The sequence below is a fragment of the Ochlerotatus camptorhynchus genome, unplaced genomic scaffold (assembly GCF_037179485.1).
Source record: "Ochlerotatus camptorhynchus isolate MF236.1 unplaced genomic scaffold, CSIRO-AGI_Acam_v1.1 ptg000038l, whole genome shotgun sequence".
Lineage (NCBI taxonomy): Eukaryota > Metazoa > Arthropoda > Insecta > Diptera > Culicidae > Ochlerotatus > Ochlerotatus camptorhynchus.
In genome coordinates this window covers 17490-139385 of record NW_027040529.1, presented here as the reverse complement: position 1 = coordinate 139385, position 121896 = coordinate 17490, and the positions used below count along the sequence as shown (strand labels likewise).

The 121896-nt window shown below is 38.9% G+C and overlaps 1 protein-coding gene and 1 long non-coding RNA gene across 2 annotated transcripts; both read left to right on the top strand.

Annotated features, from left to right (window-relative positions):
- Window positions 1-566: 566 nt before the first annotated feature.
- LOC135711952 (uncharacterized) lies at window positions 567-77922 on the top strand. The gene is made up of 3 exons (XR_010518515.1): window positions 567-923; window positions 55645-56174; window positions 75236-77922. It is a non-coding gene; the product is annotated as an uncharacterized LOC135711952 (long non-coding RNA).
- Window positions 77923-95241: 17319 nt separating this feature from the next.
- On the top strand, window positions 95242-110610 carry LOC135711788 (dentin sialophosphoprotein-like). Its single transcript, XM_065234751.1, has 3 exons — window positions 95242-95606; window positions 108888-109017; window positions 109091-110610. The coding sequence occupies exons 1-3, from the start codon at window positions 95559-95561 to the stop codon at window positions 110608-110610; spliced, it is 1698 nt and encodes a 565-aa protein (XP_065090823.1). The 5' UTR covers window positions 95242-95558.
- The last annotated feature ends 11286 nt before the right edge of the window (window positions 110611-121896 follow it).

Genomic DNA, 121896 nt, shown 5'->3' with positions numbered 1-121896 from the left:
GTAGGGGCGGTGTAGACGCGGATGCGGCACACCGCGCGACGAGAAGCAAAATAACAACGCGAAAAAATGCCATAAAGACGGCAAGCTGTTGAATTGAACGCGGCCGCGTAGAAAGCACGAAGCAAAGAATAAAAACAGAAAACATGTGGTGAGTAAGACACCTAGCGGGGATAATGCCAGAGTAGTTGGGATCTTTTGGTATCGATTACAATACTTATCACAAATTCGCATCTTTTAGAGTACTACCGTGAAAAAAAAAAAACGGGGTGGCGAGCGAAGGAAGTAGCACTCGACCGGGCAGGCAGGGCGGTGGCGTTTTAGGTATAGAACAGAGTGCTTGGGACGGGTGGCTCTCCCTCCTCTACTCTGTCGAGAGCCAGTCGTCGTCGGTAGTTGTTCACTCAGCGGTCAGTAGTCATGAGTATCCTTATGAGCGGGGTTCTCGTGGGACCGTCGGAGCGCGCGCTAGCTTGGAAAATTCTCTCCCAGGCCGCGATTTTAGAAGCAATTTGAGCATTGTTGATCTTACAGCTCGATCAGGTCGACTCGAGTGGATCACTGCTAGACGTTCGTTGGCTGAGGGGGTGGCAGTGTACTACTATTACTGAACGTCGCCAATAAGGAAGATTCTTTGCGCGGCCCGTTCATTTCAGTTTCAGTTCTAGTGCGTGCGCGAAGGCGTCCGGACGTGCCTGATTTGAAGCCTGTTTGGAGCTTATCGGTGGTAGATTCTAAGAACAAAGACTTGGCGGTCGATCGTTAGAGTCGGTATTGTGTGTGAACGGAAGAAAACCGCGTCTGGCGTCCAGTGTGTAAATTGAATTCAATTTGAATCTGTTTACCGGCGTGTCGCTCTTACAAACGTGTTTCAGTTGATTTTAATTCAATTTGGTCACTCGCAGGGTGTTTGCAAGAATTAAACGGTGAGTTCACAGTTCAAGATGCGGTGGTTTATTTTTGGACGATAGTTTTCTCACATTGCACTAATTCAATTAAGTTGAGCTGTGTGAGCAGAGCACATCATGCGAGTACATTTCGCGCCGGACCGTTATTGCAATTTTATTCATGAATATTATGATGACCTAGAGCTGTGTGAGCTCCGAGCTTCGAGATTGGGCCATGTGTTGCCAGTAAGATTACGATTCTCGTTATTGGGGTAGAGTATGTCCATGGAAGTCGCGTGGTAGCAACAATGCTCAGGGAAAGTAATTCACATACAATACTGCTCTTCGACAGACCAGACGGTGATAAGGGTAGTCATTTGAAAGGAGGTTACCTACATTGATATCGACTGCTCTGCCACTGAACAGATGACGAACTTCCCATCACTCAAACCCGTTACTGTCGACATGCATGACTTTGAACAAAAATAGGATGGTTTTGTAGCTTCGTTGTTATTGACTATGTGCTAAATATTCCCTATAAATCCAATACCAACAAGTGTGCAGTATCCGTGTGATCGAAAGATGATTGTAAATTGTGGAACACATAGAGCATTCCATTCGTTCGCTCTAGTTCAAAACGCATCACTTCTCGAACCGGTCTGGTGTAAGAATCGTTTGAGCTGCGGTTTTGCATTATCGGCGTACTTTTTCTTCTTCTTTTTATTTGTATTGATTTGTATGATACGAGCAGCATTTTGTTGCAGTGTAGGTCTGTTTAATATTACCACAATAAGCTGCTATTGGCCCCCTGGCCCTTAATATAGGCGGTGACAGTGAATTGCAAATGTGCAGTGGATCGATTGAAATGCATTTTTGTTTTCGCTTCGACCAACGACGGCGGACTGTTGCTGGCTCGACGTCGTTACTCTTCTTGCGTGTGTGTGAGTTCTGGCCTTTGGAGTGGGTCCCGTTCCGCGCGTGACTCTGGGTCGACAAGGAAAGGAAGTGCTAGGTGATGGATGGGTCAACGTCGAACGTTTGGACTCGTTTAATCGTTACACAATTGCTTGTAATTTATGGAGCGGAATCAATCGTGACTTACTTGTTGGTTGATGGACTTGACGATGATAAAGTTTTTCTGAAAGGGCTTCGCTGTGATCCATGGTTCGTAAATAGTTCAGTAGATTAACTGCCGATTTAAATTTAGGATTAGGAGTATACGCATGAAAAATACATTGAATGTGTTGTCTGTGTTTTAAGTAGCAGTGGATTATGGATGGAAGCGAATGACGTTTTTATGAATTAGGTTGTAACTGTAAATCAGGAAGGATTGAATTCTGGACTGAGAAAAAAAAATGAAAATTTCGGAGTTAGAGCTTTAAGATTGTAAGGAACGAAAAATTATCATAATTATTTTCAAAATCACATCCAGGGTGTCTACTCATTATGCTTGATAAAATTCACTGAGTTTTCCATAATTTTCCAGGACTTCAACGGGAAATTTGTAGATTTTTGAAGGATTTTTTTTGTAGACGTGAATTCCTTTAAATTTTTCTCAGAATTCCCTAGAATGTCTTCTTTAAGTTCTCTAAAGATGATTGCAGGAACAACCTTGAAATGATACATCGTATTTCTTTGAAATTTACCTCAAAGCTTCGTTGAAAATTTCTTTGAAACTTTCCTCAAGTTTTCTTAGAAATACTCCTAAGAGTACACACTTAGTAAAAATCAAGTAAATGTAAATAAAAAAGTAAAAAGCGGTATTCGGAAATACTCAAATCTCATGCATGAATGAGTTTATTCGCGTCTGCAAAATTCAACTGTGAAAAAATCACCGATTGTTAAAAAATGCATTGCTCTGGCGAATCCCATGTTATTACTGTTTTTTCCTTGATTTGTTTTCCGTCGATCTTGTTTTCCACACTGAGTACCAATGCTACCAACACCTGGAAGACAGCAACCGCACCTAGACTTTACATATCGACCCATGAACTTATGGACCGGGGACCAACGGCTTTACTTTCCTTGATAAAAGATTGTATGTCTCAAAAAATCCTGACGGCACCGACTGGGCCCAGGTCCTTTGGAGTGAGAGGCAGTCACGCTTACCACTACACAACTGACGCCGCTGTTATAACTGTTGTTTTTTACATCAATCGATGGAAAACTAACACAACGTGCATAAGCATGCTATCAATTTCGGTTTGAGCGGTTTTATGAGTTTAAAGCTTGAATGAGTTTTTGCCGTTGTGAGTGGGAATGTCATGGCAGTTACTAAGCTCTCAAAACTGATTTGAAATTTTTAATAAAAAATTACTGGGTGCAGAAATATCTATCTAGGTATATGCGCCCGTCAATTACTATGTTTGACTCAAAAAATCTGCCAAATTAGAAAAAAAAATATATATATATTTAAAATGACATAAGATAGCTGAATCCTAATATTTACATATATTTTAGACATTTTAGCATGTTGGTTTTTAAATGTACTGTTTACGTGGTACATATTTTTTACGTATTGTTTACGTGATACATATTTTATACGTAATGTTTACATATCAGAGAACTTCAAGACACTTCCATTAATTTCAGGAAAATAAAGGAACTTTTTTGGAAGTTCTGAGAAGTTCAGGGAACTCCAGAAAAATCTAGGAAGTTCAGACCTTTTTAGGTCAAGGTTGAAAACTTCAGTGATGTTGCTTAGGAAAATCTTAAGCATTCAGAGATCTTTTAAAAACTTCAGGAAAGTTCCGAGAGCTACAGTAAAGTTTTGAACTTTAAGGAAGTTTTTTGATCCTAGAGAGTAAATTTTGAGAACATCAATGCAGATCATAAATTTCAATAAAATTTCGTGAACTTAGAGATGAAGATCAGAGAATATCACGACCGTTTCATTAACATCAAGCAAATTTCAGGATAAATTGCAAAAATCTCCTGGTAGCCGTCAGAAGAAACTTCTGGAGGAAGTCTGAAAAAAAACTCACTGCCGGAGGAAACCAGAATCACTTCTAGGAGGTCGAAAGAAACCTCTAGTTGAAGTTGGAACTTTCTTCCGGGGGAAGTTGTAGGAAGCATCATAGATAACAAGCACAAGGTTCCGCGGGAAGAATAATGAAATTGCCGGGGAAAATTGGAAGAGCTTTCTTGAAAATATAAAAATAAACTTCGGGGAGTAGACGGAAGGCAGTATAAGGGGCAAGGTTGCAAAGACTCATTTCAGCTAAAATAATGTTTTTCGGAATAACAAAACCAAAAGATGGTATGATGGCATGTTTTACTTATAACTTACAAGAAGAGGTTACAAAGTATGCGTTGGAAACATAAAACCTGTAAATTTTGCTTTCTATGAGTCACAATCAGCGATTTGCTGATTGCTGAGTGAGTGAGTGAGTTTGTGAAAAATCGCTGATTGTGACTCTCATGAAGTGAAATAAACAGGTTTAATATGTCAAACACATTCTTTGCAACCTCTTCTTGTATCCTACCAATTCAAAATTTGATCATGGCATCTAATTATTTCATAATTTAGAAAAACATTGTTTTAGCTGAAATGAGTCTTTGCAACCTTGATAAGGGGAAGTCAGAAAAACGAAATCCAAACAAATCTTAAGAATCTTTCAAATAAAATCTGAAGAAACTTCAGGAGGTAGTTAGAAAAAGCTTCTGAAGGAAGCCAGAAGAACCAAGGATTCAAACACAACATAGACTTTATCCTTGAATTCGTAAATATTGTAGACATTTGGGGGGGATCTTGAACAAACTGTGTCGATATTTTGAGTGAAAGCATTGTGTGAAAAATGGACCATAGCAAAAAGCGCTCAAATTAACTCAAATGTTGCACTGTAAACTCTTCCGTATTTGATATTGAAGGAACCATCGAGTTAGAGAGGATAGCGAGTTACGGAGATACATTTTGGAAACTTTTATGGGAAAAGTGTTCGAAGTGTCCTAGATTTCCATCGAGTTGGGGGGAATATTGAGTTAGGGAGAGATCGAGTAAGAAAGTGTTAGACTGTACGAAAATCTAATCTAATATAAAGTAAAACAAAAGGAGCCAGTACGAGAAAGCAAAGTTAGATAATGTCCAATCACATTGAATATTTCTCACTGTAAAACATCGTCGCTAGAACATCTATAATGGGCAGTACGCTCAACAGATGACGGTAATGTGTAAACGTCAAACGAAAGGGAATTGACTATGCATGCCACAGGTGGTGTTACTACCAACTAAGAAACATTTAAATTATCCGATAGTCGATCAAATTGCAATTGTCTGTTAGTCTGTGGTCCAATCATTTATCTTATCAATATTGATGATTGCACCAAATCTAAGATACGACACAAACATAAAAAAGGCCGGGCCTACTACGTTGTATTTGCCGCAAAGATGAATCTTGGCAATGATTCGAGTTCAAGTACAAATATTCAAAAAACTAAGCATTTCTTGAATCCACAGGGGTGGAAAGATGCGTGGACATACCGTGCCAAACGCTCCGAGCTATATAAATGTGATTACAATAATAATATGCCATGTTATAAATGGTATATAAAATGTTAATGATGGAAAGGTCTCACCATATGAATCCAATGTTTCCAGTAGTTCCATGCAGTCGGTTGCAAGCTACAGGTTAAAAACAATATAAAACCGGTAGCTGATCGTTTTGTTTTGATTTTTATTTACTTTATTTATGACAAAATAATTACCTAGCCGTAGGCTAGTTCATCTCAGCGGTAGCTGAACGATCGTGGCATCTAAAAACTCCCTTGAACAGGTGACATCAAAAGGATCTCACCAAGTTGTTTCTGATAGACTGCTTCTTACTTTTCCGACTTTTCCGTTTTCACAGTAGAAAAAACTTAACTTCCGATGGAATCAATAACAATGGCAATTTTCACTCTATTCAAAACTGAAATGCATTTTTTCCTTGATTTGTTTTCCGTCGATCTTGTTCTCCGTGCTGAGCACCAATGGTACCGACGCCAGGGAGGCAGCTCTCACACCTGGACCCTACCTATCGACCCATCAACTCATGAACTGGGGACCAGCGGCTTTACTTCCTTTCCGAAGGAAGGCGTCGTGATCAGAGATGTTATGCCTCAGAACATCCCGGCGGTGCCGACTGGGATTGAACCCAGGTCTGCTGGGGAAAACTGAAATGCATAAAAAATGACAAAATGATAAACTCTTTGCACACTGTCAAAGATCATTGCACACAAACTCAACTTTGCTCAAATCAAAACAAAAATACTAGCCCATCTGGTGGCTGATGTCATAAGCTTCTAAGAAAATTCTATTACAGCGAACCACATTATTTTAATTGATTTCTTCGCGAGTAAGTCGTCTGTCACTTCGTTTGTGCTTTTACTATTCATTTTTAATATTCACTGAATAGTGAAAGTGATACAATAGTATATCCCATTAAAATGAAAACTTCACAAGCCGTCAAATATTGCCATTCTTTCCGAAATTATTACTGAAAACAGTGAAACGTTGGGAAAAGTTCAGTAAACAAATTCATACACTGGGTATACATGCCTGAGTGGTGCGAAGTCAATAACTTTCAATCTTCAAGTAATTTTGCATGAAAAATATTCATTTCCTTGCCTCAACACCGCTCAAAAATTGACGCCTTTTTTATCCTAAGCTAAAATGAGAACTTGCTCGTGAGTTTATCATTATTTCTCGATTATTTTGTAGAAGGGACGAATCAGCTTTTGTTAGCAATGCATTTGATCGTCGATTTGACGGAACTGGTAGCTCACCCACGCATGTTAAAACTACCATCCGATAGGGGAAAATTTCCCCTACCTGATAGTGGTGTTAAAATTATCGTAAATTTGCTTCATTTTCCGGAATATTTTTGAGGTTTCCATAGGAAAACACCCGGAAAATTCACTCATCGCTGAGTTCCTGCACATTCTGCGATTATGAGTGGTCGATATCATTCGCCGTGTAGCTGTTTACCACTTGTTTATATTAAACCACTTTTTCATATTAAGATTCATTTAGTTTTTTTTGCTCGAAGCTGATATTATAAGATGAGCTTTCTTACACGAATCTCATGGGAGGAGCACAGTGGAGTAAATAAAATAAAAAGCAGATCGAAAGTCCAAAAATACAAGTTGAGTTTATTTTGTTATACAGAATTTTATTTTAGAGTGCGACGTTTATTTCATCGTTCGACAGCTTATTGCCTTTCTAAAGATTTGTTTACTCTTTTTACAAGAGGTACGCATTAACTGTATTTCAAGAGCCACATGTGAAAAGGGCATACAAGCTTTTTATAAACAATCATTTGTAGGCCCTTTTCTAGCCAACCGAGGGTCGCCCACGCAAACCAACAATATTATCGGGAAGAGGAATGCTTCTCCTACCCGCTAATGTTGAGAAAAGGGCATAAGAAGGTTTGTTTACAAAAAGCTTGTATGCCCTTTTCACTTGTTGTTCTTGATTTTAACAATTTTGTGTATGTTAAGGCCCAAACGCAATGTGGGCGGAAGCGGAACGGAAACGGCAACTTTGACAGTTTTCACAACTGGCATAAAGATGTCTAACCGAAGTCGATTTGGTTCTAACTAGTTTTCAATCCAACAAGTAAGCTTCCTCAGATCGAGATTTTCCGGTTCCACTGTCATTACGCTCGCTTACCATGATTTAACGTCAAACGTGCAAGGTACTGTCGCGTGATTTTCAATCATAACCGATTTTTGAAGAAGATAAGATGAGATGGAACGCGAATAAATTAATTTGTTATTTGCCAAACAATGGTTGAAATAAATATTTACAAATTGACTCAAAATGAAAAACATATAGGGGAAATGGATGTAATGTCGGCATAAATGCACCTAATTTGGCCCATACATAAATTCAGCAATCGACTAAATTTTTAATATAGACCAAAAATATCCATTAGTACCGTCCCAATGACGCGTTCATCTAGATAAAATTGATAAATAGCAGATTTTTAGCGATGGGCCCAATCTTAGATCCATAGGCAACTGCCCCTCCTCTAACCTCAGCAACACAAAGGCTTTCAGTGAAATGGCGTTCGGTGAAATGGCATTCGGCCAAATTTTACATAGTAAATTTTTATTCGCCCCTCCCTAGCTTGAATCCTGGCTACGCCCTTGGCCATTTCTTCTAACATTTGAAAGTTATATTCTTCCTGGCATTAGATGCTGATAGAAATCCTTGCAGATGTTTCGTTCCTTATACCCCGGACAGACTATGACTTATATCATGTAATATAGGCTGCCTTGCAATGAACACTCATACATCTAGTTTTCACTGGAAATCCAATGTATGAGTGCTCATTGCAAGACAGCCTATATTACGTGATATAAGCCATAGTCTGTCCAGGGTATTACGCCACTTTCAATATAAACGAGAAAATGTTCGATTCAACTTATTTTTTCTCTTCAGTTTTTGGTAGAGCTACGGGCGTGGTATCAAGTATGTATGTAATTTTTTTCAATGGATAGAGTAAAGTTCAATGGATGATAAATTGAAGTATTTAGTTCCTTTATTTACAAAATCCTAAACAAATCATAAGAAAAGCATGATATCACAATGGGGAGGCTTAATCTGTGCACATATTCTTTTAAAATTGTCCTATATTATTTGTTATTCATTAGGTTGTTTGTCATGGAAACATATATCAAATGGTTTTGATCATGTTTGATGCACTAAGAGTTCCACTGTGAGGTGGATGGAATTTTCTTAGCTACAAAATTTGTTGGAGCTATTTTAGATTGAAGATAGTAAACAAAGGTTATAAATGATTTAAGACGTCATGCTAATGATAATCAGATGATGATGCACAATCAACGGCTTAGCAGGCAACATTGGTGTCGCCGACGCATGGAATGGAGCTCAAACTTCATAACTTATATGTCACAGTGCTTCCCAGAAAACGGTTGCTTGATCATGCCATAAGATTAAGAGATTATAATAATAATTAATTGCTATTTTATTTGATATTTTGCTGACCATCAATCTTTAGCAATCTTTAGTAGCTCAGATATTTTCTTACGGGAATTAGTACCGGACTTTTTTTTATCTCAGAGCAACACAAAAAAGTCTAGAAGACAATGCTCAACATGTTGTGTTTTCTTCTACTGTGCTACCTGACACATAACGGATATACGTTCTAAATATCCATGGGATCGTATACCTTGTCTAATTCTACGTTCATTGTGCTGTGTTTAATTTGGCGAGGTACACGATTCGGCGGATACAACGTACATTTATCCCCGAGCAAAGTCCAGCTTCAAAATGACAGCAAATTGAAATCAAGTTTTGATATCAACATCAAACTGAAATCTTAATTTGATTTCAGTTTACACAATTGACAAATTTGATACCTAATTTTGTTTTCATTTTGCTGTAAATTTGTTCTTCAAAAATATGTTGTTGCGGGTTTGTTTTTATTGCCTTAGCATAACAATAAACTGAATACTTGTTTTGTTATCGACAGGAAAAATTGATATCAAATTTAGATTTCAGTTTGCTCTCACTGATAGCAGAAATAGTTTTCAATGTGATGTCAGAGGAAGATTTTTTGATCTCAATTTTGATATTTTAACCGTTTAACCGACCAAAACGACTGCAACCTGAGTAATCATTATCAGCGAAATCTCAACTTCAAATTTAGATTTCAATTTGATCTCAGACTTTGCTCGGGCTATGAGTCAGGTAGGTAACAGTAGTAATTTTCTTATGAGCTTCAAATGATTTCTAGACAATCAGTTTCTAACCAAATGAGTTCAAATTTTGTGAGGTTAATCAAGACCAATTTAGAATCTTTTGAGCACTGTTGAGCGAAAATCTAAGCTCTAGCATTAGTTCAGTTTGCTCTTATTTTTGTGTGTTTCTCACTTTTCTCAGAGATGGCTGAACCGATTATGTTTCAACTGGTTCAATTTTGTTTATATCTGTTATATATATTGTTAATTCTATCTCGATTGGATGTTTGGTTTCCGAGCTATGAACATAAATATGACATTTTGCAATAAAAAAATATTGATTGGCATTAATGACTTGTGATTCGTCATTTAAATTGTATGAATTATGCATAAACATATTGCAAATGATCCATTAAAAGTTCAACAATGATCCTTGAACTAACTAAATTGATCTATAGAAAATCAAGTTTGCACACTATGATCTATAAATTAGCCATCCCAAGTAACAGTATAGCAGCCTTTCGGCTTTCACTCTGATTTATTGTGGTTTTATAACGGCAATAAGCAATCTCTTTAGTTTAATTACAGCATTCAATATTGCAAATTTGCAAAATTGGTTAGTAGTTCAGTTTTATGCTGTTTTATAAACTTTTTAAAGTCTGACGGTAGAGTCAGAAAGTGTCTGGTTTCAAAAATGAATTTAATGCAGCACTTTATCCCTTCATAACACTGTTCAGCTAATCAATCATAAACAAGCTCAATATTTTTTATTGATAGCATGACAAAATACTCCATGAAGGTATTTATCATTATAAAAGCAATTATAAAACCGTTAGGTACCAACCGGAATCAAAAAGCATATATTGTTGCTTTTCTAATGTCCATAAATTGTATCATAAAACTCCTCAGTGTTTACAAATTCAACTAAAAAGATGGATCCACTGTCGACGGAAGGGAATAGAAATCCAATTCCAGAACTTCCTGAGAGGCCCAGCAGCTCTGACAAAACCGGTCGACAACAACACACCATCCTTCTCCAGAAATTGTATTTGCATCAGTGCCACACTGGGATTGCGAAAAACTGCCGACAGGTGCTTCAGAAGCTGTCAGTCAGGTGGAAATTGGCTGCCTTCTGAACTAGTAGCGGTTGCATTCGGCGAAAGGGTTAACTGTTGCAAAAAATCCAAGCAAGCGCATATAAACTTCATCGCATCATCCGGGAGAAGGGAAACTTTTCGGGAACGATTGTGCTTCCACCTGTTCCAAATTATATTGATACACTTCCTGATTAACTACTTCCAATAGAAAACAAAATCGCCTTTATCGAGGATGTCACACAACTTGTTGATCCAACGCTGGAGTAGAACCTCGTTGCAATGATCACACATCAAAACAATCGAAAGATAAATAAATTTTGACGTTTAACTTTTTCACCATTAATGCCGTCATAAAACTAAACAGAATAGGATCATGCAACATGGCTTCTGATAAAAACAATTCAGTCTAAAAATTAACGTCATAAAAGCCGCATTTGGCACAGTTTATTCTCAAATGGCTTATAGAAAATTAATGTTTATTAGACTGATGCAAAATTTGACTTTTACGCTCCACAGTGCTTAAATAGTTTCAAATCGGGTCCTGATTAGCCTCCCAAAGTTACAACTCATTTGGTTAGAAACAGACTTCGCACAAGCCATTTGAAGTTTGCATGTAAATTAATATGGGAAATCTCAACTTTTTGTTCATTGCCTTCTAGTCTTTTTCCATATTAAGCTGCGAAACAGTTCGATAGCATTCTTATAGAAAATTTTCTCAGCTACAGCTTTGCTGAAGATCGTTTCTATGTAAAACGAAACTGGAAAAAGTTATTAATTATTTTAGAGATTGGTAAACTTATGACATGATTAAGCAGCTGATCTGTAGGCAACACTGTATTTTGCAGTGAGACATAGCAGCCGTAATTTTTGTGTCCTATTCAACGCCCTAGAAACACCAATGTTGCCTGCTGAGCAGTTGATTGAGCATGATCTAAAGACATCAGCACATTGAACCATTGATAACTTTCGATCCTCGCATTTAATCAAAAAGCAAAGTTGTAGCTGGGAAAATTTTCTACAAGTACATATGAAAGTTTTTGAAGCAGACCGATATGGTGAATTATTAGATAGACATGAACAAAAATCTTGGTTTTACCATAGTAATTCCCATACAAACTTTAAATGGTTTGTGCCATCTCAGTTTCTAACCAAATGGGTTAATTTTGAGAGGTTAGTCAGGATAGTGGAATCGTTTAAGTATTGTGGAGCGAAAATTTCAAATTTTGCATCACTCTAATGTTTATGCTACCGCCATAGTTGAATTGCTTCAACTGATTTTTTTTTCTTTGCTTTGTTTTCCGTCGATCTTGTTTTCCGTGCTGAGCACCAATGCTACCGACGCCAGGGAGGCAGCTCCCACACCTGGACCCTACATATCGACCCATCAACTCATGAACCGGGGACCAACGGCTTTACTTCGTGATCAGAGATGTTATGCCTCAGAACATCCCGGCGGTGCCGACTGGGATTGAACCCAGGCCTGGTGAGGTGAGAGGTAATCACGCTTACCACTACACCACCGGCGCTACTTGCATCTGATTTTTACTACCTACAGTTTTCAAGATATTTTTTCTTAAAAAATAAATTTATTCTCATCAATCCACCAATGAGCAATATATATTACGAAAATCATAAAATTGTCTCAGCTGGGCGCAATGATTAATATAAAAAATAACTGTATTTTGATTCTTAAATTAAAAAAAAAAAAAAAAATTGTACGGTCTTCCGGAGCACATTTTACACTAGATTCAATTTGTTACCTAAAAATAGATCACAATGTGGAAACTGATTCGATAATTTTGGTAATTCTTTCACTTGAATGATGGGGAAAGTTATGAGGATTTGTGACAGCATCATGTTTGAATAATTAACACAGTGGGGTGGCTCCCTACAAAAGTCGGTCATTGTTATTTTTCTAACTTTTTTGCGTTGAAATGTGTTTAGACTGTCATGTAATGAGTATTTAGTGAAGATTTGATTTGAATAGTCGTAAAGTAAAATATTGCGTTAGATTGATCCAAAAACTTACAATGGAGAAAATAAGATAAAAGACAAAATTAAATAAGTTTCTGTTAAAATAACTAAAATCTATCATCAAAGTTCTTACTTTTTAGCGATTTGATATTTGTAAAGTTATAGATGCAATTTTGTTTATCTATCATCTATCAAAAACGTTGTTTATATGAGTGATTGTAAGGACCATCTACGATTTTTTTTTGAGAATAATGAGATACCAAAAGAAATTACAAAAATTAGCAGAACTAGCACAGTTTTTCACAAATTTCTATATTATTGATACGTAATGATACGCATCAATGTTGCAGCACATTTTATGCTGCAAAATGGGTTTCGCAAAATTGAACTAATTCTTTAGAGTCCAGCTAATCATGTCAATAGTCACTTTTGGTTCGTATCTTTGATATACACCTTCTTGTATTTTTGATATCATTTTCCAATATTTTTTGAAAAATCAAAATCTATCACAAGGTTTTTTAATGGCGGTAAGCTTTGCGTTAAGAAGATTTAATAATAACCTTCTTAAAAAGCTTCATCTGGATGCTAGACCGTCACTCCGCACAACATAAAAAAAATAAAACGGACAGTACAGCAAATCTGAGTAGCAACGCAGTAAAGGAGTAATTTCCCATGGTTTATGGATCAAAATTTAAAAATGTGTGTCCAAAACACTACAACTCTATATTTACGTGTTACTTGCCTGGAGGAGGATCCAGGACGACTATGATGAGCGCAGGCAGCGAAAGGCAAGACCGTGTTAGAGAGATCGATGGCTTTATAGTGCCTTTCACGATGCGTCCTGGGATTGAGGATCCAGTGTTCAAATGTTCTTTAACATTCGCATACACCGTTTGAAAAATTCATGTAAATTTGGCCAACATTTACACGAGATTTCTTGTAAATCTAAGCGCAAAATCACGTAGATCAGAAATTTTGTATGCAAGCTTGTAAACAAAGCTGGCGTTTATGCCTACTATTGCTCAAAATTTAACGTCATAGATACCAACATAAGTGGAACTAAATGGAAGATAACCTTTTTTGCTGTTTTATTTAAGCATTCCGCTAACAACCCTATTTCATTAATTAAAATTAACAGCGCTGGTGGTGTAGTGGTATGCGTGATTACCTCTCACCCCAGCAGGCCTGGGTTCAATCCCAGTCGGCGCCGCCGGGATGTTCTGAGGCATAACATCCCTGATCACGCCTTCCTTCGGATGGGAAGTAGAGCCGTTGGTCCCCGGTTCATGAGTTGATGGGTCGATAGGTAGGGTCCAGGTGTGGGAGCTGCCTTCTTGGCACGTCGGTAGCATTGGTGCTCAGCACGGAAAACAAGATCGACGGAAAAAACAAACCAAAGGAATAAAAAAAAAATTAATTCAAATCGTAAATAGATTTTACGCGTAGGTTCAAATTCATTTTTTTCTGTGTTTGACCTGGAGTAGTACGAGCAAGTATCACACAGAGTATAATCAGAAATTATACTTGCCTGGGCAAGTTAGTCGGAAGACCTCTTCACAACCCTCAGCCACAGAACCGAAACGACTATGTTGAACGTTGTCTGCACAAGGCCGGAGTGGGTTGAGAGGATCAGGGGCATTCAAAAAGCTTTCCACGGGGCGTCTCGGTTAATCACCTGACTCCGTGGTAGGCGCAGGCTGGGAGGTGGAACATAACAAGGCAGATTCTGGATGAAATCTGTCATAGTGAAATCCGTTGCTGCAAACAGGAGGAACTTCAGGAAGCGAAAAAGTACTAACAGATTGATACTGAGCGAGCAAGTTGGAAGTCCTCATCATCGGATCCGAACACTGGAACGGAACGACTCGGATGGCAGGAACAGTCAGAAAACAGGTTATGAGTATTTTTTCGCGACTACGATCTTGAATGATTTGAATTGCAGTGCACATTCTTCTTGACCAGAGGGAATATCTTCGGCTCCTCACATAGTCAGATGTGCTTAGCCAGCTGAGCCAATGCTTCGTTTTTCAACCTCGGGTGAATTCGAGAAAGATGCAACTAGAACAATGCCTCCGGTGGAGGAACGTTTTTTGCAAGTTATTGTTTTAACACTTAATTTATTCCAAATTCAAATTATCACATCTAGGTGCTTCAGCTACTACAGTAACTTACCAGCCTTAATTGTTATGATATATATCTAAGTGTGTTTACATTGTTTTTGCTTTGGCAATTCAGTATTTTAAACAGGTTTTCTATACATGCATGCCAGAATAACAATTAAACTAAAACTAAATCTAATTTAAATATAAAGGGAATGAATCGTTGCGATTGACGATTGCAACGATTGTTGCCTGAATTTTTAAATTATGTTCATGAGCATTTGTTCTACAGTCTCCTCGACATTATCAACAACTGTACACAAGCGGCAGCTTCAAAATCATCTTCAGAACTATGTTCTAAATCCTTTGAAGTGCTTTTTTTTTCCTGGTAGTGCAACAACTAGGCCATATTGGCATAGCAGAATGCATGGCCAGTCCGCATCGTGCTCTCTTGCCGTGCGGATCTATTTGCTTTTTGCTGAAGGAAGTGTTACTACTACCTAAAGCTACAACAAATTTAAACAGCACTTTTCAGTGCTCAACCTGTAAAATTTCTACCTTGTTCAACTTTATTCCTCTTCGATCCTTGTTTGGACCCTACCCGAGGTAATCCTTCTTGGATATCGATTTGGAAAATTCCTCTTCGATCCTTCAGATTCTTATAGTAATCTGCTTGGAAGTCGATTTGGATAAAAATTTACAGCCGCCATGGCGCCTAAACGCAAAAGAAAGGGGCAAACTCTTGACCCCCCTTCTGAAGAAATTAATTTGAGTAATCAATTTGATTTGCTCACGGATGATGAGAATGATCCATCATCCAAGAAAAATTCTAGTAAACTTTCCCGGCTTAATGCCAAGAAGGAAAAGATTCCCCCTATTGTGATAACCACTACCGATTTCCATGCTCTTCGCATGGAACTTTTGAATTTCGTGAAAGTTAAGTTTTCACTACAAATTGGACGTCGGGGTGAATGCCGTGTATTGGCTGAAACCTTGCACGGATTTAAATGTCTTCTCAAGTATCTTACTGAGAAGAAGCACAAATTTTTTACTTACGACACCAAAACTGAGCGCGTGTTCAAGGTTGTCATGAAAGGACTGCCCAGTGGTGAATCCCTGGATCAGATCAAAGATGAACTGGCAAAATTACTTGGAGTTGTGCCACTCCAAGTAATCAAAATGAAAATGAAATCCCGTCCTGGCGATTCGCGCAACGGGATTTCTAATGATTTTTATTTAGTTCACTTCAAGTCTAGTGAACTAAACAACCTTAAGGCCTTAGAAAAAGCTAGCCTTATGCTCCATGTCCGAGTGAAGTGGGAACACTTCAGGAAGACTGGAGGAAATTTCCAAAACCTCACCCAGTGCCGTAAATGCCAGGGATGGGGTCACGGAACTAAAAATTGCTACATGCCAGCTAAATGCATGAATTGTGGTGATTCCTCTCACGCAAAGGACGACTGTCCTGTGAAGGAAGATCCTAAGAAATTTAAATGTTCAAATTGTGGTGAAAACCACAAATCCAATTTTTGGGAATGTAAAACTCGCAAAGCGATCCTACAATCTCGTTCTAACCGACAGGTAAGAAACGCTCCACGTTTCCGACCAGGTACAAATTCCTCTGCTGTTAACAACGGTCAGCGAGGAACAAATTCTACATTCGTACCCGTAGGTACAAATATCACCCCTGCTTCAAATTTCTCATCTGTACCTACTCCCCTCGCTGCTAACAATGTTCAGCGAGTTAATGGAGCTACCTATGCTGCTATTGCAGCGGGTAGAAATCAAAATACTAACCAAAGTAATTCTAACGCAAATTTTGACAATTTTGATTTAGGAAGCATTACTGCCCCTAAAATGGAATTTTTACAGAAATCATTAATTGACATGATTTCTGATATGCTTAAATCTAACTCCATGTTTGATGCTATTCAAACTGGAGTAAAATTTGCAAATAATATTGTCATAACTTTAAAATTCAGTAATGGATTTTAAAGCATTAAAAATTGTAAATTGGAATGCTCGATCTCTTAAAGATAATGAAGACGAGCTATTTAACTTTTTGCGAATTCATAACGTGCATATTGCCGTTATAACTGAAACGTTCCTCAAACCTGACCATAAGGTTAAGAAGGACGCAAATTACTTGATTTATAGAAACGATCGTCTTGATGGACCCTGTGGTGGCGTTGCCATCATTATTCATAGACGAATCATACATAAAATTCTTTCTTCATTTGAAACCAAAGTTTTTGAAACTTTGGGAGTTTCTGTTGAAACAAAATTTGGACAACTTACGTTTATAGCTGCCTATTTGCCATTCCAATGCGTAGGCCAGCAAAAGAATTTTCTCAAGGGTGACCTCCAGAAACTTACCCGTCATAGGTCTAAATTCTTCATTATTGGTGATTTCAATTCAAAACACCGCTCATGGAATAATGCTCAAAGCAATTCCAATGTTAATATTCTGTTTGATGATTGTTCTGCAGGTTATTACACTATTCAATATCCAAACAGCCCAACATGCTTTTCTTCCGCAAGAAATCCCTCCACTATTGATTTGGTCTTAACTGATTCATGTCAACTTTGTAGCCAACTGGTTACCCATGCTGACTTCGGTTCTGATCACCTTCCAGTAACTTTTGAAATATCCCAAGAAATAATTTGTAATCCCAACAGCTCTACTTTCAATTACCATAGAGCTGATTGGGAGCAATATCGAACATTTATGGAATATAACTTCGATCCAAACATTCCTTTGCAAACCAAAGATGAAATTAATTATGCTCTTGAATCTCTGACTACTTCTATAGTTGCAGCAAGAGCTGCCTCAGTACCAAAATGCGAGGTTAAATTCGATTCAATTATAATAGACGACGATCTTCAGCTCTTGATCCGTCTTAAAAATGTTCGTAGAAGACAATATCAAAGAACACGCGATCCTGCCATGAAGGTTATCTGGCGGGATTTGCAAAAACAAATTAAAAAGTGATTCTCTGCCCTGAGGAACAAAACTTTTGAAAATAATATTTCTAAATTAGACCCGAGTTCCAAACCCTTTTGGAAACTCACAAAAATTTTGAAAAAACCTCAAAAGCCTATTCCAGCGCTTAAAGAAGGTGGTAAAATTTTGATCACAAATTTGGAAAAAGCTCAGAAACTTGCTAAGCAATTCGAGAGTTCCCATAATTTCAGTTTGGGTCTTACTAGTCCTATTGAGAATCAGGTTGCTCGGGATTATCTGAATATTTTCTCTCGGGAAAATATTTTTGATGATTCCTGGGGGACTGATTTGGACGAAGTAAGGTCTATAACTAAAAAGTTTCAAAATATGAAAGCTCCAGGTGATGATGGAATTTTCTATATCCTCATCAAAAAACTCCCAGAGAGTACCTTGTCTTTCTTGGTAAAATTATTTAACAGATGTTTCCATTTGGCATACTTTCCTGATAAATGGAAAAATGCAAAAGTTGTTCCAATTTTGAAGCCGGATAAAAATCCAGCTGAAGCTTCTAGCTACCGCCCAATAAGTTTGCTTTCTTCAATAAGTAAACTTTTTGAAAAGATAATTTTGAATAGAATGATGCTTCACATCAATACGAACTCAATTTTTGCAGATGAGCAGTTTGGATTTCGCCATGGGCATTCAACTACTCATCAACTCTTAAGAGTTACCAATTTAATTCGTTCTAACAAATCGGAAGGCCACTCAACTGGAGTTGCTCTTCTAGACATAGAAAAAGCATTCGACAGTGTTTGGCATGAAGGTTTGATTGCTAAATTGAAAAAAGTTTAATTTTCCACTTTATATTATGAAATTAGTTCAAAATTATTTAACTGACAGAACTCTGCAGGTAAATTATCAAAATTCAAAATCTAATCGACTACCTGTTAGAGCAGGAGTTCCTCAGGGTAGCATTCTTGGGCCTATATTGTATAACATTTTCACTTCGGACCTCCCTGATTTGCCTCAGGGTTGCCACAAATCTTTGTTCGCTGATGACACAGGCATTTCCGCTAAAGGAAAAAGTCTTCGTGTTATTTGCAGCAGACTGCAGAAAAGTTTAGATATTTTCTCTTCTTATTTACAAAAATGGAAGATTTCTCCCAACGCTTCCAAAACTCAACTTATAATATTTCCACATAAGCCTAGAGCTTCTTTTTTGAAACCTAGTAGTAGTCACATAGTCACTATGAACGGAGTTTCAATTTCCTGGTCAAACCAAGTGAAATATCTTGGATTAATACTTGACCAAAAATTATCTTTTAAAGATCACATTGAGGGCATTCAAGCCAAATGTAACAAATATATAAAATGTTTGTATCCTATTATAAACAGGAAATCCAAACTTTGCCTGACGAATAAACTTCTAATATTTAAACAAGTTTTTAGACCGGCCATGCTTTACGCTGTGCCAATATGGTCTAGTTGTTGCACTACCAGGAAAAAAGCACTTCAAAGGATTCAGAACAAAGTTCTGAAAATGATTTTGAAGTTGCCTCCCTGGTACAGTACTACCGAGGTACATAGAATTTCGAATGTTGAGACTTTAGAACTAATGTCCAACAAAATAATGAATAATTTCAGGCAAAAATCGTTGCAATCCTCAATTGCAACGATTAATTCCCTTTATACTTAGATAAGATTTAGTTTTAGTTTTTAGTTTTAAGATATCAATTGTTATACTGACATGCAGGTTAAAAAACCTGTTTAAAATACTTAATTGTCAAGACATTAACAATGTAAAAACACTTAGATATATATCATAACAATTAAGGCTGGTACGTTACTGCAGTAACTGGAGCACCTAGGTTAAAAATGAAATGTAATTTATTTTGAATTTGAAACAAATAAAGAGTTAAAAAAAAAAAAAAGAATGCATGGCCGGTCTAAAAACTTTGTTTAAATATTAGAAGTTTATTCTGCAGGCAAAGCTTGGATTTCCTATTTAAAAGAGGATACAAATCTTTAAAAGCTAATTTTGGTCAAGTACTAATCCAAGACATTTCACTTGATTTGATCTTTGAGTTCCGTTAATAGTGACTGTGTGATTACTACAAGGTTTCAAAAAAGAAGCTCTAGGCTTATGTGGGAATATTAAAAGTTGAGTTTTGGAAGCGTTGGGAGAAATGTTCCATGTTTGTAAAATAGAAAACATCTGTTATATAATTTTACCACGGAAGACAAGGTACTTTCTGATAGTGTTTTGATGAGGATATATAAAATTCCATCATCACGAAGAGCTTTCATTTTTCGAGACTTTTTAGTTAGTTACCCAGGAATCATCAAAACAACCTAGTTCTGAGCAACCTGATTCTCAATAGGACTATCAAGACCCAAACTGAAATTATGGGAACTCTCGAATTGCTTAGTAAGTTTCTGATCTTTTTTCCGAATTTGTGATCAAAATTTTACCAGAGAATTGCTTTTTATTTTGTTTTTACAAATCCCGCCAGACAACTTTCATGGCAGGATCGCGTGTTCTTTCATATTGCCTTCTACGGACAATTTTTAGACGGATCAAGAGCTGAAGATCGTCGTCTATTATAATTGAATCGAATTTAACCTCGCATTTTGGTACTGAGGCAGCTCTTGCTTCAACTATAGAAGTAGTCAGAGATTCAAGAGCATAATTAATTTCATCTTTGGTTTGCAAAGGAATGTTTGGATCAAAGTTATATTCCATTAATTTCCGATATTGCTCCTAATCAGCTCTATGGTAATTGAAAGTAGAGCTGTGGGGATTACAAATTATTTCTTGGGATATTTCAAAAGTTACTGGAAGGTGATCAGAACCAAAGTCAGCATGTTATCGCAATTGGCTACAAAGTTGACATGAATAAATTAAGACCAAATCAACAGTTGAGGGATTTCTTGCTGAAGAAAAGCATGTTGGGCTGTTTGATTATTGAATAGTGTAATAACCTGCAGAATAATCATCGAACATAATACTACCATTGAAATTGCTTTAAGCTTATTCCATGAGCGGTGTTTTGCATTAAAATCAACAATAATGATTAAGACCTTTGATGGGTAAGGGTAAGAGTAAGGTGTGACCTTATTCTTACCTTGAGAACATTCTTTTGCTGGCCTAAGCATTGGAATGGCAAATAGGCAGCTATAAAGGTAAGTTGTCTAAATTTTATTTCGACAGAAACTCCCAAAGTTTCAAAAACTTTGGTTTCAAATGAAGAAAGAATTTGATGTTTGATACGTCTTTGAACAATGATGACAATGCCACCGCCAATACCATTTCTATAAATGAAATAATTTGCGTCTCATTTTAACCTTAAGGTCAGGTTTAAGGAACGTTCCAGTTATAACGGCGATATGCACTTAATTAACTCTCTAAAACATAAATAGCTCATCTTTATTATCTTTAAGAGATCGGGCATTCTAATTTAAATTATGAATCAATACATTATATTCAAACTACGATTGCAGTAATTGTCAAGGTCGGACGAACAAAATGCCGGCGCCGGTGGTGTAGTGGTAAGCGTGACTGCTTTCTCACCCCAATGGGTCTGGGTTCAATCCCAGCCGAGGTCGGTGGGATTTTTCTGAGGCATACAAATCTCTGGTCACGTCTTCCTTCGGAAGGGAAGTTAAGCCGTTGGTCCCGCCCCATGTGTCATGTGTGTTGAACGGGTGCAATATCCTACGCAGGTGTGGAAGCTGCCTTCCTGCACATTCGATTGCCGTCAATGGATGGCAATCGATGTCCGTCGGTGATTGGCACTAGATTGCGGAACAGAAACCGACGTTAAATAAAGGAAAGGAAGACGAACAAAATATCCTTTTTGTGATTGTTGTGGGGACGCACAGATTAACACAGTTCCCAAAACACAAAAGTCCCACTAATATTCCTTCCATACTTCCACCTGATTGCAAGGACGTGGTTGGCACCGTTATTGAACAATTAAATTTAGAGTAATTGAAACTTGTACACTCCCAAACCCATTCAGCAGATTCATTGTGAAATTTCACTGGTTCTGTTCAATCAGAGAAGTAGCAACCATTGATATGTGCAGTTAGTCTAAGCGAAGCTAAGCTAAGCTAAACAATTGTGTTAAATTCGAATGCTTCAATAAATAAAACTCATGCGTGGCAGACCACACCCTTCAAACGTTTCAACCACACGAGCTACTGAGCATGCAACGTTTCGATCAACGACAATAGAAACAAGTACGGTATTTAGCACTCATGTTCCACTCAGTCCCAGCAGCAGTTTTAGCGGTTGCTGCCTGCTGGCCATACGTTCTAGTATCAACATTACCGGCGATTGGATATAATGTGTTGTAAATTTCAAAATCACCCGCTCGACGATGAACCATTAAGAAAGGTGCAATTTGATTGCGCTCCGATTAAGCATTTCTGTTGCTCAGAAAGATGCAGTTTGCTTTGAGGTTAAATTTGTTAACCGCCTACCTAAAACGTGAGTTTGATTACTTCATGTAGTTAATTAATTTTTTGCTCAGTTGTTTTTTTTTCTACGGTCTTCACATGTATCCATAAATGTATGTTTGTTTTAAGGAGAATGCATTCAGGGACTTTTATTAGGGGAAATGCATGTAATTTCGGCTTTTTGGGCCCATACATAAATTCAGCAATCGACTAAATTTTCCATAGCGATCAAAAATATCCATAAGTATAGTCCCAATGACGCGTTGATCTAGATAAAATTGATAAATAGCAGATTTTTAGCAATGGGCCCAATCTTAGATCCATAGGCCAGCATTAGAGCCATTTCCCCTACAAAGGCTATAAGAAATCCTCAATTACATTTGATGTCCACGCCATTTGATTTTTCTGCAGGAAGAACTTCTCTGCCGGAATCAGCGGTTCAACAAATAGAAATAATGCCAAAATGTTGCGATAAAACATTGAAAACGATTAATTTCTTCCCTTGCAATCTGAAGCTAGTGTCCAGGCGAAGGATTTGTGAGTTGTGCAGTCAAAAAAAAAAGAGGTGACAAATTGGCGTTTAGTATCATTATTTGCAAAAACAGATTAGGCTTTCATGAAATCGAAAACCCCATAGACCACAACGTACTTAATGGATCACCCACAAGGTGTGGGAACGACAATAAAGATCTAGTACCCTCAACCGTCATAAACCACTGGAAAAGTGGCTATGCATTCTTAGAAGCAATCAAGTTCCCATAAAGCTGCAACAATGGCTGTAAATGGCAGGGATTGCAATCGGTCATGACCAAAACCTATGCAATTATAGGTACTGGTAGCAAAATATGCTAATGTCGTTGTCGTCTTCGAGGTATTTTGAATAAAAACAAATGGACAGAAGATCGTCATCAGCGACCTTCAGCACCGTTAGCGCCGCAACATCCGCGTTTTACGTTTTCATCGTATCGGGCTCTTGCGCTACCCTACATTCGAGTTTGATGTGCTAATCAGGTGATTCTGGTTTTTTGATATGCATAAATTTTTTACGGTCGAAATTGGTGAAGACCGGAATTGACGTGATGCTCACTTGGAGCCATCCATATACCACGTCGTCAGAAAAAGCATGACTTTTGACTACCCTCTCCCGCTCCGTGGACAAGCGTGGACATAGGCTCGACCCCTACTCCTCCCCTGATTGCCACGTGGACATTATTTTTTGTCAAATTATGCCAATAAAAGATTCGTGTCGTGCGAAGTTTTCGATTTTAAGGAGATACCTAAAGCGAGCCTTAGCGTGATACTTCAAGAGCACAAATGTCAGCTTCCACAACAAGCAGAGAGTAGCTATTTCAGAATTGTGTATTTTTTAGAAGCTAACATTTGTGCTTTTTAAATTTCATGCTAAGGCTTCCTTAGAGTATTACCTTAACTATATATTGTTACGATCAGTACTTTAAAAGGGATGACTAGATGTTAGATTTCCTCCCTTAGCTCAGTAGGTAAAGGCGCAGCTACAAAGCAAGACCATGCTGGAGGTGGCTGGGTTCGATTTCCGGTCCGGTCTAGAAATTTTTCAGGTTGGAAAATTTCTCGACTTCTCTGGGCATGATTGTACTTGCCATACAATTATACTAATTAAAAAAATTGTACAGGCATCGAAAGCTCTCAATTAATAACTGTAGAAGTGCACCTAAAGGGCGAACACGAAATTATTGCGACACAATCAACAGGGCATAACTTTTTTACCATTGGGTAAAAATCAACCAAATTTTGCACACTTTCTCATTGATGTGTATTGTGTACATGCTGTCAAACTCGAAGTCGTGTTTTTCGATTCAACGAAAATGGAGGTGAACCAACGCGAGTTGAGAGAACAAATTCTTTCCAAACACCTGGAATTTCCTGACCTGTCGCACCGGCAGTTGGGAAAAATGTTGAACATTCACCATTCAACCGTCTCCAGAGTGTTGAAGCGGTTCCAGGAGCGGTTGACGTTGGACCACGGCAAAGGAGCTGGAAGAAAACCGGGACCGGAGAACAAAAAGACGGAGGGAAAGGTGAAGCGGATGATTAAAGCAAATCCCAACGTCTCAAGCCGTGATTTGGCTAAAAAGATCGGCATGTCGCAGAGCTACGTCCAGAATGCAAAGAAGAGAGCTGGACTACATACATACAAGGTACAGAACTTCCCAAACCGCGATGAGCGGCAACAATCGACGGCTAAAACTCGGGCACGGAAGCTCTACGAGAAGATGCTGACAAAATATGGCTGCTGTGTGATGGACGACGAAACGTATATAAAAGCCGATTTTAAGCAAATTCCGGGGTTGGAGTTTTTCACCGGCAAGAGCAAGTTCGATGTGGACGACAAATTTAAGAAGAAGAAAATGTCGAAGTTCACCACCAAATATCTCATTTGGCAGGCCATCTGCTCTTGCGGACTGAGGAGTGAGCCTTTCGTGACAAAGGGCACAGTAAATGGCGAGATCTACAAATCTGAGTGCCTCGAGAAGCGCCTTTTGCCGTTCTTGCAGCAGCATGACGAAGCTCCGCTATTTTGGCCAGATTTGGCATCATGCCACTATTCTAAAAGTGTCCTGGAGTGGTATGAGGCCAATTCTGTCCATTTTGTTCCAAAGGACATGAATCCGCCAAACTGTCCGGAGCTGCGTCCGGTGGAGCAGTACTGGGGAATAATGAAGCGGGAACTTCGGAAGAGCAAGAAGACAGTCAAAGATGAGAAGGACATGTTAAGAAAATGGAAAAAAAACTGAGAAACTGGTACCGGATGACACTGTTAAGACTTTGATGGAGGGCATCAAGCGAAAATGCGTTCAATTTTACACTCAAGGCTCCATCGATTAACTTTTCTTTTGATTTTTGAAGTAAATATATGTATAAAACTACCCTAAAATTTTGGTTTGATTCTAAACATTATAAGAAAATTGGCATGACATTTTCGGTGTCGCAATAATTTCGTGTTCGCCCTTTAAAACACTAAATAAGCTAATATGCAATAAGCAATCAGTTTGAAATGCGAATAAGAAGAAAACAAATGTTAGATTACCGTCCAAATTACATGGAAAAGAATGAACTAAATGTTTACACTAGGTAGTTTATTAGCACTTATATGTTATATTTTGTGCTAACGCAAAAACTACACGACACTCACGCGTCTTGTGAGTGTAGTTTATTCGCACTAATTGTTCCGGTAATGAAAGAGGCCGCAATGTAAATCCATCGTAGTTGGCTGAAAGTTGATCCCGATGCCTGGGAATCCTACGATTTGTGAGCCATTTAGCTCCCAGCGTTACGTTCTACTCGTTTATCCCCGGTGGTGAATTCAGCCTACTCTGACGGAGAGTTCTCCCGGCTTCGGCTTTCAGTTCGCACTTGTGTGAACACATTACTACTTTCTATTTGGTCTTCTCGCCATTTTCGCTGCAGCGCTGACATGATCTGCGTTACTGCTCTGCTGACAGCGTTAAAGGTGCTCTCCTCTCGACACATTTGTTCGACGACATTTTCCGTGCTAAGGGCGAGCATCTCCTCTCGCACAGCATCAAATCTAGGACATTCGAAGACCATGTGCTCTGGTGATTCTTCCACATTCCCACACTCCGGAAAGTAGGGTGACGTTGTGTGTCCGAACCGATGCAGATACTTCCTGAAGCAGCCATGACCAGACAGGAACTGCGTCAAGTGGAAGTTGACTTCTTCATGCTTCCTGTTCACCCAGGTCGAAAGAGTCGGTATTAGCCTATGTGTCCATCTCTGCTGCATCCCACTCCTGCTGCCACTTAGCCATCGACTCCGTTCTCACCATTTTTCGTACTCCTCTGGTTTATCTCGTCATATAGCACTCGTAGTCCTCCGCCAAGGTGATGCCGATTGGGATCATACCGTCGATAACGCATACTGCCTCCATCGAAATGGGTCTGTACGCACTCACGACTCGCATGGCCATGAGCCGGAACGTACTGCTAAATTTCCTTTGGTTCTGCTTCGTTTTCAGCGCTTCAATCCAGGCAGGACCTCCGTACCGTAGTATCGATGAGGACACACGACTAGCCAGAAGACACCTCTTGCTGCTGCTTGGACCAGAATTGTTCGGCATGATTCTGGCTATTGCGTTGATGACCTTCGCTGCCTTCTCGCAAGCATATTCGATGTGGCTATTGAAGTTTAGCCGGTCATCGATCATCACTCCCAGATACTTTAGCACGCGCTTCGAAACAATGGTGTGCTCTCCAACGGTGATTTCTGTCCGCTGCACTGCTTTGCAGTTACTGACCAACATCACTTCTGTTTTGTGGTGGGCTATATGCAGCTTCGCTCCTTGCATCCAGTTACCAATCTTATCTATTGCCTCGGCCGCCAGCATTTCCACTTCTTCCAGCGTCTCACCGGTTACCGTCAAGACGACATCGTCCGCAAAGCCAACGATCTCAACTCCTTTGGGCAGCTTGAGCGTCCAGCAGGGTATGTAATTGGCTTCGTTCGTACTATAGCAACAGGCAACTCTTTGTTAAAATTGAATCAACAGTGTCTGCTCCGTTTACTCCGTGGTCTGGTGTGCCTCAAGGTAGCGACCTTGGTCCATTGTTATTCGTATTATTTTTCAATAACGTGACGATCCTTTTAGCAAATGGGGGACAGCTCATGTGGAAGATTTGAAAATTAATTTTGTAGTATAAAATGAAGCCGATTGCAGGCAACTTCAAGAGTTACTGGATCGATTCGCTCATTGGTGCAACTCCAGCTTCCTCAAAGTCTGTGTATCTAAGTGTTGCATCATCTCGTATCGGCGGCGCAAAAAGCCTATTATGTACAACTACACGATCGATGGACAGGTACGTACGTGAGCGCGTTGATAAAGTGAATGATCTTGGGGTGTTGCTGGATCACCAACTCACGTTCAAGTTGCATCTGCAGATCTTGTTGACAAAGTCAACCGTCAACTAGGATTTATTTTTAAAATCGCGAAAGACTTCAATGATCCAATTTGCTTGCGGGCTCGTTATTGATCTCTAGTTAGATCAATACTAGAATTTGCATCGGTTGTTTGGTCACCGTATGAAGTTGTGTGGATCTCCATGATCGAATCTGTGCAACGTAAATTTGTCTGGGCTGCACTACGAAGTCTACATTGGCGTGACCCAGTAAACCTACCGCCTTATGAGCATCGTTGTGCATTGCTGAGTATCGAACCGCTGGCAAATCGTCGTAAGATGGATCAAACTGATACTTGGGGCAGAGATTAATAGTTCAGCCTTACTGGATCGTATGAGGATTTATGCCCCAGAGCGAGTATTGCGGTCACGACAACTAATCCAACCAACTCCTAGGAATACTTTATATGGATCAAATAACCCTGTGAACTCTATAAGCAGACGGTTTCAAGAAGGGTATCATGTTTTTGATTTTAATATGTCTACAAACACTTTTAAACAACGTTTACGATACTTCATATATTTAATTGAATTAGGATTAAGAATGTTTCATTAGGACCATGATGTCAGTTGATAAATAACAACAATAATTAAATAAGGACATAAATAAATCACCATTAACAGTTCTTACTTCGAGGAGCTTGCGGATCTTACCGTTGTTTTTTGAAAGCGTCATTTGAAAAATCTAAAAAGGGCGGGAAAACAGATTTAGCTCGATGTAAGATATTTGGTGATTCTCGATTCGGAAAAGGGAATTCCTTTCTGGAAAATTGCCGAAAAGTACTCGATTTCGATTTGAGCTGTACAGAACATTTGGAAAAAAATACGAAACGCGAGCAATATTGAGAAATTAATCCGGACAGGGACGTCATTGTGTGATGACGTCAGGATTATTCAAATGGTTAAATAAAATCCGAAGTTTTCATCGAAGGATTTTTTTTCCTTTGATTTGTTTTCCGTCGATCTTGTTTTCCGTGCTGAACACCAATACTACCGACGCCAAGGAGGCAGCTCCCACACCTGGACCCTTCCTATCGACCCATCAACTCATGAACCGGGGACCAACGGCTTTACTTTCCTTCCGAAGGAAGGCGTGATCAGAGATGTTATGCCTTAGAACATCCCGGGGGCGTCGACTGGGATTGAACCCAGGCCTGCTGGGGTTTTTTTTATACAGGGGGGAATCTGCTCCCAGACACCTGAGAAGATAACTCAGGGTGTGGGGACGGGAGAAGTAGCGCTCCCGACCCACTAAACCTTATCCTGTGCTCTTGGCCCTTGCCCTCCCCGGAACCGCCCGAAAGCATTACATCATGGGAGGTGGCCGGTTGCGCTATGGCGCATCACTAGTGGTGTGTCAGACGTGACACTCGCTACTGCACAGTGAGCAGCTGTGCAGGGCCTTCCTCTTGTTGTTCGCTGTTAATTGCCTGAGTTCTAGAGCAGACGTGATCGCCAGCCAACAGGACAGATGTGACCGCTTACCAGCTGCGTGTGCTAAGCACTCTAAGAACCCGGTGTCACTCCTGCCTTTGCACAACGAGGGTTTGTGCAGGGCTTATCGTCCTCCTGGGACGAGCTGGATGGGCCTCCAGCGTCCTTACTCTGCTGTAGTTCGTTTAGCCGCAATATCTCTCCCTTGGGTTCGATAATTAACGTTTCCAGGGCACACCACGAGGAGGCGAACTACTTCATGCCCCAGGCCTGCTTGGGTGAGAGGTAATCACGCTTACCACTAGACCACCGGCGCCACTTTCATCGAGGGATATTGTGGAATCGATGGATGTCAATGTTAGTCGACGTACCGGCTGCTCAATGACAGTGGTTCAAAGAGCTGTTTTGCATCGAAGCGTTCTTTGATCATCAAGCGGAACTAACGGAATCGGCTGAAATTTACCAAAAAGTACGCCGGAATGCCTGTAGACTTCTGGAAAAGAGTTCTGTAGACGGATGTCACATTTGTGTTGTTTGGTTAGAAATAGCGATCAAGGGTAGAGACGAAGCTCCGGTGACGCACTTTAGGACCCATACATTCAAAAGACGGTGAGGTATGGAGGTGGAAATAGTATGGTATGGGTAGCGTTCGTGTGGTCTGGAGTTGGAAGCTTGTCACATATAAAGGGAATAATGACAGCAAATGTGTGCATTGACTTGCTGTGTGATAATCTGAAAGTTTTGCTTTTGAGAACTGGCCTGGAATCCAACTACTGGAGTAACAGAGATCCTAAGCATAACGCACAAATCTTCCCGGATCAGAACACTCGAATGGTCTCTGTGCTGACTGGACCGATGCTCCACGAATCTGCTGCTCCCTCAGTTGGTCCGCTAGTGCCGCCATCCCTTTTGCTGGTGGTCCTTTGCTGGTCGTCCACTCTCCGTTCACAGTCCGTCATAAGAAAGCCGTCAACGAGCTTATGTACCTCATATTTATACCTCTAGCTGTATCAAAATTCCCAAACCAATCAGATTCCGTTTACATACGGTCTATCACGGTTCACGCTCACTAGATTCTACTCATTTCTATTCCACACTAACTCTATCTAATACATTCTTCCCCTCTCCTACTCTCCTTAATTGAGGATCGGAGGCATTTTATCAACCCTCTCGGGGCATTTTATCAACCCTCTCGGGGGAATTTCTTTTATCTTCTCGGTGGAATTTATTCTACCTTCTCGGGGGAGTTTAATCTACCCTCTCGGAGGAATTTCTTTTACCTTCTCGGTGGAATTTATTCTACCTTCTCGGGGGAGTTTCATCTACCCTCTCGGAGGTATTTCTTCTACCTTTTCGGAGTAGTTTTTTCTAACCTCCCAGGGGAATTTCTTTTACCCTCTCGGGGGAGTTTCATCTACCATCTCGGGGGAATTTCATCTACCTTCTCGAGGGAATTTCATCTTCCCTCTCGGAGGAATTTCTTCTATCTTATCGGTGGAATTTATTCTACCTTCTCGAGGGAATTTCATCTACCCTCTCGGAGGAATTTCTTCTACCTTCACGGGGGTATTTCATCTACCCTCTCGTGGGAATTTTATCTACCCTTGCGGAGGAATTTCTTTTACCTTCTGGGGGGAATTTCTTCTACCCTATCGAAGGAATTTCTTGTACCCTCTAGGAGGAACCTCTTCTACCTTCTCGACGGAATTTCTTCTACCTTCTCGGAGGAATTTCTTCTATCTTATCGGTGGAATTTATTATACCTTCTCGGGGGTATTTCATGTACCCTCTCGGGGGAATTTCATCTACCTTAAGGGGTGAATTTCTTCTAACTCTCGGAGGAATTTCTTCTACCCTCTCAGAGGAATTTCTTCTACCTTCTCGGAGGAATTACTTCTACCCTCTCGGGGGAATTTCATCTACCTTCTCGAGGGAATTTCATCTACCCTCTCAGAGGAATTTTTTCTACCTTCTCGGAGGAATTTCTTCTATCTTATCGGTGGAATTTCATGTACCATCTCGGGGGAATTTATTCTACCTTCTCGGGGGTATTTCATCTACCCTCTCGGGGGTATTTCATCTACCTTCTCGAGGGAATTTCATCTTCCCTCTCGGAGGAATTTCTTCTATCTTATCGGTGGAATTTATTCTACCTTCTCGAGGGAATTTCATCTACCCTCTCGGAGGAATTTCTTCTACCTTCACGGGGGTATTTCATCTACCCTCTCGTGGGAATTTTATCTACCCTTGCGGAGGAACTTCATCTACCTTCTGGGGGGAATTTCTTCTACCCTATCGAAGGAATTTCTTGTACCCTCTAGGAGGAACCTCTTCTACCTTCTCGAAGGAATTTCTTTTACCTTCTCGGAGGAATTTCTTCTATCTTATCGGTGGAATTTATTCTATCTTCTCGAGGGAATTTCATCTACCCTCTCGGAGGAATTTCTTCTACCTTCACGGGGGTATTTCATCTACCCTCTCGGGGGAATTTTATCTATCCTCGCGGGGGAACTTCATCTACCTTCTGGGGGGAATTTCTTTTACCCTATCGAAGGAATTTCTTGTACCCTCTAGGAGGAACCTCTTCTACCTTCTCGAAGGAATTTCTTCTACCTTCTCGGAGGAATTTCTTCTATCTTATCGGTGGAATTTATTATACCTTCTCGGGGGTATTTCATGTACCCTCTCGGGGGAATTTCATCTACCTTAAGGGGTGAATTTCTTCTACCCTCTCGGAGGTATTTCTTCTACCTTTTCGGAGAAGTTTTTTCTAACCTCCCAGGGGAATTTCTTTTACCCTCTCGGGGGAATTTCTTCTGCCTTCTCGGAGGAATGTCTTCAATCTTATCGGTGGAATTTATTCTACCTTCTCGGGGGTATTTCATCTACCCTCTCGGGGGAGTTTCATCTACCATCTCGGGAGAATTTCATCTACCTTCTCGAGGGAATTTCATCTTTCCTCTCGGAGGAATTTCTTCTATCTTATCGGTGGAATTTATTCTACCTTCTCGAGGGAATTTCATCTACCCTCTCGGAGGAATTTCTTCTACCTTCACGGGGGTATTTCATCTACCCTCTCGTGGGAATTTTATCTACTCTTGCGGAGGAACTTCATCTACCTTCTGGGGGGAATTTCTTCTACCCTATCGAAGGAATTTCTTGGAACCTCTAGGAGGAACCTCTTCTACCTTCTCGAAGGAATTTCTTCTACCTTCTCGGAGGAATATCCTCTATCTTATCGGTGGAATTTATTCTATCTTCTCGAGGGAATTTCATCTACCCTCTCGGAGGAATTTCTTCTACCTTCACGGGGGTATTTCATCTACCCTCTCGGGGAAATTTTATCTATCCTCGCGGGGGAACTTCATCTACCTTCTGGGGGGAATTTCTTTTACCCTATCGAAGGAATTTCTTGTACCCTCTAGGAGGAACCTCTTCTACCTTCTCGAAGGAATTTCTTCTACCTTCTCGGAGGAATTTCTTCTATCTTATCGGTGGAATTTATTATACCTTCTCGGGGGTATTTCATGTACCCTCTCGGGGGAATTTCATCTACCTTAAGGGGTGAATTTCTTCTACCTTCTCGGAGGAATTTCTTCTACCCTCTCAGAGGAATTTCTTCTACCTTCTCGGAGGAATTACTTCTACCCTCTCGGAGAAATTTCTTCTGCCTTCTCGGAGGAATTTTTTTTATCTTATCGGTGGAATTTATTCTACCTTCTCGGGGGTATTTCATCTACCCTCTCGGGGGAATTTCATCTACCTTCTCGAGGGAATTTCATCTACCCTCTCAGAGGAATTTTTTCTACCTTCTCGGAGGAATTTCTTCTACCATCTCGGGGGAATTTATTCTACCTTCTCGGGGGTATTTCATCTACCCTCTCGGGGGTATTTCATCTACCCTCTCGGGGGTATTTCATCTACCTTCTCGAGGGAATTTCATCTTCCCTCTCGGAGGAATTTCTTCTATCTTATCGGTGGAATTTATTCTACCTTCTCGAGGGAATTTCATCTACCCTCTCGGAGGAATTTCTTCTACCTTCACGGGGGTATTTCATCTACCCTCTCGTGGGAATTTTATCTACCCTTGCGGAGGAACTTCATCTACCTTCTGGGGGGAATTTCTTCTACCCTATCGAAGGAATTTCTTGTACCCTCTAGGAGGAACCTCTTCTACCTTCTCGAAGGAATTTCTTTTACCTTCTCGGAGGAATTTCTTCTATCTTATCGGTGGAATTTATTCTATCTTCTCGAGGGAATTTCATCTACCCTCTCGGAGGAATTTCTTCTACCTTCACGGGGGTATTTCATCTACCCTCTCGGGGGAATTTTATCTATCCTCGCGGGGGAACTTCATCTACCTTCTGGGGGGAATTTCTTTTACCCTATCGAAGGAATTTCTTGTACCCTCTAGGAGGAACCTCTTCTACCTTCTCGAAGGAATTTCTTCTACCTTCTCGGAGGAATTTCTTCTATCTTATCGGTGGAATTTATTATACCTTCTCGGGGGTATTTCATGTACCCTCTCGGGGGAATTTCATCTACCTTAAGGGGTGAATTTCTTCTACCCTCTCGGAGGTATTTCTTCTACCTTTTCGGAGAAGTTTTTTCTAACCTCCCAGGGGAATTTCTTTTACCCTCTCGGGGGAATTTCTTCTGCCTTCTCGGAGGAATGTCTTCAATCTTATCGGTGGAATTTATTCTACCTTCTCGGGGGTATTTCATCTACCCTCTCGGGGGAGTTTCATCTACCATCTCGGGAGAATTTCATCTACCTTCTCGAGGGAATTTCATCTTTCCTCTCGGAGGAATTTCTTCTATCTTATCGGTGGAATTTATTCTACCTTCTCGAGGGAATTTCATCTACCCTCTCGGAGGAATTTCTTCTACCTTCACGGGGGTATTTCATCTACCCTCTCGTGGGAATTTTATCTACTCTTGCGGAGGAACTTCATCTACCTTCTGGGGGGAATTTCTTCTACCCTATCGAAGGAATTTCTTGGAACCTCTAGGAGGAACCTCTTCTACCTTCTCGAAGGAATTTCTTCTACCTTCTCGGAGGAATATCCTCTATCTTATCGGTGGAATTTATTCTATCTTCTCGAGGGAATTTCATCTACCCTCTCGGAGGAATTTCTTCTACCTTCACGGGGGTATTTCATCTACCCTCTCGGGGAAATTTTATCTATCCTCGCGGGGGAACTTCATCTACCTTCTGGGGGGAATTTCTTTTACCCTATCGAAGGAATTTCTTGTACCCTCTAGGAGGAACCTCTTCTACCTTCTCGAAGGAATTTCTTCTACCTTCTCGGAGGAATTTCTTCTATCTTATCGGTGGAATTTATTATACCTTCTCGGGGGTATTTCATGTACCCTCTCGGGGGAATTTCATCTACCTTAAGGGGTGAATTTCTTCTACCCTCTCGGAGGAATTTCTTCTACCCTCTCAGAGGAATTTCTTCTACCTTCTCGGAGGAATTACTTCTACCCTCTCGGAGAAATTTCTTCTGCCTTCTCGGAGGAATTTTTTTTATCTTATCGGTGGAATTTATTCTACCTTCTCGGGGGTATTTCATCTACCCTCTCGGGGGAATTTCATCTACCTTCTCGAGGGAATTTCATCTACCCTCTCAGAGGAATTTTTTCTACCTTCTCGGAGGAATTTCTTCTACCATCTCGGGGGAATTTATTCTACCTTCTCGGGGGTATTTCATCTACCCTCTCGGGGGTATTTCATCTACCCTCTCGGGGGAATTTAATCTACCCTCTCGGGGGAATTTAATCTACCTTCTCGGGGGAATTCCAACTGCCCTCTCAGGGAGCACTAGTAGCATCATCGCAAGAAAAAGGATGGTTCTCCTTTACCGAATTGCGCCATTGTGGTGACTGGACCGAGGTTTCCAGTCTCGGTCGCGGTTCCACGAATCTGCTGCTCCCTCCGCTAGTCCGCTAGCGCCGCTATCCCTTTTGCTGGTGGTCCTTTGCAAGTCGTCCACTCTCTCCACACTCCATCATAATAATGCCGCCAACGAGTATAATAGTAAAATTATGTTTATTTCTGTTGATTATGATAGTACATTGATTTAACATTTTAATGGATACGCCTACCTGTCTCTTCATCTTTGTTTAGTTTGATATTATAATTTAATAATTGCGTTTTTCAACTAATTTACAGAATACCTCTTTGGGGATGTGTTTTGTTCGAATTGAAAAAGTGATAACCTCCCTAACTACGAGTATAACTTAACCTAACGTGCTAGATCACGTGATCTGATGATTTGATCTCAGACAGGTGTCTCTGAACCTTTCCAGGATGAATACTCTCCGTTCTTCTAATGTCTGAATTCCAGCCAGGAGGTGGATCTCAGAATTTCTAGTTCGCGTGGGACTGTTTAGGACCATTCTAAGGATCTTATTCTGGATCCTTTGTAGTTTGAGCTGATGGCATTTGGCGCAACTCTCCCAGATTGGCATTCCGTATTCTATTACGGGAAGGATGATTTGTTTGTAGACAGCAAGCTTATTTTTCAGGGATAGAGTAGACCTTCTGTTGATAAGTGGACACAGTGATCTTACCAAGATGTTACACTTGGTTTTGGTTTTAACAACGTGCTCCCTGAAAATCAGCTTGCTGTCTAGTGTTAAGCCGAGGTAGACTACCTCTTTTGACCATTCCACCACTGTGCCGTTCAGGCAGATCCGGGAGATTAAGAGTGTGGAAATATGATGACCTGGGTCTTTACCGCGTTAATACGGATCTTCCAGCTGTTGAAATACTCAGACAGGACGTCTAGGCCTCTCTGAAGTTTGGCAGTCAGAGCTCCGATGTCCCTACCCTTTTAGACGATGGATGTGTCATCTGCGAACAGAGACAACAATCCACCATCAGGGAGAGCCGGTATATCGGAGGTGAATAGGTTGAATAGAATGGGGCCAAGGATGCTTCCTTGTGGAACCCCAGCACCGATGTTGAAAGCATCCGATGTGATGCCATTCAGAGAGACTCGGACCGTCCTGTTCGATAGGTAGTTGTTAATTATCTTCACTAGGAAGATTGGAAGACCGTAGTGCTGCAATTTGAACACCAAGCCATCATGCCACACATTATCGAACGCTTTTTCAACGTCCAACAACGCCATGGCAGATGTTTTCGAAACAGACTTGTTCCGTCTGAGAATGTTTGTTGCTTGAGTCAGCTGGTGGACGGTCAAACGACCTTTCCGAAAACCAAACTGTTCCTCGAGTAACAAGTTGTTTTCTTCGGCAGATGTTAAGAGCCGGTGGTAGACTGCTCTTTCGAACAGTTTTGATAACCCTGAGAGAAGGCTGATTGGTCGATAACTTGAAGGAGAGGACGGCTCCTTCCCAGGTTTCCGGATGGGTATGACTTTAGCTGACTTCCGGCACGAGGGGAAGTAGCCAAGTCGGAGGCAAAGATTAAAAATCAGTGCCAGATGGTTGTAGAATCTGGAACTCAAGTGTTTGAGTTCCAGATTCAGGATGCTGCCGAAACCTGGGGCCTTCATGTTTTTAGATGATTTGATATAGGCCAACATTTCGTCAGCCGGAATCTCGGATTCCTCGGAATGCCGTCAACGAGCTTATGTACCTCATATTTATACCTCTAACTGTATCAAGATTTCCGAACCAATCAAATTCCGTTTACATACGGTCTACCACGCCTCACGCTCACTAGATTCTACTCATTTCTATTCCACACTAACTCACTCTACTACTACCTCACGATTGAGAATTTGTGGTCATACTTGGACAATAAAGTGGACAAAGCATTGGTCTCCAACAAAAACGCCTATTTTGAAGCCCTCTTAACAGCGTGGGAGAATACCGATTCAGAATATCTCCAAAAGCTCGTTGAATGTATGCCATGTCGATCGGTAGCTGTGCTGAAAGCAATTGTGGTCATACCAAATACTGAGAGTTTGAAAATTGATTTTGAATGTCATGCAAAATCCCAAATATTCTATGCCTTCACATTCTTATGCAGAAAAAATACATCAATTTCTTCGAAGAAACTATTATTGTAAATTTGAAATCAACTGAGATTTTTAGCTCCATAAAAAATAATGTAGGTGTATGATTTATTTTGTCCAGTACTGTATCTATTTTCTACTTGTTTAATTTGATGCTATATTAGTAAGTCATTGAAGATGTTGGGAACAGAAAATGACATGATAAATTATTAAAAGCACTGTGCACAGAAACGTATGCGCCTCATATGCCCCCTTTTCCAGCTGCCTGATGCTCTCTTTGTGATCGATTAAATCCTTGAAAATGTTTGAGTTGGAAACCTGTTTCTGTCTAACCGTTTACCATGTAGGAACAAGTTTTGAAACATTATTTTGGAAGAGGATTTTGAGTTTAGTATGAGGTTAATGCACTCATTTTGACAAAACAGGTCCCAAAGTGGAAAGGTGGCCACTGATTTACGAGAAACGTGTACTCCACTGTCACTTAGCGACGACCACTGCTGTTCAGCCGGTAATTTGAAGCCCCTTGGCAAATTTAATCATGTTCAATGAGAATGACTAATTATTCGGCAGCTCTAAGAACAGACGAGAGGAACAAACAACACTGGCAGCAGTGTAGGTTGGAATTTGAAAAGCAAACTTTTCGACTTTTCGGTTGATCGCGTCCAAGGTGAATCGCAATTTTGTACGACCGTAAAAGTCTTGAGCAAGGGAAATAGATTTTCGTAAGTATGCAAACATCGTTCTTGTCCACGCAACTGGCTTGGCGGTAGGTTTATGGCAGCCCCTTAGGTATGTACAGGGGTTGACCTGCGTCGAAAGGTCGTCCACCATGCGACAATGACAATGAATCGCTTGGATTGTCGCAACGAAACGATAATTAAAGGTTTATTTTTTTAGCGTGTGATGCTGACGATGATGGCCGGTGTGTACATACATAGGTACATTTGATCGAATCAAATGCCGCATTCGCTTCGGCCGAGTTTATATGATCGATTACGAAAACACGATTTGCTGGTGGCGCTGTGAAGTGGCTAGACTTGTGATATGTGTATGTGCATCTGAGGGTGACAATCACGCAAGTCACTATAACCGGATATCAGTTTCTGTGAGCGTTGAGAATAAGCTTGGGAAAACATGACTTTTACACTAATCGTCATTTTGAATTTCCCTACTATCAGTCGTTTCACAAACCATTAATTCATGTTAGACTGGTTCAAGCCAAAGAGTGAACAAATGTATTGTAGAATTCCTTCGTCAAATTTCAACGATAAATATTGCAAGTAGAGTAATCTAGTTTAAAATACAAACGTTCGTCCACGTCATTTAGTTTACTATGGCAGTAAATAAAATTAACTTCGTGTCTGTGATGTACTACGACTAACACAGTTGCAAAACACGCTGTTTTCGTTGAACTTCTGTACATGTTAGCTAAAGCATTAGCTACAGTCTATAAGAAATCTATAGTAGTGACTGAAACGATGTTTGTAAACAACCAGCGTCGCGTGTGCGATGAGTTGATATTGCTTGAATCTGATTAATTTACTTGCTAATTTGATGCCTGACTGACTATACAGGGCTCTACAACTGCTCTCGACATCAGAGTGACTAGATTGTTTTCATCTTAATCGGGTCGTTCGATAAATCAAAAAATGTACAGTAGGGTGCTTATTTTTTTTTATTTTTTTTATTTTTTTTAAAGTGATAAATTTTCGATAGGTCACCCTCCAGTTCGATGCAAAACCCAAAATATGGAGTAAATGAAAAAAAAAAAAATGTTAAAGATTGGTGACAAGTAGAAGCAAAGTGAGAGCGATATATTTGGTTTTTTTTTTAATTTTTCCATAGTAATACCCATAGAAATTTCAAATCATTGGCACGACCTCTAAACCTTCATCAATCTTTACCAATTTTTGCACAGCTTCATATTTTGGAGTTATGAATCGAACTGGAGGGTGGCCTATCAGAAATTAATCTCTTTTATCAAAATGAAACACCCTAGTGTACAGGAATCCGCTGAAGAATAATTTAATCCTGTAACCGGTTAAAACATAGTTGGAAATGCTTAACGTCAAATATCAGACTTAAAGTAAACATTTTATACGATAGATGAGGAGATGAAAGTATTGAGTTGATAGTTCCGTTAGAGTACGGCAGTGTGAAAATTGTATAGAGTAGAAAGCGAGCAAAGGACAATTTTGAGAATACGAATCGGGTTTATCATCCCCTTTACCAAACTCTCCCGTTGAGGAGGAATGGTGAGGAGGATCCACCCCGGTTAAAACCGTTCAAACAGTTATGTGTCATAATTAGCACTAGTAGGATGAGGTGGGGTAAGATGGGCCATGGAGCTCATTCACCTTTCTTTCGCTGATCGTCTCTCCACTTACGTAGCAGCACATCTCGACATATTTCGTCGAACATTCTCTCCTTGCGTTTAAGGCAGGCATCTCCCTTCACACTGCTTGAAATTTAGGAAAGTCGAAGACTACGTTCTCCGGTGTTTCCTCCACAATTTCATACCAGGGCGACATTGTGTGTCCGAACCAATATAGGTACTGTCTGGAGTAACCATGACCGGTTATACATTGCGTCAGGTATAGGTTTACCTTCCATGCCTCCTGTTCATTCAGGTCGAGAGATTTGGTATAAGCCTGCAGCACCATCCTGTCCGGGAACGCCAGGATCGCCGTTTCCAAAGCCACGTTGAGGATTCTATCTAAGCTTTCTACACCGTCAATTCTTTCGATGGCACACCGACTTGTATTCATACAGCGTTAACTATCTCCGCCTCGTCGTACGGTGTAGGTAGCCAGGCCATTGGGTCGTGGGACTCTTCAATGATGATAATCGGTACATTTCGAAGGGCGTCATTGGACCTCTGATTTTCGCCTTCACAATACAGTATGCGTCGCCATAGCTCCTTAAAGCAGTTGCACTTGCTAAGATTTACTTATCTTCCGTTAGTGCGGCTCTGGCCGCTCAAAGCACTTCCTTACGCTCCTCTCTGTTTTCTTATGTTCAGACTCTTTGAGCGCGTCTTCTGGCTCTTAGGCAACTTGCGTTGAGCGCGCCGAGTGCCTCGTTCAGCCAGTATACTGGGTACCGTTTGTTCCTTTGCTCCAGTTTCCTCGGCACATGCCCTCGCTAACGGTTCTGTCAACTCGTCCGCGTTCAGGTTTGAAGAGCCGCTGTCAACATGGAGAGCTTCGACAAAGAGATCCCTGACGAAAGCCTTCGTCATCCACTTCTGCACGCTTGTACTCGTCCTCCACATTGCCACAGGTTTTCTTTTCGGAAACAACTGATGGTGCCATCGTTGGTCAGACTAACTTCCAGTTTTGCCAGAGCTTCCAGTAGTTAGTAGTATAGTGGAGGCGAACCAGCCTAAGGCTGAAAGCCTCCTAAATAAAGCTAAATAATAATAATAGTTAGTATATCCTCTATCATTAGTATGGCTTTTATGTGGGAGCATCCATTATCCAAGCACTGAAATCTCCTTCGATGACGATCGGTCTCCGTCCAATGATCTCTTTGGTTAGCCTATCGTACAACTGATTAGGAATGGGCCATTTTTAATCGAAACTCGGATGATCGATTTTTTTTGGTTTGATTAGTTGATTTTTTGAATCGATCTCAAACACACCAAAACTCGGGTGGACAGATCATTTTCGATCGGTTTTTGCTACCGTTTCGTAGCTATGGTCTGAACTTGGTAATAATAGGTAATAATCTAAATCGAAACATTAAGAATGAAGCGTCACACAGGGAATTGAAACGTGAATATTATCGAGCTTGCGTGAAGCTCGGATTTTTTATTCAGCTGTTGGGCAATATGATTAGAAATAAGATGCGGAAGTTTGAAAATATTGCATGCACAAAAATTTAAAATTAGGTATTTTTAAGATTTTCTCCTTTTGCCCCATAAAAATGGTATAGAATTAATTGAAAGCTCAAGTTCCAGATTAACAAATCGTTGTTATTTTTACATCAGTTCGCACCATTTCACAGTAAAATTAAAGGTACACACTTAGAAAAATTCATGTAAATTTAAATGCTCTGAAACTGATATATACGAGCGTCAATTTGGACATAAATTTGAGTCATAACAGACCCGAAATTTACCTCAATCAATCGTACTTTTCGTCGAGTAATAAACTTTTCAGTCTGGGAGGACCTTATTTTACATGACATGTTTGTTTACGTTTCATCCTTTACGTCAAAGATGGAGTCCGTCACATGTAAAATAAGTTATTTCTAAGTGTGCTTCTAAATGAATCAATTTACATAATTATTTGTTTTGGTCCTGCGTTTCTGAAAAATTCCCGGAATATGTTCAGGATGCTAGCGTATTACAAAATGGCTCGTAATTCTACAACACAAGCATGTGACACATTTATTCACATGATATTTAGGAAATACCGAATACTAATAGGAAAAAACAAGCAAAATCGAGGCAAAAATGTGTGTATTATTTATAATTATATTATATTATATTGACTTACACACATTCTTCAAAGAAACAGGAAACAGTGGCTGATGAGTACCTGCTTCTTCTTGAACGTCTATCGAAGCTAAAAGTCACATGAAAATGAAAATGATACTTTACACCAATACAAAATAATACTACAAAAACAATTGAATGAGGGGCCAAAAATGCCATCCACCCTTAGCTTGGTGCCCATGTATTCTGGTTTGAGTTAAAGCTACGGACAAATATCCCGAGATCACCTGGATCATATTGTGATGTGGCCGAAGAGTCATGGGAACTCAAAATGAGCTCCACTTATCATGTTTTCAAAGTTCTTTTTATTTTAACATCAAAATCACATAATTTAGAGCCCTGTCTTTGACATATCGAAACATTGACCACAAGAGGCACCGACTTGTGAAAATAATGACTGTGAAAAATATGCAATGTGTTACGTCTGTTTGTCTATGTTTTAATTACCTTGAAAGTTCGCTCAGAACTTTTGACATGGTGAGTACGATAACAAGAAAAAAAAAATAATGGTTATAGAAAATATCGAGTTATAGAATGTCAAAGTAGTTCACAATCGAAAATAATTTCAGAGCCGCTGAGATTCCATGTAAATATAGATTACCTAAATTTTAATTTTAATACCACATTGTTGTTGATCGTTGAGTTGATCGAGTTGAATGTTATAGAAATTAGATGAGCAGTTTCACGCCAAATAAGAATTGAATAAACTCGGCCTTCTCCGATTTGCATAAAAATTTGCATAGTTGTACATTATGGGCAATCATTCACATGTTTACAAAAATTCGACCATTTTGGATGCGTCTGCAATTGTTGCACGAAAACGTCAATTCTGATCAAAATGACGCGTGAGACAAAGTTGTAGAGAAAAATAAAGTCTTTATAGGAAAAATGTACATGGTATTATTCTTAGTAGTTCTGAGGTAAAATTAAAAAAAAAAATATTATGATGTAGCTTCTATACAGGAAACAATATTTGAGACATTCTAAGTCGTTATCTGTGCTAAAATTTATGGTTAAATTAATGGTTTTAAACACTCCCTAAGTTTGCATTTTTCATGAGCTTTATACAAAACATAACTTATAAGTATTGAAGATATGCTTTTTAACACCAGTCAGTTTTTAACACCTTTTTAAATTTCTACTCAAAATTACAGTAAAAAATTACCGTGTTTAATTATTTTTGATTTTCTTTGCTTTTCTAAACAACTCTGTCTTGGACGTCATTCCGATCAGAAGTGACGTTACAGTGCAAAAATTTATTGAAAAATGACAAAGACGCCATTTTGAAAAAAAGTACAAGATCCAAAATGGCCGACTTTTTGTAAAAATGGGAAAGATTGCCCACATCACATAGCTATGCAAATAGTATAAATTTATATTTCTTATCTCGTTTGTCTTGGAACTGGTCTGATGTAATCTAACGCACATGAACATGAACAATAAAATGATAACACTTGAAGAAAAACTATGAGAAATAATATTGATCGAGTTCACCCTATTCCAATTTGACCCCATTTTACGCTAATTATTAACAACTATAAAGTTATCTAATTTTAGTTAATGTGGATCTCGAATTTAATTTTGCCAAATGAATTTTGAATGTCGTCAAACTTTTTAATCTCAATCTTTCGTCGATTTTAACACACCTTAAGACATTTTATAAGCTAGGGCTTATTCTTACTATTAACGATTGAAATACAACTGCAACGAAACGAGATTTTTCGATATTGTCAGAAAGATTTGCGCTTTTTTAAATATAAAACATTTCTTTTGCTCACTAGCACCACCTAGTTAGTCATTTTTGAACTTACTATCCGACAGCTGATAGGTTTCAGTCAACTGAATAACTTTGCCACAGATAGGTACTTTTCATATGAATCATATGAGCCAGAACAATATTTTTTTGCATACTTTTGCTACCTGGTGAGTCAATTTGGAACTAGAGCTGTCAAAATCATCAAAGAGTTGTAAATCAATTGCCTTACTTGGAATTTTACGTATGGCCGTGATTTTAAGATATAATATTAGCAATGATTTTTCGCACCAGCGCTACTAAGTAAGCTTATTGTGAACTAAACTATTTATCATTTGAAGCCAGGATAGTTTAAAAAACAAGGATATCAAACAGTATTTTAATGGTCATTAGCGCTTCCATGCGTGGAAATCCTGTACTCAAAGGGTGTTCGCTAAGTATTTCTCACTCAACTGAACAAGAATGCCAGCAAATGCAAAACCTTTCTAAATGATCACAAGGATCAGGACCTGCTAAAAAAAATCTGATTGCTAGTGCTACCAAGTGAATAAACTCTGAAATAACATGTTTACTATTACTGAGGTTCTACTCCACTAAACAACTTTGCCGGAAACTTGAATTTTCTATCTTGAGTAAATATTAAAATATTAACAATAAAAGTACTAACCTATTTTTAACACGTTACTACCAAAGATTATGTTAGTAATTCTCTTGAATCTCTGACTACTTCTATAGTCGAAGCAAGAGCTGCCTCAGTACCAAAACGCGAGGTTAATTTCGATTCAATTATAATAAATATACAACGATCATCAGCTTTTGATCCGTTTGAAAAATGTCCGTAGGCAGGTACATTAAAAAACACGCGATCCTGCCATGAAACTTATGTTAAAGGGTTTGCAAAACAAATTTAAAAAGTGATTCTCCGCCCTGAAGACCAACATTTCCAACCCGAGTTGCAAACCCTTTTGGAAACCCACAAACATTTTGAAGAAACCTCAAAAGTCTATTCCCACTCTTAAAGAATTGTTAAAATTTTATTCACAAATGCGGAAAACACTCAGAAACTTGCTAATCAGTTTGAGAGTGCCTATTGGCACTATATCTAGTTTCAGTTTTGGTCTTACAAGCTCTATTGAGAATCAGGTTGCTCAGGAGTATCTGAATATTTTCTGTCGGGAAATATTCTAGATGATTCCTGGGGAACTGATTCGGACGTATCAAAATATGAAAGCCCTAGGTGATGATGAAATTGTCTATATCCTCATAAAAAAAACTCCCAGAGAGTTCCTTGTCCTTCTTGGTAAAATTATTTAACAGATGTTTCCATTTGGTATGCAAAAGTTGTTCCTATTTTGAGGACGAATAAAAATCCAGCTAAAGCTTCTAGCTACTGTCCAATAGGTTTGCTTTTATCAAAAAGTAAGATAATTTTGAATAGAATGATCACAGACAAACAGACGTAATTCTTTGAATAAGTTTTTCATGAAAACAGTGGGGGAAATAAGATTGCTTGTCGCTAACAATGTTGCATGCAAGGTAAACAGAATATATAGAAACGGCAAAGTGATCCGATGCCGCGGTGAGCAGTTCACGCAAACGATAATATTCAAATCAATCGTTAAATGCGTAGAGGAGATATGCAATCATCATATCAATTCTGCTACCGGGTGGCCATAAGACGGTCCTCTGGATATCCGGAAACACCGGAAAGACGATGTAAGCAATTTAGAAAAAAAATCGTAGATCTGTTGGTATACTTTCATGAATTGACGATTTTGCTGGTGATTCTGGATATACAGAAGATCGTTTTCCGGGTACCCGGTAGCAAAATTGATATGGTGACGGCATATTTTCTCTATACTCATGATTGTATGCATTTTAGAAAAAAATCGTGGATCTCTGGGTCTACTTTCAATTTACCATTTGCCCGGTGAACCTGAAATTCTCCAGAGCCACCTCTCACGGGTATTCCCGTTCCGACTGGCTAACCACAGGTCCAATCAATTCCCTGTCTGTTGATGGTCATACCTTTTAAATAGTGGCTCAATCTTAAAATTTGGTAACCGAATTGCTGAGAACGAGTCGTGTCGGTTTATTCCGTTCCGTCTGGCCAACCACAGGTCCAATCTGGATTCTTCCTGTTCAAAATAAACCAGCCATATGCATCGACACGCTGTTTGTAGCCTTGGGGTTTTTTTTTTTTCATTTAGCCCATTAACGCCCGAATTATTTTCACATCCATAATAATTGATTTTTTTCTCATAATATATATAAAAGCCCAGCGTCCCTCCGTAATGCACCTAGACAATTGAAACAGACGCAGAAGTTAGGCCAAAGATCACAGATAACAGACCATAAAATAGTTTTTATTTTTGAAATATTTTTTTTATTTTTAATATTTTTTTATTTTTAATATTTTTATATTTTTAATATTTTTTTGTTTTTAATATTTTTTTTAAATTTTTAATTTTTTTTTAATTTTAATTTCTCTTATTTTAATATTTTTTTTTAAATACTTTTTATGTTTAATTTTTTTTATTTTCAATTTTTTTTTTTAATATGTTTTATTTAATTTTTTTTGTTTTAAATATTTTTTTATGTTTAATTTTTTTTATTTTCAATTTTTTTTTCTTTTTTCATTTTTTATTTTTTTTATTTTATATTTTTTTTAGGAAAATTTTAAGCATTTTTGGAGTCAAAATATTTAAACCGCTTTTTCTGGCCGTAGCTCAATGGTAGCCCTATTAAGTGTCCAAGATCACATTGGCCATACCCGGACATGATCCAGGTTCGACGGGGAAGTGGTCAGAATATGAATTGAATTAAAAATCCATTATGCGACAGATCAAATCAGTGTAGGAACATTTAAAGCCTACTTTGGAGTAAAAATCTTAAAAATTCCTTTTCCTGGCCGTAGGAACGTTTTTTGTTTTTGATGCGAAGTACCATAGGTTTCATTCGCAAATTACGTAACGGTTAAATTGGTTATTTTTTACCCTCCCCCATCTCTTCGAAACAAATTTTGTATGGACCACAACACTCTGGCAGACCCAATCGCAATTTTTGGCCATAGAAACGCTTTTTTTTCCGTGTCTTTCGGTGTTTTTTTAATTAAAATCTTTAAATCGTGATTTCTGGCCATAGAATTTTAGGCCTGAAAATGATACGTGACAGAAAAAAAAATGCTTCGTGGATGAAAAATGTAAAGGTGAGCAGGTTTTGTGAAAAGACACCGAACTTTTGAAAAATCATAACACATATATTTATCGACAAATTTCAAAAGTTCTGGTGCTGATGAAAAGTACAAGTTATAACTTGCCAAAGCATTTGAAATTTCTCACCAAATGGTTGAGTAATGATTGCAAGTTTGCCGTTCGACGGTTCAGTAGGAGTTTTTTTTCCATCTTTAATTAATTAGATTTCTCTAAACATCGATGCAATGCCTTTGGAAAAAGGTTTTTGCAGCGTTTAAAGTGAATAATTGCTCCATAAATGAGAAACGCTCAATTACCGCGTAGCCCTCAGATTTATTGTCCTGCCCATGTTTTTTTTTAGTTAGAGGAGCGCTACGACGGGCAAGCTTCCTCTAGATGCTTCTAACAAAAGCTTTCAAAATAAAATTCTATAGGTTTGATCATCACTATGCTGCTCTATTTCATAAAAACATGAATAGGACAATTAATCTGAAGGCAACGTAGGTTTTTGCAGCGTTTAACGCGAATAATTGCTCCATAAATGAGAAACGCTCAATTATCGCGTAGCCCTCAGATTTTTTGTCCTGCCCATGTTTTTTTTTAGTTAGAGGAGCGTAGCGAGGGGCAAGCTTCCTCTAGATGCTTCTAACAAAAGCTTTCAAAATAAAATTCTATTGGTTTGATCATCATTATGCTGCTCTATTTCATAAAAACACGAATAAGACAATTAATCTGAAGGCATCGTAGTTTATGGAGCATTTCAGCAAGTTTATGGAACCCTTATTTAGTGACATGTTTATGTGTGTGTATCAGAATTTGATATTAATCGATATCAAAAAATTAATTAGCGTCTTTTCTTTGGAAAATAGTACATTTAATTATAATTGTTATAATCCGTTGAAAATAAGAAATTTAACTCCTTCACAAAACCAACTACAACGGGTGCCACGGCCGTTGTTTTTCAAAAAAAAAAGCTGCACATAGCGTGATTCTGCAATATTTCTGGACTGCAAGTATTACTTCTTTTTGCATAGAACTTGAAAATCTTTGAAAAATGCGTTTGTAACTGCAATTATGAATCACTTTTTTTGTTTCTTTTTACCCTGTCAGTTTTGAACCAAGTGTATATTTTTCGTTTTAATTTTAGCTACAAATGCACCTGCCCAAACTGTAGGAATAGGTATAAAAATTAATTTTTTGTTACTAATTTATGGCTACATTTTGAGTAGGTATGAGCTTGGATAATAGGTACAAATATACTCAAGACTATAAAGTGTTTGATACAACGCATGATATTCAGTTTATTGTCGTTTGTCCTTTGGCAGTGTTACTGAACAATTATTTTATCGAAAACATTGTTTGGTGTTGTGTTTTGTTGTGTTCTCCAGTATACCAAACCATGGACACCAGTGAAAAAAGCGGCGTTTGAATAGGACCAGAGTACAGCAGTGGAGATCGCGTCAAAGTGAAGAAACTCTTGCCAGCATTCGTGATGCTAATGCTGAGACCTATCATCAGCGAATTAAACATGAAACGCCGCAGCAGACACAAGAACGTCGTGCAGCAAATGCTGCCGCATATCGGTTAGCCAAGGTTCGTCGCAACTTAGAGGTTAGAGGTGCTTAGCGCGGCCAATTTTGCAGATGAAGCTGAAGTTGCAACGCACTACTGTGGTCCACTCAGTGTCCTGTGTCAGTTCTGCGGATCTTGAAATTTCATAGCAGAGCGGCCAGGGGACAAAAAGTTTAATACATGATGTCGTAAAGGGAAGCTCTAGCTACCTAAAGCAACAGATGTGAATGGAGATTAGCAAATTTATCCAGATTTTTTGCGAAGTCTTTTGTCAGATCCGGATAATAAAGAAATATTTGCAAGATAGAATCTGTCGAAAATTTAAAAAAAAATCTCAAATGCCAACAACAAATGCTAACAAAACAAGCTACAACGGGCGCCACGGCGTCCACGAACCAACTAGTTTTAATATATGCTAAGAATTGTTTTAACGACATTTTATTTAAAATATACGGTTACAATTTCCATAAAGCACCTTGAAATATTAAAAAGTAAATTTTGCCATAATATATGGTTTCAGCAATTACATTTGAAGATCATGAATTGTAACTAGGGCCTGATAGGTGTTTCCTTGTAAAATCCATTTTTCCATCACACATCGCAATTTCAAGAGTACACAAATCAAGATCTACGAGGTTTATACAACTGAAAATTTCAGACATTGCTTGCTTCTCCGCAACAAACATCAAGTAGTAGTTTTCAGCAACGTGCATTTACAGAAACCTTATTATTTTTACATGTGAAATTGTGAAGTGTAACACGCATTTTGTGAACGATATAACGTTTATTCTGCGATGTGGAGGTAAATTGTTTTTCGCCGATGACTTGAAGATTTACCTAGTCGTTCGAGGCTATGCTGATTGTTTAGAACTACAAAACCTTCTGGACATCTTTAGTGATTGGTGTGAACGTAATTTTAAGGTCCTGTGCGTCCTCAAGTGCAGCGTAATTAGTTTCCGGCGAACTAGGACTGCCGTTTTGTTTGATTATAACGTTGCTGGGACTACATTTCAACGTGTCGATCACGTTAAAGACCTCGGTGTCATGTTGGATGAAAAGCTCACGTACACTCGCCACTTCTCAACCACGATTGACAAAGCAAATCGTCAGCATGGATTGATGTTCAAGATCTTTAAGGAATTCGGTGATCCTCTGTGTTTTAAAGCCCTTTACTGTTCATTGGTACGATCACTACTGGAACTCGCGTGTGTTGTCTGGAATCACTACCAAGCAGTATGGAGTGCACAATTCGATGCTGTTCAACGCAAAATCGTCAGATACGCACTGCGCTATCTTCCTTGCAGTGACTCACTGAATTTACCACCGTATGCTGACCGCTGCTGTCGTTTGCTGGGCTTGGATACTCTTGTTGAGCGACGAAAAGTATCGCAGGCCGTCTTCGTTGCTAAAGTCATGCTCGCAGAATATGATGTTCCTGAGTTAAGGGCTGAAGACAATAATAGCGGCATAGCGGCAAGCGCATATTTTCCAATACATTGAAATCCGTTGTCAAACGTTGCGGCAAAAGCGGCATTTTACTAAAACTCCTTTTTTTCAACATTTTGGATAAACGCGGTGCAGTTGAGTGGCAACCTGAGAAGTGCTCAATGTTTTCAGATGTATTTTATGAAATTTTGAATTAACCAGAAACTTCGAGAAGTGAACCAAATAATCATTCAAGGTAGTAAGTTAGTAGTCAGAAAAATGTTGGCCGCATCAGAACATGTTCTGGGTACCCCCGAGGAAGTGGTCAGTTTCTTCTTGAAACTTCACCCTCATGCGACATATCAAACTTCATCAGAATTCAAAAATAAGATCATTGGTGGCCATATTAAGTACTCAGCACCACATTGGCCGCATCCGGGCATGTTCCGGGTACCCCCGGGGAAGTGGTTAGATTCTTCTTGAACCAACACCCTCATGCGACACATCAAATTACATGAGAATTCAAAAATATGACCATATATTAAGTACTGAAGACCTCATTGGCCAGATCCGGACATGTTCCGCATACTCACGGAGAAGTGAAACTTGGACCTACGTCCTCATGTGACACATCAAACTACATGAAAATTCAAAAATAAGAACATTGCTGGCCATAGTAAGTATTGAAGACCACGCTGGCCAGACATGTTCCGGCTGCTCGCGGGGAATTTAATAAATTTTCCAAAATTTTCCTGAGGCCAATCGAACTTTTTTGGAGTTCTCAGAAATTCCCTGAAATTCTCTTCAGAGCTACTCTGAAGGTCTCCTCAGAACTACTCTGAAGTTCTCCTCAGAACTACTCTGAACTTCTCCTCAGAACTCCTCTGAAACTCTCTTCAGAATTACTTTGACCTTCTCCTCAAAACTACTCTAAAGTTCTCCTCAGAACTAAGTTCTCGTCAGAACTACTCTGATGTTCTCCTAAAACTACTGAAGTTTTCAACATTTTCCTGAAATGTACGAAGTTGTCTGAATATTCTCTTGAAGATCTAAGAACTTTCCCGATATTCGGGACTTCTCTAAAGATATTGTTACTCCCCAAAGTTCTTTAAACTTCTCAATAAATTAAAGTTCTCTGGACTTCTCCAAAATTCATGGAACTTTCCTTAAGCTCTCGCAGTTTTTCAAATATTCAAAATTCTTCTGCGAAGCCCTAATAAAAAATACCATAGACAAATGATAACCCAAATGATAGAACTATTCCACAAATGGTTTGCACGATACTCGGAACACATCGTTAAGCAAAATAACCATATCGATTTTATAGAGGAGCTCTCGATATTTCCCCACGGTTTAGAGACGATCACTGAACTTTGGAGAATTTCAAAGCCCCTTGGATATTTTTACAAGATTGATCAATTATTCAGAAGACCTTCTACTGATCAACTATTCAATCAGATAATCCCTCACATATTTCTTCACTATGTCAGCTGAATCTGAGAATATTCAAATAACCGTATGACTTCATGGCGATTAGCTAGTTTGAAGATCTCCAACTGATTGAAAGTGCAAGGAACAACTCTACTTATCTAAACCATACGAAAATCATGATAAAGTATACAGTTTCCGATAAACGTGTACTTTTCAAAGATATTACACAACTCTATGATTAATAGAATGAAGAAGCTATTAATACAAGTGGTCTGATTATGTGCTGTATTACGGTGTTCTTCGTGTTTGTCTCAATCCGAAATTAGTCCGCCCATCAAATCAGTCGTCCAAACTCAAAACTGCAATCACAATTATCATGTCTTCATGGTTTGCATTGTGGGTATGAATGCGGCAAAGCGGCAGCGATACAGCGGTTAGTGCATTTTTAGTACATTGCGCGTTTGCCGTTGTACCGCTATGCCGCTGTCATTGTATTCAGCCCTTTACTGGTCAAAATAAACCTGTGACTTTAACGTCAATGCCTACAGATTTCATCATCGTTTGATGTCGGCCAATTTTCAATGAGAGGCTACATTTAGATTTAAGTGTTTAATTGAGTCTACCAAGTCAGATGGACTAATATTAATAATAATAATAGGCCTTAGACTCCTGAACAACATTGCAGAAAACTGCAACTATGAATTTAAAAAGATCTCGAGATCTCGACCCAATATTTACACGACATTTATAAGCTCACTAGTACCACTTAGCGAGAGGATTCCGACTTAAACTGTTAACGATTAAAAAGGCCTTGACCTTGGTCGGCATTTACTCAAAATATATAAGAACACTAGTGCTACCTAGCGATAGGTTCTGAACTAAACTGTCAACAATCCAAAAGTCCTTGATATTCTGGTCAACATTGTAGAAAACTTCAACTTTGCAACTAGCAGGGATCTCGAGATGTCAACCCGCGTGTAAACGGAATTTATACGAACACTAGAGTCACCTAGCGAGAGAATTCGGAACTAAACTGTCATCAGTTTAAAAGGTCTTGGCCTCCTGAACAACAATGCAGAATTCAGAAACTTTGTATCAAGCAAACATCTCGAGACGTCGACCCTCCATTCCCACGAAATTCATAAGAGCACTAGTTCCACCTAGTGAGAGGATTCCGAACTAAACTTTCCTCAATTCGAAAGGTCTTAGCCTCATGAACAACATTGCAAAAAGCGGCAACTTTGTATCTAGCAAGGATCTCGAGATGTCGACTCTGCATGTACATGAAGTTTATAAGAACACTAGGGCAATATAGCGAGAGAATTCCGAGCTAAACTGTCATCAATTGAAAAGACCTTGGCCTCTTGTACATCATAGCAGAAAACAAAATCTTTGTATATAGCAAATATCTCGAGATGTCGACCCAGCATTTACACGTAATTCATAAGAGCACTAGTGCCACCTTACAAGAGGATTCCAAACCAATCTGTCAACACTAGGGCCAAACAACGAGAGAATTCCGAACTAAACTGTCCACGATTAAAACAGTCTGGTCCTCCTGAACAACAGTGCAGAAAACATTAGCTTTATTTATAGACTGGATCATGATATATTGTATGTACACAAATTTCACATGAATACTAGATCCACCTAGTGAGAAAATTCTGAACTAAAACATACATTGAAGTATTGGCCTTTGTAATCGAAACAACATTTAAGAAAACAAAACTGTATTAGTTGTACTAGTCTACGTTGGTTGACGAAATAAATAAATAAATAAATAAATAAATAAATAAATAAATAAATAAATAAATAAATAAATAAATAAATAAATAAATAAATAAATAAATAAATAAAGTTGATGTAAATTTAGGTGCTCTGAGACTGACATATACGAGCGTCAACTTTGACATAAAATTGAGTCGTAATAGTGAGATAAACGCCAAATTCAGCTCAATCAAACATAAAGAATGCAACGCGCAAAAATTGGTCAACAAAAAAATCGTTTCTTTCAGTCAAAATTCATATCACAAAAATCTTCTTATTTTTCATTTGTTAGTTCAATTCATATATTCAAAGGAAAAAATGTTCGTTTATTCTTTTGGTTAGCCAAATCCGAACTGCCGTGCCTTCCGCTTAAGGGGTTACGCCTACCTGCAAGACCGAAAAAAAGCGAAAGTTTGGATTTTTTTTTCTCTCGAAAACGACGCAACATATTGAAAATCGGTTTTCTGCCGTTTATTGAACACACATTAAATGGTACATTTATCAGTCGATGCTGTAAAAACGAGGTCCTGGTGCCCCGTACGGCTGCTCCCCGTGGACGATGTTCTAGAAAACGTTTTTTGCGGTGCCAACTGCGGTTTGTGATGTAATCATCTGAAATAAAAAAAAAACATGCCAAATCGTTAAGCATGTGTTAAACTAGTCCTTGATCGTTCGGTTTTTTTAAATTTTTTTGACAAAATGGCGGCCTTTCAAAGTTGAAGTGCCGATTTTTGATCCTTAAAATTTGTCTTTGATCGGCTGTAAAAAATCGAAATTAAATGATAGACGAAATCCGAACGATCGTGGACTGCACAAAATAGTACTGAACAGAAATCAAAACGAATCGGACGAATCAAATGTATACATTTCGAGAAATTTTTGGCACCGGTTTTGAAAATATGATTCCGAGATAATCGCGTTTAAAGTTTCAAGTTGGGTTTAGTCCACTATAAGTGAATATTTTTGTACGTTGCATAACTTTCACAATTTTCATTGGATCAAATTGATCTTTTGAGGAAATATTCTTGACTTTATATACTTTCGATTAGGACAATAAAAAAAAAATCGATTTTTTGAAAGTTTGCAGGTAGGCGTAACCCCTTAACCCCTTCCATTAAATTTTGCACAGTGGTCTCATCGACCTTATTCGCCGCCGAACGTCAATGCTGTTCGATAGGGCGGAGTTCTGGGCTGTTGGGAGGGTTGTGGTCTTTTAGTACCACATCCACGTTTTTCGCATCGTACCAGTCGATTGCCTTTTTCACATAGTGGCAGCTTGCCAAGTCCGGCCAGAACAGCACAGGTCTATTATGTTGCTTTAGGAATGGTAGCAGCCGCTTTTCCAGGCACTCCTGGACGTAGATCTCTTGATTGATGTTTCCCGTAGTTATGAAAATGCCGCTTTTTTATGGCCTGCCAGACGAGATATTTTTTCGGGAACTTCGATAGTTTGATGGTTCCGAAAATTTCAGCCACCTTCCCTTTTCCTGATGCGGAATAAAACTCCTGTCCCGGAAGCTGCTTGAAATCCGCCTTCACATAAATTTCGTCGTCCATGACGACACAGTTGAACTTTGTGAGCAGATTCGTTTACAGCTTCCGGGACCGCTGCTTTGTCGACGTGTTTTGTTTGTAATCTCGGTTCGCCACCTTCACCTTCTTAAACGCTCGTTTCTTGGCCCACTGCACAGTAGTATGGGAGACATTGAGCTTGCCAGTGACGTCCCGGATGGAGAGGTTAGGATTCCGCTTATATTTTACCGAAACCTTCTTCGTCGTCGCTGCCACGTCCGGATTACGAATGCCGCCGCTTCCAGGCTTCCTGGTGGTCGACAGACGCTCCCCGAACACTTTTTAAAAGTTTTTCACGGTCGATTTGGCCACATCCAACAATTTTGCCAACTTGGCTTGTGAGAACGTCGGATTCTCTTGCTGCGCGAGAAAAATTTTGACACGCTGCTCCTCTTGCTTGGACGTCATTTTGAAAACTAGAGAGCAAACGGTGAAAACTCATCATAGCAATCATCATCAACTTCCAAATACAGCATTTCAGGTTTTTTTTTATGCATTTTTAACAGAAATACACCAATTTGAAGTTAACCAATTTTTGCGCGTTCCAGACTTTACTTTTGAACTTTCAGTCTCGGAGCACTTAATTTCACCTTTCAATATTGATTTGTGTATATTCAATGAATGAATTTAAAAAAACGATGTCCCATTGCATAAGATAGCTGGAAATGACAGTTTGTCATAAATTACTTAACGTAAGATTTCAATACAGTCTTGTGTATTCTTGCTCGACTGTAAGAAAAGCATCATCAAACTGTTTGGTTCAAAAGATGGTTCGTGACAGCTTGATTTTGGCTTCTTTTGACGTTCATATTTTTCGAGTCTGCTTCTCCTTTCCAGCTTCTATCTAATACATATCATGAGAATTTATTCTATAAAAGTTGATAAAATAAAGTACATACACTAGCACCACCTGGTGAATCAATTCAGAGAGATTTGTCCCAAGAGCAATTTGGGTGAAGACATGTATAACTTTGGAGCTCAAGTTTCTCGATAGTAATCAATAATGTAACTGATCTATAATTAGACCACTGGGCATTAATGGGTTAATAATCCACTTTTTTCAGTATTCATTCAGGAATATTTTTATGCAAGATCAGACTGATTTTGTATATTTATTTTATTTTTCAGAAGCATAACAACACATTGTATCAAAACTATAATCACATCACTAATCAAAGGGAATCCTGATCATACAAACCTAACCTTCTAACAAAATATCACGGGAAAAATATTTGTGGTCTCTGATCACGCATTCCCTTCCCATTCCCACCTGATTGGAAGGACGTGGCCAGCGCCGTTATTGATCCTTAATATTTGGAATCACTAAAAGTTGTACAGAGAGAATGATCGACCATTTCCAGTCAGTCAGTGATTCAGTTGATTTATTGTGCATTGTTACTGGTTTGGATCAATCACAGAGTAGGAACCATTGATATGTGTAGTCAGTCTAAGCTAAGCTAAGTATAGCTAAGCAAGTCAAGTCAAATAGTTTGAACTAGTACTGGACCAATAATTAACCTCTTTCATTTGAGACTTGTTTCAAAATATTCTATCAGGAGTAATTTTTTCATTAATTATTTGAGTTTGAGATTGGCTTAAAAACTAATTTTTTGGCGTGATTTAAACTAAAAAATACGAAAAATAATTGTCAAAATAGTTTCAAACCCCCCAGTGCAAAATGGGCGAGTCTAAGCTTTTGTTTGGTGGGTGTTTCAACGATACTGATATTTTTATAATAAGGTTTTCTTTAATAAACACCGTTTATATATACATTTTTTTTTAATGTCATTAGGAAGCGTAGGGAAGCCGTTAAAATCACGATGTACTTTAAAACAAACTACTCTTTAATTACTGTAATAAGAAGTACTAATACAAAAAGCTATATTTTTCCTTCAATTATCGTTTCAGTCTGCATCAACGGAGGAGCACGCGTGCCTTGATGGAACTCTAATCTTTTTCAGATCGAAGGCCAACAATAATCTGCAATAGGCAGCGAAGATCACGATGCACCACGATTGATAGTTAGTTTCTGATTAGTTCCCATAATCAACAGTAGTAATATATACACCCGGGAAGACGTAACGTCGATATTCGCCACCGTACGACTCTGAGGAGAAGAATCATGCAAACCTAACTGACGGCAATTAAAGGATTGTGGAAAGTGATTTAAATTGGTGCCTCCGGCCGAAGTAGTGATACATAGTTCCGCGCTGATGCATTACAGGGAGTGTATCGTGATGTGCTAGGAATTTCCGCCGTGTTTCACCTGTTGTGCTGGGTAAATTTGCCAATAAAAAGTACCGTGCAGTTAAGCACGCTCCGGGGGTATACTTGAAAGTGTAGATTCGAGCATTATCGAAGAATCACCACTACCATAGCAAAAATGATGGATATCACGTTCGAAAACATTCAGTACACCGTGTCGGTGGGAAAGAAAGGTAAGTTGTGCAAAACTTTATCTCAAACAGATCGATATTGGTGATTGGTGATTTGAATTTTAGTGAATTTAAAGCAATAATTGCGACATGAAGCAACATATGGTCTTAGTTTTCCGATAGAATGCTAGTATGATGCAATGCTTCCCAAACAGATAAATCTATCAGTTGAAATGTTCCTTGAAAAGCGAAGATTTAACGGCGTTGTAGTCAATATTTCCTCGTTTTACGGTGAAGACATTTGAGTTACGTTAATTAGGGCTGGTAAGTGAATTGTACAGAATTCAAATTCGAACCAACCATTTGAAACTAAACACCTTAGTTTCAAATACCCGTTTGAAGCGTATATTTTCAGTGTCGAGTGTCGCAATGTGGTAAGTTCTTTTTTTGCCAGCAGATTAATTACCTACGTTAGAAGTTTGAGGTCACCATAGTGCAGTTAAAATGGCCAGTGCTATTAAAATCTTGCTGTTTTAATTTGCGGTTTTATTTTTAATTGTCCCTCGCTTCCCATTCTTTTAGACACCATCTCATGAACGCATGCCCGTTTTTGTGAACATTATTTGGCAGATCTTGTCTCAATCGTCAACACTGGCTTAACTCGTTTCCCATACGTTAAAATTACATTGTTTGGGTTTTTTGAGCAGCACAATGACCGCTTTCATCGTTTCTGCAGCATGTCAAGAATACTACTATATTCCTGTCTATATACTATAAATATATTATTACCTCAAAACAGAAATAGGATGCTATTGCGCTTTTTGCACAATTCTAGATGTGTGTGCTTTAAATATTTGCATAAACTGTGCACTATTTTAGCAATGAAAATATCCTTCTTTTACCGGCAAGCCTTTCCTAAAGAATTCAACACATTGCTGTTTAATGGTTAGTTTCTTAACCATCCTTAATCTACAGAATTATCTTATTTTTTTGTAAAAAGGGGGTTCAGGGGCACACATCATATAAATCTCCAATTTTATACAAATCTCGCTACTCTGCAGCGAACTCTCTTTACCTATTGCCTATTACGTCTTAGCTGGAACTTCAAGTCTACTTTCAACGTAAGGGAAATAGGTGTGATACTTATTAATTAAAATAACCATCAAACTTTATTAAAGCAGTAATGTGTATGAACATTTCACCCAGCAAGCCCACCTAGCAGTTGTGGATGATAAATCATTAAATTTTGATTGAAAAGTTTATGAAAAATTGTTGTTCATTGTGGTGGCAAGATTAGAAGTCCCCACTTTCGGTGAAATGAGTAAACGATATTTCCTCCCACGAGAAATGAGCAATTGGGTAGAAGGGTTTATAGCGTACAATTGAAGGAAGAATAAATGATATCAACTTTGTGTCTCGAAGCTTAAACAACGCGTGTGTTATTTTCTGGATCGTAAAGAAACGTCTTTTACTTGAAAAGTTTAATTTAACAGATATACCTAATAGTGGTGACAAGGATAAAGAATCATAATTTTGTGCACCTATTTTCACGACCGTGTGTGGTTTTGGCATTTTGGCGTGATTTTCTCGGCGTTAGTGGTGTTTAGAAGTGGTGAAAATTTAGTAGCGCAAAGTGAATCGCCTGTGCGGCGATTTTCCATGTAGTTGGCGTTAGCGTACTGTCGAACCGAATTTTCAATTTTTTCCCGCCATAATCAAGCTAATTGATTTTCATTTTACTTGGAAAAGGCAGTTTTTGTTCTTGTTCTAAGAATTGTTTATAGAAGCCATAGAGAAAGCGTACCTTTTTCATTAGGACGCCATTTTTATTTTTGTTTTATTCGCAAATTCTTAGGGAACATGCATAAATGACGTAGCATTTGAGGGGGGAGGTGGGGGTTTCAGAACTTGTGACCGGCCATGTATTGGATATAGCCAAATACGCTACGAGGGGGGAGGAGGGGTCTAAAATTGATCAAAAATATGCTACGTCATTTATGGATGCTCCCTTATGCTCTTTTTGTTGCTATCGTTCTTTTATTTTCAGCACCTCGCACCCGCAAGACCACCAACACAAGTTCACCCCTCGATTCTTCCTGACACGGACATTTTAGTCAACTGTGGTGTCAATTTCGTCGGTTTGTGTACGAAGTGGAAAGTGGTCTACGGTTGCAATTGTGCATTATTTGGTTTGTTAACCAGTTTATGCATTTTGCTGACCTACGAATTTTGCGGATAGTAAAAAAAAATACAAAAAAAAGGAGGCACGTGATCGAGGTCATCGACCTTTTGTACATGCCATCGACCTTACGAGACCTGCGGCTAGTGAAAAGTGTCATCGACCTTCGGTGCAGGTCAGCGACCTTTTTTTTGCACAAAGGTGGACAATTTTGCGGTGTTTGTGAGCGAGAGCGAACCTGCGGTGGAGCTGTTGAAGTGGTTCCTGTGTTGCATGCTGCTGTTGTTGTTGTTGGCTATGGAACTATTGTCTTGGCAGTTGGAATTTGTTGCTGATACGTTTTTGGAGTGAGCTTTTGTTCGTCGCTACGTTTTAACAGAATGTCGATGTCAACAATCACTGAACCGTTCATCCCGGTAATTACCCAACAAACAATCCTCTTTTGAAGAAACGACTTCTTGGCCATGTTATTCGACTGCATGCTTAATAGTACTTGTACTATTTTTAATAATAACTTCTGTTCAGGCTTTGTTCACACAAATCTGGAGAATTTATTCAACCACAACATTGAACTACTGGTGTTGTATAAGGTATGTCGAGTAGCTTTTATTGGACTTTTATGAGTTGTAACAGAGTTTATACGATCAAATTTTTGATTATTCAGCGTTTATTAGACATCACTGCTTCCTTAAAACAGTGATGCTCTGTATACGCTTGATTCTCATGTGAATTATTTAATTAGACATTATTATACATTTATTAAACGATTATTCAACTGTTGAAAAATTAACCCAAAAATAAGAGGGACGGGGACAGGGAACCCGAGCAAAGTTCAGCATCAAAATGACAGCAAATTGAAATCAAGTTTTGATATCAACATCAAACTGAAATCATAATTTGATTTCAGTTTACACAATTGACAAATTTGATACCTAATTTTGTTTTCATTTTGCTGTAAATGTGTTCTTCAAAAATATGTTGTTGCGGGTTTGTTTTCATTGCCTTAGCATAACATCAAATTGAATACTTGTTTTGTTATCAACAGGAAAAATGGATATCAAATTTAGTTTTCAGTTTGCTTTCACTGATAGCAGAAATAGTTTTCAATGTGATGTCACAGGAAGATTTGTTTGCTCTCAATTTTGATATTTTAACCGTTAAAACGACCAAACCGACAGCAACCTGAGTAATCATTATCAGCGAAATCACAACATTTTTGATTTCAATTTGATCTCAGACTTTGCTCGGGAAGGGTGTGTTTCTTAAGTGTATTGTATTTAAAATTAACCCGAAAATAAGAGGGACGAGGACAGGGAAGGGTGTGTTTCTTAAGTGTACTGTATTTATTTCTGACGTGGCTCGCACCACACAGATATTAAAAAATATCAAATAATTATACATGTCGTTGTATGGGATTCGAACCATGTACCTTCCCGATCACCAGCCGCTTCCCTTGTCCACTGAGCTATCCTAGAATTCATCATATGGGCAACTCAATAATCTATAAAAGCTTGCTTAAAAGTAAATACCTATCAGCACTCCCGATCGCAACTCTAGCTCCTTCAATGCCCTGTGGGAATGATTAATTCATTCATCGTTGTTTTAAATGAGACCAATGTTGCCTCTTCACATCTCCAAGCCGAAAGAAAGGATGCTCGGTTATATTTTAAACTAGATCAATGCATTCATTATCGTGAGTCATGTGATCGATGATTACTATTTAAATTAATAATGTTCTAGACAAATAAAAAAGGGTTGAGCTTGGGATTGAACTCACGACCTTCAAATTGGAAAGCGGAAACGGTAACCACTACTCTACTGATTTCGCCTAGTTGTAAGACTGAATCAGTGTTGTCGAATAATGAATCTAATACGTCGTTTATAAAGCATTTACAAATCATGTGATTACAACATGGACGCATAGTGATATAAGAGCTATTATGCTGACTGTATTCACCTTTATTCATCAATATTGTAAAGTAATGCAATGAAATCTAATAATGGAGCTGGAGAACACTTATTAGACGTCTAATAAAGCATGTTATTAAATCAATTGAAAACAGTCGAATTAAAGTGTCAATGTATGTACAAATTACACTTATTCAGTTTGTTATTAGATCAAACTTCTGGTTCTGAATAAGGAAGACAGTCAACGTTTATAAAGCTTTTAATAAGGATATTAATTATGTCAGAGCAAACAGCGGAATTAAGGTGCATCTATCGATCTCAATGAGCTTTTTTCAGCACATAATTCGACATCCTGTTTTATTCAGCTTTGTACACTGTTATACAGCATTTATTCAATGTGTATGCTTATATGTGACTTTGAATTGTTTGTTGGGTATACCCTTTTCCCAGTACCTTGAGCAACTGGAATGGGAATTTTTGCATAATAATTACACCGAAGCACGGTATTAAATATCTTTTCTTGCTGTTTGTGGGACGGAAGTCTACACTCAGCTCAAGCTTTTGTTTTCGGGCGATAGTTTCAAAGATTTGTCGTACAAACAAATTATGGACGCTCTCAAGAAGAGGTTTGATAAAAAAGATTCCGACGTTATTCATACATATGAGAGTGTATAGTATTAGTACAGTCAGTATTAGTACAAGACACTGAAGAAGTCTGCACATTGTAGACGAAATACGCGTATCTGTCAAGGATAAGCAAATAAAGTAGTGGAATTAAATGGAAAATACTAATCCTTCTCTCTCTCATTATACATTTGTAACGGTTGATTTGGCAACTTTTAGCGATTTTGCCAACTTTGCGTGCGAGTAGCTCGGATTTTCGCGATGCGCGAGCAAAATTTTGATACGCTGCTCTTCTTGCTTGGACGGCATTTTGACAACTGAAGAGTGAATTCCAAAATCAAAATAGGAGCAACATTCTACACACACACACCTTTAAAATGAGGGGTGTTCAGGTTTTTTAAATGCAAAATTGAAAGAAATACGTCAAGTTGATATTGACCAAATTTTGACCGTATCACCCTTTATAAAACGGACTCCGGTAGCATAACCTTCATCAGACCCTTTTCCTACTTCCCACGTGCCCTCAGGACCCATTGAGTTTTACCTCAAAACCGGGTGTAAAGCCTGAGTCAGGCCACGGTCTGTGAAATCGGTCCGAGAACGCACTAGGCCAGGTAGTGCTCGATCCACCGGCTATACGTGCCAACGAGCCGAAGTTCAACCCTGGTAGGAATCCTGGTACCGTGAGGAGTTTGCAGCGACAGAACCTCGTGCCATCCTGCACTGATACCACTGTCCGTGGCAATCGTGCCATTCATTGCACTCAACAAAGCAGTCCCTTGCGTCCAGCGCAAGTGACGCCGACGCCGCCGACGCGACGTGTAGCAATATCAGCGATCATCCGATCGCACTCGTAGCCGCCCCGTCCGATTTCCCGCATCAGAGATCCACGTGCCGGCCAGCCCTTACACACACACACACCCCCAGAATTTGTAAGTAGGTTTTACTTAATAAAAGTTAAATAGTGAAAGATTAGGTGACCGTGTTTGCATTTGCTGATCAGTGTCCCCTATTTGTCCGGAGTCGACCTTGAGAGCTCCGTCTCTCAAGCTCGAGCTAGTCGCCGCAAAAGAGGCTGGTGGATAGTCCACCCCATCTGGTCCCCGTGTCTTTAGACCAGGGACCTGGGGCATTATAGTCTTAGAGAGAGAGAGAGCAAACGCAGTGAGTAACAACTTCTGGCGTTGAATTGGGAAAACATTTAACACTTTTACAGCTTTTAATAAGTTAATTAATCAGATCAGAGCAAACAGTGGAATAAATGTGCATCTATCGATCTCAATGTGCTTTTTCAGCACATAATTTGACAACTTTTTTTATTCAGCATTGTACACTGTTATACAGCATTTATTCAATATATTTGCTTATTTGTGACTTGGAATTTTTTGTTGGGTGGTATAAGAGCTATTTTGCTGAGTGTATTCACCTTTATACAGCAATATTGTAAAACAATGTAATGAAATCTAACAATAAAGCATTTTATTCAATCAATTGAAAACAGTCGAATAAAAGCGATAATGTATGTGCGAATTACACTTATTCAGTTTGTTATTAGATCAAACTTCTGGTCCCGAATAAGGAAGACAGTCAACGTTTATAAAGCTTTTAATAAGGATATTAATTATGTCAGAGCAAACAGCGGAATTAAGGTGCATCTATCGATCTCAATGAGCATTTTTCAGCACATAATTCGACATCCTGTTTTATTCAGCATTGTACACTGTTATACAGCATTTATTCAATGTGTATGCTTATATGTGACTTTGAATTGTTTGTTGGGTATACCCTTTTCCCAGTACCTTGAGCAACTGGAATGGCAATTTTTGCATAATAATTACACCGAAGCACGGTATTAAATATCTTTTCTTGCTGTTTGTGGGACGGAAGTCTACACTCAGCTCAAGCTTTTGTTTTCGGGCGATAGTTTCAAAGATTTGTCGTACAAACAAATTATGGACGCTCTCAAGAAGAGGTTTGATAAAAAAGATTCCGACGTTATTCATACATACAAATTTTGGACACGCAAGCACGGCGTGAATGAAAAATCAGAAGAGTTTGTCCTGACTATTAAGCAGTTCGCTGAGCAATGCGACTTTGGCGCTTTCAAAGAGCGAGCAATCCGTGACGCCTTGGTCACAGACAAACAGACATAACTCTCACAATCACATTCATCGCAAATAATGTTTTAGTTGGGAATGTGCTTGCATTTGTCATGGTGGCGCCATTGAAGCAATGAGCAAGCCACCACATTTCGAACTTATCAGTGATGCCAGTTCTTTTTCACGTCTAGTTAGTAGATGTCAGCTCTTGAAAATGATAAGTCGTCAAGGCATCCCACTGGAGATACATACCACATCTGACCAATACAAAAAAAAAAGTTGTTGAATATTGCATCAAAACTGCTGAACATTAGTCATTCCGTTCCTAACATTACGTTGTACGATGTACACAGAATTCGAGAACAAATCATGTTGTATGGCTGTAATATTCTATCAAGTTTTACCAGTTATTGATGTTTAATACTTCACAATGAGTATCATTGGTTGATACATTCTACATTGACACATCTACATATATAAAGGGCACTAATAAGTGATGCATTACCTCGTTTAAAAACTTGTTTCCAGCAAAAGAAAAAGCACAATAAACAAACAAAACAAATCCCTAAAAAAGTCTTAGTTTCTGTGAATTTTTCCTACGGATCCGTATTTCTGCAGAATTCAATCAATTCTACAGATCTACGGAAAATTTCATAGAACCGACATCACTGACTTCCATCTGTTTTGTTTTTATTCAACACAGCTGACGCGTTGACAGAACGAGGGAAAAGCAACTAGTGAAAAAATTGCATGAACGAGAGATGCTCCGGTTGCAAAACAATGCTTGGGAATGTAAATGATAGATGGTGCTAGTGCGCATGCAAAATACGCTAGACGATATTTTGTGAAGAATTTTCTTATTAGAGTTATGTCTGTTTGCCTGTGCCTTAGTCATTGGTGTATACGATCGGAAATTACAAAACCGTATTTTTGATGAAGATGACCTATTGGCAGCGAAGGCTGAGAAACTTATAAAGGGTGATACGGTCAAAATTTGGTCAAGGGAAAACGCGTGTAAATCGGTGAAATCGTTTATTTAAAAAATCAAATTAAATTTCTTTTTCAAGTTCAATTAGTATAAAATTCAGGAAAAATATTCAGTTAGGCTTCCGCTTTTCCAAATCCGAATTGCCGGGCCTTACGCTTGACCCCTGCCATCAGATTTTGTATAGCCACCTTGTCCACCTTCTTCGCCGCAGAAAGCCAGTTTGCCTTGAACTGCTGCTCGCCCTTAGCAGTTTTTTTGGTCTTCTTTAGGTTCCGCTTGACAATAGCCCAGTATTTCTCAATTGGGCGGAGCTCTGGCGTGTTGGGAGGGTTCTTGTCCTTGGGAACCACCTGCACGTTGTTGGCGGCGTACCACTCCATGGCCTTTTTACCGTAATGGCAAGATGCCAAATCCGGCCAAAACAGTACGGAACAACCGTATTTCTTCAGGAAAAGCAGCAGACGTTTATTCAAACACTCTTTCACGTAAATTTCTTGGTTGACAGTCCCGGAAGCTATGAAAATGCTGCTTTTCAAGCCACAGGTACAGATGGCTTGCCAAACCAGATATTTCTTTGCGAACTCTGACAGTTTCATGTGCTTGAAAACATCTGCTACCTTTCCCCTTCCTTTTGCCGTATAAAACTCCTGTCCCGGAAGCTGCTTGTAGTCGGCTTTGACGTAGGTTTCGTCGTCCATTACCACGCAGTCAAACTTCGTCAGCATCGTCGTGTACAGCCTCCGGGATCGCGCTTTGGCCGTCGTATTTTGTTTATCATCGCGATTTGGAGTCACTACCTTCTTGTAAGTCGATAGTCCGGCTCGTTTTTTGGCTCGATGCACGGTTGTAGACGATACACCCAGCTTATTTGCGGCATCTCAGAGAGAGAGGTTAGGGTTTCGCTTGAAACTACCGGCAACTCTCTTTGTCGTCTCAGCGGCTTCCGGTTTTCGATTTCCCCCCGATCCAGACTTCCTGGCTGTCGACAAACGTTCCCCAAACACTTTAATTACATTTGTAACGGTTGATTTGGCAACTTTTAGCGATTTTGCCAACTTCGCGTGCGAGTAGCTCGGATTTTCGCGATGCGCGAGCAAAATTTTGATACGCTGCTCTTCTTGCTTGGACGGCATTTTGACAACTGAAGAGTGAATTCCAAAATCAAAATAGGAGCAACATTCTACACACACACACCTTCAAAATGAGGGGTGTTCAGGTTTTTTAAATGCAAAATTGAAAGAAATACGTCAAGTTGATATTGACCAAATTTTGACCGTATCACCCTTTAGTTAATCAGGAGTTAGCATCTGACAGAACTCGCTTCATGGATAGGGACGATGAGAGACAAGGTAGCGTGATAGCCAGATTGGGACGACGGGAAGATCGTAGATCACCTGATAGGAGAAATTATAAAAAAAAACAAAAGCTGGTACAAAAACAGGGATCATAATCAATCCTGTAAAGTTGTAAAGTTCATTGATTCTCCCAAGCCAGAGGTAGCTGCACATACTTCTGGTCTTTTCAAAAGATTGAAGGACGAGATGAGTGATTCAGATGAAAAAGACTCACCCTGTATGATGATCTCGTCGAGGCGGAGAATCAATGAACCATGTTAAATACACTGAGGTGAGGATTGAAAATAGTAAAATGACTATGGAGGTAGACTGTGGGTCTGCCGAAAGTGTAATTTCGGAGGAGCTTTACTTGCGATATTTTAAACATTGCCTAATAATAAGATGTAACAAAAGGTTGTTCGTGATCGACGGTAATAAGCTAAACGTTTTGGGAAAGATCAGGGTTACAGCACAGATGGACGGACTAAACGAAGAGCTGTATTTGGTGGTGCTGCAATGCTCGAAGGACTTCATTCCAGTGATGGGCCGGACATGGCTGGATTTGTTTTACGTTGGATGGAGGAACACATTCTCCTGCTCATCGATGTCCATGCAACGAGTTAATGCCCTGGCTGAAGACAAGACGGTAGAGGAAATTAAGAGTTTCACTCGGCGGACAAGTTATTTCGGCCCATAGGCGCCAAATCAAAGTTCCTCCTGACTCTCGAGGGAAAAGTCGGAAACAATTTGTTTTTCATGAAGAGAGTCCAAATGTATCAGTACAGCTTTTTGATAATGACAACAGCAACAACCACAAAAACAACAATCACAGAAAATCTCAAAATGAAGGAGGAGAAGCAGCATGTTCAGATTATTTCGGTTACGCAGCCGATTCATGTCTGTTCAAGGAAGACTTGTTTCCAAGAAAGAGCTTTCAAGTTACTCAGCCCTACAATAAACGACGAAGAGAAGAAGAGGATTCGGATTCGGATTTTTATGGATTTGCAGCGGATTCGTTCGTTTATAAAAAAGTTCTTGCTTTTGAAGAAGTTGGTCAACCTTGGCATGCAGCAAGAAGGTCAAAACGACGAACGAAGAAGCGAAGGAAAGACGGGTTTGTGTACTACTGAAGATTATACTTGTTCGAAGATATTGTAAGTCTAAATTGAATTTGAATTGTTGTTAACACAAATGTGTAGAGTTAGATTTGCTTTCTGAAAATATTGAAATGAATTTTAAAATTTGAAAATTTTGAGTCATTTCTTATGGAAGGAGGAGTTGTGGTGGCAAGATTAGAAGTCCCCACTTTCGGTGAAATGAGTAAACGATATTTCCTCTCACGAAAAATGAGCAATTGGGTAGAAGGGTATATAGCGTACAATTAAAGGAAGAATAAATGATATCAACTTTGTGACTCGAAGCTTAAACAACGCGTGTGTTATTTTCTAGATCGTAAAGAAACGTCTTTTACTTAGCCGGCGCCGGTGGTGTAGTGGTAAGCGTGACTGCTTTCTAACACCCCGATGGGTCTGGGTTCAATCCCAGCCGAGGTCGGTGGGATTTTTCTGAGGCATAAAAATCTCTGGTCACGTCTTCGGAAGGGAAGTAAAGCTGTTGGTCCCGGCCCATGTGTGTTGATGAATGGGTGCGATATCCTACGCAGGTGTGGAAGCTGCCTTCCTGCACATTCGATTGCCGTCAATAAGGAAAGGAGAAGAAGAAGAAGTCTTTTACTTGAAAAGTACTAATTTATCAAATATAATATTCATATTACCCCGCTGGTGTGTTTTATACTATTTCGCGCTAATTAGGCCGCTATGGCAAGAAAAAGAAACTAGTATTAACTCGAATCTTCGAAATAAACTATGCCAAAATAAACTAAACTAATGTACTTGAAGCACTTTCACTTAATTGAGAGCTCTCTAAGGCTATTTACGTTCGTACTTGTGTAACAAGCACATTGATATTTTGACAGTCGTAGAATTTGAGCCAAGTAGGCGTTTTTTCATTCGGCGTTATATATGCAATATCGAAATGGCGCTAACCTGATCAAGAACACATTAGGTATATGTTACAAATTCGAAATAAATTGCGTTTAATTTTAACCAAGGTGCTTCAGCTACTACAGTAGCTTACCAGCCTTACTCGTTATGATATATAGGGGAATTTACGAATTCTCACCAATCTAAGCAGAGTCCACACTTCTATTAGCAATTTCTCAGCGTAACGCACACATATGAAGTGTTTGTTTGTTAACATTTATCTGCTGCTTGCTATTCTATCCATTCCAATTGACAGAATTGTCCAAAACAGGTCGAAAACGTTTTTAAAACGCTCCAAACTTCTCAGGTGAGTGTGACTATTGTCGGCAGCCTCTTTTTCTTCGGCAACCTTTCCATTTGAAGTACGCGTTAACCAGCAGTTCTATTATCGTCAACTCTAAATCAGTCGTATTTTGTAGTGCCTATGTTTCATTTGACGAGAAACCTGACGTAACAGGTTTGTTGTTGAAATCAGATTGAAACTCAAAGACTTTGGTCGTTCAGCGAAGGGTTTTGGTGAGAAAATATAGCGAAATTAACGTTCAAATTTTGGTTGCCGAGAACAGTCAATGGGTGCCGAAGCCATCATCTACCCTATCTAAGTGTTTTTACATTGGTTTTGCTTTGGGAATTCATATTTTAAAATGTTTTCTATACCTGCATGTGAATTAGAATTGGCATCTTAAAACTAAAAACTTAAACTAAATCTTATCTAAGTATAAAGAGAGTGAATCGTTGCAATTGAGGATTGCATCGACTTTTGCCTGAATTTATTTATTATTTTGGTGGACATTTGATGTAATTTCTCAACATTTGAAATTCTATGTACCTCGGTAGTACTGTACCAGGGAGGCAACTTCAAAATCATCTTCAGAACTTTGCTCTGAATCCTTTGACGTGTTTTTTTTTCCTGGTTATTCAACAACTAGACCATATTGGCGCAGTGTAAAGCATGGCCAGTCCAAAAAACTGTTTAAATATTAGAAGATTATTCGTCAATCAAAGTTTGAAAATCCTGTTTATAAGAAGATACAGACATTTTATATATTTATTACATTTGGTTGCTGGTTGGCTGCTCTAACAGGTAGTCGATCAGATTTAACCTCAAAGTTCTGTCAGTTAAATAAATTTGATCGAGTTTTAAAATCTAGAGTAGAAAACGAAAATTTTAGCAATCAAATCTTTATGGCAAACACTGTCGAATGCTTTTTCTATGTCTAGAAGAGCAACTCCAGTTGAGCAGCCTTCAGATTTGTTTGAGTGAAGTAAATTGGTAACTCTTAAGTGTTGATGAGTAGTTGAATGACCATGGCGAAATCCAAACTGCTAATCTGCAAAAATCTAGTTCGTATTGATGTGAAGCATCAAAATTATCTTTTCAAAAGATTACTTATTGAAGAAAGCAAATTTATTGAAGCATCAGCTGGATTTTGCAACTTTTGCATTTTTCCATTTATCAGGAAAGTATGCCAAATGGAAACATCTGTTAAATAGTTTCACCAAGGAAGACAAGGTACTCTCTGGGATTGAGGATATAAAAAATTCCATCATTCATGAATTGATAATTTAGGCTTTTTTACACATTGTATTTTTCTCGTTTTTGAGTTATATGATTTTGAAGTAATCATGCTTTGGGTTTTCGCTCAATAATCCTATGCGATTAGACTACCATGCGTCGTGACCAAGTTGCAGTCGCTATAAATCGATGGAGACGCATACTACCCAAGTAACCACCAAGCCCGTTAACTACCCGATAATCGCCCTTTTTGCGATATAAGGTAAATATAGGGTTTCCGAACTTTATATCAGTATACCAAAAAGGGCGATTAACGGGCTTGTTGGTTACTTGGGTAGTCTAGTCGGGGGGACTAAAATCTATCAAAAACTGTTTGCATAGTTTATGATCAGCTCCTTATATCGAGCACTGCACTCAACTGGGTAAATGTAAGATTTTATTACAGATTTGCATCAAAAATATGCAGAATTTGCAATGTTTCGCGACATGAACATATTGTATAATGTGGTCGTCAGAAAGTTTTTATAATAATTTTGTAGCTTTTATGATAGCTTTTTCGAACAAAGTTGGCTAATTGCATTGCGTATAGAAAATCATCTCGTGAAAGTTTTATACAGAAATATGCATTCTACATGTTGCACACTGCAGTACATTGCAAGAACTGCCATTAAATTTGTTGTATGAAACATATACAGAGGACGTAATATATCCAACTTTACATTGGATGTAAGAGAAATTTATTTTGCGAAAATTAAGAAAATTCTGATCTATGAATTGAAAAAAAAATTAATACTAGTAACGATTCTTAAACCTATTTCATCAACCATTAAACCGGTCTTTATAATGAGAATTCTAACGTAAACAATCACGCTAAAATACAGAACATCTCACAACTGCGTGTCACACATCGATCAAAACAACCTACCATGGTAAACATCAGACAAAAAGAAAAACACATCTACACACTCAGTAGATTGTCTAGAAGTTGAAACCAATAGGGCTTCAACATGCTAAAGCGTAATATTCCGCCAAGACCAGCAATTAATTCAAAAACACAAAAACATGCCACGCAAAACAGCTGCCTCATAATTAAGCGCCTCACAGTAGATCAATTGCTTTCCTTTTGCTGTTGGCTCACGTGTTATAGTCGAAACTAGCCTGTCGATCGATCCTATTAAAAACAACTCGCTAAATACGCCTATTATCATCGGTATCCATCTCATCCGCATTAGTTTGTAGTTTCTGTGTGTCAGCACGCAGTAGAACAATCCCGCTCATTAGATGACGCGTGGGATATTCTCCCCTGCCAAGCACCCGTTACAAGATCAACGGAATCTCTATCTCCATTACATTCAATTGCAATTGATCCACGTCATGGTGGTGTTTGCATTACCGGCAAAGCTGCTCGACGAAAGCCGCTTTTCGTCTCAATGTTAAACAACGTTAATAATATTATCATTCCAGTGGGGTTCCAGGGAAGCTGAATCATATTCCAAATTTGGAACACGCTTTGTTTGTTGATGTTTGTGTGTTTATTTTTGAGGGATTTTAACCGTAATGGTCAATCGTTCCTTCTTTGTATGTAGATGAGCCCCGCAATCGTTGGTTAAGAATTGTTGACCGAGGTCAACATCCATGGACGTGGTTATTTAATATGCGAACACCTTCTTCTTCTTATATTGGCGGCTACGTCCCAAATGAAACTTTGCGCCCGCTCTCAATTATTGTTATTGGATAGCTTTCTAACCTGCCCTAGTGTGGCTGTATAACGGTACTGTTTCCCCAGAGAAGCTCAGAAAATTTTCATCCTGAAAAATGCCTTTAACGGACCAAACCGAAACCATCGCCTCCAGCGTGGTCTTTCTATAAAACTGATATGAGCTAAGGAAGGCGCCAAACAAGCGAACGTATTAAAATCAAAATTAATCAAGCATGAAGAAAGAATGTAAACAAAGTCTTCCCTCCAGGCAACCGGGCAAACAACGTGACGGGAATCGAAATTATCTTCCATGTTTAAGAACAAATGCTTCCTTTGTCACGTGCTTTCAACGATCGTCAATGGTTATTTGTGCAATGTGAACTCTGTAAAAAGTGCTAGTGGGGTTGATGAAAGTTTGAAGGTTAGTGATGATAAATTGTATAGTACACACTTAGAAAAATTCATGTAAATTTAGGTGCTCTGAGAGTGACATATACGAGCGTAAATTTTGACATAAATTTAAGTCATAACAGACGCGAAATATAGCGCAATCAAACGTACTTTTCGTCGAACAACGAACCTTTCAGTCTCGGAGCACTTAATATTACATAACATGTTTGTTTCCGTCTCATCTTTTATGTCAAAGATGGATTCCGTCATGTGTAACATTAGTTATTTCTAAGTGTGTATGATACAATACACTCACTTCTACGCCAGTGGTTCATAATTTAAAACAGAATATCATGGTCCAAACTTTGATAAATATGACTGAGTTACTTTTATTTTTTGAAAAATTTCAACTCGAGTAAGGTATATTTTGATTTTGAACTCATCTTTTATCTACAGTGGACCCCGTTAATCTGAACGGTACTTCGTGCATATTAACCGAATTAATTTTTAATTTGAACTGCCAGTAAGCCTACGAATATAAAAAGCGAGCTTCTTTCTGGCTTTGTTTTGATTCTGCGTTCCGTTTCGCATCGTTCCAGTTCGGTTTTGTCCATTCCATGTGCTAAATAACGATTGAGCGATTTTAAAATTGATTTGCATGGCATGCAGATTAGCAGTGTTCCAACTTAAAAGTATTCAGATTAAAAACGGTCAGATTATCGGTGGTCCCCGATATTATTTATTATCGAATGAAAATGAATTATATTTGAATAGGATTCAATCATGATTCCTTCTGAAAACAATTTTGTTTACGTTTCACTCCTACCATCATCGTGGGTCACATACAATTATGTTGTTATTGGGTCTAGGAAAATCTGGTTAAATCTACTTTATGTCACTAATGCTTATAGCAATATTGACTGTATTTTAAGATTAAAGGATCATCGAAACCCTACTGATTTTGCTGTCTTAGAAATTCTCGATCGAGTGGTATTCCTAGGGGAAAATAGTTTTTGCAATATTCATGAAATGTCCCCTAAACCTTGGAAAAATACTCTTGCTGCGTAGCTACTCAGATTTACTGTCCTGTCCGTGTTTTTTTAGTCATAGGAGCGGAGCGAAGCGTCTAGAATAAGTTTCTAAAAAAAGCTTCTGTTGCGCAGTAAAAGAGATGTTTTCCATAGTAAAGGAGCGTTTCATCGTATTAATGCTGCTTTTCAACAGTGGCAGTATGTCTAGTCCTACATTTGCAAAATGACTTCTCGAATTTACAAACTGTAGAACGATGCCAAGCACTTTATAAAGGGCGAACACGAAATTATTGCGACACATTCAACAGGGCATAACTTTTTTACCATTGGGTAAAAATAAACCAAATTTTGCACACTTTCTCATTGATGTGTATTGTGTACATGCTGTCAAACTCGAAGTCGTGTTTTTCGATTCAACGAAAATGGAGGTGAACCAACGCAAGTTGAGAGAACAAATTCTTTCCAAACACCTGGAATTTCCTGACCTGTCGCACCGGCAGTTGGGAAAAATGTTGAACATTCACCATTCAACCGTCTCCAGAGTGTTGAAGCGGTTCCAGGAGCGGTTGACGTTGGACCACGGCAAAGGAGCTGGAAGAAAACCGGGACTGGAGAACAAAAAGACGGAGGGAAAGGTGAAGCGGATGATTAAAGCAAATCTCAACGTCTCAAGCCGTGATTTGGCTAAAAAGATCGGCATGTCGCAGAGCTACGTCCAGAATGCAAAGAAGAGAGCTGGACTACATACATACTTCCCAAACCGCGATGAGCGGCAACAATCGACGGCTAAAACTCGGGCACGGAAGCTCTACGAGAAGATGCTGACAAAATATGGCTGCTGTGTGATGGACGACAAAACGTATATAAAAGCAGATTTTAAGCAAATTCCGGGGTTGGAGTTTTTCACCGGCAAGAGCAAGTTCGATGTGGACGACAAATTTAAGAAGAAGAAAATGTCGAAGTTCGCCTCCAAATATCTCATTTGGCAGGCCATCTGCTCTTGCGGACTGAGGAGTGAGCCTTTCGTGACAAAGGGCACAGTAAATGGCGAGATCTACAAATCTGAGTGCCTCGAGAAGCGCTCCGCTATTTTGGCCAGATTTGGCATCATGCCACTATTCTAAAAGTGTCCTGGAGTGGTATGAGGCCAATTCTGTCCATTTTGTTCCAAAGGACATGAATCCGCCAAACTGTCCGGAGCTGCGCCCGGTGGAGCAGTACTGGGCAATAATGAAGCGGGAACTTCGGAAGAGCAAGACAGTCAAAGACGAGAAGGACATGTTAAGAAAATGGAAAAAAAAACTGAGAAACTGGTACCGGATGACACTGTAAAGACTTTGATGGAGGGCATCAAGCGAAAATGCGTTCAATTTTACACTCAAGGCTCCATCGATTAACTTTTCTTTTGATTTTTGAAGTAAATATATGCATAAAACTACCCTAAAATTTTGGTTTGAGTCTAAACATTATAAGAAAATTGGCATGACATTTTCGGTGTCGCAATAATTTCGTGTTCGCCCTTTAGGAGGTATAACCAACGATAAACTATTACATACTCGTGATTTGTTTCAGTTACCGTGAGGACGTCTTTTGTAATAAGATTTTCAAGTTGTGATTAATGATCCATATATTAGACATTTACGTTGGATGTCAAAATGACGAATTGTGATCCGACGCGGGTTTATCAGGCTTTTTAATGGCTATCACCCTCACTCGTCTCCAATCGTCGGGAACAATATTGAGCTCCAAGAACTGATTGTACAAGTTCAACATGCGCCTCTTAGCGACTTGTTGAACTTGATTCTATCAGATCCCGGGGCAGAATTGCCACACGAAAGTAGAGCGAGTGAAAGTTCGACCATTGAAAAAGGCTGACTGATTTCGTCTACCGAATTCGCGGTTTCGCGAGGAATCAATGCGACGGCACAGAATCCGGATTCCGGACACACTTTTCGCGCGAATTTAAGAATCGATCGATCCGAGTATTCCTCGCTTTCGTTATTAGTAGACCGGTTACGCATTCTTCGCGCCGTACTCCAAATCGTATTCATAGACGTTTCGCGCGACAATCCGTCTACAAACAGCCGCCAGTAACCCCGTTTTTTGGCCTTGATGAGGCTCTTGAGTTCGCGTTCAAGAGATGTGTATGCGTCGAAATGCTCGCGTGTTCCGCGTTTCCGAAAACGTTTAAACGCGTCGGACTTTTAACGGTAAACCTCCGTGCATTGTTGATCCCACAAGAGCGGTCGTGTTTGAGCTTGAAGTGCGCTGTCGACGATGAGATTAGAGAGGAAATTATATTCCTCCAACGGCGGAAGCTCTTCCACTGACGATACTGTATCGCCTAGCGCGGATTGGAACTTAGTCCAATCGATGTTACGTGTTAGATCATACGCGACGTTAACGGATTCTGACGAGTTGAACCCACTGGCAATCGAAATTTTGATCGGCAGATGATCACTACCGTGCGGATCCTGGATTACATGTCAAGTGCAATCCAACGATAGTGAATTGGAGCGAAAGGTGAGGTCTAATCTGCTACCATTCGAGGATGGACCACCCAAACGTGTTACTTCTCCATTGTTAGTTATCATCGTACAGCTCCCCCCAGCCTGTACCGTGGGAGCTATAATCTTTCATGATCAACAATGGAGCGGGAAGTACCGAACATATGTCGAAAAGTTGTTTGCGATTAACAGAGACTCTAGGAGCAATTATGAGATGTATAAAAGTTTATAGTACTTTTCAATAATTGGTCTTCAATACATTGAATTGGTTCTGCTTTTTGATAGATCGAAATTCTATCCTCCAAACTAAAATATAGCGACCATAGTAGACACTGGATCTCAGTTGTCAAGCATATTGAGTGAGTTCGCAGTACCCAGTGGTCAACCAGTTAGCAGTCTTTCTCTTTTGGTTTTTGTAACAGTTATGGAAAAACAGCATGCCGAGAAAAACACAGTTTATTTATAAGTAAGTTTTGGTATTTTTCAATATTTTCACAACAAAATAGTTCACTTTATGTTAATATTCAGATAGTTAATAATCGATTCCAGAAGACATCTCATTAAAAAAAAGTCACATGCGACTGTTATGCATTTATGGACAGAGTACGTACATGATAATCTGAGAGCAGTTGTTATTTTCTGAGATAAAATTATGACAAAAACACACGTTTGCGTGAATAATAACAACATAGCTCTTTACTTACATAACGACTATGTAATCAAAATCAGACGCTATATCACCAGTTCCAACCTTCCTAAGTTGTTCTAATGTGTTCTAATGTGTTCTTTTTCTTTTTCCTTTTTCAGGTACGCTACAACAAATTGTTTACTACTATGATAGTGGTAGCCACCTGTCATAAAATCGAAGCAACCAAATAGCGGTTCCTGTTACTACTGGTTACTAACTGGTATGTTTTAACTTTCGCTGTTCTAAAACTTGTTTTGCAACTATTCTATAGGCATATAGGGCTGGTGCACAGGCAGAGAACAAGTTCTAAGCCGCACTGCGATTTAATCTGATTAATATTCCATTCAAAATTTGCATCTTATTCGCAAAACACCAAAGAACGAGATAGCAAAGTATTTCGCTATGTAGAGAGAACCTGGACCTATCTGGTTTTGGCAATGACTGACAAAATAATAGCATTTTCCTGCGAACGCCTAAACCGGTTCGAGATAATCGAAACAGGAGTTCAGTTTGTGACGTCAATTTTTTAAAATCTGGTTGTAGAAAAAAATATATGCGAAAATCAACATCGGGGGTTGAGAGTGCAAATGACTTCATCGTATACAGGCTGGAAGACTATATGGGCTTTTAAATTTGTTCTTGCCTGTGTAAATGAACGGGAATAACTTTTGTTCTCCGTTTTTTTTTTAATCAATACCCTAAAATATCGCAGCATAATGGATCAACTAGATTTATAAAATTCCATAAATGCTTGAATTGTTGAAATTGAAATAATGTCAACCAATTACAGAAAAAAAAAACTGAATTTATGCACCTATAGTGGGACTTGACCCTACGTACGTATTGATTTCAATTGTCGTATCATGGATTTTGACTTTTGAAAATAACTGGAGACTATCCAAGGTGCACCCGGGACATGTCCGGATGTGATCCTGGACACTTGATATAACCACCATTGCACTTGTTTTTGCATGCTTATGTGATTTGAGGTGTCGCATGATGGGGTCTTGTACAAGTCTAAAACTGGCCACTTCCCCTGGGGTACCCGAAACATGTCAGGATGTGTCCAATATGGTCCTTTGCACTTTATATAACCACTCGTACGTTTTTGAATTCTCATGTGACTTGAAGGTTTTGGTCCATGTCTGAAATTGGCTTTTTTCCCTGGGGTACCCGGAACATATCCGGATGTGGTGAATTTCAGCCTGGATGCTCAAACAGTTAAATATTGATTGATTTGATGTGTTACATGAAGGGATTAACATAATTCAGACTCACGACCCGTATTCACTGCATAATGTTCTGGATATATGTCCGCAACCAGTTGACTAATTCCAAAAATATTCACCACATCCAAGGACCACAATACTTTTCATTTAGCTGCTGTTGCGTCCAATTAGGCTAAGTCGTTGCTGAGAAACAGGTTGCCCAAAATTGTGTAACTCTCATATACATAAACATAACAGACATTTTCTGATCTCGTCGAGTCGAATGGTATATGACACTTGGCCCTTCAGGCCTTGGATCGATAGTTGATTTTCCAAACCTTTTGTAAGAAGAAAGAAACTGCAACAATAATAATTAATTATAATTAAATAAAATTTCAAATACATTTGCTTCATTCTTGTTTATTATATATACTGAATATGTTTTCTGAATACAACTCTAACTTAGCAGACATGCATCAAATATGCTACTGGAAAATGTTTAAAAAATAAGACACACATTTTGCAAAATTTTCCTGATATTTTTAATATTAAAGAATTGCTAAAATATTACAGCTTCCCTTTTGGTACAGGCTTTCACAAACATATGTGTACATATGTTGAAGGAGCCATGGAAAAAAATATAATAAAAAATCATTTGTTTCCGAAAGAAAAAATTAAAACAGTTACATAAAATATATATTTTTGGAGCTTTGATAATGTGTTTTTTTTTGTGACGACTTACTTTGAATGGTAATTCAAAATTTATGGGATTGACAATAAATAGGTTAAGCGCTGCATATTTTTGATTCTATCATAATCTTCACATGTCTAGAATAAACAATACGGGTACAACGTAAAATTAAAAGGTTACTGGTGCGGTGTTATATGTAGGTGTTCGCTTGATAAAGTTAACTAAAAACTCAGAGTGGTGCAAACAACACTGGTGCTACTCTAAAATAAGGGAGCGCGTCCCTAAAATTTTGAAGGAGAAAGAGACAAAGGAGAGAGAGATTTCATATTTAAGAGAGAGTAGTTGGACAGCTCAGGTGCTACTTGCGAATAGCACAATCGAGTAGTTCGCGGTGTTATGACGGGAGTAGCACTTTTCAATCGAGAGAGACGTGGCTTAGAGATTTACAAGAATGACTGCATATTTTAGGCTGGGTGCATAATATTTTGACACTCATATAATATATGTTGCAGTGTCTGTAGGAAAATGTAAATTTTGATGCTTTTCCTAAAGAGAGTTTTTTTTAAGATCGATGTGTAATTTTCTTCACAAGGGGAGTTAGCTCTGGTCGACATTCCGGCGAAAAATCTAAGTCAACCCGACACCAACCTGACTTCTAGCAAACCCCAACCCGATGATGACCTGACATTGACCCGACATGAACCCACAATCGACCCGAAATTGGGTCGACATCTACCCTAAATTTGCCTCACATTGATCCGACATCGGGTTGACATAAAGGGCGAACACGAAATTATTGCGACACCGAAAATGTCATGCCAATTTTCTTATAATGTTTAGAATCAAACCAAAATTTTAGGGTAGTTTTATACATATATTTACTTCAAAAATCAAAAGAAAAGTTAATCGATGGAGCCTTGAGTGTAAAATTGAACGCATGGGTGATTCAATTGACAGTGACGATGAGGTTCGAATGAGAAAAGGGCTCTTTAAATGGTGGCACGACAGAATTATTTTTCACAGAATCGATTGAATAGTTGTATTGGTTCATCTTCAATCGAATGATATGAAAATTAACAACGCTGATGCTAGCTATCCTACAACGCTACAGTTATAGATAAAGTACACTATCGTAGAAACAAAGAGAGACAGAAAGAGACTAGAGCGGCAGCTCTATTACACAAGATGAATGAAATGTGCTGCACGACTTAAAATGCTTGCACCCGATCCCTGCCTAAGACATGAAATGTGATTATCATTGTAAAATATGAAGACAAATGAATAAATAAATAATGAGCTATAAAACAAAATACTCGTTTAAGCAAATTTATAAACTTCGTTTGAAAAACAGTCAATCAAAAACCTCGAGCCTGGTCAATGGTGGACTTTAAATTAGGTTTAATATCTTATATTGAGAAAAAAAAAAAAATGGTTTTTAAAAAGTAACAAAATCTGCAGCTAAGACTTTAAAAATTTGGGAGTCTCCAAGCTTCCAGACTTTAAATAATCTTCATGATCTTTGGTAGACGTAGAGGGTTTTGAGATCTTGAGTAAAATTTCTAAGCTATATAAATATATTTAATGGGAAAAATTGTCAAGATTCGCGGCATGGTTGAGGTTTCATGTATAAGAATTTTTTTTGAGAACCTGAGAGATATCCCAAAATTGTTTGATTTGGGAAATCGAAGTGATATATATGAAGTCCGATATCTCAATTTATTTCCTAGCAATAGAAAACTAAGGAATAGTATCCAAGACACGACCGTAGATTTGACGTAGGATTACGTGCTCGGTATCAATATTCGGTGACTGTGCTAGGGAATTTTTGGTTTATTCAATAGATAATAAAAAAAGAAGTGAAAATTGGTTGAAGGAGATTCTTGATCAAATTTTCCATTCTCGAGATATTTGCGATCAACCATATAAATTCGAGATATTGTTGCATTTTCAAAGCGTCCTGGAGAAAACCTTAACTTAATTCGAAGTGTTTCTGGTTAATTAACAAGATCCCTTCAATACTGTTACGCATTTGACCACAAACTTGTGGTTGCTGGGTACATTATGAAAAATCTTTGAGGGTGATGCGGTTGGCAGTAAGGCAAGCGAACGTTCAATAGAAAAATACTCTTAAACAACAATAATTTATGGTGATCCTGAAAATAACTGTTTTGTCGTGATGACTCTTGAGGGTAGCCTTTTTTTATAATAACATTTATTTGTAAAGGTTCAATTGCGTTTGCTTTGCGGAGCCGTAATTCAATGTATAATAGCATTATTTCTTATGACTGAAGTTAGTAGAACGGGGACCGAATACTCGCGGCTTAAAGCTATGTCCATTTAGAATCTGGAATAATAAAATCATCTGTATCTCGGTAACGGATTGACGTAAAAATAAGGTTAATACATCAATACAAAGGTAATTCACTGTACATTTAGGAAAAAAAAAATGTCAAAACAAATCATTTATCTTCGTTTCTAATGAAAATTTGCACTTTCTTCTTTATTCCTCCCATCATATCACATCGCTTCACATCTCCGGAGTCAACTTTCTTGGCACATTTGTTCCACATTTTGGTCATCTGAATCGCGTCCCGAGCCGTTTTTCCACTTTTCTTAAGCCTCCGCTTCATTATTGCTCAAAATCTCTCGATGGGCCGGAACTGCGGGCAGTTGGGTGGATTTATGTTTTTTTCGATGAAATCACGAACACTTTGGTTTTTGCTTCGCAGCTGCATATCCCTTGCCAAATCATCAGTTTTTTGGCAAATTTGTCCATAAAAGCAAACTTAAACTTCACAGGAACATCTCCTCGTGCCGTCGCCATGTAGAATTTGTGGCCAGGAAGCTGTCCGAAATCCATTTTGACGTAGGTTTCATCGTCGATGAACAGGCATCCTTGGTACTTCGTCAAAACCTGCTGGTAAAATTTCCGAGCTCAAGTTTTGGTGACGAAACTTTGCTTCAACTTGCTGGCTCGATAAGAACGACATCCTGCTCGCAAACGAATTCTTCGAACGGTACTGCGAGCAGCAGCGTATTTTTGTGCGATTACATTATCTGATAGTCCAAGGTTTGCTCTGACGGTTCTCAACACCTTCTGGTTCAGCTTGCGGTCATATGTTCCACTACGACGCTTACCTTGAGGCACTCGATCTACGCTCTTTCGCTCCCTGAAACGTTTGAGCACATCATACACGGTTGATTTGGCGATTTTCAACGTTTTTGCGATTTTTATTGCGGACCACGTTGGATTATCAACGTGGGTGTGCAGAGTTTTTTCTCTCCTCTCGGCTTCCATCTGGAAATTTTTTTGACTCACTGCACGAAACACCGTGAAATTTATACCACAGAAAGTGGGCGCCTAGGTAAACAAACCGCTGTAAAATAATTCTTGCAGCGGTCACTTTCCATGCCGCTGCAACACAATAAGTGATTCTGGATTCTAACTGGATAGAACTTTACTCGAGGTTAAGGACAACAATTTTTTAACAGGTTGGATGTGGACTTGAGATAAGGTACATTGGGATGAATTGTCGTTTTAACCTCCGTCGCCGTTGCATTGGAGTATGAACGTGGAAGAAATACTGCAGTGCGGACAAGTGACAAGAATCTCGAAAGGTGAATGGAAAAATGATGAGACAGCTGAAACGAAGCACATCAATCAAAAAAAAAAATAAAAAAGAAAACTGCTAAAGACTCTTAAATTCTCAAATCGGTCCGTTTTATAAAATTGGAAATCAATTTCATATATTCGAGATCGCGGCCAGAACGTCTCTAACGGGTGTAACAGGTTGCTTTCCTCGGGCCCTAAGGGATTCACGCAACTCAGATCTGGCAACACAGTATAAAGTACAAGATCAAACAACATTCTCGATGTCGTGGTAACCGTCACCACAGGCGCATAGATTGCTGTCTGAGAGCCCAATTAGATAGATATGTGAGTCTAATGCAAAGTGATTGAACATGAGCCTAGAGATGACGCGGATAAAGTCACGGTCCATGCCCAACCCTTTAAACCATGGTTTGTTCGACACCTGTGGAGAATAGAGTGTAGTCATCTTCCCAAATCACCATCATTCGACTTTTGTTGCCATTCATTGAAGGCGATTTGTCGCTCGAAAATGACGCCTTCTATAGCGCCCACCTTAGCCAACGAGTCCGCTTTCTCGTTACCCAGAATAGAGCAATGAGATGGGGCTCAAACCAAGGTAATAGTGTAAGAGCAATTAGATAAAGAACTCAGGGTAGATCATATTCGTATCGACGAGTGCTTCATCGGCCTCAATGAACGAATAGCTTCCAGTGAGCTTAGGCTGTTCGTTTAAATGGAGTAATGGTCAGGGGGAAGTGAGGCAATTTGCTCTAACGCTTATGACATAGCCGTTAGCTCCGCAACGTAAACTGAGCAGGGTTTCTGAAGTTTATAGGAGGCGCTATGCAATTCATTGAATACTCAAAACCAGTGGACGCATTTATGTAGGGTAGCCTTGATAGCTAGCAGTGTTGGAAAAGTTCGCGATATTTCATGAAGTGCACCAAGGGAAAAGTTCGTGAGTCATAGTGAGTTTTCGCGAACTTTTCCATCACTGATAGCTAGCCGCTTGCGGGGAGCCTTTCGTTGCGTACTGGAGAAAAATGTACAATAACGCCACGCGTCGAAAGCACTGCTGCTGCTGATAACGACTGGACATCACCACGCGATGATTGAATAAACACTGTTCGGCGAGACCGGATGAAATTCGATTTTGAAATCTGTGTTAGAGAAAGCGCTCTTCGCAGGCAATGGGTGATAATTTTAATTATCATAGCAACAGTTGAACATTCGGGAAATTTTCAATAGTGACCTTTTAAAATTGATAAAGTCTTAATTTTAACAGATTTGTGGAAAAATTTCGTATCGATTGACGTATTAAGAATCAAAATCCATCATCTCTGGATCAAAATCGGACCACCTTCATGCCGCGATCGACTTTGGTTTTTGGAATTACACTCCGAATGCTGCCTTAAAAATACATGGTATGTTAGATTTAAACTTATGGAAACTGACATTCGATTGATGACCTTGACAAATGTTCAGAAAATACTCTTTAACAAATTTATGGTGATTCTGAAAAGGACCGTTTTGTCGTGATATTTTTATTATTAGGGTGTTCAACACATATGAGGCTGGTGAGTTGCATGTTGTTTGGAACGAGGGTGACGCGCTCGTAATAGATGGCCCACAGCGACTCACGAAGAACTACTGAGTCCGATCAGTAGCGATGCGGCTTCTTCCTCCTTCTTCGGTGAATGGACACTCATGTGGGCTGCAACTCGCAGCTTGCGTGCAGCCTTTCGTTGTGTACTGGCGACCAATGTTCAACACCATGCGCTGAAAGCGCTGCTGTGCTGATGACGGCAGACGGCAGATTGAATAAACACCGTTCCGCGAGACCGGATGGAATTCGATTTTGAAATCTGTGTTAGGAAAAGCGCTTTTTGCAGGCAATCGGTGATAACTTTGATGACCATTGCCACAGTTGGATATTTCTATAATTTTCAATAGTAACCATCCGCTGATAACAGAGTTCTTCTTCTTCTTATTCGCATTTCAAGCTTATTGCTTAGTGCATATTAGCTTATTGCGTGCTCTTAACTTCATGTTATAAATGCACAGTTATTAATTGAGAGCTTTCGATGCCAATACCAATGCATGAATTTGTATATTGTGTGGCAAGCACAATGATACGTATTTTAAACCTACAATTTCTGTTATCATTCATGCGGAAATGTGTTCGGGAAAATGCAGCTTTTTTATGGTAACTATACCTAATCACCTATTCGCCAAATAGTAAAAAACGCTTGAATTGTTTTTCTTGCGGTCAATATGATTAGGGTAATTGTGTATTTATAATTTGAAAAATTATTAAGGGAATCGTTTCGTTTATAATCTCTTAAAATTCAGGGAATATTTATTGAATAATATCGAAATGGTTTCAATTTGGTAATACCGTACCTTTACTGACTAAGCTATGAGGCTCCATGATGACAGAGTTATAAGTGGTCAAAACCTGACCATTTTTTGTAACGTGATCGGTTTTTGGTTTTTTGAAATTGCACCCCCAATATGTTGCCAATAGACGTAATCGTAGGTCTAAAATTAAAATTCAGTTTAAATAGAAAAATCTCAGCGAATTTCAATAAAAATCACCATAAATGTGAATATATTTATAAATGTCTGACTTTTTGCTTTCCAAAAACTGTTTAAACATCACCAATTGTTTCAGAAATGATTGATAATATGCGATCACTATAAACCTAAAATTGTTTTTTCAACAAGAACTGTAGTATAAATTAATTGATCAGCGTTTTAGTATAATAGTTGTATACCTTATTACGTTATTTTTTCGGGCATGTAGGCCCAGGCATGTTACAAGTTCTAAGCTGAGGTGTGATATAATTGATTAATATTCCAATAGAATTTGACATGTTATTCGCAAAACACCAAATAATGGAATGGCTTGTCTGGTTTTGGCAATGACTGTCGAAATGATGACCTTTCCCTGAGAACGCCTAAACCGGTTCGAAATAATCGACACAGCAATTCAGTCTGTGACGTCGGTTTTTCAAAATCTGGATGTTGAAAAATTTGCATGTGACCACAAAAAAACAAACACCGGGTTGGAAGTGCAAATGACTTCATCGTATACAGGCTGGAAGACAATATGGGGTATCAAATTTGTTCTTGCCTCATGTGTAAATGAACTGAAACAACTTCTGTCGACGGATGCTAAACTGTGAATGTTGAGCAAATACAAACATTTGCCTAACGTACGTACAATCATTGGAATGTGCGCGGCTTAGCACGAAGTGATTTCTACCAACAGGGGTTCAATTTTGGGCTTGTTTACGTTTTGCTAGCTGGCTGGCTACCGGTTTGCAGTTCAAGCGGTTGGCAGATTGAATAAATCACGATTTTCGCTTATTGATGCATCAACAGCGAAAGAATGAGTTGATAGATGAATTTTCAAAGCTGTAATGCCGTGAAACATCATCATATGGAGCAATATGTTGCTGTCAATGGAATTACTTTTCATATTTGATTCTCCAAACTGGAAACTTAATATCCATAACAAAATCACCTTGGGAACTCTAGAAGCTCCAAAAGCCTAACGATATTTTCGCATTAGAAGACCATACCCGAGCAAAGTCTAAGATCAAATTGAAATCTAAATTTGATGTTGTGATTTCGCTGATAATGATTACTCAGGTTGCTGTCGTTTTGGTCGTTTTAATGGGTAAAATATCAAAATTGAGAGCAAAACAATCTTTCTGCGACATCACATTGAAAAATATTTCTGCTATCAGTGAGAGCAAACTGAAAACTCAATTTGATGGGTCAATAGGTAGGGCCCAAGTGTGATAGCTGCCTTCCTGACGTCGGTAGCATTGGTACTCAGCACGGAAAACAAGATCGACGGTCAAAAAGGTTTCTAAACCAATTTCAAGATTTCCTAAACTTATTTTTTTAATTCACTGAACTTCTTTGAAAAACCCTGAACTACTTGAATTTCTCTAATATTACCATAAACATCCTTAAAGTTTCTTTGAACTTCTCAGAGTAGCCTTTCTAAGGTTGCTAAGCTTCTCTAAATTTCCCCCAAACTTATCTGAGGTGTTTCCTGAGTATTCTATTCTTGTTATTTCCTTCATTGCAATGAGTATGCGTTCAAATTTCTCTGATTTTCTCGTAAGTCCATTGATCGTATTTGAAATTCAAGAAGTTTCTCCATTATTTGCCAGACTTCTGTAGAGTTCGCTAAACTCCTCTGAAATTCAACAAAATATCATTTAAGACCACTGAGTCTTTTTTAGATTTCCTAAACTAATAGGCCTCCCTTAGTTCAGTCGGTCAAGGTGCAACTTCAAAGCAAGACCATGCTGAAGGGTGGCCGGTCCATTTTAGGAATTTTACACAAATTGGAAAATTCCTCGACCTTCCCTGAGCATAGAGTATGATTATACTTGCCATACAATTATACTAATTCAAAAATGGTACAGGTATACAGGTAAACCTCTCAATTAATAACTACACACTTATAAAAAATCATGTAAATTTAGGTGCTCTGAGACTGACATATACGAGCGTCAATTTTGACATAAAAATGAGTCATAACAGACGCGCAATTCAACTCAATCAAACGTACTTTTCGTCGAGTAACGAACTTTTCAGTCTCGGAGCACTTAATTTTACATGAAATAATTGTTTACGTCTGATCCTTTATGTCAAAGATGGATTCCGTCACGTGTAAAATTAGTTATTTCTAAGTGTGTATGGAAGTGCATCTAGAACACTAAGTTGAGATAACGCAATAAGCTAATAAGCTTTAAGTGCGAATAAGAAGAAGAAAGAAACTACAATTAAGTCCCATCCGCTTCTTTAAATTTCACTGAGTTTCTGTGAAGTACACTGACGAAAGAAACTTGTCTAACATTTGCTTGAGTGCACTAAACTTCTATGAAGCTCTCTGAACTGTTCTTAAATTCTCTGAGCTTCTCAGAAAAATTCCAAGATAATCAGCATTAGGTACCTGAATGAAAAAACTTGAAGAACTTCTGAGACATATGGCGAACTACTGATTCGTACAGTGAACTTCGGAGAGTATTCAGGGAACTGATAAAGTCGTGGAAGTTCTGAGAGATTTTAGAGATTTCAAATACTCAAATTCGTTCTGGGAGTTACAGAATATTTCTTCTGTGTTCTCATTCTAAAAAAACTGCCGTCCATTTCTCCTAAGGAATATGTCTCATATTGCATAACCCAATTAATCATCAAGCCCACCAATGCAAAACGTTAAATATAAGGCTGGTATACGGCTAAGAAAAAAAAATACAACCGTATATCAGCCTTATATTGCAAAAAGAGCCCTCATCGGGTTATTAACGGACTTGATGGTTACTTGGTAATCATGTTATCTTCGTAAATTTATAAGATCGATACATTTATGTGTAGATTATAAGACCATTGACTGACCACTGAACTGAATAAAAGCAGCACTGAGAAAAATTCCTCTACATATTTCATGGGTGGAGAAGAAGCTATGACTCATGAGAAATTTATGGCAGGTTTATTTTTTACAAAAGCCTTTAGGTATATCTATTTGAAAATGTGTAGTTGAAATCATTGCAAAGGAGTCTTCAAATGATTAAAACTGAAACTTTGTTGAATTCTGGCTTAGTGGCCGTACCAAATTCACATCAGACCCTAAATCTGAAATTCAAATTCAGGTGAAATCTGCGAAGTCTCACTCGGGACATCCGAGTAGTTGGAACAACCCTGAATTTTGGCATATATTTACTGAAATCCTTTTTTGATGTTGATGGATATTAATGCCCTCTCTCTCTCTCTCCTCTGTATGAAGTCTGTATACATCATCAAATGTTTGTATAAATACAGACATGTCTGTATATCTGGCTTCCATGCCGATCAGTAGCGGTGCGGCTTCTTTCTCCATCTTCGTTGGTCTGCAGCTAGCTGCTTGCAGGCAAATTTGTGTGTGTCCTGGAAAACAATGTTCAACGGCATGCACCGAAAGCACTGCTGCTGCTGCTGACCGAACACCACCACACGCGGTGATTGAATAAGCACCGTTTGGCGAAACCGGATGTAATTCGATTTTGAAATCTGTGTTATAGAAAGCGCTTTTTGCAGGCAATCGGTGATAGTTTTGATCACCATTTCAACAGTTGGACATTTGTGTAATTTTCAATAGTGACCTATTGAAAATTGATAAAGTGTTCATTATAGCAGATTTGTAGAAAAATTTCCAATCGATTGGTGTGTTTAGAATTAAAATGCATCCGCTATTGACAAAGTTATAACGCTGTCGATTTTGGTTTTTTGAAATTTTACCCCCAATATGTTACCAAAAGACGTAATCCTACGTCAAAAAATACACACTGAAAATAATCACAAATTTTCGTCAAAATTAAAAGTATATTTTTAAGTTTTTTCAACTTATGTTTGATTGCATATCAAAAATAACAATTTTTCTTAAATGGACACAATTGACACTTAAAATTTGACTATAATCGTAGAACTTCAGCTATAAGTACAAATTTTGATCTTTTCGTACTTCATTTATTGAAAAATATCGAATACGCTATTTTGAAAAGTTAGGCGTGCGTCAAAATTACTGAATTCCAGCACAAACTTGGTTCATTGCCTACCTTACCATGAAAACTACACAGTTCGAAAAAGTGTTGTAAATTTCTGTTCAATATGATGCACATAAATGGAGCGTCACAAATAATATACGTTTACATTATATATCATGTGAAGTTCTGACACATTTCATGAAATGTAGCAAATATTGTATACAAAAGCCCATCTTTGTAAACAACATTGCTTGCAAGTTGCTCGTTTGCGTGAAATGAAATACAAGTCTACGTGAATGAATGTTTACATCACAATTAAAATTCAGAATTTTTATCTGTGTAGGGTGGGTCAAGTTTGTATGGCTCCTGCTCCCCACTGCTCTATCGATCTACATATATTGAGCTTCCAACCAGTGCTGATATTACACTTTTTGTTACCAGGAGAATCTTTGTCATTGACGCAAAACATGAATGAGATTTTGACGAAGGTTTTTTTGAGGATCAAATCGGTAAGTGACTATGTGATGTCAATATCGCGCGAAAGTCTGTCAATGACAATGGCAAATCTCAGCACTGGTTCCTACAACTGTGTAGAACGATCTTGGTGACTGTATATTGACTGATAGTTATTTTAAAACTATGCAGAACAACTTTGTCCAAGACCGCCAATCGATACGATTCCTGAGCAAAAAGTATTTTTTTTTTACTTTAGGCCTAGTCCTATACGCATGCGTACAAGCGTATACAGTAATCCCTCGATTTATGCCGTGGGTGATGCCGTCCTCCCACCGCTATTTCTCGGCTGTCCTTTAACCAATTTAGCTGATTTTCTGTAGATAACAGGTTTATGGTTGACACTAATCACATACAGCGTAATTAGTTGAATGACTGCCGAGAAACAGCGGTGGAAAAATGGAAAGATTACTGTATATGAGCATGAGTGTATGCGCGGAGCACTTGGTGTAATGTAAATAGTTAGTAACTTTCCGCACAGAAGTCTAATCGATTTGTGATCTTGAACAAAGTTATTCTGCATAGTTTGCGTAATCTAAGTCTCAGGTATGATTAAAATCACGCTATTTTTAATTTTTGACTAGCAACTGAATAGCTCTGTTCCGTTTCCTATACATTTTGCCATACTAACTTTGAGCTCCGGAGACGAACCAGCATTCGGCTGAAAGTCTCCTTAATAAAGATAACTAACTATACTAACTTTGAAGTTCTGTTAAATTCAACTATGTTATGTCGCAACGTACCACTAATGGATGCAATGTGCGTGGATCTCAAGCCTCAGTCGGTCCAACAACCTCCCATCTTAGCAACTATATAGTCATCGTTCGTTATGCAGCCAGTCGGGCAAGTGGCGCTCCGCCAGCAACACATGCAACGACTTTCAATGACATTGAAATTCACTTTCAAGATCATGCACCATCGATCGGGTAAAAGTTGCTATGGAATGCGTGCTAGTGTAGAGTTAGTCATTCGTTTGTAGGCATAAAGCCCGTCGTCGAGCAGACAAGATAATAGATTCGTTAGTGCCCATACCATGCAAAGTAGCGGTATAGCGGCTCAGCAGCCAGCAGCAGCTGAGTGGTCAAGGCCATCTTTGTTTATATTTTCTGTTCGGTTGAGCAGCGTGACTATCGCGAGTAGGCCATGTCCTCCTCACCGCAAACCCTCCATCGTGTTTGCGATTTGCGTAGTCAAGTCGTGCTGTTAAAGCCATACATTTGAGCGGCTTCGGCATAATAAGAAAGCGGCGCGTGTTTTTTTTTTTGACTCAGCTTCGACCAGGAAGCGTCTCTGGATGTTTTTGAAAATAAAACCGATCCGAAGTTTCTGATTTCCGTTTCCATGGACACAGATTTTCCCCTTCGCCAAACCATGGCGATCTTCAAGGACGTATTGGATTGATCGTAGCATTTTTCTGGCAGCGATGTGAAACTAATTTGCAACAGTGCTGACTTGCATTAGGAATCGAACGAAAAGGTTGATGGTAAGCAAATAGTCAGAGCATCGTAGCTGCGTGTGACTTCAAACGTCAAGTTGTCAAAACTGATAGCTTGCCAACGTCATACTATGCACAACGATTACGATCGGGTTTGAATATATAATGGAATGTAACTATTAAAGATGACTTCTAAATGTATTTACCTTTCCATTAGTTTTGACAAATAATCACAAATTGATGAGATATTCATAAATATATAACACCGCTTCTTGACTCCAATTCCGTCATAAGAGTTTAAATTTCGTCCTAACTCATTGAGACGCCATTGAATTCAATTCAGCAGTCGAATGAAGGGTGGAGCGCTGTTGTTGTTTTCGAAAATAGGTTTTACCGATGCCGTCATTTATCCTAGGACAATGTTTTTCCATCATCTGGTTGGTGTTAATTTTCGTGGACGTAGTTTCGACAAATTTACAATTGAAGTAATTGTTTACAAAACCAGGTTCGACATATTGACTATTTTCTAGTATGGATCGTGCTAACCAGCAAAGTTAAATCCTATAAAAGGCCATAATTCTGCGCAGCACCTAATTCCGCGCATTAGTTCTGTATTTTACAGTTAATTATTTCTTTTTTTTTCCTTTGGTTTGTTTTTTTCGTCGATCTTGTTTTCCGTGCTGAGCATCAATGCTACCGACGTGCCAGGAAGGCAGCTCCCACACCTGGACCCTACCCTATCGACCCATCAACTCATGAACCGGGGACCAACGGCTTTACTTCCCATCCGAAGGAAGGCGTGATCAGAGATGTTATGCCTCAGGACATCCCGGCGGCGCCGACTGGAATTGAACCCAGGCCTGCTGGGGTGAGAGGTAATCACGCTTACCACTACACCACCGGCGCCGTTTACAGTTAATTATGATTGGTCATAATCAGATACATGTTAATAATGGTACCTTATGATGGTAGCCACACTACCTGTTGTCGGTATTAAAATTTAAAAAAATCTAGAAGCATAGTAACTAATACTGTTTCATCTGTATTTGAAAGTGTTTAGGAATATGCATTTAAATGCAAATAAATATCATAAGAATCGCATAATGTTGGTAATTAATTCCAATGGATTTTACAATCCGCAAGATAACATCTCATCCGTAGCAAGCAATCATTATAGGTTGATGATCTGTGAATAGACTGCTAGGAATGTATGAATTTTGCAATGGTTGAATAATTAACACGAGCTTTACAGCCTGTAATTCTGGTTACATTGTTATTTAAATCAACTCATGCAAGCTATAACGACAGGGATAATTACTTCATGTGTAATCCAATCTAAACTTAAATCGTAAGCTCAGGTTTGTTCAAGTGGTGGATTTTTAATGTTTATAGAATTTGTTTCAATTTTACACCTGTGATCTTGACATATTTACCTAGGGGATCAGTACTTAGATTTTGATACGTCTTTTTCTTTTTGAAAGCAATGAAGACACTAATTGTTGTCGACATACGGATATGGATACAAACATTATTTAAGTGGAATTAAATGGAAGAAAACCACTTTTTTGCTGTTTTAACAACCCAATTCAATTACATTATTAGTTTAATGGTACTCATTTTCAAAGACTGTTCAATATATAAAACGGACACAGATAGAAACATTCCAAAAGACATCAAAATGCTACACTCCGTTAGTAATGGGATGATCCGATAACTTCAGGAACTTTCATTGAAAATAGGGGAATTTCAGGGGGAGTTCCGCTCCATTAATTTCAGAAAATTAGTGGGACATGGAATTTCAGAGATGTATTGAGGTCTGAACATAAGTTCAGAAGCTCACATTTTTAGGACAGTTCAATCAAATTCAGGGCAGCACAACAAGCTTCATGAGAACTGCAAAAAAATTAGAGAAGTTTCGAGAACGTCAGGAACAGGTGTTGAAGCCGTAAATGCTTTTTACTACACTCGCCTCGTTGTCGTGCATGACAGTCTGTTAGTATTCGTACACTTATGCTCTACCGTCGTCTCTCTCACACAACACAAACGGTAGAATAACCCTTTAAATTTGTCGAACCTCTTAACGGAATCCCTTTATGAAGAGTTTTGAGTGGGTTGGTTTACTTCCTTTAAATTCCGTTATAATTGCTTATCTTTTGACTGATACGCGTAATACGAATAACATTCGAGCAAAAAGAAAATTATCAAATAACTATCATATGACATGTGTGATTTCGACTAATTCCTCAATTTGGTGTAAATTAAACCATTTCTAATTAGAAATGATAGTACTAGAACATCATTACTTGCTTTTTTCAGAATTCACTCAAGCACAACAGCAGCATTTCTTATTATGAGAAAAACTAAAATACATATATTCGTGACAATCTTCCGCGACAGTGTCGTATGGCAGAGCCTGTCATATGACATTTTAGTTTAGTACTATACTATGATAGCTTGTTTTGCAAGTGTCGAAGGCAAAGGCAGTCAATTATCACACAAAATGTGTCGACTACCGTAAACGCTTACAAAACTGGTCAGGAAAGAACAGAGAACATCAGCGCAGTTCTGTTAACATTAGAGAAAGTATATAAATTTTATAGAAGTTTCGAGAAATACAGCGAATTGTAAAAACCTTAGAGAAGATCCATGATAGCGGTGCTGGTGGTGTAGTGGTAAGCGTGATAACCTCTCACCCCAGCAGGCCTGGGTTCTATCCCAGTCGGCACCGCCGGGATGTTCTGAGGCATAACATCTCTGATTACGGGGGAAGTAAAGCCGTTGGTCTCCGATTCATGACATGAGTTGATGGGTCGATAAGTAGGGTCCAGGTGTGGGAGCTGCCTCCCTGGCGTCGGTAGCATTGGTGCTCAGCACGGAAAACAAGATCGACGGAAAACAAGATCGACGGAAAACAAATCAAGGAAAAAAAAATCCATGATCGTTAGGTAGGTTAATTAGCTTCAGCACAATTTAAGGAACTTTCAAGTGGTTCTGAGGACCACATTATAGTCCATTCCATATTCAACGAAGATTTGTCTGAAAATTCATTTGAAGATCTTCTTAGCATTCGCTTTGCATTCTCCCGGAACATCAAGGAAGAAATTCACTTGGAACCCTTCTCTGAATTCTCTAAAAAATATCACCAGAATATGCTTTCAATGTTTTTCGCAATTCCATTGCAATATTCCTCACCATTTCGTACGAACTATACTCCGAATTAAATTTTAATTGAATTTTCCTCGGAGTTACCTTAAAATCCTCCTGAGTAAGAAACGGTTTGGAGAATTCTCAGAATGTTCATTGAACTCATTTAAGATTTCTTTTTGAACCTCACCTTTGGATCCTGTGGAATTCTACTCTTATTGAAAGTCTCCATTTGCATTTCTCCTCACAAATTTCTTAGATTTCTCCTAATAATTTAGTTAGAAAACTCTCCTGGAATTATTTTCCGAATTCCTATGGAGATCTCTTGTAAGCATCCACCTCACTCCCTAAGTAATCTCTAAAAAAAATCAATGGCTTATTCTCCGGATTCGATACCACAAATTTCTTGAAATTATCTTCAGAATGCGCTGGAATTTTCTTCCGAAGTTTTCAGGAGATCTGCTCCCCAGAAGTTCCTTTGATTTTCCTTAAAAATTACTTTAAATTCAAATCAGGGTTTTCTTGAAATTCTACCCAAAACTATCTCAGGCTTCAAATGGAATCTAAATTTATCAGAAATACCTTGAAAGCAGATTGCACTTGATGCTTTTTTCAATGATTCCCAGAAGTCCCAGTATGAGGTCCGTAGAAATTATAGTAAAATTCCATGAGCCTTTATAACCGTTTAGGAATTTTACTCCAGATTTTTGAAATTTTCTTGGAGTATTACAGTTGTTTAGTCCATCTTGTTCAAATTTAAAATTTGAGGGAGATATGCATATTCTAGAACAAAAATGTTATTTGTTTTTGAATATTCTCTGAGGCTTCCCTGTATTTGCATGAAAAATAAAATTTCCTAGGATTACCGGGTTTCCTATTTTTTCAGGTAGTAGACACCCTGACTAATACCGTGGGTTTGTCATAAACTTTCTATTGATCTTTTGCTCTAATAGTTCATATTGGTGTTTATAATATACTGATTGATTTTTTTTTTAATCTTTGTTAAGGAGATTTTAGCCACGGGCTAGGTAATCTCTGAGAAACTTATTGAATGGTTCTTAATGATCAAACATTTATTTAGTGTGTAACTTAGGTAACTTTTAAATCACTTTGTTTTACTACCAAGCTCGCAAATGCTCATTACAGCTAAAATGGTATTTTTCGGATTTATGAAGCTATGAGATATTTCAATGATAATTCTTATTTACAAGATGCAAAAAAAGAAGGTAAAGTGTGTGTATGACACATAAAACCTGTCAATTTAGCTTTCAGATGGTCACAATAGCGATTAGCTGTAACGATGAGCAACGCGATGAGCGAGCAATCAGCGATCATAAAATCGCTAGTTGTGACCTTCTGAAAGCAAAATTGACAAATTATATGTGTCATACACAAACTTTACCACCTCTTCTTGCTTCTTACAAATAAAAATTATAGTATCCCAAAGTTTCATAATTACGAAAACTAGCATTTTAGCTGAAATGAGCAATTGCAAGCCTGTTTACTACTATAAGTCACTATTTTGTCACTTATTTCTTCAACATAGTCACTAAAATCATTATTTTTGGCAGCATAGATTGCTACCAGTCCTGCAGCTTCTGTAGCGAGCATTTTGCTGGCTTAGTGTTCTAGATGCAATTCCACTGTTATTAATTGAGAGCTTCCTTGCCAACCAATGTAGGAATTTGCATAGTGGTAGCATAATGATACTCTATGCCCAGAGAAGTGGAGAAAATTTCCAATCCGAATGATTTCCTCGACCGGACCGGGAATCGAACCCGCAACCTCCAGCTTGGTTCAACCGTGCCTTTACTGACTAGTCTATGTGAGGCATCATCTTAAAGGACGAACATAAGTGAAGACAACATATCAAGAAGACTGGCAACTCTTTCATTTCTCAAGCGACCGCTATAAGGCAGGCACAATCACATCATGTCACTCAAATGTAAATGCTTTGAACGAATTTGATATCAAAGATTACTACCTCAGAGGAAAGGTTTGTGTCTGTCGCTTGAATTCTGGCAAAGTTGCCAGTCTTTTGATATGATGTCTTCGCTTTAAGTCAAAGATCATCCACATTATTCACAGTTCAGTTATTTACACTGATCTACAGGGTGCAGCTATCAATCTGGAGGATCGCATTCACATATAGCCCACGAAGCGCAGCTTTGATGACTACTGCTTTGGGATCCACTTATTCCGTGCAACCCCCACGGAAGCATTAAAAAAACAAACCTCAGGTTCATTGCCGTCATCTCCGGGTCTCGATATGCGCAGTGCAGTTTACGAGATGCATGTTATATTTTCATTACACCTCAATGGGTGTCGAGATTGCATAGCCGATAAATGGCAGAGTGGAGTTCAGCAGTTTGTCAACAACCTTTCAATTATTGTCATCGCTCAATGGGCCAGCGATGCGGAAAATGAACACAAAGGTGCATAAAATCTTGGATTCATACACAGATGAAAGCCTTTGTTGATTGACTGAGAAGGAATAATTTATTCAATGATCTGCAATTGATCTTGTCACCCATAACGTCTTGAAATTAAAGGATGTTCAGAAGTGTGGCCCATCAATATATGAATGAAATATAAAGTGGTCGTTTTAATCGAAAATCCTTAGATAATCAAAACTTTACAAGTGTGTTTATTGTTCCGTCAAAATTATCATCTAAAGTATATTTAGACCACCCTATATTTCAGTTAAATTGGTGGCAATTACAATGATTAGTTTGCGGAGATGATTCAGTTAAGCTTCAAGCTTCAAGATATTATAGTGATGACGCTGCACCGGGTTGCCCCTTGGAAGTCAGGAATCTTGACATTCGGTAGAGAGCCTTATTAATGTGTGAACAGAAAACAATCTGAGGCAGTTAGTTTCAGCATTTACCACAACATTCCAATGGGAATTTCTAACATTAATATAAAAAAAAAGATGTAAAACCTTTGATTGTTGAATTATCAACAAACCAATCAGCGTCCAATGAAGTTGCGTAATTGTAGCACTGCACTTGTTCGAACACACACAAAAGCTATTGGCTCCGGACATGCAACGGAAAGGTAAAATTCTGCCAAATGGATCTTATCACCGGTTGAGACCGATAGCGAACACATGAGCCACACCGCCGTATAATGTGTCCCATTGGCTTCCGGTTAGGTGTCGTAAGCAATCAAGATGAAATTTCCATTTCCCTGTTATAAATGATATGGCCCCCTGATGGATGCGCTTAGTATGTCTAAATAAGCCATCCGACAGTGATTTAGTATTCATCGGAGAACAGAGAACGGAACACACGGCCAAGTGACAAGTGGCTATGAGCAAAGTTTTGATATTTGTTGTGCTTTGTGCGGTTGGAACTGATGTGAGTTAAGAGTGTCTGTTTTTTATTTTTTATTTTTTGGGAAATTTCAATTGCCATCAAACAATTCCATTAGGGGAATTAATTATAAAAATATGAAACTGGTTTTACATAATTAAAACGTCATTTTAAAAAAAAATCACCATATCCAAAATGGCACTTTTTTGCAAAAATGTGAATGAATGCCCATAACAAACAATTAGGCTAAATGACGGCTTCGGCAATACCTTAACCTATTACCGTCATGGGGGTAAAAAATGTCCTTGAAAGCTCAACTTTGGCATGTGGATGTTTCAGAGCATCTATTGGCCAAATGTGAGTGCTCTAAGACTTTTTTTACCACTTGACGATAACAGCTTAAGGTATTGCTCGGCTTCGGCAATAATAATATTTCCCTTATTAAAATCTGAGAAAGTCTATGGTCTGCAGAGTATTTCCATTTCCGGGCCATTTTTGGATACCCGGGAATCGGAAGCAGCTGGTGGCTCTTCTCGGGAATTCCCAGCAATCAGAAAATATGTTTATCTGGTGACCGGATAGAATTCGTCAAACTTGGCATGAAAGTTTCTCCCAACATCTCCTAGACATTTCATCCAACCTGTCCTGGAAGATCCTTCCTTCTTTTGTTGCAAGTATCTTCAAACTCATTAGGTTCTACTAGTTTCCTCTGAAAGTTGAATCCAATTTTTGTGATGCCTACCGATTCACAGAACAAAGGTTCGAAACTACCGATTTTTCACTTTTACTAACGAGAATCACAGATGTAAGGCTGTGTTCCATTTGATGAATTTTCACTTAAACTTTACACTTCGAAAATAAATTATAGTGTTCGGAAATCCCTCTGTTGTTGATCGTCCGATTTTTGAGAAGGTGTTTGTTAAGATTGATTCATGGTCGTGCAGAAATAAGTCTGCTGGAATAGCAGGTTTATTTGAAAAGTTTACAGCGGTCAAATTTAAGTTTAATTTAATTCACCTTTAGAACACAGCCTTAGTAATCTTGAAAAATGTTCAAAACCTATGTTTTGTTTTCCGTGTAGTCAGTCAGTTTGATCGAACGTGATGTGTTTTGCAGCTAGCTCCAATCCAACGTATATGCTAAGAAAAAAGAACCCAATGTAAGTTCTTTTCACTCATCTTGGCACTATGGTGCAGGAACCAAAAAGTTGGTAGAGGGAAGGGGGTCAAAGTAGTTTTCATTTACATGTGTGGAATTCGTATGGCATTTTCCATTAGCTTTCTACTCAAAAGTAAGTTAATTGTACCCAAAAGTATGTGAATATGATAATGCTTAACGATGGGCTCCCACACTTTACTATCCCTGTGGGGTGGTTTTGGTCCTCCGTTTTTGACAACATAGAAGGAGAAAATTAGACAAACTAGTCAAAAGTAGGTAAAAGTCAACTGGCCGTTGGGAACTTTTTTCTTACCGTGTACGAATGAGTTTATTTTACATTTAATCAACTTTCTCTGTCTGATGCTATTTTCTGATTCTCCCTTTTGAGATTTCGTGTTCCGTTCATTCTACTTGCACTTATTGTTATTCTTAATTGTTATTCTTAATATTCGCATATTTTTGAGGGGTACGAATTACTCATATCATTGAACTCGATGGCTGTAGAACTGATCTCTTTCTGTTTACCTTGTGTTTAAAACTAATAGAAAGTCGGACACCTAGGAAATCGCATAAGAGAAGTACACCAGTATTTTGGCCCTAGGTTCCTATTTTGGCCACACTTCAGAAAACCGATTAAATTACAATATTCGTGTATTTTGTGGTCAACATGTTTATGTACACCGATGAATGTGATTTGTACCAACAAGCTGAACGCAACTGAACATCTCAAAATTGTAAACAACGTGAAACATCGTCAAAACGTGGGAAAAATAGGAACATGACCGTTTACCCTATTCAAAAAACATCGGTTCGAAAATCCTAAATTGGTGAATCAAAGCAAAGCCAAAACTGGTCATGCAACACCTAGTTTTAAGATCCGCAATTACAAAATGATGATGTACTTAAAGAAATCATGCAATTTTACAGATATCAAAACGTCATTACCACTGTAGTGGACTTTTTGACTGTAGTGAGCAATTTTTTGAATTACCCTCTATCTAACGTTTTTTACTCAAATGAATAACTATCGCGAAGATGTGAAGTTTCTACACGGCCGGGATAATAAGAAATGAGGCTTTATTTTTTTCCTCTGTTCGGGACCTAACACCACTGCGACCAGTAATTTGATCTATTGTATTATATCCCGTGTCCTTAGTTTAGTGCAAGTCGTATTACTCCATCACTACTGAGAAATGATCAAATATTCGATTTCTTTTACAGTTGTCATTCTTGCATTTATCGCAAGGATCCGACTCTAATTGAATGGTCCCGCTTTTTATACCCTTCGGAGTATTGAAAAACCCTCCAAAGGCGCACCCCTTTGTCAGTCAAATTTGGATGCCTTAGCAACACAATTCAGGAATGACACCGATTATGACCATGCATCAGAACCCTAGTCTTAACCACTTAAATCTAGGGAACAACGAATAGAAGATTAGGAATCACATAGATGCAGACTAACTAATTCATTTTTTACTTGTTTCAAGATCATCCTCGATGGACAAAACCAAGTTTTGCCACTACCAACAAGACATAAGGCTTTCTCCGATTATCAACAATTTCCTGTTTAATTTGTTGTCCGAGAAACGAATGACCTCTGAAATTGCACGAGTCAGCTACATGGTTCTTCCACAAGGCTCATGTTTAAGTCCCCTCTTGTACAATTTGTATGTAAAAGACATTGATGATTGTCTGGCCGAAAATTGCACGCTAAGGCAGCTTGCAGATGACGGCGTGGTTTCCGTGGTTGGACCAATAGCACCGGACCTGCAAGGACCATTGCAAGATACCTTGGATAATTTGTCTACTTGGGCAATGAATCTGGGTATCGAATTCTCTCCGGAGAAAACAGCTTTTCAGTTTCAGCTTCAACTTATGGGTAGAACAATCACTCACTGCATGTCGTTTAAGTATTTAGGTGTCTGGCTCGATTCCAAGTGCACTTGGGGAAAACACATAGCGTAGCTGAGGCAGGGATGCCAACAGCGAATCAATTTCCTTCGTTCCATTACCGGCACTTCATGGGGAGCCCATCCGGAATAAATATCTGATAAGACTGTACAAGACCACACTTCTCTCGAGTTTGGAGTACGGTAGCTTTTGCTTTCAATCGGCGGGGGGGGGGGGGGGGGACGCACATATTGAAGATCCAAAGGATTCAATATCGTTGCATTCGAATCGCGCTAGGTTGTATGCAATCGACGCATACCTTGAGTCTTGAAGTTCTTGTGGGCGTCCTCCCCTTAACAAATCGTTTTGCGGATTTATCGTTCCGGTTCCTCATCCGCAGTGAAGCCATGAACCCGCTGGTGATCGAAAACTTTGAGAAGCTGCTAAAGCGGAATCCTCAAACACAATTCATGAACTTGTACTACGAGTACATGACTCTGAACATCGGCCCCTCCTCGTTCAACCCCAATCGCGCTGTCGCCCATCATTTCCGTTGTTCTTACGTGAGATTCGATCTCACAATGAGGCAGGAGATTCAAGGAATTCCAGAGCCTCACCGTTCCCTGATTGTCCCAACTATTTTTGCGAACAAATACCGCGACGTCCCCACCGAGAAGAGATTTTTCATAGATGGGTCGGTGATAAATGCGTCCACTTGTTTTGGAGTATTCCACGATCTTCATAGCGCCTCATACAAGCTTCAAAAGCCGTGTTCGGTATACGTTGCTGAACTAGCAGCTATATCGTACTCACTCACTTCCACCTGACCATTATTTCATTTTTACGGATAGCCTAAGCTCCCTGGAGGCTATGCGTTCAATGAGGCCGATGAAGCACTCGGCGTATTTCCTCCAGGAAATACGATCGTCATTGAGTGCTTTATCAAACAGCTCGCATTTCATCACCTTGGTATGGGCCCCTTCTCATTGCTCTATCCCGGGCAATGAGAAAGCGGACTCGCTGGCCAAGGTGGGCGCTATGGAAGGCGATATTTACGAGCGACAAATCGCCTACCACGAATTTTTCACGATTTCTCGTCAGCAAGTCCTCACCAACTGGCAACAAAAGTGGAATGATGGTGATCTGGGAAGATGGCTACATTCTATTGTCCCACAGGTGTCGATCAAACCCTGGTTCAAAGGGTTGGATATGAGTCGTGATTTTATTCGTGTAATGTCCAGGCTCATGTCCAATCACTGTTCGTTAAACGCCCACCTCTTCCGTATTACCACAAACGAAGTGACAGACGACTTACTGGCGAAGAAATCCATTTAAATAATGTGGTTCACTGTAATAGAATTTTCTTGGAAGCTTGTGCCATCATCCACCAGATGGGTTAGTTTTTTTGTTTTGATTTGAACAAAGTTGATTTTGTGTACAATGATTCTTTGACAGTGTGCAAAGAGTGCGTATCATTTTGTCATTTTTTTATGCATTTCAGTTTTGAGTAGAGTGAAAGAGATAGAACCAAAATATTCTAGTACATTTGGTGAAAATGCTAGTTCAATCCAATAGTAGTGTTGCCATGTGGTACAATCCAGTAGTAGTGGTGTTGCCATGTGGTACACTGAAAAATTGCAATAGCAGGTTAGTCACCAAAGTTTTCGAGCCGCTCCGTCTGTCACTTCGTTTGTGGTATTACCAACAATCAATACGAAACTAACGATTTTAAATTGGCTCACCACTTTAGTAGCCTATTGGTCCCAAGCAAACGATTAACGTACCCTATTCTAGTTGAAATTCTATTACTACACTATGTTTGTTTTGATTCGCTATGAAAGTTTGACAGATAACATCAGGGGTGTGTGGATTCATGCAGAACATGCAGGGGTTAGTGAAATAGCTTGGGACTGCTTGGGACCGTTGTTTTGGTACTGAGTGAGCCAAAAATAATAATGATTTTCTTCGGGACCCAGTGGTCTTAGAGTTACCTCTATGGTATTACGCTTGCCGACAGCAACTTGTGCACCTGTGGAAACGGTTATCACGACATCGAGCATGTTGTTTGGTCCTGCTCCTTGCATCATGAGGCGAGATCCGTTCTATGTGATTCCCTTAGGGTCCGAGGAAAACAACCCTTTAAGCCAATTAGAGACGTCTTGGCTTGCCGTGATATCGACTTTATGAAGCTTATTTACTACTTTCTTAAAGCTATTGATGTATGTGTTTAATGTTTTGTGTTTTAGTCATCCTTTACGTTTAAGTTTTAAATTAGTTCAAAATGCTTTCCCTTGTCCTCCCTCCAAATGATCAGTAAATGTAATTCCTAATCTCTAGTAAGCCGCGAGTAATCGGCCCCCGTTCTACTAACATAAATGTGATATTCACTCTTTAAAAATCACCAGTATGTAAACACAATCATGTAAAAAATATTCGGCTCCGCAAAGCTAACGCATTTGAGCCTTGAAAAATAAATGGATTATAAAAAAACAAGGCATTAAAAGTAACAAGGACTAAGATGTGTTCCATCGATTACTGAAAAATCCTTTTCCCCTAGTTTGAAGTATTCAGGACTAGGATTCGCTGATAGATCTTACGTCCCGTAACATAACACTAAAAGGTGATCTACCAACGTTACGGGGCAATGAGGCACTTTACTATTTTTAATTTTAATTTTGCTCACTAGTGATACATTTTTTAATTAAATTATCCGCTATCTGGAAAGACTAGCTCACCTGAAGAACTTTACCAAAGACGAGAGCTTTCCATATGATCAGGATATGTAGAATTCAGTGAAAATAATATTTTGCTCACTAATGCCTCCTAGTGAGCTTATTTTGAACGACAGTATCTGTCATTAGAGAGATTTATTTACATGAATAACTATGTCAAAGACGCGAACTATAAGAAAAATGAGACTATTTTGCTCAATTGGCACCTCGTAGTGAGCAATTTTTTAACTAAACTTTAGTCTATCTGAAATGTCTAGCTAAGCTGAAGAGCTTTGTAAAATAGATTGCTAAAGACAAATGCTTTTCCTCTGGTCAGGATTAGTAGAACTGAGTCATACTAAAGTTTGCTCACTAGCGCTACCTGGTGGGTAAATTTTGAACAGCTATGACCATGTTACAGTCGCTATAAATCAATGGAGACGCTTGGAAGTCTAGTCGCATTGAACAAAAACATAAAAAATATAACTCAAAAGCAAAAAAAAAACACATCGCTGATTGTTCGACATGTTGTGTAAAAAAGCCTAAATTTGCAGGTAAAAATTAAAAACATATTGAGCCCTCTGTCTACAAACCATGAAAATCATAAAAAAACAAACAGATTTTTTTTTTCAATAAAAAATTCAATTTTTTATAACATTATTTTTCTTACAAATATTTTTAACTATCTTTCATTTGGAGTGGTTCAAAAGTTATGCATTTTTGAAAAAATAAACTTTCTCAAAACAACCCCACTTCTATTTCTATAATTTTCTATTGTAAAGAATGCCTTAAAATTTAGTGAAGTGTGTAAATAAGCTGGTAAATTGCTTCAAAACATTTAATGTTTTTTTTTCGATTTTTTTTTGATTTTCAAAATAAATGTAAATTGCGTGTTTCTAAGTGAAAAAATAATTTATTTGGAATTTAAGATTTTTTTTTGATAAATTTGCACATGTAATTTTTTTTCCTATGTCTAACCGTTCTCTAGTTAATTCGATTTTAAAAATGCAACAATTATTAATTTTCAATATTATAGACCATTTTCTAATATAAGTCCAGCCACAAAATGTGGTTTCGTACATTGGATCATTAGAATGACAGAATATATTTTTTGCAATTTGGTTGTTTGAAACTGGATTATAGCAAGGACATTTAAGTGTTCCAGGAAATGGTTTTACTTTCTTAAAAAATCGGATCGAATTTCTTGTCGGTCTTTTTGTGTTCTTAAGTAGAAATATGTAATGTTTGTTTGAAGATCCTCTTTACGACTATTTGCCCAGTCATACAGTTGTTTGGAGTATACCAATGGTAGAAGCACAGACAAACAGACATAACACTCGCAAGTTGTTCATTGAACAAGCATTTAACGGTCAATTTAAAAGTATCGTAGTTGGTAGTACCGCCACCTGTGGCGCGCATAGTCAATTCCCTTGCGTTTGACATTTACACACTACCGCCATCTGTTCAGCGTACTACCCACCACAGTGTACTCAACAGATGGCGGTAATGTTTTAGCGACGATGTTTTACAGTGAGAAATATTCAATGTGTTATGTCTGTTTGTCTGTGGTAGAAGTTTGCTTCATATCTAGCTGAATTCCATCATATTTTACAACTGAAACATTTCAGTTTTTCGATCACTCTATCTGACAAGTTTCTTGTTTCTGAACTACACTTCTTTGATTTGAGTGGAGGGTTATAGCACTTGGCATTATTATCCATGATCAAAAAATTACTTGCTTTTTATCTTGAAAATTTAAGAGAGATGAACCGAATGGAACAGGTGAAGAACTTCCAGCTGTGATATCGTGGGTACCTGTTTATGTTTGTAGCCTCTGTTTTGATATACACAATTCTACCCAGGTATACAGCTAAAAGAGGCCTGAAAAAAAGACACTTTGGCGGGTTTGTTGATTATTTGGGTCAGTGTTGGGAAAATATAAAAAAATCTAATTTCACCACGCTTGATTTTTGCAGACAAAAATCAACAAGCAAGCAACTGCTGATGGTATTACAAGCTGTGATCTCATAGCTACGAATATCAAGCTAACAAAGCTCACTAGCTACAATTCTAACCAAACCCGAACGCGACCCGAAACTACCGTCACTACTACGTGTCGTGAAGAGTGCAGAGAGATAGCAAACCATATTTTCTCTTTTTAAGCGCCCATTACACATGTCAATATATTGACAAACATCGTATTGTCAATTTTCCTTACAATATTATCAATACATAAATATTGACAACATTAATGACAACACGCTAAAGTGCTCGTTACACGGGTCAATATATTGACAGTAAATTGAAATACTGACAATATTATTGAAATTGTAATATTGATGACGATGGATTGATGACGAGTATTGTTGAAAACTGATTTTCATTTCACTTTGTCAATATTCTTCCCCTACCCAAGAGGAGGGAGAACGTATGTCATTTAGATGGGCTGACTCACACAGTACCTTCGCGCATGCAGCGAGGCATGCAGTGTTGCCATTTGTTTTAATCTTCGTGTGTGATTTAAAATCAATTTCAAACTAAATAAAAAATGTATCTTTTTACACTCACCAATCCCCCAGGCTTCGTTTATATGGATGTACATTTTCTACAAAATCACAAGCATAATCATGTTATTTTTTTTTACTTTAAAATAAAATAAATACTATCAGCGTTTCACATCCCAAGAAACATTGCAAGTTTTATCACGGTTTTAAAACATGCTACAAGTCTAATTCATAGTCTACAAAACCCCCATAAAACCCTAATTGTTACTTGGGATACCTACCAGTAACGAAAATTAATTATTGTATGCATGATTTTCATTTATGGTTATTTACCAAAACATCAGCATGATAGTTTCTATTTGGGAAACTGCGTAGCGTGAACGTGGGTTATTCCCGAGGTTATTCCACACGTGTAGTTATTCCGCGCACTCGGTAATCGATTTGATTAAATTCAATTAATTTGGAAGTACATGTCATGTTATCTGTTGTCCTATGTATTTTCTGAGTGCTGTCAAACAGTTACAACATTTGGTAAACCAATTTGGTATTTGAATGACGAGTCCGCGGAATTACAGCTCACGCAGAATAACCCACGTTCATGGTACATCCAATGTTAATAAATAAACTTTTTTTTTTCCTTTATTAACGAGACTTTCAGCCTTAGGCTGGTTCATCTCTACTATATAAATAAACTATATGTGTGGCCATTAATACAGTTCATATGATATATTTTCTTACACGTCTTCTGGTCATTAGTTGACTTTAATAATCATCAATAGTAATTTTCCAGAAAGTATAAGATGATTTTCATCATGATAAAACTAGTGTATCATTATCATAAAACTCAGCATTATATGTATGGGTAACATTAGGTAAACATTATTGTTCGAACGAAACAGGAGAGTTCAGTGATATCAAAAATAAAATTGGATGCTATAATTAATCACCTAGTTCTTATATCATTATGAGAACATAATAATAGGCCTGGAATAGATTCTTATTTTACACTATTTATTCTAAAAATCCTGAAAATTAATTTAAAATGTGCAAGTATAAGTAAATGTTGGGTGAAAATTGGTTTCTATATATGTCCAGGACTCCGCTGTTTGGTAATTTTTGAACTACGGAACTGTTCGGTAAAAGTTTAAAAATCAGTGAAATTTTTTAAAAATTTAGAAATTTATTCCAAAAATGTACGGCCTAGTTAACCCCATTTAATGATACAAATCAAATTTGTCGATTTTATTGATTTCCTTCGAGTAACGGTCATTTGAATTTTTTTTTCCAATTTTTGCAGCTGTTCAAAAACCCGGCAAATTTTACCGACTTCGGTGATCCGAATTCAGTGTGTAGCTAGTATTTTCAATACATACAGGTCCAGCAATCGTTTCTGTTTGGACCCGAATGCAAACATTAACTCTAACACTTTCGTTCGCTGATCTATATTTCTTGTGTGCACGGGAAAAAAGAGTTCCCATATTCGTGAACCACAGCCGTGAACCATAGTTCACGGTGTATATTTGAGAAAATTTTGTTCTGAATAGCTGGCCGTGATTTTTAGTTCACGGTCCGTTCCCGTTTTTGGGAACGGATTTTTTTCCGAGTGGGGAAATTGAGACAAGTAATATTAAATTTAATAAATTGAGGGGGCCTCCCTTAGCTCAGTCGGTAAAGGCGCAGCTACAAAGCAAGACCATGCTGGAGGTGGCTGGGTTCAATTCCCGTTCCGGTCTAGGAATTTATCGGGTTGGAAAATTTCTCGACTTCCCTGGACATAGCAGTATGATTGGACTTGCCACACAATTATACCGATGCAAAAATGGTACAGGCATCGAAAGCTCTCAATTAATAACTGTGGAAGTGCATCTAGAACACTAAGTTGAGAGCACGCAATAAGCTAATAATGCCATACGCAATAAGCTTGAAATGCGAAGAAGAAGAAGAAATTGAGGTAAAAAGGCTTCTAAAGTATTGCCATTAATGTTGTCAATATTCAAATATTCGAATTGATGGCAAAATTGACGGTTTTTTAGCAATACTTTCTGAGTATTGACAAAGTGAAATTAAAATCAACTTTTCGTCAATACTTGGCACCAATCATCATCTTCAATATCACCTTTTCAATAATATTGTCAGTATGTCAATTTATTGTCAATATATTGATATGTGTAATGGGCATTTTACGAAAACGATGTGCAACGGTATAATTTTTGTGTCGAGTCAACTCTCAGCTTTATTTTTACATTCTACCGTATGCGTGATAATGTTTGCACCATTGAGCAACGTCAAATTAAAAAAAAAAAATCTCAAAAATTTCGTTTTCGAGTTTTTTTTATTAATTCAAAGGGGGGATGTTTCTCAGAGTCTTAAACTATGATTATCATCGATCGAGTTTCCACTTGCTGCAGTTACTGCCTCCACACGCTTCCGGAATGCACGGTAGGTTCTAATAATGTAGTCTGGATCCATTTCTCCCCAGGTACTGGTCAATGTTTGTCTGAGGCTTGCTGTACTCGGGTGGCGTTTAGAACAGGCCTTGGCCTTCATGACGCGCCCTATTGAGTAATCCAGCGGATTAAGATCGGGGCTGGATGGCGGCCACATATCCTTCGCCCAGAATGGAAGATGTTCTTGCAACCATTTCTGAGTGCGGTTCGAGGTGTGGCACGGGGCCCCATCTTGTTGAAATACAACATTTGGCTTCGAACCGTACTGTTTTTTGATCCACGGAAGAACATACTTACTTAAAATCCCGATGTAGACCTCCGTGTTGACCTTGTCACCTCCTGGAATGAACACCGGGTCTATTTTTTTTTGGAATCGGAAGACACCAATCAAAACATCATAACGCTAGCAGGATGCTTGGTCAGATACACGTTCTTGTGCTCGTCGGCCAAGTCTTTTACCGGAAGAGAACTAATATACCGGTCGGTTCTGGAATTTGATACGGGATCGACGGTGAACATGCTCTCGTCGATGAACAGGATTACCGGAATTTTTCGCTTAAGGAAGTTTAAGATTATGTGAGTTTTTTTCCGTGCCCTCGACTTCGCCCCGCAATCTTCCTTTACGATCTTCCGTGCCGTAAAGTCACTGATCCCGTGTTCCTTTGCCATTTTCCTTATTGAACGCACTGGATTCACCCGAATCTTCCTTTTGATAGCAGCGATAACCTTCGGACGACCTATGGCTACCTTCGCGGATAGTTGTCCTTTCTTTTCTCGGTCTAAAACCCGAGTCCACCCGGTCCACCGGGACACTCCCACGGCGATTGAAATGTCTTTTTGCGACATTTGCGCGTGGAATAAATCATGAATACGCTGCCACTTCGGCATAGTGCAACTGTCAAACTAAGTAAATCATTTTCTTTTATACACAGCCTACTACGGTATGAGCTATAGGTTACGTGCATGCAAAGAAAACCAAGGCATTGTATGCACAGGTGAAACGGGAACCTTATTGTTAAAAAAGGAGCTTGTTAAATTAATAGGCCTTTTTAATGCACCACCATCCTAGAGGGCACCACGCGAGTTTGAGAGGAAACGTCAACTAAATCGTTTGTTTATATCAGAAGAAGGATTTTTCACAACACAAATTGAAGCATTTATCATTAAACATCTTGCCAATGTCCATCAGTAATTGTCTTATTTTACGATTTTCCACACATCTGAACTGATTTGCACCTAAATTATTCACACACAAGCAATCTGGATGAGCATAACCGTGAGCGTATGAGAGCGGAAAAATTTCATTTGATTGATGATTTTACCAACACCGATTTGAGCATTTACTTGTAAATTCTTCCACCAGGCATGGATAATGATTTACATTCATTTGCCTCTTTTCATCAACAGCATTCCGCAAAATGATGTATTAAAATTTTGTAGGTTTTGTTATTAGCTACAACGTTTGTTAAGAACTTAAATCTGTATCTCTTATGCACCACGAATTAGAGCAGGCAGAACTCGTTACTGTTTTTCAGTGAATGTAAAATACATTCACTGAAAAACAGCAGTGGATTCTGTTTGCTCTGGTTCGTCATGCATAAGAGATATGGATTTGAGTTTTTGACAAAAGTTGTAGTTAATAACAAAACCTTCAAAAGCTCCATACACCATTTTGCGGAATTCTGTTGATGAAAAAAGTTAGGGGCAAATGAATGTAAATGAATGCACAAAATGAATGCAATGAACCGATTTTTGAAAATGATCTAAAATGTTGAAAACTCAAAATTATTAGTTTTTAAATTCGCATTAACTTGAGAACGGCTGGACTTACGAAAAAAGCTTATGTATAAAAATTTATTAAAAAATTATGCGATTTCCTTATATCTTGAAAAAAAAACAGCTAAAATTGAAAACACTCATTGCCAAGTCTTAGGGCATTACTGCAGTTTTTTTTAAATATAAAAGTCGATGATAAAATGTTTTAAGAAAATCGACTGAGTTTTTTTCTTTTCGTCTATTTTTTTTTCTCAAAGAACATTTAATTACTTACAACTTTTTCTCAAATGTCATTTTGATCGGATCAATAATTTTTATGTTATGATTTTTAGAAGAAATATAGTCAATCTCTTGAATACGCCCTTTAAAAAGTTACTCTTGAGAAAACAATCATATTTAAATGAAAAATACAACCATTGGTTGCAGCGAACATATTCGAATCGGAAGCACTCATGTCTAACCGGTTTGCGTTTTGGGCTGGAAATGCTCTTCATGGTTATACTCCTGCACTAGATTCTTTAGACAACCAGGAACCAGAGATAGCAAGGAAAGCGAAGGCATAATAAGCAAGTCCGAGAGCAGACCTTAGATCGAAATATTTAAGTTTAATGTACTGTGCTTTATTCTAGCACAAATAAAGCACAGTACATTAAACTTAAATATTACGATCTAAGGTCTGCTCCCAATGCTTATAATGTGCTTGTTTTAAGTTTCTGTAAACCAAGCAAAGTAAAGCATTACTTAAAACTGGTCAAATATTTTATGGACAGACCCGTAGCCGATAGAACATTAAAAAAAAATTATCAACATGTTTTTGCGTTTCGATAATTCATCATACAGCGTCGCCATGTGAGGGCACAGCAGAACATCATGGAACAGGGCAAGATTGCTGTAATTGGTGCAATCGCTAAGGGCAAAGAAGTCATTGACCATGGGGTGAACGTCAAATCGGAACGGCAGCAATCTTACGGTTCGTATAGTTTAATTTGGTAAACTATTAAAAGCAATCTCAATCATTCCTTTTCCTTTATATTTTGTACTAGACATCTTTGGTTTGAAATTCGATACGAGCAATGGCGTGGGCACTGGATTTGGGGATGCCGCTACGGAGAAAAACCTCAACAGCGTCGAGGATGATTTGGTTCGGCGCAGGAAGCGTTCGCTGGATGTATTGGAAGCACTGCGGGCCGCAGGATTGATCAGTAACTCTGCAGGGGGAACCAATGTGAACATTGTGAAAATAAACAGCGTTTCCAATGTGAACAACTATGGACCGGAGACAACAACGGAGAGTTCTACGCGCAGGAGGAGGTTGATTGGGAACTTCCATCGTTCAATGGTTTTTAGTGTGATGGATCAAAAGGTATCCTATGTGAGCAGTGATACTGAATTACATAAAAATGAACTGTTTAAATCGCACACGGAAGGTGAAAGTCATTCGAATCATTTGGAGAAGATGGAGGAAAAAGAGGTTGATGGACCCGGTATTAGGAACAGGCGATCACTTCGAATTGATACAGTAGATGAAAGTCAAGGACCGATTAAAAAGGATCATTTGATGCAAAATGATGACCAACAGTTATTTGGAAGCCCAAAAATTAAGAGATCGTTGGTCTTGAGTAATTTGGAAAATAAAGCTTTCTACTTCACCAGGCGCGCAGAAGCTAAAGCCGACGGATCCATGAAAACTCACACGTTTACTGGATCTCGAGAGGCAAAATTGAGCAAGCTTTCATTTGAACCTGAGTCAGAGGGTCAACGGAGAGCGAAACGTTCACCTCAGGAGATGGATGAGGGCACAGTTACGACTGATCTACCTCCGCGTAACAGAACGCGTCCTGGGCCTCCCGATGGCGATGGAGGTGGTCCTCCTTCAGGTCGACCAAGGGGACCTCCTCCCGATTGTGGTGGTGGTGGTCCTAAAGGTGGCCGCAAAGGAAAAGGTCGAGGCCCGCCTCCACCACCTTCTGAAGAGAGCGATGAGGATCAACCTAACGATGCGGCACAGCGAAAGAAACGTGAAACTTCCGGAGATGAAGTTTCTAATGAGAGCAACTCCAGTTATTACAGTGATTCATCGAGTAGCGAAGAGCATACTGGTCAACGTAGAAGGAAACGAGAAATCAATGCTAACTCTGGCGATGAAAATGGCACTGGAACAGATTCTGGTGATTCAAGCGCATCCAGTTACTACAGTGATTCATCCAGTAGTGAGTATAGCGATTCAACGAGTGAAGAAGATCAGGACTCTGAATCAAACGACGGCGGGGAAGATACGCAGGACGAAACCCCTGGGAATGAAGATGACGTGCAACGTACTAAGCGATCACCATGCAAACGATCAACGACGCTACCGCCGGATGAGTTGGAGAGAAGAAAACGAGAGGCAGAATCGCAAGAGGATGCCGGAGAAAAAGTTGAAAAAGATGTTGCCTGGTTTTCAGATGTGATGAATAAGTTTTTCAGAGCTGTGAAAAAGGTGGCCGATACGGCAAAGCAAGTATTTAGCGGAGGTAAAGGGGAGACAGGTGGTGAGGGCAATCCTGATGCAGAACGAATGTAATCGCTTATTTTAAATTATTTGGATTTGTACCCGTTTCTCATATTTTTATTTGATTTATTTTTTGTTATTTTAAAGAAGTTGTGCTAAATTTGGTGGCAATTTGAGATCACACGATCATAAATAAAGACAAAAAAATAGCATAAAACCAGAATTGAGTGTACATGGATCAATCAATTTTGAATGCGTTTATATGACAGAATTTGTGATTTTTGTATTCAGTAGGAATATCACTACATGGCATGTGGCCCTGCCATAGTTATCAACATTTCCCTGAAGAGAATGTATAAGGGCTTAGAAATACCTATGGAGCAAATCCAGGCCAAACAAAATGAATTTCAAACATTCCCCTCCTTTGATTGGCTTTTCATTTTTCATGTTCGTTATTATTCAATAAATTATAGCTCAAAACCGTCTCGTTTAATCTAAATGACGTCTGAGACAAAGAAAATAGACAATTTATGAAAAAACTACTCTCGGTGATAAAAACACCTCAAATTGATAAAAGCTTCACTAGCAAAAACAGCGTATTTTAAATATTGTTATACTAATGTTTAATTTAGCATACACACAATAATAACAAGGGGGCCTCTCTTTGCTAAATCGGTAAAGACGCAGCTACAAAGAAAGACCATGCCGGAGGTGACTGGTTTCGATTCCCGGTCCGGGCATAGAGTATGATTGTACTTGCCACACAATTATACTTGGTGAACATTCTGGGCTCCCTGTCTCAAATCATTTGCAAGTATTAGATGCATTAGAACTTTTTGACGTTTAATCGTCTTTCTCTATCTAGCACGCAAGGATTGTTTTCCCACTAATTTATTCGATTTATATGGTGCAATAGTGTGCGCCGATAAAACGTCCAAAACGATCTATGAAAGGTAAAAAATCCGAACTGTAACATAACCACTGGATGATCGAGTTTCAGAATACTGGTTACTCACTGATTTTTCATATGTGCGCCCCACCCACCTGAATTCGCGGTAAGCGTTGTCCTTATTTGCATTTACATAATATACTGCTTTAGATTTCAACTCCTTGACAATGCGAATTTCCTTTTCGTTGCTGCTACTTTAGTCCTGTCCGTCGTTGATTATGTTCGATGTGATAGTCCATGCTATATTCTGATGATGGAAATGTTTTGGTAGTCGCTGTCTTAACGTAAATGATGATCTGCTCCACATCTGGCTTGATTGTAACCGCATATGTTAGCACCTTGTTGAGGTGTGTCATCTTCCGTCAATGCGGTCGTCGTCCGTGTCCGTTTAGACTCATTTAGAATCATATCGTTGAGACTGTTTAGATTCCTATCGTGCAGCTTCCGTTTCCTATCTGATTCGCACTCCTCTGCCACCTTTGCCCTAGACTGGAATTTAATTTGATACTCCTTGGCCAACTTGATATGTAGAGAATAACATTCCAAAGTCTTCATGTCCAGTTTGCTATATAGTGGTCTGATGCTATCCTTGATGAACTCTGGTTCCATCCTCTAAACTACACTGGGTGAATTGGGTGTCTGTACCGTAATCCTATGGCTTATAGACAGTCTTGCTTCCACTTACTAGCTTTAAAAATGATTTTGGAATTTTGGAGTCATTAGATGTTAAAATGTTATTTTGTACTTGTTAGATACAAGAAGAGGTTGAAAAACAAGTGTTTGACACATAAAACCTGTCAAATCCGCTTTCAGATAGTCGCAATCAGCGATTTTACGACTCGCGAGCGCTGACTCTGAGTGAACACTCACGGATCATAAAATCGCTGATAGAGTGTCACAATCAGCGATTTTATGAAAGCGAATTTGACAGGTTTCATGTGTCAAACACATACTTTGCAACCTCATAATAACATCTAACGATTTTATAATACCGAAAAACATTTTTTATAGCTCATGAGTGGAAGCAACCCTGCACAGATAAAAATTCTGAATTTTAATTGTGATGTAAACATTCATTCACGTAGACTTGTATTTCACTTCACGCAACCGAGCAACTTGCAGACAATGTTTTTTTACAAAGATGGGCTTTTGTATACAATATTTGCTACATTGCATGAACTGTGTCAGAACTTTACATGATATATAATGTAAACGTATATGATATGTGACGCTCCATTTATGTGCATCATATTCAATAGAAATTTACACAACTTTTTCGAACTGTGTGCTTATAGGTATTACCTAAATATTTTTTTTTTCTTTGGTTTGTTTTCCGTCGATCTTGTTTTCCGTGCTGAGCATCAATGCTACCGACGCCAGGAAGGCAGCTCACACACTTGGACCCTACCTTTTGACCCATCAACTCATGAGCCGGAGACCAACGGCTTTACTTCCCTTCCGTAGGAAAACGTGATCAGAGATGTTATGCCTCAGAACATCCTGGCGACGCCAACTGGGATTGAACCCAGGCCTGCTGAGGTGAGAGGTAATCACGCTTACCACTACACTGCCGGCACCCATTATTACCTAAATAGCTTCTAAAGGAAAATGTAGCTAGATTAATATACAGGGTGACTGGTAATGCGTGTTACACCCGAAAGGAATGATCACATTTGCAGCAAACAAATTGTATGGCAAGGTTGGTCGAAAACCATTCCTTACCGAATAATTGACCTATTTATTTTACATTGCCGAGCAACACTTCCACTTTTTCCTCGAGCACTCGTGGATATTAGCAAAGCCTACCAGGGAATAAGCATTACTTGGTTTCTATGATCACTCTTCGTTTACTAACCGCTCTATTGGCTCAACTCAAAATTAAGTAAAATGAACTCAAATTTTGGGTAGTATTTTTTCTCCGTGCACGGTCGTGCAACATTTTTGATTGCTTATGAATACTCGAGCAAAATGAGGCTGTTTGGATCAGTAGAAAAATCATTGCTCAATAACTCAGTTAGGAATGATTTGTTGTCCTACCTTGCAATACAATTTTTTGCTGTAAATCTGGTCTACTTTCACATCCTTTCGGGTGTAACACGAATTATCAGTCACTCTGTATATTCGGTAAATTGCGATGGTTTTTTCAGTCGAGTTTTAGTACAACACACTGAAGAAGTCTGCACATTGTAGACAAAATACGCGTTTCTGTCAAGGATAATCAAATAAGGTAATGGAATTAAATGGAAATTACTAACCCTTCTCTATTTCTTTATATTGAAGATAATTTATTTGTCATTGGGTAAAATAATACAAAACAGTACACAACAAGGCACTTGTGTAGAATACAGCAGTGTGAGCATAGCTACATATGAGTAGGGTAGTTTTATATATATATACTTGACGTTTGCATAAACCGTAGGTATTCGTAGCGGCCTTAGGGGTATGTATTACATGAGGGGCTCGGAGACCTAGTGGTGACAACTTTTGCATACTGGCCCTTCTTCTTATTTGGCTTTATTGCGTCCCTACTGGGACTTAACGCCCTCAACTTGTTCAACGTGTTCTTTCCACAGCTGTTAATTGAAAGTTTTTTAAAGCTTGTACCGTTTTTGCATTAGTATAATTGTGGTACCGTATGCGTGATAATGTTTGCACCATCGTACAAATAAGGTTCCTGTTTCACCTGTGCTATGCATACAATGCCTTGGTTTTCTTTGCATGCACGTAACCTATAGCTCATACCGTAGTAGGCTGTGTATAAAAGAAAATGATTTACTTAGTTTGACAGTTGCGCCATGACGAAGTGGCAGCGTATTCGTGATTTGTCCCAAGCGCAAATGTCGCAAAAAGACATTTCAATCGCCGTGGGAGTGTCCCGGTGGACCGTCAAAAGGGTTTTAGACCGAGAAAATAAAGGACAACTATCCGCGAAGGTGGTCACAGGTCGTCCGAGGTCAGCTCGGGTTCCGAGGGTTATCGCTGCTATCAAAAGGAAGATTCGGGTGAATCCAGTGCGTTCAATAAGGAAAATGGCAAAGGAACACGTTATCAGTGACTTTACGGCACGGAAGATCGTAAAGGAAGATTGCGGGGTGAAGTCGAGGGCACGGAAAAAAAACTCACATGATTACCAACCGCATCCGGGAGCTACGAGTCGAACGATGCAAGAAAATCTTGAACTTCGTTAAGTGACAAAAATCCGGTAATCCTGTTCACCGACGAGAGCATGTTTACCGTCGATCCCGTATCAAATTCTAGAACCGACGGGTACATTAGTTCTCTTCCGGTAAAAGACGTGGCCGACGAGCATAAGAACGTGTATCTGACCAAGCATCCTGCTAGCGTTTATAACTGATATAAGAACTCAGCACTCACCAACTACCTACTCGGAGATCAAACATACAGCACCCGGTCGACTCAGGCGACAAGAACAAGCCCCGGAACACCCAGGGTCGGCTAGCTACCGGGTAATCAGAGGGTTCCGCGATACAAAAACGAAGAACTTTCACTTTTCTTTGAACGCATTTATTCGCCACTTCCTGTATTATGTGCGTGTTGTTCTGTGTTCATAATTTCGTGTAATATGTGTCGTGTAGCCTAATCGCGTTGTTTACTGTACCGGTACATACCGCTGCTCCCGTTGATGGTGAATCGGGATGGCTGACACAGTGACCCTGTCCCATTGTGCGGCCGGAACTCTCGCCAGATTGGCGAAGCAAACGGATGACGGGCCAGCGGGTGTTGCTGGACGGTGGGATGGCTGGCGTCGTCCTTCGTTAGCACGATCGGCCGATCGTGGCAAGGCCACCTTGGTCAAGCCGAGAAGGGAAAACTCCTTTGCGATTGGAGCCTACGTTTGGCCAGATAATAGTGTTTGGCCCATGACAATTGGGCTCGGAAACTGTTTCCAATTTCACGAGCCGGCCGTGTGCTGACGGATGACCTTTTTAAGGTCCAACATAAAAGAGGTCCTATCGGATGAATACGTAATTAATTTACGGTTTCTGGTGCAGGGTATTTAGTTACCTGTACTTTAAATTTCCCTAGCGTACACTAGCTGCTGCTAGAGGGGGTCCTGGTTCTCGTTCAAAAACAGCAACCACTGCACTTAGCTTATTAAAATGCGTCTTAGCATACGGACGCCTGATATTAAAAGAGGCCGATTTTGGGCAATGGCCGTTCTTTCTCGCAATTTTCCTTCTTCCCGTCATCCTTGTTTTGTATAGTTGTTTGTAGCTCTATGGTGTTCATAACGTAACGGCACCACATTTTCACAGCGGTACAGAACCCTATCACTTATGTGGTATACTGCTGCTCTTGCACAAGAAACGTGAAGGTTCTGAATATACAGTGTGTCTCAGAATAGGTGTCACCTTTTTTCACTCTTGGTTTATTTCAACTGGGTAATTTTTACAGTGAAATTGATTATACTCATTTTGAGTGTATCCTTTTGACAGTCTATCGCTGAAGATAAATAAGCGACTCCGTTGTTTATATTTATCAGTCAACATGGAAGCCATACGCGAGTAAGTTGTGAAATTACATTTGAAAAATTTTAGACCTTGCCAGATATTCAATAACTTAAAGCAGTTCGGAGTGAGTAAGCGGTTTATATTTCGTACCTTGAAACGGTTCAAGGATACTGGGAATGTCCATATTCAACATAAAGGAGGTGCCAAACGAACTGCCAGAACGAAGGAAAAGATCAAATGTGTGAGGGAGCGAATAAGACGTAATCCGGCCGTATCTGGCCGTAAACTGAGTAAGCAATTTCAAATGTCCCCTGCTTCGATGAACAGGCTCCTCAGACATGATCTGGAATGCAATCCGTATAAGAAACAACGAGTGCACGGATTGACGGAGCGTCAAAAGCAAGCCAGGGTCCAAAGAAGCAGAAATCTCTTGGTTCGGCACGGTGACTGCGAGATTTTATTTTCGGATGAAAAACTCTTCCTCCTGCAGGACAGTCATAACCAACAAAATGATCGTGTTTATGGTAAAACTCTTGCCGATATTCCAAGAGATAAACTAGCTGTAGTACGCTATCAGAATGTATCAAAAATCATGGTATGGGGCGCCGTTTCACGAAAAGGAAAACTTCCTCTTCTTTTCATAGAACCTAACGTAAAAATCAAGACTGAATATTACTTTGAGCAGGTTTTGAAGAACCCTCTGCTTCCTCATGCTTCAACGCTGTATGGGAATGCTCCATATTGTTTCCAGCAAGACTCAGCTCCAGCTCACAAGGCAAAGAAGACACAAGCATGGTGCGCGGAAAATTTGCCCGATTTCATCACAAGCGAAGAATGGCCTGCATCTTCACCGGATCTCAACCCACTTGACTTCTTTGTTTGGGGTTATATGCTTCAGCAAATAGGCCCTACGAAGGGGCTTACTTTAGATCGATTCAAGAAACGTTTGGTTGATATTTGGGACCAAATTCCTCAGGAAATCGTGCGTGCCAGCTGCGATGGGTTTACAAAGCGTTTGCGCAAAGTTATCAAGGAAAAGAGCGAGAGATTTGAATTGAATTAATATGATTTGTTTTTATAACATGTATCTTTCAAATGAAAAATAAATGCTATAGTTTGGTTGATTTGTTTTGCTGTAATCCAATTTTGTTTTAGTGACACCTATTGTGAGACACCCTGTATAATATAAATGACAAAAACCTATGAATTTGTGACTAAACGGTTATACGTTATGGTGTTTGGATTGGTGGCTTCCGATGGCAAAAAAAATGGACCCGGTGTTCATTCCAGAAGGTGACAAGGTCAACACGGAGGTCTACATCGGGATTTTAAGTAAGTATGTTCTTCCGTGGATCAAAGAACAGTACGATTCGAAGCCAAATGTTGTATTTCAACAAGATGGGGCTCCGTGCCACACCTCGAACCGCACTCAGAAGTGGTTGCAGGAACATCTTCCGTTCTGGGCGAAGGATATGTGGCCGCCCTCCAGCCCCGATCTTGATCTGCTGGATTACTCAACATGGCGCGTCATGAAGGCCAAGGCCTGTTCTAAACGCCACCCGAGTACAGCAAGCCTCAGACAAACATTGACCCGTACCTGGAGATAAATGGATCCAGGCTACATTATTAGAACCTACCGTGCATTCCGGAAGCGTGTGGAGGCCGTAATTGCAGCACGTGGAAACTCGATCGATGATTAACATAGTTTAAGACATACTTTATTTATGCCTAGGGAAGTCGAGAAATTTTTTAACCCGAAAAATTCCTAGACCGAACCGGAAATCGAAACAAACCGCCTCCAGCATGGCTTTATAACTGCCCCTTTAGCGACTGAGCTAAGTAAGGTCCACCATCGCTTGCTCATAGTGTTTTTGTTTTTTAAGCATAACTTGATTTTTCATAATCTTTATCAAGACGAATTCCTCATCGTTTCTTCCTGTGAAGATCTTGAAAGTGTATTTGGAAGCGACCAACGCTGATATAGCACAACATGCATGAGATCACCTGTATTTGCACATTGAGGATGATCGCTATACCCTACTGCTGATCTTTTAAAATTACGGAGAAGCAACCACGGGCGTTCAATCATGTTCATTAGGGTGGGTAGCTCGCAACTGTTCTCATCTATCAAACAACACTGCATAGTTATCATAAAGGGTGTCCACGATGAAATTGCCACACACAAAATTGATTCGCAAAATTCGAGTTTTCATCCGATTGCCATCAAATTTTCAGGGATTGAGAAATAACTATTAAACTTCATTTTACCATTTTACTCGTATTTTATTTACAGTCCATACGCAAATGCCCGCACCTTGGCACCCCGGCCATAAGATTCTGCACAACCTGTGAATCAACCGTTTTTTGCATGTAAACCCATACTTTCTTCAGTTCCTCGACTGTCTTCACTACTTTAGGTCGTTTAAGAAGGTGCTGCTTCATAATCGCCCAGTACTTCTCGATGGGGCGGAGCTCCGGAGTGTTGGGAGGGTTGAACATTTTCGGCACGAAATTGACCTTATTGTCCGCATACCACTTCAGCACGTCCTTGGAGTAGTGGCATGAGGCCAAATCCGGCCAGAAGATTGTTGGGACGTTGTGGGCCTTCAGGAGAGGAAGCAGCCGCTTCTGGAGGCACTCTGTTATGTACACCTGTCCGTTCATCGTGTCCTGGGTCACGAAAGGTGCACTCCGCTTCCCGCACGTGCAGATGGCTTGCCAAACCAGGAATTTATTCGCAAATTTGGACATCTTCTGAGTGCGGACATGCTCCGGAACGCTGAACTTATCCTTGGCCGTGAAAAACAGGTTGCCGGGGATCTGTTTGAAGTCGGCCTTCACATATGTTTCATCGTCCATGATGCAGCATTCAACTTTCGTCAGCATGTTGAGGTACAACTTCCTGGCACGGGTTTTGGCGGACTTGTTCTGCTTCTCGTCGCGATTAGGGGCCTTTTGTACCTTGAACGTTCGAAGCCCAGCCTTAGTTTTGGCCTTCTGGACAAAACTTCGGCTTAGGTGCAGCTTCTTAGCCACATCCCTAACGGAGGCGTTCGGATTTCGGTTGAAGGCCCCAACTACGCGGTTGTGATTTTTGGTGTTGTACGGAATACTTTTTCCTTCACTTCTGGGCTTCCGATCGGTGGTCAACCGTTCCTCGAACCGCTTAATCACTCGCGACACCGTGGAATTCGCGATTTCCAACGTTTTAGCGATGGAACGATGCGAGAGATCCTTGTTCTCGTGATGAATGCGCAAGATTTTATCACGCACGAGCTGTTCTTTCGACTCCATTTCCGCGAGTTTTGATCACAGGACTTTAAAACTTGCAGGATGTAAATAATGCACTATGAACTAAATCCACCCAAATTTTCATTAAATTCTACCCAACTGTTAAAAAGTTAGAGCAATTTCATAGTGTGGCAATTTCATCGTGGACACCCTTTAAAAAGCTCAGCGTAAATGAAAAGTCCATCATAGAAAAATAGGCAGATATCATGCCCTTATTTGTGCAACTCTTGAACTGCTCCAAAATGAAATGCAAATATTTCTCAGTTGTGAAAATAATTCGATCGATAGTTTTCATGATTCTGGTGAGTTCGAAAAGGAAAAAAAGGAAGGAAAGAAGGAAATCAATTTATCCGTAGGTAGCGCTCTCAAAGTAAAATGATCATAATAGAACAATATGCCTAACATATCACGACAAAACTGATTAATGAATTATGATATCAAGTCAGTTCCGTAGTGATGCAACTATGATTCAAGCTATTGCCAATAGGTATAGATAATTTAAAACATAGTCACGGAATATTACTGGCAATCATGCCATCCGGTTGGTGTAAATAAAAAATGCACCTGTTTTGTGTTAAAGCAGCTTCTGGTGTTCTATCTTGATTTAGTGTGGTGTAATTGAACCAATTTTAAATAAATTTCATTAGCTCACATATAATGTACTCAGTATACCAACACTGTTCAAAGCGAAAACTGGTGTTAACATAGATGGTTTAGAGTTCACACCCTCAAGAAGTTCATTGTAAAAAAATGCGAGATAACATAATATTAGTGGTGTTTTGTACAGCGATGGGTAGCGTAAGTGATTTGTTCAAATCTTGGTATTTAGGGTTTGGGGAAATACATATTTTCCCTTTTTTGTTCAGATCCACCACGTCGATACAGCAGCAATCAACATCAACTATGAGAGTACTGATAAAGATATCAATTCTGAACTACATCCACCACCAAGTCGTGGTAAGTGCATTTTTAGGATTGTATTCAGAATGATTCAGAATATTACTATTTTTTCAAACAGGTTCCGTTGGAATTCGTTACAATGCATACAATGCACCCGAATCAAGATTTATATATGCTGCAATGGAACGAACACTTGGCTCGAAAACGATATCACATTCTGCGAATCGTGCTCAACTCATTTCTTTGACACATGGGGTTTCAGTTAGTCCAGCAGAATATATGGCAACTATATTTGAAAAGCGTACCCAATTATTAAGGACAAAAATTAGTTCCATTAAGTTGAGAAGTCCAGAAGAACCGTTAAGTTTAAGTTTAAAAGATAATCCGACCAATTTTTCTGGCAAAGAATTTGGAACCGATGCAGACAATGAGGCTAAATCATTTTTGTACAATGTGCACCAGAAAAGAGTTAAGCGTTCACATAAAGAAAAAAGTGATGAAATTGAGACCGAAAAAAACGATGCCAAAAACACTAAAGAATCAATCAAAGGGGGTTCAGATGAGGTCATAGATGATGAGGATGAGTTTGATTCTCAAGAGCATGCAACGCTAGGTGGATTTCCTGGCCGTGGATGATTATGATTGTACCACCACTAAGTCTTACAAAGGTTCGAGTTTAACAATTTATCTCCCAGTTATATTATTTATACTTGAATTGATAGAAAATCGAACATATTTATTCTTCAGATATACATTATTTCAACAGTTTTCTATTATTTCATACCAAAATAAGAAAGAATGTCCTGTTTACTGTTCCGATTCAATTGTAAACTTAAAAACAATAAAATTACTAATTTATGTTTAGAAATAAATTTACAAATTAATATTTAGTCTAATTCAGTACAAAGGCGATACGGTCTCAACGAAGCTATTCCTTCGTATCCAATAAATCACAAGTTCAACCAGCAGCATAGTTTAAGGTGATACTCTAAGGAAGCCTTAGCGTGAAATTTAAAAAGCACAAATGTCAGCTCCCACAAAATATAAAAGTATGAAATTGCTACTCCTTGGTTGCTGCACTTCTACAATCAGGGAGTAGCAATTTCATTATTATATGTTTTGTTTCATAATCTAACCTTAAGGTTCCCAGGGATATTCCCAACCATAGATGTTGAAAATATATCATCCCGAAAAGATTAATTAATTTAGCTTTATTTAGGAGGCTTTCAGCCTTAGGCTGGTTCACCTCCCACCCCGAAAAGATCCCTGACTTGATAAGGAATCAAACCCCATTTTTTACCAAGTGTTTTCCTATTAACTCGAAAAGAGTAGGTTGAGGAACTTTGACGTCTTGATAGGAGTTTTTTTTCGGATCATAAATCCACTGCGACCAGCCTAAAGGTTGAACACGAAAACGATCCGGACATGAAAATCTTGTGGAGGTTTAAAAATGCGTTTTATTTTTTTTAGTTCAATGTAACTGCTATACATTAGTAGGTATTATGCTTGTTGTAAAATCATTTTTCAGTCTTATTTCTTACCAAAGGCCATTGAAGTTTTCTTCGTACACGGCCCATTATCTTTTGCACGAACCATGTGCCCACTTGATTGGCTTCCAAATTTCATTTCCACTTGAAATCCTACTGATCAATTGTATCTCCACCCTTTTTATTCAGTATGTACTTCAAAATTGACCAGTATTCCTCAATTGGCCTTAGTTCTGGACTATTGGCCGGCTTCATCTCC

Bases quoted from the DNA above. Each gene is read 5' to 3' on its own strand.
- LOC135711788 (XM_065234751.1), top strand. From the start codon at position 95,559: ATGAGCAAAGTTTTGATATTTGTTGTGCTTTGTGCGGTTGGAACTGAT. The intron at 95,607-108,887 runs GTGAGTTAAGAG...TTCATCATACAG, and splicing joins TTTGTGCGGTTGGAACTGAT to CGTCGCCATGTGAGGGCACA. The intron at 109,018-109,090 runs GTTCGTATAGTT...ATTTTGTACTAG, and splicing joins GGAACGGCAGCAATCTTACG to ACATCTTTGGTTTGAAATTC.